The sequence below is a fragment of the Rattus norvegicus genome, chromosome 17 (assembly GCF_036323735.1).
Source record: "Rattus norvegicus strain BN/NHsdMcwi chromosome 17, GRCr8, whole genome shotgun sequence".
NCBI lineage: Eukaryota > Metazoa > Chordata > Mammalia > Rodentia > Muridae > Rattus > Rattus norvegicus.
The window spans coordinates 21,165,796-21,308,376 of record NC_086035.1 but is presented as its reverse complement, the minus strand read 5'-3'; the positions used below and the strand labels follow the sequence as shown (position 1 = coordinate 21,308,376).

At 45.2% G+C, this 142,581-nt stretch overlaps 1 protein-coding gene across 2 annotated transcripts; it reads left to right on the top strand.

The window, feature by feature from the left end:
• Positions 1 to 21,047: 21,047 nt before the first annotated feature.
• On the top strand, positions 21,048 to 76,293 carry Rnf182 (ring finger protein 182). 2 transcript variants are annotated; one of them, XM_017600644.3, is made up of 2 exons: positions 21,048 to 21,559; positions 68,598 to 71,677. In XM_017600644.3, exon 2 carries the CDS (start codon positions 68,807 to 68,809, stop codon positions 69,548 to 69,550), a length of 744 nt encoding a protein of 247 aa, XP_017456133.1. In that variant the 5' UTR covers positions 21,048 to 21,559; positions 68,598 to 68,806; the 3' UTR covers positions 69,551 to 71,677.
• Positions 76,294 to 142,581: the final 66,288 nt, after the last annotated feature.

The following is a 142,581-nucleotide window of genomic DNA, read 5'->3' as shown; positions in this document are numbered from 1 at the left end:
TGCTATTAAATCATTGTACAGCTCCTAATTCCATGGCAACTGTGACAGACGGACTTTTTCTTGCCAGAAGAGGTTTGGACGAGCCTCATTTTAGCCAAGACAATGACAGATTCTGTTATTAAAACGTCTTTTAACTTAATTTAATCGGTTCCTTTTTTTTTTTTTTAACCTGCTCTCGGTTAAAGAATGTTGATGACAGACAAGTTTTACTAATTTTTTAAATCGAGTGCTCCAATTTGAGTTACTATTTATGAGAGACTGACACTATTTATAATAGCATTCCTAAGAATCCTTTTTTCCCCCCCTGCAAGTTAGGATAATAGTGACCAAACCCAAGCTTGTTTGGACTTAGAATTTCAGCACCGGATCGAGCCATTATGTGTGATCGAATGTCTTCTCAGGTCACTTCTAATGTTCTACCCGTAGATGGCAGCAAATGACCACTCTGCCGAGTCACCAGCCTTCTGGCCAGTCACCTGTAGGTCACACATCCAAATCACTTGGAACCTCTTTTTTAAAAGGGTGTTTTTAAAGACCAAAACCTAGCATCTGGCGGCCCCAGTAAACTGGGCTCAGCCAGCCACTTGTCTGCATCATGCCAGTTAGAGAAACAAGGAGTAGCGATAGGTGGAGGAAGATTTATGTACTGAGGTCATACTGCGGGGGTGGACAAATAAAGAGGTGCGGAGAGCCTTCAAGATGGTTTGGGGCATGAATAGGAAGTTAAAGGTTAGACTGACAGCAAAAGTTCGCACAACTAAGCAGTCCTGGTCGAGATGCGGTGCTGCCCATTGTAGACCCATCGCTGTGTCTGTGCTGATGACTGCTCCTGTGGTACACAGAGTATGCCTTGGTGGTTCTCAGAGTTGGGGGAGCTCCCCCTGGGAGGGAAGTTCCTTCTCCTGTTGCCGCTTGGATTTCAGCCTTTCCTTTCCTCTAGCATGGGATTGGCCGGGGGCGGGGGCGGCGGAGGATATTTTAGTTCTTTTAAAAGTAAATAAATAGTTAATTAGATATGTACGTGCATTTGCCTGCCTGTTTGCCTGCCGCTCATAGAGGTTGGAAGAGAGTGTTGGAATCCCTCGGGATTGGAGTCTATAGATGGTTGTGAAATGTTCTTGGGTGCTGGGAATCGAACCCACCATGTCTTTTAGAAGAGCAGCAAGTGTTGTGAGCTGCTGAGCCATCTCTCCAGCCTGATATTTTAGTTCTTAAGGACCCATTGATCTGATTGTCTGACAGCGCAAGTGTCTCTCTTCTCTCTTCCCAGGGCAGTCACAGTGGGACTTTGACTTGGATTGCTGCGTTATGTATGTTACAAAAGACACAGAGAGAACACGCCCACAGAGACTTCACAGTAGGAGGCTCTAAACACATGACAGACTGTTATTTGGGCAGCAGAAATGGCGAATCCAAAATGAGGATAATGATCTTTTTCGATAATCGATCATAGATAATTGGTCTATGATCGTTTGTCTTGATGGTCCACTTGATCGGCTGAAGACAATGGTGTTTGTGTGGGTGGCTGTTTGCAGGGTGGATTCTCTAAGAGGGGGAGTCCTACCCTGAGCTTGGGAAGACCCACCCCACATCCTGGGGGTCCAGGTAGAGTATGGGGGAGAAGAAGAAAGCTGGTCAGCACAGGTGTCCCGTCTCTTATCCCCCACAGTGTGAAGGCTTTGCTTAGACATAGCCTCCTTGTCAAGATGGACTGAACCTCCGAGGTGCTAAGCCAGAGTAAACAGCTTCGTTCCTTAAACTGTTTGTTCTGGTATTTGCCAAAGGGAGGGAAAACTGATTAAGATTGTATCCCCGAAAGACACTGGAATAAGTATGTTTCTGGGTTTTCACAGAAAGAAGAGGAATGTTTGAATGGAAGATGTAGCGTCTTACTCTGGCCACGTGCCTCGGCCAGCATAGCTTTGAAGACATGGCTTTGGTGCTCATGTTGCAAAGACCAAGTGGTAGTGAACTGAGTCCTCAAACGCTTGTGCAGCCTCTGTGCTGAACTCTTCTCTAAGTGTCTCTGGTGGTCTACCCTTTCCTAAAGCATCAACGGTCGATAGTTTATACGAGCCCGTGGCTTATCTGCCGTGATATGCACAAACCAACATTAGAGGAATGGAAATCACACTGAGAGGGATGGCTAGTGTTTGTCAGATAACAGCACAGGTTGGCAAGGTAGAACACTGGAACCCTCAAACATTGCTGGTGGGGATGAAAAACTGGCCTAGCCACTTTGGAAAACAGGGCTGGTGGCCAGAGTTATCTCAGGATTGGCCAGAGTTATCTCAGGATCCTGATGGCTCACTCCTACCTTTATATGCAAGGGAAAGAAGATAAAGACCACATACAAATCTGTCCATGGGTTGTTATGGGGACACTGTGTATAATGGCTGGAATGGAGAGGCAATGTGAATGCCCATCGGTTCAGTGATAGAGGCTCAGTGGGTAAGAGCACTTACTATAGAAGTAGGAAGATCTTAGTTCAAATCCCCAGGACCCATGTAGAAAGCTGGGTGTGGCTGCAGGTGCACCTCTAACCTCCACACTGTGAGGTGTGGATGTAGTAGGTTCCCCGGGGCTTGCTGGCTGTCAGCATAGCTTCAGGCTCAGTCGAGGGAACAGGCAGAGAGTGGTACAGCAGGACAGCTGTGGGAGCATGGGCATGTGCACTTGGACACACGAGTGAGCATATACTGCTATACACACAAAGCGGAAAAAAAAAGAATCCATTAGTAAAAAGTAGGACGTACTGACTCGTGTTACAGTATAGATAATATTTGGAAACACATTAATTGGGAAAATACAGTTATAATAGTATGGTTGTGTTTATATGAAATACCTAGAGTGGCAAATCTGTAGAGAAAGAAAGTGTATTATTATTCGTCTTAGGCTAGCGTGGGTATGGGGGAGGGGCAGGAGGATGTTAGCTTGGTGTACGGAGTTTCTTCTTGACGTGATAAAAGTCAGGTTCTCAAGTGCATCCTGGCGATTGTTCCCTAGCTCTACAAACACCATAAAACCACTAAATTATACATTTACAGAGTGGCTAAATCCAACGGTATGTAAATTACTGCTTCCAAGCCTTGTTTTAGAAAGACTCCGTGTCTGTTGTGGCTCCTTACGTTATGTGGATTTTGCTTTGCCAGGTGCTGCTCTAAACACATATGGGGCACGTGCTGACTCTTCTGTCCCCAGGACGCTCTCACCAGGTAACAACCCAATCTCTTCTGTTTTGTAGATGGGGAAGCCAAAATGTGGAGGATTGGAGGACTGGGGAGCAACAGAGGGTTTTGCTCAAGGTTACTTAGCTTGGAAAAGGCTTCATTAGAGTCTCTTGAGTAGAACTAGGAAGGTTCCAGAATCCGACCTGTTTGTAATCACAGACTGTACTTCCTGGAAGAGAGGAGGTTGTTACAGGGGTCGCCTCCTGAAGTCCTCCCTGACTTTGTGTCTGGGGAAATAAGGTACAGTTAGGGTAGGGCTGACTTAGAGTCAAGACTACCACCTTGGGGTACATCTCTCTCCGTTATATCACCTTCCCTGGATGGAGAAGGGTTATCTGGGAATTACTCAGAGCCATCCTCACACGCACAAGAGGGTTTTCCCTCATATTTTATTTTAATTATCTTTGAATCTGGGGGGACAAGTTAGGTCAAAATGTACCTTTGGTGGTGGGTGGGTATGCATTCAATACAGGGAAACAATGTGGCAGACTACAAAATTAGTTGGGGATTTGGGAGTTTTTAGGACAGACATGCGATAATATGCAAGCATATGCATGAATTATTGCCTATTTCTTTCTTCATTTTGTATTGGCAGCCGGTGTCAAGGGAACTAAACGGATGAGGAGACCTTCCCTCAAGATAGAGGCGTTCTTTTTTATCCCCCTACAGGGGCCACAGACATGACTCAGTAATTAATCACTGCAGGCACGAGGAACTGAGTTGAGATCTCCAGCACCGATGTAAAAAGTCTGGGTGCTGCGAATCTTACCTGTGACCCCAGCACTGGGGAGTCAGAAAAGGGGATCCTCAGAGCTCGTTGGACAGCCAGTCTAGCCAATCAGCGAGTTCTGGGACTGGTGAAAGACCCTATCTCAGAAAAAGCAGTTGAAGAAAACCCTTGTTGATAACTGGCCTCCAGATGTACAAGCGCACAGGTGCAAACACTTGAGCGCACGCACACACACACACACACACACACACACACAAACACACACGAATGCACATACCTACATACATACACACACAAATCATGCACATATACATACGCATACTCACAAACACATACATATATATACATATGCACAGGTGCACATGTGGACACATGCACACACACACGAATGCACATACATACATACACACACAAATACATGCACATACACATATGCATACTCACAAACACGTACATATATATACATATGCACATGTGCACATGTGGACACATGCACACACACACACATACACACACACACACATACACACACACACACACATACACTCACACACACACGGTAGGGGAAAAAACTACAGCCTGAGCATCTCTTATCTAAGATGCTTGGACCCAAAGTATTTGCAACTTGTAGACAGTTTCAGATTTTTGAATATTTGGCTAGACACAGGAGAAATTGAACACAAATCTAGTATATGCCCTTTTATACCATTCCACAAAACTCAAGGGTCAGTTTACATTACATTTGTACTACTTTTGTGCTGGAAGCCTAGTTTCTTCATATAGAATCTTTTTACTTGGTGCACTTCAAAACTTCAAATTTGGGAACCTTTTTGGATGTTGGATTTTTGGGTCAGGGATGCTTAACCTGTATCAGGCATTCCTTTGTCCAGTTCTCTTGACTGGCAGTTTAAGCTCAAAGGTTATTTGCGGCCTTACATGTGATGTGTAACCTTAAAGCTTCCCTTAGGGAGAGTGTGTTGGTCGTGTGTTCACATGACCGTGACAGCTAAAGTGTAAGTGTACGACGTGAGGGAAGAATAAACCCAGGAATCATCAAATATGAAACTTGGTATGAGAAAGAATAATGGTGGCCAGACAGGAGGCCAGACGTGGTGAGAATCAGAGGGAGACATTGAGTGACAGGCTTGGTTCTGGCTGCAGGAAAAAGACAATGGTAGCCAGTCTGAAAGAGAACTCTCAGCGATTGACAGATTGAAAGGGATTTGTCTCCAGGAGGGGAGGAGCTTCTAGATTCCCCAAGACACACAAACTGCCATTTTATTTAGCAGCTACTATGAAAGAGGTCAATAGCGATAGGTTTTCAGCTTAAGTTAGGTGATGGGAGATCCATGTTTTCAGTTGGGGTGTATCAAAGTGTCCAGGACAGTGACATAGCTGGAATCAGGTGGAGAACATTGGTCCTTTAGATTCAGACTGTCATCATCTGCCTTTCCCACAGTCATGAGGATGATGCCAAGAGTGGGTTATTATTCTGAGATTCGATTTGGGTTACTTTACACAGAAATCCCCGTATTCGCAATTTTACATTGGAAGAATAGCCTTTAAGAGCCAGTGTGAACTAGATGAAATGGTCTACGGCACTCAGAAAGTCCAAAAAGCATTCTACCCAAGCATCCCTTCCAGCTCTTACCCACAAAGTCTCATTCCTTCTCGACAAGCACATTTCATCGCGTCTCGCCCTGCTCTTTGAATTCAGGCATGGGAAGATGCAGGGTGTGGCCGTTTCTGACATGATGTATTTAGAAGGCGGCTACTGCACAGGGCTGAGAACACAGTGTCAAGGCCGTAGTCTTTGAGGATGCTCCAAGAGGTCGGAGTGGAGCTCCTGACTCAGGACCGTTAGGCTTGAAAATGAAACATTACGGGAACTGCGTTTGGTCCATTCCTGCCTTCCTTGTGGTTACTCCCAAACTATGAGGACTTGAATAACATTGACCTACTCAAATCTGAAAACGGACAGAAATGTGGGGTGTGGGCTTTGAATGTGTTCCCAGGTCCCCTAAGGCTGTTAAGGCTTTCTTCTCCTTGTTATTCCAATCTGCATTTACTCTTATTGGAGTCAGAGCCAAAAAAAAAAAAAAGTCTCCAGTGCTGGGGTGTTCAGTGGTGAAGCCCAAGAAAGGAAAGATATTCCCAACAACAGAAGTGCTCATGAGTAACTAGAGGTCCTGGGAAAGCAAGCTCGAATTGCAACAGTGTTGAATGGCTGCCTTCAAAGCAACTGGGCAAGTTAACTTTCATACCATGTGTGACAAACTGGCACTTTCTTGATTTGTCTTCGCCCCAGATCCCACCCAACCAACTATATTCCCCACTCAGTCTAGAAAGACAAAACCATCCTTGGGAGTGTGCGCACTTCAGTTTGACAGTTCCACAGAGGGTTGACACGGGACCCTAATGGCATTCATACCTAGAATGAGGCTCCATGCTTGGGGCAGGGTGGGATTCTGGGAAAAGACATCAAATTTCATGTGCCAGAGGTATTCATTATTGGTCTGCACATGTATTACTGTAGCATAGATTGTGATGTTGCGAACTTTACAGGAGAGAGGCAGACGTATGTGTTATGGGAGACACCAGACGAGAGAGTTTTGGTTTCACCCAAAGGAAGTTTGGGTTTTGAGGTAATCTTTGAAAGGTAGGTAGTGTTTGAACTTCGGGAAGCTGGAGAGAGAGGACTCTCCAAACAGCATGGTCACGTCACCAGAAGGGAACTCTGTGCTTCTCTTTAGTCTAGACATGAGGATGCTACAGTGGCTGGTGGAGTGGGGGAACATGCTAGCACCAGGTTTAAAGGGAAAGATCTGGCTGAGGTTGTCGATAAGCAGCAATGGCAAGTATGGGGGCATTACGAAGAGTCTGAAGTGTTTGAAACGGGGCTCTAGGAAGATCAAATCTACCAATCAGCACAGACAAAGAAATGGTGTGACCAGTTGAGAAGGTATCGTGATATCTCATGTTAAATGAAGTCCTTACTAGGGGTGTAGGTCTGTTTTCTATTGCTATGACACACACTGGAGATAAATCAGTTTACAGGTATAACTGCTTACCTCATGGCTGGGGTGTAGGAAAGAGATGAAGAGGACAGTTTGGGCTTCACCACTCCCTTGAAGGGCAAGCTCTCAGTCACCATAAGACCTTTTATTAAACTCTGTCCCTTAAAGGTCCTACACCTTGAAATTATACCCAGCTGGAGGCCACACACATGGGTAGGCCTTGCAGGGGAGGGGCATGAACATCCATATCCAAATGGGACTAGGGATAGAGACATGAACCCTAAATGTACAAAAGGAGACTGGGAACCTAAATGCAAAGGTAGGAGTTGGTGGGAAGTAGGAAATGGCAGGAATAAGGAGGAAGACAAAAGTGTCTTCCTCCTCTCCTCCGAAAGGGTTAAGGGAATCGTTGCCCTGACTGCCTTCCAGTTAACTGAGTTACTCAAAGTCCCTTGTGGCTCCAAGCTCCCAGTGGGGTGACACAGCAGGCATCTTTGGAGGATGGGGTGGCGGGGGATGGGGGAACAGTGCAGCTCTCAAGATGCTGTCATGGAGAAGGCAGACAATGGCGTGGGTCTTGGCAATCCTGGATACCTCCATGGGAACCTGGACCAGGACCAACAGCCTTTTAACTTCCAAGATGCTTCATTACTAATCACACACTGCTTTAATATTGCTTGGCTCTGTCCAGTGCCAGCTTATAAAGATGGTCACAGAGCATGTGCAAAAGGGCGCGCGCGCGCGCGCGCGCGTGTGTGTGTGTGTGTGTGTAGGGTTTCCTCAGGGACCAAGTCCTCGATCCTTAGCTGCAAGGATGAGGGACCTCTGAGGCCAGCATGGGTTAATACTGAAAGACTCTGGGGCAGAGGGGGTTGGGGGAACTTGAACCAGGAGGAAATAAAGTTGGACTCTTGGATGACCAAGAGAAAACTAGTTTTCCGGGGCTAAATTTTGCTCTCCTGACTTGTAATCTTGCTAAGGAGCATGCGTTTTTCTCACAGGACTCTATGAGCTCTGGATTTTGTAGTGTCTCAGGATTGTTTCCTGCCTCCATAAATGCCCTGGCTCCTGGCCCTGTGGAACAAAGCTCTCAGAACCTGATCTGCTGATTCTGTCTCTCAGCGTTTTACAGCTATCGCTCCCTCTATCTGGAAAGAGCTCTGCCATTGTTCCCTCAGGACCAAAGGGACTACTCCCTCCTGGGTGCTTCTCTGGGGCCCAAGCATGAGCTGACTGCCACAGAGCACTGTGCCTGTAGGTTGTCACTGGCTGCTACTTCTGCAGATCACCAGGGCTTGGGCTAGATTTTACTCATGTCTAAATTTCTGGTCTAGCCCATGGTTGCATATGGAGGGGAGAAGGAATAACATCTTTTAGTAAGCTGCTGTGAGCCAAGGGAAGCTCTTCCTTTTCATGATCTGTTCTCTCCTTTGGAGAGACTGACACAGTGACCCACTTGTTGGCCTTCATCTGCTGACTTAGATTCATGGACCTCTTCTGGCACCACTCTTTCTTCAGTAAGGAAAAGACGCCACTCAAAGGAGACGGAAGGACGACAAAGTTGTCAGGGTATTATTTTCTCTCAGCCAAGAGAAGGAAATGAAGGAAAACTGCTGCTCGTGACCTAGTCCCGGGGACGGTCTTTGCTCTGTTTCGTCCCCAGGAGGCTGGCTACCAGGGGCCCACTAGGTGCTGCTCTAGAACGTAAGAGATCCACACGAGGAAGGCCAGGTGAGTCTCTGTGGTCCAGGAACTCATACTCCAAGGGGCTGGGGACATGGACAGTATACAGGTGAGCAAGTGATAATTGCAGGATATTAGAAACAACCCAGAGGGTCGTGTGATCGCAAGAAACGGGGTGCCAATGCTGTCTTTGAGAAAGTATTGTTAGAAGGAAGAATGGAGAGGCACAGGGAGGTCGGTCTTGTGAGCCACAAGATCATACCAAGTTAAGAAGAATGGGGACTGGGTGACTGAGGAAGAAGTGCTTTTGATGGGCTCTGTATGGGCTGGTTTTGTGTGACAACTTGACACAAGCTGCAGTTATCACAGAGAAAGGAGCTTCATTTGAGGAAAAGTCTCCATGAGACCCAACTGTAAGGCATTTTCTCAATTAGTGATCAATGGGGGAGGGCCCAGCCCACTGTGGGTGGTGCCATCCCTGGGCTGGTGGTCCTGGGTTCTATAAGAAAGCAGGCTGAACCAGCCAGAAGCAAGCCAGTAAGCAGCACCCCTCCATGGCCTCTGTATCAGCTCCTGCTTCCTGACCTGCTTGAGTTCCTGTCCTGACTTCCTTTGGTGATGAACAGCAATGCAGAAGTGTAAGCTGAATAAACCCTTTCCTCCCCAGCTTGCTTCTTGGTCATGATGTTTGTGCAGGAATAGCAACCCTGACTAAGACAGGCTCCGAGAACAGAAAGTAAGCCCCTGTAGGATGCATACAGGCTCTGGAGCTCTTGAGTTAGTTCTTGTAGCTGTTTATCTTCCTTGCTTATGGATTGGTTGGCATAACAGGTTACCTCAGCTGTGTGTGCTAGGACACCACCGCTCTGCTCTCGCTCTCTCCATTTCGACCCTCCGAGGTAAGCCTCTTGTCTTGGGAGTGATGACCTAATTAGCGCTCTCTCTTCTTTCTTAACACAGTATCCTCATGACAGGACAGAGCCTGGATGGGGCTCTCAGTACTTTGCCCTTCCACCGCCCTGCCCCTCCCTGCTTCTCCCCCCACCCCTCAAGTCCTGGAAGAAGTTACTCACGAAGAGCCCTCTGCTCAGAGCGGGAGTGTTTCTTTAATCTTCTCATTCATCTTAACCCCCAACCCCACCAGCCCACTACCACCAACCCACCGCCATTCCTTACTTGATCTGAGGAATGATTTCATGGGTTTTTCTATTTTAACTGGCTGTTACAGACTCATTGCTTTTAAAAGGACTTTTAAAACTTGCTAGTGGAGGGATGGCCTCTGCTCTGGTGTGGATGTGTCCCCCACAAAGTTCTTTATTTATCAATAAAACAGTGTTGAGATGTTGGGTGCATAGGAAGTGATTAGGCCATAAGGGCTCTACTCCCAGAAATGCCTTAATGTTACTATTCTGAGAAGTGGGCTCCTAGTAGGAAGATGACTTTAGCCTTGTTTTGTTCTGCCTTTTACCATAGGAAAATGAGTAATCATCATCCTCCTCTTTCCCCTCTTCCTCCTCTCCCTCCTCCTCCTCCTCAAAAGATATGGGCTCTTAACCTTGGACTTTCCAGTTTCTAGAAGTGTAAGAAAGAAATCTATTCTTGACAAATAACCCAGTCTTAGACATTGTGTTATGGTGGAATGAAAGGAACTAGGGTATGGTAGGAAATGTTATATCTTGAGTTTGGAAATATAAAGCGAGAGTTCTACTGATGGCATCCTTTGGTTTTGTGAGAAAAGCACTCTCCTAAGCCACCGTCAGTCTGCTCTCTGTGAAGGTTTTCTGGAGGGTTAGCTTGGCTGGATGTAGAATCACGTGGGAGCCAAACCTCTGGCTGTGGAGAGGATCAGCTAAAGAGCAGAGACCTCCTATGGGCGTGGTGGCGCTGTTCCGTGGGTAAGGGACAGAATAAAAAGGGGAAAAGAAGCAGAGTTTCATCTTTCCTTTCTGAGCTCCCACGTGACCAGCAGCTTCATGGTCCCACTGCCCTGCCTTCCCCACCAAGATAGACAGCTCCTTTGGATTGTCAGTCAAAATAAACATTTTCGTCACAAAGTTGCTTTCTTTGTCAGACATTTTGTCATGGTTAAAAGAAAAGTAACTTATCCATGCTGGCTAGCGCATGCTCTGCCTGACAGGCTGGAGGCAGCCCCACTCTAGGTTGGAGGTGGCCCCAGGCAGCACAGTAGTCCTGGATCCGAGACATCAGGCTGCAGTTAACAGGTGTATGTATGGCTACTTCTTGTGGCCAGCGCCCATCTATCAAAGCAAGGTACACCATCACGTGGATGGCGAGACGTCAGTGGGAAACGTTGCATGTCTTTCTCTTCTTTATGTTGAGCATAAGGAACCTGTCTGGTTACAACACCCTCAGCTTGCTTTTGATGGTGAAGAATGTGCTCTTCAGATCTAGTCACCTAGAAGGCCTTTGAACTAGTTTTTACTACTGTAACCATGCATATAACACGTGACTCTTCTTTGATACCTGCTCTGGCCTCTTACCCCAATGGTATTATGACCTTAGAGACGCATGGGATCTTCTGATCAATATGTTTTATGAAAATGCTACTGGCCTCAACGCTCCTCATTTAATAGATGAGGGAATGAGCTAATTTGTGGCTGTGTGAGGATCAATAAGTGAACGACTTAAATAGCTAATATTGGAAGCAGTTCACATCCTGGCACGCTTTTGCAGGAGGATGAGGTAAAGCTGTGAGTGTGAGAATGTTGGGCGCTGTATTAATTACTTTTCGGTGGCTGTGTCTAAATGCCTGGCAGAGATGTCTTAAGGAAAGAAAGACTTATTTTGTTCCTGGCTTCAGAGACTTTAGCCTGTGGTGACTCTGTCCTAATGAGTTGGAACAGAACAACACAGCAGCAAGAACAAAGGGTAGAGAAACATCTACCCTTCCTTAGGGACAGGAAGCAGGGATCAGGAAGCAGAACAGGATGGTGTAACCTTCAAAGTCCGCCCCACTCTTCTCATGAGTGACCTACTTCCCTACACGGGGAGACACACGGTTGGGCTCCTCCTTAAACAGTGCCACCATCTGAGGACCAAATATTAGTAGCACAGCCTGTGAAGGGGCATTTGCTAGTCAAACTGTGAGCCGCCCAGAGAGGTGGCGAGCAATGGTCTGTGTTTCACTTACCACTGAACAGGATAGAACTAAGTAAACACCATTTTTCCAGCCCTAACACCTAAAGTTGATTTGTTGCCAACAAAATCTACTTGAACGAGATTAAAGCACACCAAAACTTTACCTCAACGAGTTCTTATCAATAGCAAATTAGTAATTTGGCTGTGCTTTACCGTATTGACTCTTGTCGTGGGAAGCTCTTGGCAGAGAATTACAAAGTGTTTATTTACCTTTTTTTAACTTTGTTTCCATACCGTTCCCCCCACTGGCAAGTGTTGTGTCTGTGCTTTTAAGTAGGCTGCATAATAAACTCGAGGGGTAAGGAAGGATGAGTAGGACTCTGCTTCTCCGTCTGCTTTACTTTTATTTTCTCTTCAGAGTCTTTAGGGTCTGTGCTCCTCCAGTCAGCAACAAGGCTTCTCACACTATTATAAGCCAGACAGCTCCAAGGTTCAGTGTTTAGCCAGTATTGATGATTATCTAGTATTGATTATTATCCAATTCTGTCATCCTATCTGGTTTAGCAGAAGAGATATTTCAGAGCCTAACTCATCCTTTTTTGGAGTGGGTTGCGGAGAGAGGGGATATTTTCAGCTGTATAATTTTTTGTGAGACTGTTCAGCACTGATGAAAAGGCTGGCTGTCTCTTTCAGCTCTCTTCCTCCCTCCTTCCCTCCGTCCACACTCGCCTGTGCATATGGACATAGAGGTCAGAGGTTAACTTCCGGTGTCTTCCTCAGTCACTCTCTGCCTTATTTTTTAAGACAGGGTCTCTCACTGAACCTGGAGTCCCTGTTTTCACCAGGCTGGCAGGCCAGTGAGTCCCCTGGACCCGCCTTTCTCTGAACACCTCTCCCCACCCAGCCCTGGGATTAGTGGCATACACTGCCATGCTCAGTTTTTCCATAGGTGCCGGAGATCCGAACTCAGATCTTCATATTACTCAGCGAGTCCTCATCCACCGAGCCCTCGTCTAAATTCTTCTTCGTTGCCAAAGAGGCAAGGGTATCCCAGAGTCAACGCATCATACAGAGAACGCAGGTCAAGTCAGGCAAAATTCTTGTTCTTCAGCCTGTTTCTTTTTTCTTTATTTTTCCTGGAAAATCGCTAAGATGGGGGGGGGGGTGCTAAGAATGTTAATGGGGCGCCTCTTTGTGGCATTTGAAACAAATTTGAAATGAATTGCTCTCTGCCGTTTTAGGTTGTTGAGGTCAAGAGGCTGACTGGTCCCTTTTGGTGAGGATGTCCACACCCCTTGGGAACGGTGTGTGAAGGCACGACTTTCCCTTTACTTGCCAGGACACGAGGGTTAATATTTGCTTCTTAATGTCTGTTCTTTAGGGCAGCCAGAGAGGACTCTCTAAGTTCTGAATTTCCAACTTTTTAAGTGTTAAACGCTTCCTCACTCTCCCTGCCAGCCCCCACTTCTCAGATGAATTAAAAAAAAAATGACAGAAGAAAGCAAATGTGATGGCCTAGATGAATATTTTAGGATAAGATTTAAGATAAAAACAAGTGTTTTAAAAATGCATTTTGGATGGGCTGGAGAGATGGCTCAGCGGTTAAGAGCATTGACTGCTCTTCCAGAGGTCCTGAGTTCAAATCCCAGTGACCACATGATAGCTCACAACCATCTGTAATGGGATCTGGTGTGTCTGAAGACAGCTACAGTGTACTTGTATACAAATAAACAAATCTTTTAAAAAAATGTGTTTTGGATGCGTTCACATCACCTCGTTAAAAATGTCAGAACGAGGCTGGAAGGCAGGCGTTCAAATAGCGGTTGCTTCACTAAGGTAGCTCCTGTGTTTTTCACCGCTTTGTCCAAAATATAGAGCTCAATGAACCATGTTTGGACTCAAACTTTCAAATAATTTAAAGATTTATTTTTAAAAGATAGTTTTTCTTTTAGTTTTTTTTAAATTGTGCATAAATTGGTATACATAGGTAGGTGGATGGGTGTGTGCGCTTCTCTGTGTGCAGGTGTCACAGGATACATGTGAAGGTTAGAGGACAGATTGTGGGAGTCTGTTCTGCTATGTGGGATCCAGGGATCTGACTCAGGCCATCAGGCTTTGCCAGCTGAGCCTTTTTGCAAACCTCTCTTTTCATTTTTGGTTTTGTCAGGAACTAAAAGCGAACACATGTTTTTGGTTTTTTGTTTTGTTTTTTCTTTCTTCCCCTTTTGTCAAATCTGTGCTGTGAAGTCATTTAGAGTCTGGCAAGTCTGCTGTGCGGATGTTGTGACCTTGGACATGGGAAACAATAAATATGGCTTATAATTGAGGGAAAAAAATAAGGATTTTTGGTAGACAAAATCTACATCGTTGTCCAGGAAGATTCTTGTAAAAATGCTTCAGTGGGGAGGCTCCCCTGATTTTGCCTGTTGGAGGTTTTATGAGAAAACACTGTTTGCAAGGCACTGAAGGTGTCAGATGTGTTTTGTTAAATCTGGAAAGGTTAATATTTATCAGGATGAAATTACCATGATGCTTTTCTGGTAATTGAAAATCTGGTTTATTTTGCCCTCTCATAAAATATTTGTTTAGTGTTTTTGGACAAATTTATATCCAGTTTGTGGCGGGGGTGTGTGTGTGTGAGAGGGAAGAGTTAAAATTTGATGGCTCTAAAAATCTAGAACGGCAGTGCTCAACTTGTGAATTGTGGCCATTTGACAGACCTCTGGCTCCAAAAATATTTATGTTACAATTCATAACAGTAGCAAAGCTCCAGTTATGAAATAGCGGTGAAATAATTTTATGGTGGGGGGGTCACCAGAATATGAAGAACTGTATTAGAGGGTCGCAGTGTTGGGAAGGTTGGGAACCACTGGTCACACTGCTCCACTAGCCAGAACTGAAGGCTGATGAAATCCGAGAGAGTGGTAACAGAGAGTACAAACAAAAACACAGAAACAGAAATCATTCTGCTTCACAATCCTTGGAGGGTAATGCTCAGGGCCTCTATTCAGCAGCCCATGGGCACTCCTCCACCTCATTATGTGTCCTATTTATAGGCGCTAAGTTCAGATCAAATAATCTGACATTCGTGTCGTGGCTGAAATTTTTCTAAGATCTAAGTGCCTGAGCAAAATCTTATGATAGATTTCTAATAAAGAGGAATTATTTACTTTAAGTTATCCTTTGTAAGTTGAGGAGTATTAACGAGGTACTTTTATTTATTTTGTTTTAAATTTTCTGGTAGCACATCTCACTCCGTGTATAGCCTAGGCTGGCTTGATCTCACTTTGTACCCCAAGGCTGGCCTTGAAGTTGTGGCAACCTCCTGCCTCAGCCTCCCAAGGCCAGCTTTTTTAAGTGAAGATTAAGATCTGCAGAGTAGTGGTGGCACACATTGTCCCAACCCGTGGGAACAGCAACAGAGATCCTGGAGACAGGAGTGGAATGGTTGAGACAAGAGGCTCGAGAAATAGAGACAAGACAGTATTCTGATCAAGTCTCATTTAACCAAGCAAAAAGCACTTGCTTATTAGCAGAAAAATCAGACAACACCACAAACTGGTTGTCAGGGTAACGATAAACATATGTCACATAAAAAACCAATGGCATAAGTTTTGATTTCCCAAAAAACTTCTTACCTACAATAAGTTTCAATTTTCTGAAGTCTCTCACTAAGAATAGAGTGAAACTCATTCTTGTGTAGAAGCAAGCGACCAGAAAGCCTCCAGTATTCTTGGCTGGTGGTAACCCTAACATATGCTACTTGGAAACAAGGGCCCTTTCTAGCTCAGGCCAGACAACACATGTTTCGATTCCAGCACTTGGGAGTCAGAGGGCAGAGGGCAGAGGGCAGAGGGCAGAGGGCAGAGGGCAGAGGGCAGAGGGCAGAGGCAAGAGGCAAGAGGCAAGAGGCAAGAGGCAAGAGGCAAGAGGCAGAGGCAAGAGGCAGAGGGCAGAGGGCAGAGGGCAGAGGGCAGAGGGCAGAGGGCAGAGGGCAGAGGGCAGAGGGCAGAGGGCAGAGGCCAGAGGCAAGAGGCAAGAGGCAAGAGGCAAGAGGCAAGAGGCAGAGGCAAGAGGCAGAGGCAGAGGCAGAGGCAGAGGCAGAGCTCTGTGAATTTGAGTCCAGGTCTACAGAGAGAGTTTCAGGACAGCTAGGCCTACACAGATAAATCCTGTCTCAAAAAAAAAACAAAAACAAAAACAAAAACAAACAAAAAAAACCAGCTGACTTTTGAGTTCTTAATTATATTTTACTTATAAGCATGAATTTTTAAATGCTGTCCAATATGCCACATAGAAAATATTTAAAATTTTAGTAAGCATGTTTGAAATAAAAAAGAGAAACAGATGTTATAATCTTTTAACACAATTAATATATTCATTATTAATTTTATTAATATATTTATTAACATACCAATATAAACATATTTTATTAACATGTGGATGAATTATATAAAAATTAATTAATATATCAATATAATCAGTATTATATTGATTATAATATATTAATTGTATATATCTAAAATATTATTTCAATATGTAATCCATATAAACATTATTAATGACACAGTGCTTTAAAAAATCTTACTGTTCCAAGTTTTGAACACTTGGCATTTTTCACTTTCTTAGCATGTCAGTTTGGAGTAGCTAGTGGCTAGCTCACACGCCCGGCTAGTGTGTGCTGTAACCGAACTGTTAAACTTCAGAGGATCATTTCCGGAGTGGGAATTTATTACTTACTCTCATTGAAAAAAAAATCATGTGACTATGAAAGGCCAGTTGTGTTGGTTGCATTTGTCGGAAGGAATGGAGCTGGTGGAATGAATGTACACATATTGGAATGTGTATATTAAAAAGGGATTTGTTAGAGTGGCTTATGGGATGTGTTCTGAGTAGCTAACAATGGCTGTCTCACTAGAGAGGATGAGGATCCTGCGGTTGTTCTGTCCTGAGGCTGACTACCTTAGGAGTCCTAGTCTGGTGCTGAAGGCTGGAGGGTTTCAAGAGAACTGCTGACCTTTAGTCTCTAATGGGATCCCAAAGAAGTGTGTTCTTACATCAATGAAGGAGTGTCTTAGCAACAAGAGAGCTGGACGCGAGAATGAGGGCAAACACGCAAAAGGCAACGTTTCCTTTTACCGTGCCCCTTTAATCCAGCTGCTACCAGAGGGTACAGCCCACATTTAAGGTGGGTTTTCCTGCTTCAGATAAGCAAGAAAATCTCTCACAGGCGTTCCCTACTGCTAGTGCTTTAGTTGATTCCAGATATGGTCAAGTTGATAACCAGTGGTGGCTGTCACGGCACACATAGACACACATCATATCACTTTAAAGATTTATTTATATCTGTGTGTGTGCTCGTGTGTGTGTGTGTGTGTGTGTGTGTGTGTGTGTGTGTGTGTGTATGGATGCTGTGTGTGTGTGTATGCCCACAGAGGTCAGAATAGAGTAGTAGGCTCCTTGGAACTGGAGTTGCAGGTGGTTGTCAGATGTGGGAGGCAGGAATTGAACTTGGGTCCTCTGGAAGAGCGGCAAGTGCTCTTAACCTCTGAGCCATCTCTCTAGCCCTGTGGCAAGTGCTCTTAACCATTTGCTGTCTTTCCAATTCCACAGAATGATTTTAACGTCCTATTATAGTACTTTCATTTTCGGGTTAGATAACTGGGTGAGAGCTACCCTTTAATCTGTTCCCATGACCCACCCAGCAGGAACCAGGGCACAGTGTGGAAGGATGAATTTTTCACAACTTTTTAATTTGATCAGAAGGATGAAATGGAAACGGAGCTTGAAAAGGAGCTAAGCCTCCCAGTTAAATATGAATTTCTAGGCCAAAGGTTCTTAAGCCATACATTGTGATCCTGTGACTGAAGGTGAGGGTCACAATAAAAGGTTTTGGAATACCAGTGACAAAAAAATTAATTCCAAAGGAAGCGCTGAGTGGATCCAAAGTGTTGCTGGTGGCACCTGCTCACGCTACATCCCAAGATGTCACTGCAGCCTTGGTGCACTTTGTTCTGTTCATGTCACCCTATGCACGGAACCAGCAAACACTGCCTAGCTTGGATTCGAAACGATCACATGCAATGAACAATGCTCTCTGCTCCACTAACAACATAACGATTTCACTACCGGAGACCGAGGCTTCAGATAATTTCCTGATGTCATTCCTTAGCACATGAGTATAGAATAAAGCGTATGTTTGGGTTGTATCCCGCTAGAGTCTTTGCTTTTAAAACTGTCCTTTGATATTTGATATCCGTAAAAAGAAAATCGGAGTGAATTTTGTCTGGGGAGTAAGAGAGAATCAATGTCCAGGCATTAATGACGTGACTTTAGACATACATCTGCCATACTTTAGTATTATGTGTTGATGAGAAGTGGTGTTCTCAGTACTGATAATTATAAAATCAAAATATCACTCAACTCTGAGCCACATTAAAGATGTCCTATGTCTCGCAGTATTCAGCCATGATTTAATTCTTCATGAAAAAAAAAAGCACATTCACCTCAAGAGTATACAGCTTTGCTTTTGTCTCCCATAAAAGGTAAAATCGCAAATGTTAAAGAATTATTTTTGAAAATGAGTTGCAATTTATCATTAGTAAATGCTTGATTAATTTGTATTCATTTCTCATCTATCTGATATGGCTCATGTGAAAATGTCTTGAGGGTCACTAATGGGAAGGGAAGCTCAGGCCGGAAGAATCTCTCATATCTGAAGGCAGAACCAGGCTCCTCAGAAAGTAGGGAGCCAGTGCAGAGTTTTCTAAACGCCTGCCTGATATTTGAAGGTAGGATCGCCCCCTTAGTTACTCTTTTTTCTTCTGTATTTAATCTCCAACCAAGGCAATATTGCATAGGCCCATGAATGCTCAGTGTCCAATCAAGATATTATATTGGCCCGTTAATGTCTTTGATATTTATAAATTCATAAAGAATCTCTGGTGTTAGTTCTTTGAATATGAATGCTCGTTTAGAAAAACCATCACCAAGAATCTGCATTGCTGACTTAAAGTTATATGATTATCATTGATGTGTTATGGTAGCTCTAGTTCCTTTCGCTCCTCTAGTTATTAGGGAACTACTTCCGTCCCCTTTTCCTGTTCTTGTGCCCTCCTTTCCTCCCTGTCTCCCTTGTTTCCTCTTTCACCTCTTTCCCTTGTCTTTCTTAGCTCATTTTGTATCACTATAACAATATATCCGAGGCCGGCAACTTTATAAAGGAAAGAGGTTTATTCGGGGCCCAAGGTTTTGCCAAGCATAGTGCTGGCACGAGCCTCTGCAAGAGCATGCGCACAAGAGAGATTACCTGCTATTGTGAGAGAGGAAGCATGAGAGGGGAGGGGCCAGCCTCACTTTTTTATTCAAATTAATCCGCTCCTCTTTACCCTATTCCGGAAGCACTAATCTCTCTGTGAAGGGCAGTTAAGACCCACTCACCTCTCAGGCTTCACCGCTTAAAGGTCCTGAAATCTCTCAATGCTATTACATTGTAGACCAAGTGGTCTTCATGGAGGTGGGGAAGGGGGTGGGGGTGGGGGTGGAGGTGGGGAACCTTACCCAAACCACAGCACTCTCTATTCTAGATAGCTATGGAGCAACTTTGTACAGGCTAGGATCACGCTACGCACATATTTTTCTTTGAGGTTTTTGATGATGGAAAAGAGACCGATAGTCACTTACAGTAAAAACAGCAACTGCAATACAATCTCACATCCACTATGGCGCCGGAGTGCAGGGTCCACAGCGTCGTTCTTACAACAGGAAATTGAATATGTATTTATTGTATGTTTTACTATTTATTATGGCTACATAGTATCGCACAGTGCAACTGTACCACATTTATTTAACCAGATCACTGTTGGTCCGCATATACTTTGTCTTAAATTTTGGTTGGTAGGAAAGTGGGGGAATGTTACAATGTTTCCGTGTAAGCTGGGAGAAACATACAGGTACTTTGAGTTGTGATACATGTCTCCAAATGACTTAATGGCTTGTCAGAAAGATTTCGTTCTTTTGACTTCATCTGGAAGCACTGATCTTTTTATTGAAAAAAAAAAAAAAAGGAGGCAACCTTCCTTAGGAATGAAATGTTTTTATTTTAGGACATAAAATGGACCTTCCGTTTCCATTAGTTAATACACGGGGCCTCCTCTATTGGTAATATTGATTTTTTTTTTTTTTTTGCTTTGTTTTTCAGTAGTGTCATTGTTTTGGTGTGTTCTCAGACAGCTAGTGAGCCCAGAAAGCAATAGCCCTCCAGGGGTCAGTATGTTATTGGGACTTCTTTGGCGATTGACAAATACCAGGAAAGTCAGTGGCCTGCTCACTGAGGTCCAAAGGAAGACACTGCAGAATTTTGATTTAATCACTGAACTTTCAAGAAAACATAGCATAGAGGGGTGACTCACCCAGGGGATCTGCCCTCCAGCTCTGTCCTTTAAAGGAAGCATGACCCAAGGCTTGCTGGTATTTTTCCCTCCTTCTCCAAAAATTTCCTCGGGAGAGGATGCCTAGACTGCCAAGGGAGCCTAGCTGCTTTCCTAAGGGTCAAGGTCTGCAGTACATGGCCAGTCCCAGTCGGTGGCACTGTCACTTGGTGTCCGGGTAGGTGCTTTAGCAGTTTAATCAGTCCCTAAGCAGTGTGGCAGTGTTTCACATTCACACTGCAGCCTGTGTGTGAAAGTTGTTGTTTAACATCCTGTGTTTATAATCAGGAGTCAAGGCCTCCTTTCCCTTCCTATGGAAGCCCCGGGTCAGACAGGTGCCTGGCTTGATTGGATTGGCGGGAGACCAGAAATGCCACATTGGCAAAGGTTGCTGGCAGGGGTGGTGGTGGTGGTAGCGGTAGGAGAGAGGGAGGGGAAGGGGGGTGGGGAGGAGGAGGGAAGGAGGAGGAGGGGGAGGGGCAGCATCCTCTCTCAGAAGCTTAGGGTCTGCTGCAGCAGCCGCAACAGGAGCACTGAGTACTAGTTGCTCAATAGTTTATCACTTTGCATTGCCCTTTCTTCTCCATTAAGTGAATTTCCGTTTCGAGGGCAGAGCTTCATAGGAGAAAGGTGTGGTGGCGATGGGAACCTCAGGGCTTTCGAAGGTCCAGAGTGAGAAAGCAAAGCCGTGCCTGCACTGCAATAAGATCTGGCTCTGGGCTCAGGGCTCTCTGGAGCCTTCCTGTCTCTCTGGCAAGGGACTCTGAGACCCGGGAGTGTCTACACTGGAGGTGGCTCGGGGTGTTGGGGGGTGGGGTCCTTGTCTTCTGGGTACTGCCCAACTGCTGAGAAGGGCGTAGGTCTCGGGGCTGGCGGGGTCCCGGACCGGGTGCCTTAGGGGTTCAAGCTCCCGGCCGGCCCAGGCACTGGCGGTTGCCATGGTGACGTAGGGTCGGCTGTGTGCCGTAGAGACAAAGCGGCCCGCCCGCCCGCGGCTCTCGAGCTCCTCCTCCTCCACCGCGCCTCCCTCAATCGCCGGCGCCGCCGCCGGAGTGGCTCTCGGTCCTTCCATCGATCCTCCGGTCCGTCCTCCCGCGGCCCCCGCCGCCGCTGGTCAGGTAAGGCGCGCGCCAGTACGCGCGACCCAGGAAGGGTCCCCGGAGCGCGGGGTCCAGCCGCTGTGGGGATGCACCGAACGCCCTGCGGGGCTACCCTGATGCCAACCCACCGTCACGGCCTCCCGGAGCCCCGCGAGCCCAGCACCCCCGGCAAACTTCGGGCCGCGCGCCGGGCTGCGGAGCAGAGCCCTCTACACCGCCTGATCTGTCCGGACCAAGTTGAGGGGCGGGCCGAGCCATACCCACCTGCCGGGTATCTCTCTTTTTCCTTCCACCTCTCTCCTTCGCCTTTAGGAGGAAAAGAAGGAAACAGAATTACCCTAGGACTTTCGTGTTTCATGGTTAATTCCTTACAGAATAGGATAGGAGGTGTAAGGAGCAAATGAGAGATTTTTTCTTTTTCTTTTTTTTTTAATTTAAGACAAATCTTTGAAAAGTCAGCTCCTTCTGACGCTTGTGGTCCACGCATTTAGAAGTGGTGTCTGAAGTTCCTCTGGGTTTTGGATCTGAATCTGGAACTGCATGGTGGGAGAGAGAGCCCAGATTTCTCATCTAGCCTTTCCAGAGCTGTTAGCTGGACCAATACCTTCTGGAGGAGATACTTGGCACAGATATCCTTGCTATTGTTTTTGGAAGATATTGTGTTCACGCTTTAGGCAAGTGGAAAATGCCTTGTGTTTTTTTTTTTTTTATGCAAGGGAGCCATCCAAAGCATCCTCGGAGGCAGGTATCCAGGCAGCATTTTCATCGGTGTTTACCAGTGTGGTGGCAAGGACTGAGCTGCAGTTGCCAAGGGCATTGGGGTACCCGACAGGGAACTGCTCGAGTTGTGGGTACCAGTCCTTTTCAATGGCCCCAAGCCAGCAGGCCATTTCGTGACAGTTTGTTGCAGACACAAAGAATACAATTTAAAATGTGACAGTGAAGACTTTTAGGGAAGTACTAGAAGTGATATGTATTATTATGAGAGAAAGAAAACATACTTTTCAGGGTTATTGGTGATCAGTTAAGGATATTATACATGTGCCAATGTTATTTGTATTAATTGGGGACAGATGCTGTGTTGATAACTGGAAAATTACCCACCTGATTAAGTTGTATAACTCAACTTAGAAAAATCATGTTTAACTAGGTTAGAGAATGTTTTATGGAATGAAAGGAACTGTATTTTCTTTTTTTCTTTCTTTCTTTTTTTTTTTTTTGTTAGCTCATATTGTTTAAATGAAGCAGTAGCACCGATCATTCTGAGTTGTGGCTGAGTTGATTAGAATTCTGGGTATTAGAGCTGTAGGAGGTGCCACCCCAGAGTGATTATTTAATATCCCTCCCCCCTTCTTTGGGATTCCAACACCTGTTAGCTTGCTGATTGCTGGGTTCCCAAGCCTGTTCTCTCTCATGTGCCAACAATTTTGAGTAATGCCACTTCATTATAAGACTGTATGGGAAACTAGAGGGTTTACGTTGCAGCAATTTTCAGATCATTCCACAACTGGGCTTGTTTTTAAACTGAGGTGTATCTGCAGAGTGGCTCACAGATGCTCTGCTAACCACTCTTTGATGAAGGTAATGAAAAGGAGCCTGATTCGAATGAAGTCGAGCGGGGTTGAGAAGGGGAGCCGAGGAGGAACATCGGCGTTTTCTCATTTCAGTCCGAGAGGCAATCAGACCATCAAGAAAGACGAAGGCGCGTTATATAGTCACAGGATGTAGTTGCTTGGTATTAAAAATACAATTTGAGTTCTTTCTAAGGTACCAGGAGTGCAGCTTTATTTAGCCCTTTTTCAGCAATCCTAACGTTCAAGTTCAAGGACTCTCTGTACCTGTAGCTGTATGAAAGCCACACTGGGAATTCTAGCCTGGGCAGTTGTGGCTCGCAATTAGAGTGTTGAAGCCCAGAGCTGCTTAATGTTACTATAGCAAGATAAGCGCTCTTCTCCTGTTTGTCCTTCCTTGCCAACTCTTGCAGGTACCAGATCCAATAGTCTGGTGTCTTCAAACAACACCCTGTCTTTTTTGTTTGTTTTTTTGTTTGTTTGTTTGTTTTTGCTTCCTTCCGAAATAAAACAAGTAAATAGAAGTAAACAGCCACGGAGTGAATACACTGCCCAACTGTCTCGGTTGACTTACAGAAACGTGGTCTTACGATCACATATATATCATTGGCTTTCTGGAGTGTGAGTTATCACCAGGTGCTAAAGCCACCCTGGGAAAGGGGATGGCCATGCTATTGCAGTAGGAAATGTAAAAAAAACATACCTTAGGGACTTGGAACTCAGATCAGTCACTTGGGAGAAGCAAGCATCCCCTTAGGTGTGAAAGACTGGTCATGACTCTCCAAGATTCTCAAGGGTGCTCTCATCTTTTTCCTGTACGTCCTGGTTTAATAGTCTGAATCTTACTAAGTAAAAACTGGCCTTAATTTTTGGTCTAAGTCATAGAACACAGTCTGGTAATTGGTGGGATGGTGGGCCCACCCGAGAATTCTGTATCAGATGTAACAAAGACACCAAAGCAAGCCAAAGAATTTTGTTTAACTTCAAACTGCTGTTACCTTCGTGGGGTTCAGAGTCAGCTATCTGCAACCAAAAAGCCTACCCAGCAGCCTAAAGCCACTTAGCCTCCGTCCATTTCCTGTTCTGGGCCCTGGTTCTTTTGCAATTTCTGGTTGCCCTCTGATAACACGATCACATCTAGTGCGGTGTGTGGTAGCATTTATAAAATCCTATTGCTGAAGGGCAATCGGTTCTTAATGACCTCCTTACCCAGACACTTAGGCTTAGATATGTGGCTGGAGAGAAGGCGACCCTGAGACCTCGAGGAGAAATGCTATAAATACAAGGTATCATTTCCTGAGCCGCTGTGCACGGTGGGTATTGATCATAACTGCTGTGAAGAGAACAGGTGGGGAGCGGCTGGCCATGGTGACAGGAAGGGGTATTTGGTGGCATAGACTATTAGTAATGACTGATACGGTAGAAAAACTATTGTGGCTATTTTCCAGTCTTGCGCTTTGAGTGATGGTAACGTACAATAATTTAAAGCCATATTGTAAACTCTAAGTGCTGGGTGGAAAACATATATGCTTATATTTGTGAGATAGAAGTGTAGTTCCAAGAAAACGACTGATTTCTCTTCCCTACGTGTATAGCACTTAGTGTCGATTCAGATACAGTTAACAAATGTGAACCAAGTAGTCCCTTCTAACAGACAAAGCTATCGGAACTCTTCGGTTGAAGAATATTTGTTTTATGTAGACTCTGGTTATTTCTTTGATTTTATTTCACTTTATTTCTTGACCAGCCATGTCATATTAGAACTCAGCGCGTGATGGTGTGCATTGATGAAAAACTACATCACAAGCCTTCCTCTTCATTGTGGTCGTCTACCGTGGTGCTGTGGTGGACAGGAGCATTTTGGCTTCTGTTGGAGTACTTCTGTCACACACATCCTCGAGTGTCTTAGGCTAGATTCCTGCTTCTTCCCTTAAACCCAGTCAAAGGTGAAACTCCAGGAACTGGGCAGTGAGGGTCCAGCAGGTGAGAAGGAGGTCCATTCACACCAAGGGCCCTGGGTGCACAGTGTTCAGGCAGCAGGGAGGAAAGACTCTGGTGCTTCCAAATGTTTTAACACTTCCTGGTTTGGATTCCCTGGCAATTAACCAGGGTCATTTCCCAGGGGTTCTGAGACTAGACACTCTCACATTGGGGGGCGGGGTGTGCTGGTCCCGGTGGCTGGGACCCACCTTCCCACTCTGACTAAATTGCACATTTGGCTTATCTGCACTTTGAACATTGCAAACCACAGGAAAGCCAGAGAACACATTCTTTTTGTCTCCCCATATGGCCATAGAATCCACTTGGCTCTGGAATACAAGTTACATGCTCAAGATCACAGCGAATCTAAAATGCTGTGTTTGTCCAGAGTGTTGGGTACATCTGAAAGGGCTGCATTCTGAGTATTGGCCCCTCGTCAGCTGTCTTCCTTAATGTCGAACTATAGGCATTCAGGCCAAACATAGCCCTTTATACAGCTTGATCACAACACGGTGCATCAGGTAGAGTTCCATTGAAGAATAATAGATATTTACTCAAGCTTTTGAGTTATACATTGATTGGGAAAGGGCTTCTCTGTGATCTTATCTGACATGTTCTCTGGTTATATATTGATTTTTTTCTAAGCCCCTGTTTGATGGTAGTCATTTGGATTTCCATCTGTTTTTTTTTTTTTTAAAGCAGTCAGGTAATCAATCAATCTATCAGCCAGCCAATCAATATCAGCCAGTGTGCCTGGCACTATACTAAGTAGCTTAAAAATATGAACTCATTACTTTCTATACATGAACCTTAGGTGACAGGTACTGGTCATTGTCCTTATTTTATGAATGGTGACGCTGATGGTTTTTCTCTGTTAATTTAACTTAAAGGCGCACAAAAATCTACCAAATTTTAGCTTTCAGTCAAGCAATGCCTCAAGCTTTATTTTCTATTCGGCAATATGCTAAGTATAGAAATAACTATATGATTACGTGTGGACATTTTTCCTTATTTTTTCCCCATCTCTTTCATAAGAAGAAACAAAACCTGAGGCCACAGAACAAGACACATGCATTGTTTTCCTTAGGGTGATGACGGGATTGTTCTGGACCTAAATACGTAGTCTAGTCTGACCTAAAACAAGTGTCCAGGCTGGACTGTCTCAGCCTCGTGAGTGTCGAGATTATAGGTGTTAACGAAAAGTGTCCCCCAGCGCATGATTTAAAATTTATTTAGTTTTTCTTTTTTGGTGGGGCCAGCAGGGTCTCTACATAGCCCTGGCTATCCCGGGACTATGTAAACCAAGCAGGCTTCAAAGTCCCAGAGCTGTGCCTACCTCTCTGCCTTGGGATGCTGGGAGGAAATGCGTGTACTGCCACATTTTTTTTTTTTGTTTGGTTTTGAAATTGGGTCTCACTCTGTAGCTCAGGCTAGACTAGTCGTAAGCTTACTATGAATCTGAAATTGACCTTGAACTCATATTCCTCCTACCTCATTCTCCTTAGTGCTGGGATTACAGACATATGTCATCTTGCTTGGTTCTATTAGTATTCTCTTCATAGACTCTGGAATACATTAATTAATTAAAAGAAGAACTTCTGAAGGGGTTTGATGTTTCATTTATTATGTGAATTCATATGCTATAAGAACACGTATTTCCCCTGGGGTTGGCTTTGCTGCGTTCATGTAAATATGCCACAGAAGCACAAGTGTCTTATTCCCACTGTCTCATGAGGGGGCCTCACTTTGGATCATTATCCTTTCCTGGGCTGTCTCTGACTCATCCTAAGGACTCTGTGGCTTTTCTTTCTTACTCTCTTTCTCTTTTAACAGAATTCCCTGTCTGCCTCCCTCCTCTAAGAACTTTACAGGCTGTGTTTGGAAAACAAAACAGAACAAAAACAAAATCAAACAAAACAAACAAACAAACAAAAACCCCTCTGTCAACTTCCTAAGAACAAGAACTGGGCGTTACGTGTGCTTCAGGCAGGCAGAAGTCTGTTCTCCTTAGTTAGATTCTTCAAAGACTTCTCATGTCATATAAACTTACAGTGTTTCCATCTAGTTCCAAAGTCAGCATTGTTCTAAGGCAAGACAGAACTGGCTGAGGTCCCGTGAAGTATTAGCTTCCTATGTTCCGAGGGCATTATGATACTTGAAGTTTTAATCACTTGAATCATGTCATTAGAAATCAAATCGTACCATCCCATCTTCAACCTGTTTGGATCTGGAGGTCCATGTCTGACTGAAGAGATTGTGGGTGAGAGACAGGAAACAGTAGCTGACTTAGTTTTATGGCACCAGCTGTGACTAAGCTCTTGATTCTTTTAGTCAAAGAGAACAGAGAGTGGATCTTCCACAGTTTACACTTTTGAATGTTCATGTCTTTTCCACTGCCTCCTGTCTGCTCCTCGCCCAATACACGTATCCCCTTGTTCTCAATAGAAGAGTGATTAAGAGTTCCCAATTCAGGGGCCTTTATTCTGTAAGCTAGGTAAGAAGTGGGATTAAATAAGAGACAGGTATCTATAAAAGCAGCAATTATTCCTAGTTTGTAGATACATTTTCTAAACAACAAATACTATTTTAGTTTTTATTTATGGAGCGTTTACTTGGTGCCAGGAACCCTATTAAACATACTGTAGAAGCTCTCTCTTCCCATCTCCACTTCTTGTCTCCTTAACACAGTTTATCCAACATGCAGTTGTTAAATGGAGAGCACATGACATGTGTGACTAACTCTGACAATGACTAGGATGGCTTTGTTAATTACCAGCAGCCCCAGAATGTCTTCCTGCTGCAGGGAAGGTACGGTGACATTTTGCTTATGCATACTCAGGAAAGAGTTGGCACTCAGGGCAACCTAGTGGGCAGATTGGAGATCGCAGGCACTCTCACCTCGGAGTAGGAGCTGACACCTCAGGAGGTAGGGAAGAGAGGGGCCATCATTGTTAAGATGGCTACAGATGACTGGTGGACTCAGGGAGCAGAAGGAGGGAGAGGACTTATCATAAAATATGTTTCTAGAATTAAAGGAAACAATAAGTAGAGTGACCATTAATCCTCTGTTTTAAGCCGGGTCCTAGACTGGCGATTATTTTGGAAAGGGCACAGGATGAAAAGAGAAAAGAAAACTGGGGCTGGAGAGATGGCTCAGTGGTTGAGAGCACTGGTTGCTCTTGCAGAGGGCGGGGCTTTGGTTCCCAGAATCCACATGGTGGCTCATGACTACCTATAACTCCAGTTCCTGGGGATCTGATGCCCCCTTCTGACTTCCACAGCACCTGGCATGCATGTGCCACACAGACACACACGCAGCAGGCAAAGCAAGTACATCTAAATGATTAAAAAAGAAAATAGACTAAAACCACCCGTAACCATTGGGCACTCCCGGCTGGGATCTGCGCTCAAAAGTCTTAAAAAAAAACCAGCTTCTATCTGGGTCATTCCAGTACCCAATGGGGTTTTCCTGGAATTCCTCAAGGAAAGGTTATAATTATGGAGAAAAAGAGGAACCAGAAATTTGGTTACACTCTCAACTGCTTATTAAAACTCACTGTTTTTTTTTTCTCCCGTGCTTAAGAGCAGTCAGAGAAGATGGCTTGGATTTGAATTCTGACTGTATCCCCTTTATGGCTTCATGATCTTGGGAGAAGCTCCTTCGTTTCTTACTGCAAATGGTCCATATACTCTTGTTTTTTTTTTTTAAGTTTATTTATTTTATGTATATATAAGTACACTGTAGCTGTCTTCAGACACACCAGAAGAGGGCATCGGATCTCATTGTAAATGGTTGTGAGCCACCATGTGGTTGCTGGGATTTGAACTCAGGACCTCTGGAAGACCAGCCGGTGCTCTTAACCGCTGAGCCATCTCCCCAGCCCCCATATACTCTTGTTATCCCTACCACAACATATGTTGAAATTCTGTCTCCTAAGGTGATGGTAGCATTGGAGGGCGGGGCCTTTGGGAAGTGATTAGCATACATCTCACCGGTAGAATTGGTTCTCAGAGGGCTTGTTAATCTTTTCCCCATCTGAGGACCCATTTGGAAGGTAACACTTATGAACCAGCAAGAGGGTTCCCACCAGACATTCAATCTCCGGTGCCTTGATCCAGGGCTTCCAACTTCCAGAACCACCACAAGAAAATCTCTGTTGCTTATATGTCAGTCAGGCAGTTTTACAGAAATTCGTTATAGCAATCTGAATATATTCCGATAACTATCTTGCAAACTGGAGAGACTACTACCATGTGGAATTTAGTTGTAAGGATTAACTGAATACATATTAGGAAAGGACTTAATCGAATCATTATTTGTTGAAGGTTTTATGTACAGAAAGGAAACTTACTAAGTAATGCATCACAAGCAATCTCAAGAGAAACAGTTCTCTTTAGACCTGGGAGTTCAACTTAGATGTCGTGTAATTTTCCTTATATGTCTGGCGAGTGTAAATGAATCACATTTCACTCTGCCATTGACTTCAATTCAGATCGCACAGATTGAATTCTTCAAGTTATCAGCTTCATCTTAAAACCTTAACTCTTTCACATTTATATATAAATTCAATATACCTGAACTTTTATTTTAAGGAGTCAGATAAACGTTGGGTACATTTCTGCCTCCAGTAAGTGAACTCTTCCTGAAAATTAGCTCCAATTACTTTGAATATTCTATCACTTACAAAATTAATATCATCTAGACTTAATCAAACACTCTTAAACATCTCAATCTAAATTAATCGCATGTCTAAAACTCTGTCACACATTTTAAATTAGAATCACAAGACCGAGCTGTCAGTTTGTCATTGAAAATGTGACAATCATTCATAGACTGTATCAAAAGTATCAACAGACACCAGCTTCCTTTTCTAAATAAAAGACGGATTTATTTTTATTTTATACATATGAGTGTTTTGCCCACATGTATGTCTATGCACTACACATATGGCTGATGTCTATGGAGGTCAGAAGAAACATTGGATATTCTGAAACTGAAGTTACAGATGGTTGTGAATCAGCATGTGGGCACTGGGAATTGAACCCAGGTCCTCTGCAAGAACAGCAAGTGTTCTTAACCGCTGAGCCACCTCCCCAACTCTGGGACCCGTTTCTTTCAGGTCGTTAATTCTACTCTGTAGATTGTAAAGTTGCTTCCTCACTGAGAAGGGAGTGAACGGAAGGTGCTTTCCCAGTTGAGTTCTAGTTGTCTTACCGCTCCGTGCAGAAGCTTCTGCACGACCATTTTCCCTAAAGTGTGTATGCCCATTGACCACAGATGTACAAGTTGAGCATTGTACCCGGATTGTATCAGTCCTGGATAAGTCTTCCCCTGACAGTGATGGACAGCCTGTCTTTTATAGACACCACAGCAATCGGTAACCGAGAGTCATGCTTTCAGATCCTATTGATGTCTTTTAATACTTAGAACAGCACTGTCCAATATGTAATTTAAGTTTCAATAGCCATATTTTAGAGAGTAATTTCCATAATGGATTTTAAAGCCAGTGTACCCAAAGATTCATCATAATTTCAACATGTAGTCGATATAAAAATGATTAATGAGATAATGAACGCTGTTCTTTTTCAGCTTTAAAATCTGCTGTGTAGTTTATTATTTCTAGAACATCTGGATTTGTGTCTCAGGAGTTAAAATTAAACTTACTCCTTCCTAAACAGTAAGGTTGTATTTGTAGAACAGACACTTTATATGGCTCCAGATCCTTAAATGTGAGTGGGTTGAAATAGAATAAAACAAAAGTTTGGGTTCCTTAGTCGCATATAAGTGACTCAGTAGTCCAGTTAGTGTCGGCCATGTTGCATGACATAGCCCCAGGCGTTGTGTTCACATTTACTCCTCGAGATTCTTCCTCCGACTTAGGCTATGGCACTGCTGTCTTTTACTCGGTTGGAGTCTGTACCTCCTTAGTTGATAGCTACTGTAGTTTTCATGACATCTGATTGGCGGCATGGGTAGTTGAAGGTCATCTCGATAGATGCAAATACTCCATGGTTTTGCTCATTTTCCTAAGAGATCTCTTCAACGTTCTTTGCTTCTTTCTAACAGCTGAGTTGGTTCCAGGGGAGGTAGAGTTCTGTCAGCTTAAATGGTCTCTGTTTCATCATATGTAACTTAGTGGAAACTCGAAGACCTAAATATAGTCTCTGCGTGAGGTCACATACAGTGGACCATCCTGCCCCATTTTCCCAGAATGCTCAAAGCTGGCTGTCCTAGATAAACATTTGGTGTCTTTCTTCATTCTCCTGTACTCTGGGTCACCTCCTCCTTCCTCATCCTCTGTAGATGGTCTTACCCACAGACCACCTCACAGCCTCTGGTTAGTGCATCTGTCATTCAACCTGTCCATAGAAATCATCATCCCACCCAACTCTGAATCATGTCCACCCATTTCAAATCCAACATCATGACATTGCTATCTTAAGTCTTTCCTGACCACTACATTTTTCTTCAGTGTTTGTATCCTGTCTCTTCTCTCATATGTAACAAAACTTGAGTCATAGATACTGCTTCTTCCTCTTTTCCTCCCTCTACTCCACCCCCCACCGCCACCCCCACCCCACCCTCCTAGAACTAATACAAAATGCTCTCTTCCTTGACACATCTGGGATCAATTCCCCATCCCCGTTTCAGTCCACCTGCTAGTAACATCTGACCATTGGCCATTTTTTTAATGACAGTTTCTTCAGTTGGTTACACAGTGGCTGTTGCTCAGAAGTGCTGTGGTACCAGCCTCCTTTAAGCTCGGGGGCTTACACTGACTCTGACTCACTGGTTCAGGCCAACTGCATTTCGGCCAAGGAAGGTGAGCTTGGTTGGTGGCTGTGCTCTAGACTGTGACTCATTTGGCATTTACTCTGGGCTATGGGTTGTGCTAGATCTGTTCCCTGTGTGCCAGATCTAGGACTTGAGCTGAAGGGACTGCGGGCATCCTGGGACTGTCCTTGTTGTGGCAGCTTATAGGAACGTTGGGGGTTCCTTCGTTTATTGTACCTACTAGCATTCCTGCTGGCCAAAGATTTCACACAGCAGACATAATATAAATCAAAACTGCAGGATGGCATCTTCCCTCCACCATGGGGCAAGGAAAGAGAGCAAATATTGACTGAACAGCAACTGGGCCATCACAGTAGCCTCTGGGGCACCTGACTGTCTTGATTCTCTGTCCACATTGCAGCTCTTTCCACAGCCTCATTTGTGGATTTCCTCAGACCTTGGAAACAATGCCATTGACCTGATTCTAGTTCCTTGGATCCCCTCCTTTCTGGTCTTACCTTGATTTTTAGGTAATCCCCCTGTGATGGTTTGTATATGCTCGGCCCAGGGAGTGGCACTATTAGAAGGTGTGACCTTGTGGAGTAAGGAAACACTTGTGGGGAATGTGTGTCACTGTGGGAGTGGGCTTTAAGACTCTCATCCTAGCTGCCTGGGTGCCAGTATTTGGCTAGCAGCCTTCTGATGAAGATGTAGAACTCTCAGCTCTGCCTGCACCATGCCTGCCTGGATGCTGCCATGTTCCCACCTTGATGATAATGGACTGAACCTCTGAACCTGTGAGCCAGCCCCAATTAAATGTTGTCCTTATAAGAGTTGCCTTGGTCATGGTGTCTGTTCACAGCAGTGAAACCCTAACTAAGACACCCGCTTTGCTTCATGACTTTAACATGTTGACAAAGCTCTAATTTGTGTCTCCACTGGAAGACTCTGCCCTTCACTCCACACCCTTTTGTCTACTGTTGGCACTTCCAGTATATCACATAGGGAACTGATTACTGAGTGCCCGAAATGGGGCCCATTCAGCCCATTTCTTCTACCTGCTTAGAGAATGGTTGCTTCCTTTGTTCAGCTGTTTAGACTGAAACTGACCTGAACTTTTTGTTTTTCCTTCTTTACTCCTTCTTGGAAAGCGGAGACACCACAAGCTACATACTAACAAGTAGGAGGTATTTTCAGAGATATTTGATGATCAAAATAATAATAATAATAATAATAATAATAATAATAATAATAATAATAATAATAATAATAATGTCCTAGCTAGACCCACTGGAAGTCACTGAATCGGTTTAAATTGTTATGCTGTCTTATGACGATGTATGGGTGGGAGGTTACTCAGCTTATCCACGGTGAATACAAATACAAGATGACTCTGGCTTGCGGGTTCTGCCACCAAGGTCCTATCATTTTCTTCTTTGTCACCACTACTGCTCTCCTGCCATTTCCCTTTCATTTTAGGAAACTTCTAACTGGTCCTCCTGTTCTTAATGTGATACGCAGAGTCTGTTTTTCAGCACGGTTTCTTTGAATTTGAAATTTGGTATTATCACTTCCTCGCTCAAAAGACCCCAAGATCAGAGGAAAGCACAGACAGACAGGGGACATGGGAGTAATTTTCCATGTTAGTGAATGGCTAGTAAAAAGCCAAGAACAGTAATGGGGAGACCGGTTCAGAGCCAGTTACAGTGGCCCAAGCAAGAGATGCTGCACTTGTTACTATTATAGCTTTGTATTTATGTGATTTAAAAAAACGATAACATCTTCACCAGACTATGAGTTCTAGGAAGGCAGAGGCAATGAACACTTGTGAATACTGTTTTTGCTTCTGATTCTTGGTATGTAGCCCACAGCCTTGGTTATCTGGCATTTGGACGACTCACTGAGTTTCACGAGAAACAACAGTTAACAAGCTGCAGTATGTGTCTGTGCACTTAGCTCTCCATTGAGAACTGGGCTAAGCTCACAAAGACTTCGTAAATGCATGCGATGTGGCCAAGGAAATGGTTATAACCGACGGGACAGGAAGCATGTGTTTGTCTCTGTGGTACTGCAGATGGAGTGCAGGGCCTTACACATGGGAGGTGAGCACTTCTCTTCTGAGCCATGCCGCAGCCAGGAAACATTTCTCTTTATTTTAGTTAACTATTTTTGTCTGTGGTATGTGTGTGTTTACATGTGTGTGCATGTGCGCACACCTGTAGATACCACCCTTGTGAATACCAGAGATTGACATCACGTGTCTTCCTCAACCCCTTTCTACCGAATTTTTCGAGGCAGGATTTCTCTTCAAACCTGGAGCCACACCCGTTTGGAAAAGCTGGCTTGCTAGAGAGCTCCAGACTCCTCCTCTCCACTTGCATAGCACTGAGATTACAAGTACATTGTCCGCAGACATGGCTTGTCTTGTGCGTGCCGGGGATCCAAACTCAGGTCCTTGTGTTCGTGTGGCAAGCTCTTACTTGCTGAGCCATCTCCCAGCCCAGGGGAGCACTTCTCAAAGTCTGATCATCAGGCTTTCATTCAGACATTCGGATTAGTATTTCCCTGCTCCGACTCTGACAGCGGAGCCCATGCAAGGCACATATTAGGAGGTGAAAGACATCTTCAGGCGGAACCCACCGGAGCGTTGGATCGTGGAGAAGGATAACGTATTAATTAGAACTATGTGAAGTTACTGAAACTCGTCCTTGTTATGATCTCTCACTCATGGTAATGCACTTACTCAGTATGTCCTACTGAGTACAAACGAAAGAGCATTTAACAATGTCTGAGTAAAGAAAAACATTTGTGATAAACCTTACTTATTATAATGGGACATTAGGAATGGACAACACTATCAATTGACACCATTTGGTAAAGAATTGGCAACATGACAAATTCAGTGTTCTCTTTCTCTGTCTTTACAGGCAAGAATTGAAGAGCATGAAACCTTCAACCGTTTTATGTTTTAAATTTCCACAGCGGGCCAGAATTAGAAGATGCTTAAAACATTTAGAGCTCATAATCTTATCTGGACCGAGAGATTCCATTGTTTGGTGGATTTCAGTAAATTTCACTGGTTTGATTATTAACTCTGGGTCGTGGCTGATTTCTCTGCCAGATAAAGTGACTTCAGAAAATAGGAGATGCCCTTAGCGCAGGAGAAAACCCACACCGTGGGGCTGAGGAAAATTCTCAAGCAGACATGGTCAGGGCTCCCTCTAACTTTATTCGTTCAGTCAGTCTGAGTGTCCGCATGTGCAGTCGTGACAGCACTGGTGACCCACAGATGAACAAATCCATATGGCCTCACCATCCTGAGCTAGAGGGAAAGAGAATTATGGCCAGGCCTTTCATATGACGCTAGGTGTGGTTTATGGGATGTGGTGGTTGCAGAAGTCAGCGTTTGAGAGACCTGGAATGATTAGGAAGAGAAGCTCTGAGGTGGCTGGAGTGAGGAAGCAGGGGAGAGGGAGCAGGGGCCTGCCTTGAATTGATCTAGAGGATGGGGCTGGAGGGGTAGAATTCCGTGGGGGATAAAGCAGGGGTAACCAGTGTGGCTGGTGCGGGGCAAAGCCCAGGTTAGGAAGAGCTTAAGATATTCGAAACAGGAAGTAAAAGCTCAGATTTGAGTTTCGGAAAAATCTCTTCAGAGTCACTACATGCCGAGCCTGTCGTGTGTCACATCTGTTATACTGAGACACCGTTAGCAAGGCGTCTGCTTTTAGCTAAATTTTGTTATTAAAGATTAATGTTCACCCGGGAAGTGCATTTCCACATAGTGAGCTCCCATGTTACTACTCTTCCCACCCAAAATACCAAGATACTTTAGCCCCGTATACGTCCTTGGCCCTTTCCAGTAACTTATCCGCTCCTGAAGGAGTGCCAGTGTCCAGGGCTGGAGAGGTGGCCCATCAGTTCCCAGCACTCGCTGCTTTTGTGGAGCACCTGGGTTTAGTTCCCAGCGAGCACAGGGTAGTGCATACCCATCTGTAACCCCAGCTCCAGGCACCCGATATCCTCCGCTAGACTCCTTGGACACTGTGTACACACGTGGCACACACACACACACACACACACACACACACACACACACACACACATGCAGGCAGAGAACTCATGCACATGAAACAAAGATAAGAATCTTAAAGAAGATTGCCAATAGGGCAGATTCCAGAGCTGTAGAATAGTCTTACTTATTTTAGAGCTTTATATGAATAGAATTGTCTCTGTAGAGTATTTCATATTTGCATATCGCCATTTTCAAATCTATGATGCACATTTGGTAGTTCTAGTTTTTCATTATAGATGGTGCTGTTATGAGTGTTACCCCCCCCCTCTCTCTCTCACACACACACACACACACACACACACACACACACACACACACACACACGAGACAGGATCCGATTATGGAGCCCAGCATGGCTTTGAACTCATGATCCTGTGTCTCAGCATATCAAGTTCTAGACTTAAAGGCATGCCGCACCACTTGTGGCCTGTAAACCGTCCTTTACTTCATTGCTTCCTTAGGATAAGCATCTTCTAGAGGTGGAAGGGTCATAGGTTACAGGCACAATTTAGCTTTGATGTTGAACAGTTGATTAAAGCGGCTATGCCACCTGCCGGCCCAGAATTGTGTATGGAAACTCTTTTCATCCACGTTTGGGGTTGCTGTCTATAGTGGAGAGTAGAAAGGGTGCAGCCATCCTACTGTATTTACCCAATAAATGACGTCGAATGCTCTTTCACGTATTTGATTGGCCATTTGGATAACATTACCTATTTCTATAGATAACAGTCGATTTCCATGCTAGTTAAGACAGTGGTTGTTCGTTCAAATAGTGGGGTTTTTTTCTTAACAGCCTTCTGTTTGTTTTGAATGAGTCTTATTAAATTCTTCATATTTTCTAGTCGGAAATTCCTTGGTGACACACGTTTACAAATGTCTGCTCCTATATACTGCTCTTCAGTCTCACAATTACTTTGATGTACATAAGCTTTTCATCTTATGAGTTCTATGTGTGAGTCTTTCCTTTAGGGCCAGTGTTTTCTGTGTCCTGAGGACTTTTTGACTGACTTGGGGTTTCAAAGATACTCCCCTGTGCTATCAAGGAGTTTTATCATTTGACTTCCCCACAGATCTATAACCACTTGGAATTGATTTTTTGTGTGTACCGTGAAGTTATGACTTAGAGTGATGGTGGGATTTATGTATATAAATATCTCTTGATTTAGGATTACTTACTTAAAATACCCTTTCCCACCAAATTGCAACCCCTTTTCGTAGACTCATTGGACATTGTTGGGAATTTTCCCCCCTCTATGCTCTGTCTTTTTGGGCTATGTTTCTAATAAAATTGTTTGTAGCACTGTTACTAGCTACAGTATTCATTTTTTCCCCTCTTTTTGGTTCCTTTTAACCTATTTCTAATGTCTGGCATTTACATGCACATCGTAGAGTCACCGTGTTTGATTGGCATTGCTCTGAGTGTGAGAGCTCTGTTGGAGAGTATCAGTGACCACATTACTTAGTCTTCTTCCCAGTGAAGCCAACACAGCCCTCCGTCCAATTCCGTTTCTCTACGTTCTCCATGCAGCCCTCCTGTGCGTTTCTCAGACCACTGACTCTGTTTTCTGAGTCGCACCTGCGAACGTTTTGCTTTCTAATTGTTCTCTGTGTATAAACACAATAGACTTTTGTCAGCTCTGCCCGACTCGGGATTTTACTAACTCAGGGCTCAATCTTGACAGCTCCAGAATCCAGAATCACTGTCTTTTTTGGTGTGTGGCTTACCTTGCACATTGAATCTGGAGTTTATTTATTTTTTTGTATCCAGTCCTTACCTCTTCTCTTTGTTGCCTCCTTGTCCTAGTTGGAGCCTCAGTTATGATTTTTGGTGGCAATGATCCTATTGAGTATTTAGCTGGGGCATTGTGTATGAGCATTATTTTCATTTGATTAAATAGTTTTGTTTCTAACTTGATCCTAATGGTGTCTCCTCATGGTGAGCATGTATTACAGTGGCCACACGATTGTTTGCCCCTCAGTGTGTATCCACATGGTAACTACAGGGAGCAACTCTGGAAGAGGCAGTTTCCCATTCTGTCACCAGTCCAACTTGGGCGCTGTCATTCATGTTTCGATTAACTCAGTTTTTCAGCAACACTTTCCTGGGACCTCTGTTTCTGTGTGTTGGGAGGGATTGGTCTTTTATGCCCTCTCCTCCCACCGTGACTGTTTTGGGTATGAAGGATGTGTGTGGCTTTTGTACAATTACTTGGGACGTCTGCTCTCTTTCGGTTTAGTTCTCTGGGAGAGATTCTGTCTCGGTTCTCCTCAAAATGTATGAAATAAATGAGGAACGAAGCCACCTTTTCTAGAGTTGTCTTGGTAAAGCAGTAAACACAGGGTGAGGTATCTCGAGGGATCCTCCGTGTCTTAACTGTGTGGTTGATTTATCTTTTTAAGGGGTTTTGCCACTTGATTAAGTCTTCAAAGCTCTGCATACAAGTTGGTAATAAAACCTTCTCAAGCTTAATGGAGATGCACATGACACCTTTTATCCCTGGCATCGACAGTTGGTGCCTTCTTTGCCCTTCTTCGGTCTAGCATGAGAGACTATCGGATTTGCTATTTTCTCAGTGAGGCTCTTTTGACCATTTTTCTTGCCTGTTTTCCCTCTTTGTTGCTGTGAATTTCCGTGTCTGGCTCATTACTTTCTCCAGCTTTGCGAGCATGCTGTATACATAGCCTCTGGTCTCCTTCCTTTTCTCGACCGCACATTCAGAGCTCCACACTCTCTTCTGGAGCCTGGATGTTGAAGCACCCTTTGCGTGCCGCGACAGGTCTTTATGTTTTCTACCCAGCGTGTTTTGAAATGGCCATACTGTTTTTCCCTTTGGCCTATGGGCTGTTTGTTCATTAACCACTTAGTTGTCATTAGAGGGCATTCTAAGGATCTATTTGCTGACCTCTGATACAGCCAGACAGCTTTTGTCTGTGAGTTTTGAGTTAAGCAAAGCCTCTCACTTGTAATCTCTGTGATAAAGACTGTCTATTTCTCCTTTCATCCTGTCATTTTTCATACTTGGCTAATACTCTCTTATTAGATATACACATATTTGCAATGGTTTCTTGTATGCTGGACTCCTGTGTTATGAACTGCCTGGCTTTACTCCTCCCAGTGGTTTTGACCTAATAGTCTCTAGGTCTGATCAGCGTACACCTGCCTTCCCTTGTTCAGGGTTTGCGCAGGGTAGCTTTTTCCTGTTCTTTGACTATTATTTCTTTTACGAGCAGCATATAGTTTGTTAGTTTAGTTACCCATCTCTTCTGACAATCTTCACAACACCCAATAGTCCATTTACATTGGCAGCAGCCAAGAGCATGTTCAGGTTTTAGTTTCCATCTGTTTGATTTCTAATTGTCCCATGTGCTTTTGTTTCCCTTCCTCTTCGAACTTTTTGATTAATCAAGAGGTGGTCCCATGTTTATTTATGAGCCACCCACCTCATTTTGTTCTTTCACCAGGGTGCAAGGAGCTGATCCCAGCATCCGTCCTTCTCTCTGTTCCCTCTAGATTCAGTTTTAGCCCCTGGTGTTGCAGGGCTCCCACAGTACCCCAGTCCGACTTTCTTCTGACTTCCTATCACACAAGTCGACTCCACAGGTGGTTAAAAAACATCACAGGCCATGTTATTGTTATAGCTAAAATTTATTACTATTTGTAACTTCTTTTTATTCATGTATGTGAGGGTGTGCTTCCCCCTGGGGTTATCTTCTCACTAGAGGAAGAACTCATTTGTATGCTAATTCTAATTTTATTTTTTGAAAATTTCTTCATTGTCGCCTCAATATTTGAATCTTGTTTCTACCGAGTGTAGAACTCTGGGGAGTCGATTTCTTTTTCTGTTTTAAAGATGTAACTTTATTGTTCTTGGTCATCATTGATCATTGTTTCTTCACTTATCCTCCTCCTCCCCCTCTTCTTCATCCTCCTCCTCCCCCTCTTCCTTCCCCTCTTCCTCCCCCTTCTCTTCTTTTCCATGGAGAAGTCAGCTGTCAGTTTATGGTTGGTCGGCTGAAGGTGCACACCCTTTTCCCCCTGTGCACACTCTCTTCTTGGTTTCTGGCTTGCAGCATTCTGTTGGAATATTCCAAGGCACATGCCCTCCTTTCTCCTGCTTGGGGGATCACGGAGAGCTTCTTGAGTCGTTGTGGACTCCTCTTGGCTGTCATCCCAGCAAACAGTGCTTTGTCTCGTCCCATCTCCCCCCTCCTTCTGGACGTGTGCGTGCCCATCTGTCAGACCTTTCTACTTTGTCTTATTTGGCACAAACTCTCTTCCATATTTTCCATTGTCATTTTCCCTTTTGCCTTTGTTATGGAAACTTTCCAATGATCTCTCCCAAATCACTATCTTCTCTTCAGTGTCTTATTCAGTACAGTTTATGGAGCACTGGCATCCATAACATATGGGATATCCATTGAAAGGGTGCAATCAACTCACTGATCTGAGCTCCATTTGTAGAGGTCTGCACTGTTATCACTGTACAGCTTGAGGGCATTCTGTGCCTTCCCAGGATGCTTTTGCTTGCATGATCTCTGTTTCCACCTCTTACCTCAGACCCCACACCCAACCCCAACCCCAACTAGGACTCTATGAATGCCAGTCAAGTACTCTACCATAGACCTACATCTGCCTTTTCGCCTGTAGCTTTTCTTTGCTTAGGGTAGTGATTTTGAGACTTGTACACACTGCAACTTAAATGATTTTCCTCCTCTTTTGCTTTTAAACAGCATTCAATTAGATGGACAGACCGTTGGATACCTTGAAGAATATTTTCATTAGCATTCATATAAGTCATCAAATATGTATTTTAAATTTTTCTTGGCTAATCCCTACAAATAGGATTGCTGGGTCATATGCTGGACGTATATTTAACTTTATAAGAAATTGTCAAATTATGCTCCAAGTCTATATTCTCATTGACAGAGTATGACGGGTCTAGTTTCTTTACAGCATCTTCAACAGCCACCAACCACAGCCACTCTAATGGATATGTAGATTTCTTTTTAAATGTAGTCACTCATTTTTATATTGCGGTGGCCACACAGTGTGTACATACAATAACCACAGTGGGAGCGAAGCGGGAAGTGGCAGTTTTCAGGCTTGGTAGCAAATGCCTTCGCTTACTGTGCCATCTTGCTGGCTGATATTGACTGTTTAAAATTTATATCCTCTAGACACAAAGTCTCTGCTAGATCTATGACTTGCAGTTGTTTTCCTGATTCTCTGGTTCGCCTTGTCATTTTCCTGTCTGTCTACACAGAAGTTTTCAAGTGAGTTCCAACCATTAAGGGCCCTAGGGCTCCTCTGGGACATGGCTTGGGTGTTCCGTCTAAGACCCGATGCCACTGAGCCGACGTTTTCCATATTCCTTCCACAAGCTTTACAGCTGTTACTGTAGCATCTGCCTCTGTGGTCCACTCTGAGTTCGTTACTGCAGTAGGATCCGGTGGTTTTTACTTATTACCATTGGTTTGTGTATAGGCGTGGGATTTTCCTGTAGTCTTTTTCAAAAGGAATGTAATTTTGCCATTAAATTGTCTTAGTGCTTTTATAAAAAATGTGTTGACAGCAAAGTATGGTGGTACAAATCTGTAATAATTTCTGGGCTTTCAATTCAGATCCATCCATCCATCCATCATCATCGTCTATCTATCATTATCTATTAATGTTTATCTATATAATCTATTATCTATCCATCCATTCTCATAACCTTCTTTTTTAAAAAGAATTATTTATTTTGTGTATATAAGTACACTGTAGCTGTCTTCAGACACACCAGAAGAGGGTATCGGGTCCCATTACAGATGGTTGTGAGCCACCATGTGATTGCTGGGAATTGAACTCAGGACCTCTGGAACAGCAGTCAGTGCTCTTAACCGCTGAGCCATCTCTCCAGCCCTCCTCACAACTTTCTTTACCGTGTATTATGTCATCACTTTATCTAAAATTTGAAACTGGTTAGTATAAATTGTTCAATTTAGGTTTTTCCCCCAAATTTCTTTAGTTCTCCTAGATCCTACATATTCCCTATAAATGTTAAGATAAATTTACTAATTTATACTAAAAAAATTTCCAACTAAGGTTTGATAGTGGCTGTGTTGACGCCATAGGTGAGCTGGGGAGGACTGAGTCTCTCACAGCATGCACTGGGTCTTTCGGTTCTTGACTATGGAATGCCATTTCCTGACTTAGATCTCAACATTTCATCAACGCTAATCCATCACTTTAAACATGTAAGCAATGTAAATGTAACGCTTCTTTCTTCTCACTGCGTTTTCATTCTCTTCCTGCTGTTCTGACTGCGTTAGGATTGTGGTTGGTATGTAGCATGTTGAATAATCGAAGTGCTTGTTGGTAATCTAAAGAATTCTACATAATCTGTGGACCAAGGGAGTTCCAGCTTTTCTTTTCAAGTCTGGATAGCTTTTTTTCTCCTTCCTTTCCCTTTCTCCCTTCTTGTCACATCTGCCCCACTTTCCCCACAGTTAGAGTGACGTGAGGACATCCATTCCCTTGTTCAGTGGTAAGAAGCAGGCATCCTAAACCGTACTCTTGACCCTGAAGGGAAAGCATTTAGCCTGAGACCTCGCAGCTCTCCCTTCTTCGTGATGCTCATTGGCTGGATGGAGGTGGTCCTGTAGAAGTCTGAGAGTTGACCTTATGGTGGGTGTGGATTTCGCTGCCTGTGCATGTATTGGATGGTGACACACACATCCTCTCCTTCCTTGTTAACAGTTTATCGCACCGATGGAGTTTTCAGTTTTAAACCAACGTCCCTTTCCAGAGATAAATCTCTCTTGTTCCATTTGTAAAGGATGTCTACTTTCCTCGTGGTGCTAAATTTTGCTTTTAATCCATTCCAAAAGGACTCTTTGTGTCCCTGTTTAGGAAGGATGTTCTGCACTTCTCCTTTGATATCTCCATGTGGCTTTTGAAGTGCTCTCTCCTTTGTAATCTGAAAGCACTTTGTAAGAACAGGTCTCATTTTCTCCTCAAATATCTACCAGATATTTCCCCCCTAGAGAAGCCTTATGAACATGGGATTGTTTGGGGGAGACTTTCTTTTCTTTTCTTTTTTTGTAGTTCATCTTTTTTCTTTCCATAGGTCTATTCAGATATATATCACTTCTCAATTTGTGGGTTTTTAGGAAATTGCCCATTTCATCCATTTTCTATAAACAGTAGTGATACTCCAATTTTATATGAATTTGATAATCTTTTTATTCTCTGTTCACCAGCTTAAATAAGAGTTCATGAGTTTTGTTTTCCTTTATAACTTGAAGTTTGCTGGTTTCTCTGCTTTCTATTTTCTATGCATTGACCTCCTCCCAGTATTTATTGGTTCCTTTCTTTGCCTCCCTGTGACTTACATTTATTCCTTGTCTCTGCAAAGCTGACCCTTGGATTTCTGATTCCAGGCGGCTCCTTTTTACTTAGGCATTAAAGTTGTAAAATGTTATCTGGGTATCATTTCTTATACCTTAAACTTTAAGATATTTTCATTCCATTAAGGGTGTATTTAAAGCTTCATTTATTCTTTGATTCTTGGGGCTTAAAAAAAGTGTGCAGCCCAATTGCCAGACTTTTGTTCTCTGTCCAGATTTCCTTTGGTTTAGGTCTCTAATGTGATTCTACTATCACAGCAAAATATACCTTGGATACTTTTTTTTTTTTTTTTTGAGACAGGGTCTCTCATGTAGCTTAGGAACTCTCTATGTAAACTGGGCTAGCCTAGAACTCACAGAGATGGACCTGCCTCTGTCTTCCAAGTGCTGGGATCAAAGGTGTGCACCACCAGGTCTTTCTTGTTAGTTTAACTTAACTTTCTTGAACCTTCTGAGGCCCTGCATGTATTTTACCTCAAACAATGCTTCTGTTGGTTTGGACTAAGCCCCTTGCCAGGCGTTGAAGTCTCTGCTGTTGTCTGTGCCTCTGTTTATCACATTTGTCAGATACTGCTTTCCCAGTTTTAATGTTCAGTTATTAATTACATATATATCTGTGATTATTGTGTCTTTTTTATATAGTTACGGATTCATTGTTACGGAAGTTCCTTTTGCCTTAGTATTACATCTTTCCACAGCATGTTTTATTTTGCCATTAGTGTAGATGTCTCAGCTCCTACGTTTACTGTTTACCTGGTACGTCATTTCCTGTTAGAAGTAGGATGGACCTCTGGGAGATTCTCTGGGAGATTCTCTGGGAGATTCTCTGGGAGATTGGGTTTAGTGCGGTATGTTCCTTTATCCAGTCGGACAACCTCTTTCTTCTGAGGGAAACTCATTCACAAATCCATTGATAAAACTGCCTGCCATTCTGGTATTTCTGTTCTATACATTTTCCATCTATTTTGGACTATTTTCACTTCCTGCTTTCCTGTTTTCAGAGTCTAGAGGCTATTTTAATGGTCTCTTTTGTTTGTTATTTTCTTAGTGGTTGCTATAGAGGTTACAATATATATTTTAATTTACAGTACTATACTTCTGACAAATCAATAGTAACTTTTCCTCTTGCTCAAGATTGTGTGTGTGTGTGTGTGTGTGAGTGTGTGTGCATGTGTGTGTGCATGTGTGTGTGAGTGTGTGTGTGCGTGCATGTGTGTGTGAGTGTGTGTGTGCGTGCATGTGTGTGTGAGTGTGTGTGTGCGTGCATGTGTGTGTGCATGTGTGTGTGCATGTGTGTGTGTCTGCGTGTGTGTGTATGTGTGTGTGTGTGTGTGCGTGCGTGCATGTGTGTGTGTGAGTGTGTGTGTGAGTGTGTGTGCATGTGTATGTGTGCATGTGTGTGTGCGTGTGTGTGTGCATGTGTGTGTGTGTCTGCATGTGTGTGTGTGTGTGTGCTTCAGTAGTTTAGCTTTTGTGTGCCTTTGTGAGGATCTCTGTGTTTATCTCAATTTGAGTCCTCTTAACTTTATAACCCTTAAATTAATTTTTATATCAGTTTTGGGAATTTATCACATAATATGTTTAAAAGATTCTTTCCCCTGCCTTTTCTCCCCCTTTAGCTCTCTAGCTAATTAGATTTCTTTCTTTCTTTTAAAATTTTCTCTCTATTGTTCAGTTTGAATTTTTTTTTTTTTGAGATGAGATCTCTATGCAGTCATGGACATCTCTAGAACTTTCTGTATAATCCAGGCTGGTCTCAAACTCACGAACATCTTCCTGCCTCACAATCCTTCCCACCGGGATTAAAGATGTGCCCTACTATGCTCATCATTGAAGAGTATCTCTTCATATTGATAGCATTAATTATATTGCTGCCCCAAATGTCCCATTTAGTACCACTGCTGAACTTTTTTGTTTCAGTTGTTATTTTTAACTTTCTAATTCCCGGATTTTGCTTTAGTTCTTTTAAATGGTTGCTTTTTGTCAAGATCTTCCTATTAGTTGAATCATTGTTGACATGCTTTTGTTTAAACCTTCTAAAAAAGTTCTATAGATGTATTTTAATACTTGTATGAAATTGTTGCTAAATCCAACATCTGGAGAGATTGATATTTTTTGCTTTCAAGACAGGGTCTCTCTGTGTAGCCCTCTCTGTCCTGGATCTCACTCTGTAGACCAGGCTGACCTTGAACTCAGAGACATACCTACCTCTACCTCCTAAGTGCTGGGATTAAAGGCATGTGGAACCACACCTGGATGAAACTCATAGGTTTTATGTTTTTTTTTTTTCCCTTACTGAGTATAGGTCCTATTTCTTTGTTTCTTTTCATATTTTATTTTTTTCTTATTATTGAGTGATACATTATTCAGCTAGTAAGAAAAGCAGAATACTGACATCTGATGACTGAGAAAAAGTCATACGGAAACCTACTGCTTCTACTGTGTGTGTGTGTGTGTGTGTGTGTGTGTGTTGCACATAAATGTGGAGTTACCCTATAGCAGGGCAGCAGCATCTGGACTAGACACCTCAGGCTAACAAGTAAGAAGCTCATTGCCAGGAGTGGCTTACGTCTTTTGGAACTGTTGGGCAGTGAGGCCCCACCAGACCCCCAGCCATCACAGGTCATTTCTAACGGTCTTGATTATTTCCCAGAACATGACAGCAAGACTGTTGTTAAAGGTGTCACACACTTGAGTCACAGAGCGTGGAGACGCTGAGCTATACCTGAACTGGATGGCTCCTCCTTATTGGCCATTTTTCCTTGTTTCCAGAAGGCCCAGCACATGCTACTTGGGAAGAAAAGTAACTGCTAAACTTACCTAGCTACTAACCACGAGGACCTCAGTAACTACTAGGCTGACAAGACACAGCCCCGAGTGCAACAGTGAATAGATAATGAGAGTAACCAACCACTTTCTCATTGGGTTTGAGGCCTAATCCATAAGACAAAAGCTATACTCAGCATCATTGGGGGGATTAGAACCTGTGGCTTAATGCGTTGTAGGCCTCATGGGAGACTCTACTGCTATTCTGTTAGATGGGCATAGTAGTAAACCAGTTCCGAATGGGGTATCATTACACCCTTATATTAGTGAATCACTCAGCCATCCTCGGAGAAGCTTGTTTTTATAGTAAGCAGTGATGGGGACCCTGAAACCCACAACAGGTCAAAGTGCAGAGAATCTGATGCTGTGCAGTGCTCAGCCCTAAGGAGGCAAATACATTTTAACAACTCCATATTGGGATTTAGTTCTCAACGAGGAAACTGTGTGCGTGTGTGTGTATGTGTGTGTGTGTGTGTGTGTGTGTGTGTGTGTGTGTGTCTGTGTGTGTGTGTTACATTTAAGTTTATTGATGGTTTGTAGAGGTTGGCAGTGGGCACACACATGCCATAACAAATACAGCTCACAGGAGTTGGTGATCTTCCACCATGAGTCCCAGGGATTGAGCTCAGGGCCTCAGGCTTGGCAGGAAGGACCTTCACCCACTGAGCCATCTCCCCAGCTCTGCCCTGAATTTCGGACTCTATTTTCCCGTAATGATCAGCTGTTGATGACTCTGCTCAGTTATTTTTCTCATTTTCAAAAGTATTAAAGCCAGGCTGCCTATGTATCTTGCCTGCCTGCTAGGAGGGTGAATTCAAATATCTCAAGTCATCGAGTCTTTGATTCTCTCTGAATGTATCAGAGTGTGAGCTGGGGCGTTCCTTCCGGTGAGCACACATATGCATTCTCTGTGCTTATGTCAAGCTTCGTTTGCCTTGCATATGGAGTGGCGAGGATCCACTCTGCTTTCTACTTTATATATGCCCACTGTCCGGTAAACCCTGGCTACCTAAGGAAGTTTCCAACAGTCTTAACATCTAGAACACCCTGCTCAATGATTAGTCTTTTGCTAGAAGCCTATGGCTAACCTCAGTGCCTCACCGACACTTCCTATCAAAAGAACTCCACTGTCAGTGCTGTTGATGCTGCCGGTTCTGATGATCTGTGACACCGTTGTTGGGCGGTACATCAATGCCTGGGAAGTGTGGCTTCTTGGGAGCAGCTCCAGGCAGAGTCACTGCTGACCCAGAGCTCAGTAAGCTTATGAGTAAACATCACTTAGTTTCTTATGTATGAACTTTCTAGATTGTTGAAATAACCATCTCTTCCTTTTACTGAGGAGTGAACCCAGGGCTTCGAACATTCTGTAAGAACATTGCCTTCGGTGAGCCACGTCCCCAGCCAGCCGTCCTTGACAGGCTTGTCTAGGTTTATAATTGCTTCATGTGACAAGGGAGTTTATAGTTGCCTTACTCTGTTGTGCCAAGGCCAACCCGTCTTAGTTATTAGGGTTTTCAGTGCTACAGTGTTTATTCAATTCTATTTCTCTCTCTTCTTTTTTTCTTTTAAAAAACAGATTCCAGTTCTCTGCTGGCATCCTCCTCCCCCTCCCTTCTTCCCTTCCTTCCCCTCTCCCCCTCCCTTTTTCTCTCCCCTCCCTCTCCTCCTTTCTTCCCTTCCTCTCCCCTTCCCTGTTTTTCTTCCCCTCTCCCCTTCCTTCTTCCCTCTCCCCTTCCTCCTTCCCCCCTCATTCCTTCTCCCCCTCTCCCCTCTGTCTCTTCTTTCTTTCTTTGGAGACAGGGTCTTGCATGTGACCAGGCTGCCATCATACCTGAGATTCTCTTGCTTTAGCTCCCCATATGCTGGGATTCTAGATGTGCATCATCACACGTGGACAATTTTGGACTCTGCTTATTTGTTTTGAGACAGAGCCTCTCTATAATGGCTCTGGGTGTCCTGGGACTCACTGTGTAGGGTAGGGTGGCTATTTGTGGGTTGTCCAGAGGACACCAGGAGATACCTGAGAACACTGCAGAGGCACTGGATGTCACCTCATGTCAATGTTCAGAGGACATTGGATTTTCTTCTGAATGATGAGATAGGGGTCGTTTGAGCTTGAACATAGATTAAAAGGATTTAATTCCATATTTTATTCTTTTAGAGGGATATTTTATCTTGGTTTTGTTTTATTCATTGGCTCCCGACTGAAAATCCGAGGTATTTGGGGGCCTTTCTGTCCTTGCTGAAGTCTGCTGTCTCTTTGCCCAGCTCTATAGATCCCCGAAAGCTCTGATTCGTTTTTTAACCTCGTACTTCTGCGTTTCCTGCTTCCCCAGCCCATTTTGTGTTGCCTTTTAGGGCTCTTAGAGGGAAACACCATGGTCAGATTGGTCTTGTCTCCCACTTAAGCAAAGTCTGGAGCCTCCTTAGTGCTGTGGTGAGCAAAGGAGAGGTTCTGCAGGGCGCTAAGGGAGGCTTTGCGGTCAGGTGATCTGGGCTATTAGTTGGTGCTCATTTGGAAAAGAAATAAACGTCTCCTATCATTGGGCAAAGGTAGTTTTGCAAATTAGACCCACGGAAGGAAGCTGGGCCTTCATGCTCTAAGGAGAGCCGGGAGACCAGGGGGACTTTCCTATAGGTGTGTGAGCTGCATGGTGCTGGACTCTTGACCAGTGCTACTGGGGGTAGAAGAGCTCAGCCATGGGTTTTTGTGTGTTTGTGTATGTGTGTGTGTGCGTGCGTTCACACCAGTGTCAGCGCCAGAACCCAGTGTTTCACAAATGCTTGGTGAGCACTGTACCACCCAGCGTCATCTCCAGTCTAAAAGAAGGGGAAGGGAACAGTTCATAATTGCAAGTTAAAAAGGAAAACACGGGGCTGGAGAGGTGGTTCAGTGGTTAAGAGCACCCGACTACTCTCCCAGAGGTCCTGAGTTCAATTCCCAGCAACCACATGGTGGCTCACAACCATCTGTAAAGAGATCCGATGCCCTCTTCTGGTGTATCTGAAGACAGCTACAGTGTACTTATACATAATAAATGAATAAGTCTTAAAAAAAAAAAAAAAGGAAAACACAACACAGCAGGTGTAGAGAGCCACAGTTAGGGACCTACCCACGGGTGTGGGCTGTTCAGCAGTGAATTGCTTTGACAGTACGGGCTGTCTCAGGCAGGCATTTTAAGAGGACGAGGACATGGCTCTGAACTGGTAGAAAAGATGCTGTTGTCACGTAAGTCTCAGTGTACTCGAGCAAGGTGGCTCACGCTGAGGTCGAGCGAGAAAGGATAGAGGGGCCTCCTTAGAGTTTGGTGCAGGATAGACCATGGGGCAATAATGGTGATTTTATAAATGAAAATCCAGGGTAAAAACAGAAAAGGGAGAGATCATCGAACACATCGTAAAGAATTTAATGTCCAGAACCAGCCATGATGGATCTTTTGTTCGGATTCTCTTCTTCCCACAAACCTGCAGGGTTAGTACTGTCTACATGTTCCCAGCAAGGCACAAGGCTCAAATAGTTCAAATAACACATCCAGGGTCATTAGTGAGTGAATGGCGGGAGCGGACTCAAAACTTGGATCTTCTGAACTTCAAAGCAGCATTTTCTGTCTTCAGCCTGTGTTTTAACATGATTACATGGTGGTTTGTTTTCCTTAGAAGTAATTTCTGTAGACGACAGTTAACACTGATAAGCTGTTCACTGTGCAGGATTCTAAGAAGGAAATTCAAGGGGGCCACCAAGCACTGAGCAGAGAGACTGTGAGGGAGGCACCATTCATTGCTTTTTTCCTTAGCGAGGAAGCCCGTAGCTATCAAGTACAGAGTCTCAATTCCTCAGATGAGAAGCTGTGACCCAGAAAGGTAAAGTGATTTATCCAAGTGATTTACTCAAGAACCCAAAGCCTGTTCATTAGAGAGAGGCTGAGCTCTGTTTAGACAGAATTACTTCATTCCAGTTTGGGGCATGCCCCCCTCAGAGGTTATAGCACAGTGTATTTATCTGGGTTAAGCAGTCACCGTGTGTTGACTGGGTGTTTTTTCCAAGAACGCTGTCATGATGAGAGTTACCCCTGGGGGCTACATGTAGCTCAGCAGTGCTCCTAACACCCCGGACAGCTGCCTCAGCAGGGCTTCCTCCTTCAAACCCTGCTGTCAGAATCCACCAGAACATCCATGCGCCTGCCCCTCGTACTGTGTTAGACAAAAGCATGACAACCATCAAGAACCAACATAGAGAAATCATATGAACTCTCTGTGTGTGTACATGTATGTGTGCATGTATGCACGTGTGTGTGCATGCATGCATGTCTGTGTGCATGTGTGCGTATGTGGAGGCCGAAGGTCAGTGTCTTTCATCTTCCCCAGTTAGTCTTCACATTGGTTTTTGAGACAGGGTCTTTCCTTAGAGCTCAGCTGTTAGGCTAGACCAGATGCCAGTGAGTCCCTGGGATCCTTCTGCCTCTGCTTCTCCAGTAATGCGATTATGGGTTCGTATGCCCAATTTTTCCTGTGGGTTTTAAGGATGGAGCTAGAGTCCCCAGTGCTTTGCCCAGCAAGCACTTGACTGAGCCGTGTCCTCAGCCCCAGATGAACGAGTCTTTTAGAAATGTCTCCCTAAAAGCAGCTACTGTATGCGAGGGACCTCCACGTCCAGCTCTACAGCTACTTATGTAACCGATACAGTCCTACGTGGTAGCCGGGAGCCAGCAAACTGCCACCTCTTTCCTTCTCTTCTCATCTTCTCCCCTTGTATGGCTAACCCTGAGTGTCTTTTTGATGTTTTTCTCAGCCTGTTTGATGTCCCTTTCATTCAAGCGACACTGTCAGATCCTGTGGTATAGAGGCGATGTGTGGCCCTTCTTGGGTGCACACGCAGGGTAAGCTCCCAGTTAAATGCCCAAAACGAAGCTCACAGGCAGCTCTGTGCTCTCAAATCTGTCTGTCTGCCTGAGGCTGGCGCTCCACAGCCACGAGGGGCCACCAGTGGGGAACCGAGGTGGGCAGAGTCCTGTCTCACTGTCAGGGCACAGGCAAGAGGAAGCCTCCAGTTTTCAGACGGGTCAATCAGGGCCACTGGGGGAAAGGGAGATTTTTCCTTACAAGAGAAAGTAGAAAATCAGGAGAGATCAACCACACTGTCTCCAACTGTTACAGCATGTGGCAAAGGAACACAGGAGTTGCCCACTCCTGTTTGCCTCTCCTCAAGCCCTTTAGGTCCTCCTGGCCTTGCAGGGATTCTTATAAGAGCTGTAACAATGAGTCACACTCCTCCCCCACCTCCCAAACCTCCCTCCCCCTCCTCCTCTCCCACACCCCTCCCCATCCCATGCTCCCCACCTCTCCCACACCCCTCCCCATCCCATGCTCCCACCTCTCCCACACCCCTCCTCCTCTCCCATTTTCATCTCTTGAGGGTTAAGGCCACTGCTAGTACCTAGCCTAGGGCTCGTGTTTTCAAAAGCAGTCTGTAAACATTCTGCTCACAAACCAATAAGAATGTACAGGGCGGGTGGGCAGAGGAAGAAATGGAGAAGAACTCAAGTGTTGGCGAGCAGGCAGAACGCCTTGCTAATGGCTTTTATTTTTATCTTTTTATGATGAATACTTTTAAACATATTCAAAAGTAGAGAAAACGGTGTAATGAATCCCTTTATCCTCAAAAATGATTAACATATGGCCGATCTTGCTTCATTTATCTGCCCCCTCCCCACTGGATTATTTGAAACAAAGACCAGATGTCATGTTATTTCATCTGCGAATACCGTAATATGTTTCCTTAAAGAGAAGACATGGTTTAAAAAAAAATACAGACCTCCGTCACCACCCCAGAAAACAATGTAATTCCTCACCTCATCAAATGTAGGACTACTATTGACATATCCCTTATGATCTTGTAACCAGTCCCCCCACTTGGTGGGCTAGAGTCAGAGTCTAAACAAGGGCTACTCATTTATTTACTAGGTTATCTCACAGGGGTCTCTCAATCCATTCATTCTCTTTCCTGTTGTCCCCTTATATTCTGTTGAATTGAGAAAACCAGGTCCTTCGTCATGTGAATTCTAACCCTCTGTAATCCCACGGCCTAATTTAATTTCTTTTCCTAATCTCCATCTCTCCTCTCACTGGGAAATTAGAGAGAAGGTTTAGTAGGTTTTTAGCGTCTTGGACAGAAGACTTCAGAGGTGGCAGATGACCCACCCTTCCCATTGCCTTGATGACACTTGTTTCTCTTTGTCCTGTGGGACCAACACTTACCATGGGTGTCACCAGACAGATTTGTATATGGACCACTTCCCCACCTGCTTGCTGTGCCTAGCGTGTGAGCAACCAGATAACTGTTACCTCGAACAGGTACTGGGAAACTTCTAGAAATTTCCACATAGTCAAAGTTTTGGTTTTGAGGGTCATATAGTGATTGCCACTGGAAGATTGGAAAGCCTCAGGCACTAGGTAGAAGAAATGGCCTACGTGAGCTTACACACTAATTCAGATGCAGCCCTGGACGCTGGCATACTGTTTCATCTAATCAGGGATATCAGTAAGGTTTGTGGGATATCATAATCCTGCCACTTTTGCTTATTTTCTGTGTGTGTGTGTGTGTGTGTGTGTGTGTGTGTGTGTGTGTGTGTGCATGACTGTGTGCAGGCCAGAATTTACATGTGTACATGGTTGTGTGCGTGACGGGGGACATACCTGTGCAGAAGTCAGAGTTTTGTAACTATCAGGTGTCTTCACCCATTGTCCTCTACATTATATTTTGAGGTAGGGTTTCTGTACTAAACCAGCAGCTCGATGATTTGGTTAAACTGGCTGGCCATTGAGCCTCAAGAACATGGTTGTCTCCATCACTCAGAGCTGGGTTACAGGCATGTACTTCTGTGACTGGTGCACACGTGCACGTGTGTCTGCACATGTGTGTGTACTTGTGTATTCTAGTGATTTAACTCAGGTCCTCGTGCTCCTGTGGACTTGGCCAGTGGAGCCATTGCCTAGCCCTCTTTGTTTATTGATGGAAATGTGTCCTCTGTGAGGAAGAATCATCAGTAATTAGGTCACATTGGAGGTACATGGAAAGCAAACTGTGCCAAAGAAAGGAGAGGAGAGAGCGGGGAGGGGAAGGAGGAAGGAAGGGGAGAGGAAAGGGGAGAAGGAGAGGGGTTTGGGGAGAGGGAGGAATGAACTCTTAAGCCTTTTACTTTGCTTGTCCATTTTCAGAATGAGCTGGCCTCTGAGGGGTGATCTTCCAGGGATGCTAGGCTGGGTTTGTCTAAGTTTCATCCTGATGCTACAGCTTTAGGACATAGCTGATGCTTTAGCCTTCCAAGGCACCGTGGGCTCTCTGGCAAGGTGGTTTCCACACTGCAGTTGTACGGTTTTTAGACACTAAATCAGCAATCCCTGTCTGCGGCCCTAAAATCAATGTCACTACAGTTTCAGTTTCATTAGGTAATAAAAACATGTTTTCCAAATGAAGGGAATTGATTTTTTTTCTTCTCAGTTTTATCCAGTGTTAGAACCCTGTTAACATACGTGTCGCTGTTATACAACATTGGCACTTAAAATTTCACGATGCTCTGTTGTTTGGTTGCCTTGCCATCTGCCTTTTGGCTTAATGACCTCTGATTTTACGTTAGTGCCAAGTGGAAAAGATCGCTGTTTCCAAGAGCCCAAGTCTAATGCGATCACTCGTCCGAGAATGCTCTCCCTTGATTTATCATCCATAGTTCATTTAACCCAACAGGCTGTTCTCGTGCCCTCCTCCTTTCTCTCCTTGGTTATTGTGTCTGGTCAGATTTATCATGGACCCTGCCCTGAAATTTATCATTTCTCTCTGTCCTGGCCAAAGCTCTAAGCCCTCAGCCACTGTCTTCTCCTCCATGGGTGTCTTTCTGTGACTTTTAAGCACTGGAATCAGCGACTGCCTCCTGTTCTCATGTGTCCAGCTTCCCCGTTTTCTCTTGGGTTGAGACATGACACTTTTCTTTCCCTATCTAGCCAGCTTTTACTTCTCTCGTTCCCAAGCTCATGCTGCCAGCCTCGGCTCAGCATCCTCTGCTCAGCTCACTTCCTCTCCAGACTTCCCTGCCTCCCTCCCACAAGCCTCCCATTCCTGATTTCTGTTATTCCCCCAGGGTTGATAACATTTGAATTCCAGCTCTGATGTTCTCGTTTCTGTGTTTATTGCAAAAAGACAAAATGTGTATGGTTTGATATTGCACACCTGAAAATAAGAGCCAAGGGAAGAGAGTGCGCTTCAAGCTTCTACTTAAAGATATCCATGTCGCTCGTGCACTCACTCCTGGATGCTAGTTGATCAATAACAAAAAGTTTAAATACGGGTTTAATGGTTTTCAAAAAGCTGTCTCCCCTCCATTAAAACAAACAAACAAACAAACAAGCAAACAAACAAACAAACCTGTCTTTGTGCTGTATCTAATTTGGCCTAATAATGGTGGCATCTTTCTCCTTAATCTATAGTTACACACCATGGAAAATGGCTTCCATGATGGTAGTTGTGTGGTTCAGAAGGTAACGGTGTCTGCTGCCAACCCTGAAGAACTGAGTTTGATCCTGGAATCCACATGGTAGATAAGACAAGTGACTCCTGGGGGTTGCCTCTGACGTCCACACTTGCTCTGTGGCCCGTGTATACCTCCCTGCCTTCTCTAAAATAGATAATGAGGCTGTCTTGGTCGACAGTGACCATATGTACCCTAGTGGTCCCACAGATGCTAGCGGAGCTGAGAAATCCTATTTCCCAGCGACATCCCAGCCATCCTGATGTCCTAACAGTGTGTGACTCCTGTTTGTGGTGATGCCTGTGTCAGCAAAGCTAGCATGCTGCCAAGTGTGCAATGGTACTGCACAGGTTGGGGCGGTGACATCCAGGAGTCGGTGCCAGGTAGGTTGAAGGCTGGGGGCCAGCCTGGACTAGGTGGTTAGACCCTGTCTCAGAGTAACAGTACAGTACAAACAAAGACAGAACAAGCACTTTGCTATACAGCAGGAGCGTCCCATACTTGGTAATAAACAAATGACCTCATTCCTGGTTTATAAATTTGTTACACTGAAGCCTTAATCATTTTAAAGTATGTATAAAATTTTACTATACAGCAGTCTGCCACGCTGGGCTGGCTGCAGTCTCATCTAGCTCATGCCAATAGTGTCCCTTAATGGCCCGAAAGGCCTTGCGAGAGACTGACTGGACCATCTAACTCTAGGTGTTCATATACTAAGGCAAACCTGGGTAGGGACACTGCGGACGGCACTTGTTGTTAGGTCACTGGTGGTCTTGTCTCTTAACACTTACCTCGCTGCCTCTCGTTTGGCTGTGAGCCTAGGCTTGAAGGGGGAGCCATTGCTCCAGCTGCCTCAACTCACTACAGAGCTGTAAATTCCACTTGTTTCAGTGAGTATATTTCCTGACTAATCCCGGCCGTCAGAGGATAACAACAGCGGGGCTGTTTACTCCCGGCTATAAAAATAGGAAGAATTTTTCCGTTAACTTAAAAGCTTAGCTCAAACCATTGTTTATTTCCTGAGCTGATGAGAGAAAAGTGTTTTTCTGGGCTTGCCTTTTGGGAAGAGAGCATCCAATATGTCAGTCCTACAGCAAAATGACTTCACCTCAATAGCACATCTTTTTTTTTTTCAGTCTTTTTCTTTTTTTAAAATACAAGTATCATTTTTTGTTCCATTAAAAAAAATCACGGGGCTGGGGATTTAGCTCAGTGGTAGAGCGCTTACCTAGGAAGCGCAAGGCCCTGGGTTCGGTCCCCAGCTCCGAAAAAAAGAACCAAAAAAAAAAAAAAAATCACAGTGTTTACTTTATCCTCGCCTTCACAGTTGAATGAATGTGTGTCAGTCAGTCAATACTGACGCTTCGTGTGCAAAGTGACACGTTCGCCGGGATCGACTCTAAAAGGCCAACCGAGAAGAGGCAATTTGGGGCAAATGACTTCAGTACAATTTAATGATGTGTATTTCTTTTTCTTCCCGTCATCTTAGAGTAGGCATATATATTAGATATGCTGGAATTCAGAAAGTAATGTTTGTCCCTCGTCAGGATGTGTTTGCCCAGTGTTAATTGGAGCAGTGCGTTGATTAGATGGCCACATTCTGCTGAGTCAGAGAATCGCTGGACTCAATAGCCCAAATCTGCTCCCTCTCAGTGGGGGTGGCGGACCCATCTTTATTCATGCTGGAAACAAAGGAAATGTTCTCTGGAATTATGGGAACCGAGAAAAACAGTTTATGAAGTTCTGTAGTTATATCATTTCTCCCCACATTCCCCCCCTCCAACTTGGGATTAGATAGACTACCAAGAGGCTCATCCTTGGAGGAGACTGATTCTCCGTCTCTCAGCAGCTATTAATCAACAATTAGCCCTTCCTGGGGTCGGGGCCCTGTGAGTTTTCCCCATCCACGTTGCTTTTTCAGAAATGTCAATGGCATCTGGAGATGCCGTTCCCAGCGCCCACTCAAGCACTCTGAGGGGCGATCTGCGGTTTTCAACCATAGCTTCAGGAGTTGAGTTGTGTGCTCCATTTGACGAATAACCCAGTGACCTCTGCCTCCGAAAGGAAAGGCAGTTCTGCTGGCTTGGAAGAGGAGCTAATCTGCGCGGCGCAGGCATCACAATAACCAGCTCTTCCGTGTTTGAAATCACAGAGACCAAATCACAGAAACTGCAGAGAACCAACACCGTACCCGAACTTCCCACCATCGTAACGAGACTCCTCAGGTCTTTGGCCTAAGGAGAGGAGACTCAGTTTGGCTCACAGTGCTTAAGGTTCCAACCATAGGTTGCTTGTCTTAGTGTTTGAGGCAAACATTATCGTGGGAACCCATGATGGTGCTGACCCACTTAGCTCACAAGCTGGGAAGCAAAGAGAGAAGGGAACAGGTGAGGGTTTCTTCTTCAGGGCCTTACCCGGGGACCTACAGGCCTCTTACTCAGGCCCTCCTCCTAAAGGCTCCTTCTCATAGGCACCATGAAGACCAAGGGGTTAGCAGGTGAGCCTTCCTAGGAGGCGCCAGAGTAGCCAATTTCTTTGGGTTTCTTTTCTTTTCTTGATAAGGTTTCAAATCTTGGCCAAGGGAAATAGTAAAAGAAGGACTTAATAAAAATTATATTAATGAGGAGATAGGAATCAGTCAATTTCAGTAGTGTAATTTTCTTTCAAGCTGTGTTCCTACTAAACCCTCTCCCCTGTGTGTGTGTGTGTGTGTGTGTGTGTGTAGGTGTGTGTGTAGGTGTGTGTGCATATGTGTGTGTAGGTGTGTCTGTGCGTGTGTGTGAGTATGTAGGTGTGTATGTGCATGTGTGTAGGTGTATGTGCGTGTGTGTAGGTGTATGTGCGTGTGTGTAGGTGTGTGTGTGTGTGTAGGTGTGTGTGTGTGTGTGGGTGTGGGTGTGTGTGTAGGTGTGTGTGCATATGTGTGTGTAGGTGTGTGTGCGTGTGTGTGAGTATGTAGGTGTGTGTGTGAGTATGTAGGTGTGTATGTGCATGTGTGTAGGTGTATGTGTGTGTGTGTAGGTGTGTGTGTGTGTGTGTGTGTGTGTGTGTGTTGCTGGAGGTTGAACCAGGAGCCTCATGCATATGACGGAAGTGCTTTGAGCTATGCCCCAGGCTAACCTTCTTAAATTATATCTTGTTTGCCTTTTCAAACAAAAAATAAAGTACCGAGCAAGCCAACCTCTGAAGAGGACTTATTTATTATTCATTAGTGTCTGACATAGGTGCTATAAGCAAAAGAATTGTGACATCTGCCTCTGCCCTAGTTACATTTTTGTCGCTGTGATGAAAAACCTTGACCAAAGCAACTTATGAGAAAAAAAATCATTTAGTTTGGGGCTCTCAGTTCCAGAGCATTAGAGTCCATGACTGTCATGGTGGAGAGCACGGCAGCAGGCAGTCTGGTATGGTGCTGGAGTAGTAGCTGAGAGCTGAAATACTTATCCAAGATGGAGGGATGGAAAGGGAGAAGGAGAGGGAGAGAGAGCGCGCTCTAACTGGGGATGGTGTAGCCCCCTTCCCTGTTACATGCCTTCTCCAACAAGACCACACCTCCTAATCCTTCCTGAACAGTTCCACCAGCCGGGAAACACTATTCAAACATATAAGCCCATAGAAGTCACTCTCACTCAAACCACTGTGGTATCTCAGTTCATCAGCTAGCGGAACAGCATTGCAGAATGGTAGGTTGTGCTTTACTTGAAAGTGGGCTCTTCTGTTCATAGAAAGCCCACAGCCCTTCTAAGACTGAGTTCAGTGCATAGTCTTTCTACTATCATTTACAATATTGATGCGCTTAAAATATATCAATGTATATATTCTAAATTTCTAGTATTTTTTTTTGGGGGGTTCTTTTTTTTGGAGCTGGGGACCGAACCCAGGGCCTTGCGCTTCCTAGGCAAGCGCTCTACCACTGAGCTAAATCCCCAACCCCAATTTCTAGTATTTTTGTATAGTTATTTTTTGCATGCGTATGTATAGTATGTATGTGTGCTTGCATCTCCCTCTCTCTCTCTCTGTGTATGCACGTGTGTGCGTGTGTGTGTGTGTGTGTGTGTGTGTGTGTGTGTGCGCGTGCACGCACGTGCGTGCTTACATCAAGGGTTGACACTGGCTATCCTCTTTGATCTCTCTCCTTCATATATTAAGACTGGGTCTCTAACTTGAACCTACAGGGAGCTGATCTGGCTTGCCAGCCAGCTTGCCCTGCGGGATTTCTCAAACTCAGCAGCATGGATTTTTCAATTACTTGGCACTTCCCGATGAATAGATGATGTCTCTCCATTATATTAAATTGGCTTGATCTTGGGTGAATGCCGAAGTTAAAGTTTTCATCTTTGAGGGAGGCTTTCTGAAACCTTCCATATGTTGCTAGGCAACCATCGGGGTATTATGGCGTTGCAGATTAAGTACTTTTAGGGGCAGCAGCTGTTGATCCTTCAGGAATGAGTGCTTAGCATCTGTTGAGTCTACGCTTTTAGGATTTTCCAAGTTGGATCCTGTTACTTGCTGTTGAGGAAGGATTGTTTGCGAAATGGAAACGCATAGCAAGCATCTTAACTCTGAGGTGGTCACCTGTACAGAGTTAGAGGCCACCCATGGTCCGTGAGGGAGAACTCGGATCATTAGGACTGAAAACAGAGGCTGATGAGCAGCCAGTGCAAGTCACAGGCAGGTGGCTCTTTCAAGCCCCAACTGGAAGTCAGTAGCTGACTGCACTTTCTTGGGGGTAGGTCACCAATCTGTGGCTTGAGCTCAATTTGAGACTCGAATGCCTTACATAATAAGATTAGGAGCATAGGATTTTATGAAGGAAAGAGATGGCATCAAGGAAAAGTCGCCTCTCTATGATTTATTAATAGCTTAGATTAAAAACCAATGCTCTGCCATGCTATGTGCAGAGGGATAGAGTTATTAGTCAAAGAACTTAGGATGTCATGAAAGCTGGTGGCCAGGAAAGGAAAATGTTTGAAGAGTGATCTTCCACTTGGTACGAAAGGAACTGGAAAGGAGCGAACCTTCAGCACTGCCACCACCATGGAGAGGAGCAAGCTTTGGCACTGTCACCAGTGGTAGTAGCCACAGATAATGAACATGACACTTGCATCCATTTGAAATACATCATCCCGGGGGTTGGGGATTTAGCTCAGCGGTAGAGCGCTTGCCTAGGAAGCGCAAGGCCCTGGGTTCAGTCCCCAGCTCCGAAAAAAAAAGAACCAAAAAAAAAAAAAAGAAATACATCATCCCATCATCTTCCAGCAGTGCTGATTATATTTTTATTTTTATATCTCTGTTTATATTTATATAATGACCTTTGTGAGCATAACTTGGGCTACATGAACCCTGTCCCTGAGATATTTTGAAGAAACAGAACACACCCCACTGCCTCTCAGTTAATTCACTTGGAATAACACAAGTCACACAGAAAGAGCCCCAGAATAGTAAGCAGTATGGGCTCATTGATCTCGATCTTACAAGTGCTCCCTTGTATCTGAACTTCTGTCATCTCGGGAAGAGTCTTACGTCATAGCAGAACCTTGGGAATTAATACCGAGCTCATTTGATGTCTCTAAGATATCGGAGTTCTGTCTCGAGATTCTCTTTAATTAGTGAACATCATTATAACAAGAACCATAAAGGCTTATGTCCAGAAGAATACATTGAAGCTCTATTTTGACTAATCATTTCTAACATAAGAATCACAATAGCTGCAACCCAGGGAGCTAAAGCTTGCAGTTAGGAATGTTCCCCATTGCTAAGTGAAGGGAAATTTACCTTGGTTGGATAGAAACTGACTTTGGATCAGTTTGGAAATGGGTTAGCATACCGTGGCTCTCTGTTGTCATGAAACACATAATTTTGAAAGTAGAATGGCTAAGAGCAACCAGAATCCTTCACTCTTGAGTTAGCATGCTTTACTGAGTCAGTGGGGTGTTTAGGCATGTGTGTCTCGGGGCCACTTAATGTAAATGAGGTGGTTGGCCCAGGGGTTAAGGCGGTGCTGGATGGACCATGATGGTCTTGTTCTCTTGACTGGTGTTGCTTCTGGGTTTTGTTTAGGCTTCTGTTGTTTCTGATCTTCAGGAGTCTGACCTGGGATTCTTCAAGGCTGAAAGAGAGGACAGCAGAAGTGTGAGGCACCTTGAGGTCAGGCTTCTGAACTCCCACAGGGCTGCTCTACTCTCAGATTGTTGGTCAGAAGGAAGCCTTGGTGGTTTGAATAGGTTTTGGCCCCCATAGATTCATGGGTTTCAATGCCTACCATTAGGAGGTGTGGCCTTGTTGGAGGTAGTGTGGCCGTGTTGGGGGAAGTATGGAACTGGGCTTTGAGGTCCAATACATGCTTAAGCTCCAGTCTACCAGTGTGGAATCCAGTCTCCTCTTTGCTCCCTTTGGATCAAGGCGTAGAACTCTTGGCTCCTCCAGCACCATATTTGGCTGTATGCTGCTATGCTTCCCGCCATGATAATGGACCAAACCAGCCCCAGTTAAATGTATGCCTTTATCAAAGTCCATTGGTCATGGTGTCTCTCCACAGCAATAAAACCCTAAGATAAAGCCCGTGCCTGTTGATTAAAAGACGAGGAAACAGGTTCTTCAACCTGTTGGCGACTTAAAAGAAGACTATATTGTAGAGGGTGTTTGTCAGCATTGTGGAGAATTGCTATGGAGAATTGCTGTGCAGGCAAAGGGTCAGGGTAAGCACTATTAGACAAAGTGACTTATCTACCATGAACCCATTTAGAATTTGGCATAGAGGAGTTACATAATAGAAATCTAGAAAAGAAGCTCCAAATGGGAAAGATTCATGTGCACGCGTGTGTGCGTGTGTGCGTGTGTACATGTTGTGTGTGCATGCGCCTGTGTGTATGTGCGTGTGTATGTGTGTGCGCGAGTGTGTGCACATGCACACACGCACATGTGTTTGGGGGGGCATGTAAAAGCCAGAGGATATTCCGGGTGTCTTTCTATTTTGCTGTTTGAGGCAGGGTCTAATTGAACCTGAGCCTGGAGTTCAGCAGTTCAACTTGGATGAACTTGCTTGAAAGCCCCAGGAATCCTGCTGTCTCCACACCTCTAGGGCTGAGATTACAGGCACAGTTGCAGAGTTTGGCTTTTACGAGGTCAGGTGCAGAGGACCTGTCCTCAGCCCTTTTGCTTCTATGCTGTCCCCCAGCCCTGCAAACAGTCCAAGTTCTAAAAACTATATAAAAGTTTAAAAAGGAAAAACATGCAGAATTCTTATCTACCTTTTCATCTAACTGGCAGTTATAATAGTATAATTATTTGAATTACAGTGTAAAACTTGAAAGGAATAGTTAAGAAAGATGCCACAGGGCTGGAGAGATGACTAAGAGGTCAAGAGCACTGGCTGCTCTTCTGGAGGACCCAGGTTCAATTCCCAGCATCCGCACGGCAGCTCACAACCATCTGTAACTCCAGCTCCAGGAGTTCCAACACCGTCACACAGATACATATTTAGGCAACACATTAATGCACAGAAAATAAAAATAAATAAATGAAATAAAAAAGAAAGGTAGCCAAGTGAACAGTGAAAGGATTCTTATTTATGGGCATCAAATTATTTGCCGTCAAGGAAGAAAAAATTTTAAAAGTACAGAACATTTAGAAAATGAATTTTAAGCATAAGTTATGAACGAGGGATGGAGATCAATTTATTACACACATTTATGTCATGGGAAACATGGTTGATATTATCAATGTTCTCTACAAATTCAGTTTTCATCACAATTTCCCTTATGAATCAATACTTGTCCAAGGAATTACATTGGCGAGGGATCCGGGAGCCAGCGAGCTGAAGCAGCTTGCCCCCTTCCCTCTCCCGTCTGCCTCTCCCTTCCCAAGCCTGTCTTGGAGTTAGAGCTCTACAGTCTGCTGCAGCCACAGGCTCTGTAAGAGCTGAAGGTAAGGAGGTAGGCACAGATAATGGCTTTCTTTTTGGGCCAGACTGGCACTAAAGCTGAAGCCTAATGGTTCCACAGGGGAACAGGAGCACAGAGGATAGAAGACAGACTGAAAACTCTCCTCCTCCTCCTCCTCCTCCTCCTCCCCCTCTTTCTCCTCCTCCTCCTCCTCCCCCTCCTTCTCCTCCTTCTCTTCCTCCTCCTCTTCCTCCTCTTTCTCCTCCTCTTCTTCCTCCTCTTTCTCTGCCTCCTCTTCTTCTTCTCTCCTCTTCCTCCTCACCTCCTCCTCCCTTTCTCTTCTTCTTCTCCTCCTCTCCTTCTCTTCCTCTTCCTCCTCTTCCTTGTCTTCCCCTCCTTCTCTTCTTCATCTTCCTCTGCCTTCCCTTCCTTCTCCCCTTCTCTTCCTCCTCTCCTCCCTTCTTTCTCCTCTTCCCTTCCTCTACTTTTCCTTTTTCTTCTCTTTCTGTCTCTATCTTTCTGTCTCTGTCTGTTTGTCTGTCTATCTATCTATCTATCTATCTATCTATCTATCTATCTTCTATCTATCTATCTATCTATCTATCATCTATCTATCTATCTATCTATCTATCTATCTATCTATCTATCCTGCAAAAGACCAAGGTGTCACAAACATCTTGGCTGCATTCTTCCTGTCTCCCAGGCTTTGGAGAAGTGTAGGCTTAGATTTTTCTTTTTTCTTTTTTTTTTTCTTTTTGGTTCTTTTTTTTTCGGAGCTGGGGACCGAACCCAGGGCCTTGCGCTTCCTAGGTAAGCGCTCTACCACTGAGCTAAATCCCCAGCCCTAGGCTTTGATTTTTCAAATTGTACTTTTAATATGGGTTCTTTCCTTCCATGCTTTAACCTCACTTCTAGCCCACCACATACCAGAAGTATTAGAAAAGAAAGGTTATTAGGACATGGGGGATATGGGAGAAGTGAACCCGTTTAGAAATTGTTCTTTGGAGGAAATCCAATCTGCCTTGTCAGGATATGTACCAGCTGTCCAGTTCAGTCCATAGCAAACAGGAGTCAGCAGTGATGGCATGACCCAGCAGAAACAGCCAGGTCTCTGCAGAATCAGCAGGAGTCAGCAGGAGCAACCAGGACCAGCAGGAATGCCAGGAGAAGTTCTCGGCCACACCTCTCTCAACGAAGTGAAGATCAGCAAAGACGAAAACACAATACCAACAAAGTGTTGCAAAGCCCCAGTCACTGTTGAGTCCTATTTATATGCCCTCCAAATATCACATGTCCTCACACAGGTCTTGACTCACAAGACACCAAGTGAGTCTGTCTTAGCAAACTCCACGTGAGTTGGTTTCAGCTGACGTTACTCTGCCAATCTGCCTGAGTCCACGGAAGTGGCAAGAAGCCACCAGAACACAGAAGCTGTTTGGTGCATTTCTTTCAATGAAGTCATAAAAACGAGGACCATTAAGGAATGGCAAGGCGTACCAATACCATCCAGCACTGCCCACTGTCTGTTGGGTCCTTCTTAGCATCATGCATTCTTTCACACTTTAGAGAAATCCTTTCACCAGGAAAACACTCCTTCACGTGACTGCCTCAGCAAGACACCATCCAGCACAACTGACTTTACAAGAAAACCACCATAGGTTTCCACTTCAGAGAAGGAAGGCTCTCTCCTGTTACTTGGCTGTACCTCAGCTGTACCAGTAACCCCGTGGTCTCAGGACATCCCATTTTCTACCTCTCACAGAACTGCAAGCACATGGGTCCCACAGTAGTCACATCAGGATCCCAGTCATGTAACAGCGAGCATGGTGTCACTGCAGCCAAAGGAGAGGCAGTCTACAGGAATGGCTGGAACCATGCTTCACAACACAGAGGGGCAGCTGCAGACAGGAGATTTAAAAACAGCCTAGAGAGACATCCAGGTGGTGAGCTGTGTGACTGGCCCATAGGCAGTTCAGTCGCTGAGATGCAGAACAGGGATCTGAAGCAAAATGTAAAGGGACGGGCTTCCTGAGAGGATGTCTGTCTAGGAACCAGAACATGTGCGTAACTGGAGAGCCACAGGGGGTGATCAGACAAATACAAGGAACATGTTCCCAGGGGTGATGCGAGGCACTTTTGTATCTGTTGGAGCTCTTGAATGCCAAAAGAGCAGAATCTAAGCTGCTTCCAGCCAGAGCAAGTGACCTTCTGTGAAGAAGTGTTGGCTAGCTGCGACTGTCTCCCTCATGGCAGTGGAGACTGGAGATGGAGGAGGAATGGTGATGGCAGAGAGAGGAGAGACGGAGGAGGAATGGTGATGGCGGAGAGAAGCAGCAGCTGTATACACTGCACACGCTGTACATACTTCTACACTACATGCTGCACACCTCACACTATATGCTGAACATACTGTAAACAACACATGCTGCACATGCTACATACTGCACACTACATGCTACACGCTGCACATGCTGCACACTACAAACACTGCACATGCTGCACATGTTGCTCACACCATTTACACCACATGTTACACATGCTGTACATTGCAAGCACTGCACTTGCTACACACTCTACACATTACATGCTGCACACACTGCACACTGCAGATGCTGCACATGCTGTACACTAGATGCTGTACACACTACACCCACTGTACACACTGCCCACTGCAAAGAGTGCACATGCTGTACATTGCATGCTGCACACACTGCAATGCTGCACACGCTGCACACTCTGCATACTACATGCTGCACACACTGTACACACTCTACATGCTTGTATGCTGCACACAGGCAGCTGGCTTTTTCCCTCCTGGGATTAAACTTTGTTATATAAGGTTGTAGGGATCTCGTTACTCATCTATGACAAAGATGCCCAAGAACAGAGTACTAAGGAATGACTTGCTCTCCAGAACCATAGTCCTCACAGTGAGGGAAGATCTCAGGAAGGAAATGACAGGTTCCACTGAGATTTGAACTCAGATCATTGGATCCAAAGTCCAGAGGGCTAACCATTACACTGTACGGTCATATCTAGGCTTGTTTTTTTTTTTTGTAATTTATTGTTTTGATACTTTATACATGGACACTGCACCTATATCCCTTTGTCCCTCCCTCTCCTTTCATGTCCTGCTGATTCCCAAACTCATGATCTTGTCTTTTCAAAAGTAGTGTTACATGGATATATATGCATATCTATGCGTGTGTGTGTGTGTGTGTACAAGTAAATGTAATGTATTTTATTTATTTATTTATTTATTTATTTATTTATTTATTTTTATTTTGGGACCGTTGACTAAGCTAAAAAGCACATCCCAAAATGGGCTTGGTGGTGTCAGCATGTAATTACAGCTGCTTGGACAAGATTATGAGTGTAAGACTGGTCTGGCTACAGAGTGAGTTAAACGGAAATTTGAATAACTTAGTGGAATCCTTTGTCAAAATGAAGTGTTTTAAAAAGTGGGGCCAGGGTGGTGGCTCAGTAGTAGAGCATTTGTCCAGCATGTGCAAGGCCTTAGGTGTAACACACACACACACACACTCACACACACACACTCACACACACACAGACACTCACAGACACACACACTCACACACACAGACACACACACTCACACACACAGACACACACTCACACGCACTCACACACTCACACACACTCACACACACAGATACACACAGACACACACACACTCACACACACTCACACACACTCACACACACAGATACACACAGACACACACACTCACACACACACTCACACACACACTCACACACACTCACACACTCACACACTCACACACAGACACACACTCACACACACACTCACACACACACTCACTCACACACTCACACACTCACACACACAGATACACACAGACACACACATGCACTCACACACACGCACTCACTCACACACACTCACACACTCACACACACTCACACACTCACACACACACTCACACACACACTCACACACACATGCACTCACACACACGCACTCACTCACACACACTCACACACTCACACATACACTCACACACACACACTCACACACACACGCACTCACTCACACACACACTCATGCACACACACAGACCCACACACTCACACACACGCACTCACTCACACACACACACTCACACACACTCTCACACACCCAGACACACAGACACACACACACTCACAGTACTCTCATACTCTCTCTTACATACATATAACGCACACATTCACATGCACACACATACTATCTCATACACTTTCACACAGGCACACACATTCACATGAAAACTCACTCTCTCTCCTTGTTTCTCTCTTTCCATATACATAGTGTTCAATTACTGGATAAAGAATTTGTGTACTCAGATGAACTAGACTTTTTTTTTTTTAAATCAGATATGTGTCCAAATTTGACCAGAAAGAACCCAACATTTTGAATTGGATAGTAGCCATACGACAGGTGGGAGAGCAATTAAAGAACCAGCTCGGAAAGTAGCAAAGGTGGGCTACGAGGCTGCAGCGGGGTTCTGTGTCACTTTTAAAGAGCACATTTTACCGTTGCTCACACTAGGTCAGAGGCCTCAAAGCTCTGAATTCATTTACAGAATAAACACACATTTGATCACCAAACTCCACACTGGACAGAAAAATCCCAGAGACCTATTTCAATATAGATGAAAAAGGCTATTTTTAATTTTTGGCTCATCACCAGAGCCCATTGATTGGCATTGCCACAAGCACACTGCTTGCTGCTGACACCCATTTTACAGCCATGTAGAATAAGAAGTCCTCTGAGAATTAGCAAAATTCATAAATAAGAAGAACGACAATATGTGCTCTTGATTTTAAAAATCCTGAGTTTAATTTAGTTCTCCGCTGCCCGTTCCTTTAAGGGTGGTGCGATCCATAGCAAATTTTGAATTGCAGACAGTTGCTGTCTCTCCTCAGAAATGCTGTAACAGCTATGTTGCTTGGAGGGGTGCGCTCAGAAATTCAGATCCATTTCAAGACTTTCCAAGCACAGTGTAACTCAAGACAAACCTACTCCCCCAATATCATGTATTAAAGCCAACCAAAACAATCTGGAGATTTTCCACGCCGCTGTTCTCTTTCACGGATGCTCACTACAGATGCCCCACTCTGCGTGTGAATAAACCTTCTGCCTTTTGTCCAGAGCTAAGGCCAGCAACCATCACTGTTGCTAATGGCAGGCCTGCAGGTTGCACAGTGCCTTCTGCTTACTGTAGGCCCTGAGAATTTACATAACACACAGTAGGTGCAATGGTGGATAGCGAGAATATGTGGAGCATTTACATGACATGTAGTAGGTGTGATGGTGAATAGTGAGTATTTCCTATATTCATAGGTGATAGCTACCTATGAATGACTTTTCCTGTGTTTATGGTGTGTGTGTGTGTGTGTGTGTGTGTGTGTGTGTGTGTGTGTGTGTGTAATTGTATGTGTTTTCCATGTCACCTCTCTCTCTCTCTCTCAGGATTTGGATGTGTTTATAGTGCCTCTATCAGAGGCTCTGCATTTTATCCTAGTTTGTGTAGATGTGTATGCACAAGCCTGGCGTTGAAACAAAAATCGGAATAAACCAGTCAAACACGAAGGACATTTGCAAAACAGATAAAGAAGTGAAAACCATCTGTTTCCTTTACCAGCACTCTTATCTCCAGCAAAATGTTTCCTGAGAACACATTCTTAATGCTCATCCTTAAAGCTTCCCTTGGGAAGCTGGGCATGGTGGGGTGTGACCCCCAATCTCAGCGCTGATCAGCCTGAGTCATGGGCTTGTTGAATTCAGTGCCAGCTTGGGCTATGTAGTAAGTAAGACTGACACAGACAGACAGACAAGTAAGCAACAGCAGGAAGATTCTTGGGTGTGTTTGTGAGCCCCTCGGAAGGTACTTATTAATTAGCTGTTTTCTACGATGGTACTGTGAATGAGTCCCATGGTCAAAGAGACCAGCATTTGGTACAAATTTCAAAGATAATCTGCCCTCGTTACAGCAGACCCTGTTGTACAGCACTCGGTACTGAGGTGTTCCTCAGTGCACTGTATGCATGTTAGGCTGAGTTCCTTCTTTTGATGTTTGTGGACCAAAGCATGGACAGGACACCTTTCTGTCCCAGGGCCAGAGTGGGGAAAGAGGAGGGGATTTAATCTGTTAGGTCTACTGCTCCTGATCCTTGGAACTCAGAAAACGCCATGAAGCAGTTCTCAGAAACACCTTTCCCGTGATCCGTTTGCTCTATTACAATCTCTGGTCTTTCTTTTCCTTTGCAGATCCTTCAGCTGCCCCTTTAAAATATGTGTCAGAGACAGCACTTTGCAGGAGCTGAAAATGGTCAAAAGACTTCTGGATTTTCTTCCTCCCTTTCCAGCCCTTCCAGCCTCCTTGCCTGACTCGGATGATGTGATATTCAGAGGGATTCCTTAATCCAAGTCACCGCTCAGCCAGGCACATCTACAGAAGATTGCATCCATAATTCAAGATGGCCAGCCAGCCGCCCGAAGAGCCTGCAGAGTTTCAGGTCTCAGATGAGCTCGAGTGTAAGATCTGTTACAACCGGTACAACCTGAAACAGCGGAAGCCCAAGGTCCTGGAGTGTTGTCACAGGGTTTGCGCCAAATGCCTCTACAAGATCATAGACTTTGGGGACTCTCCCCAAGGTGTCATCGTCTGCCCGTTCTGCAGGTTTGAGACGTGCCTGCCGGATGACGAAGTTAGCAGTCTGCCCGATGACAATAACATCCTTGTAAATCTGACTTGCGGAAGCAAAGGGAAGAAATGCCTGCCCGAGAACCCCACCGAGCTGCTGCTTACCCCCAAGAGGCTGGCTTCCCTTGTCAGCCCTTCCCACACATCCTCCAACTGCTTGGTGATCACCATCATGGAGGTACAGAGGGAGAGCTCCCCGTCTCTCAGCTCCACCCCTGTGGTAGAATTCTACAGGCCAGCAAGTTTCGACTCTGTCACCACAGTGTCCCACAATTGGACAGTGTGGAACTGCACCTCCTTGCTCTTTCAGACGTCCATCCGGGTACTGGTGTGGTTGCTAGGTTTGCTGTACTTCAGCTCCTTGCCCTTAGGGATCTACTTACTGGTGTCTAAGAAGGTCACCCTGGGGGTGGTCTTTGTTAGCCTTGTCCCCTCTAGCCTTGTCATCCTTATGGTATATGGCTTTTGCCAATGCGTTTGTCATGAATTTCTGGACTGTATGGCACTTCCTTCTTAATCAATATGCAGAATCGGAAACTCGGCACATGTGGCTACGTTCAACCGACGTTCGTGTGACCTGCTTTCCTTTGTATTCCCTACGATTAGTGTCTGCAGCCTCAATGAAGCCCTTGGCCATGCGTCTGCGGTCCATTTTCCATCCAGAGTTTGGCTTGATGGGTTTTCCTGGATTCTGAAAAATAAAAATAAAAAAAAGTTCACTTCTATATAGGGGCGGGCTGGCCAAGAGGCAAAGCTGTGTCCGCAAACAAAGGCATAGGCCCAGGGAGTGCTTTCATTCAGGTACCAGGCAAGGTGTGTTACAACGAGGCAGGTTCTTTGGGCGAAGGTGGGGATGAATGGAGTCCTCCTTGAGGTTAGGCGCGTCCCATGATTGTAGGTAGATGTCAGAGGCAGGCTGCTCAAAAGCACGTGGGAGCGCCCCTCATTTTCCTGGCGCTGGAGCCCCTCATCATCAGGTGCTTTCTCTCCTGAGGTAATGCTTCTCTGAAGTCAGCTGCCTCTTCTCAGATTCCTTTTGCGTCTGTGCAGCCCCTCTCCCCCTCCCCCACACTCCAGGGTCCTTCAATCTCATCTTCTTGGGTGGTTTCCTGCAGGATTCCTGTTTTGGCTGGTGGCCGTAGAAGACAGACATCGCTGAGAGGTTTGCACGAGGAGTTAGACCTCATGCCAGGGCATGGTCATTTATGTTCAACACAGGCCTTTTCCTCCACCCGTGTTTTTCTCCCAGGCTCCTCTGGGATGATCTGAACAGTTTTTGCATGTGGAAATATTCACCAGAATATTAAAATGTGAAAATGCTTCGTTTGATTTTTAACCACAGTCCCCAACCAACCTCATCCCTTATCCTGAACAAAGTTCCATTTAAAGTAGTTGCAATCAGTTTCTGGAGGCTTGTTTTAGAAGTTTGCATAGGGTGGGCTTTGCTGCCCCTGCAATGCTCTGGAGGGAACCTGTGATCGTGAAAACCCAGCAACAGGCCACCAGCTGCCCTAGCGCCTGGCACTAAGAACCACGTGTTCTGCTGAGTAGTACAAGTTTATGTCCTATGAAGTCCACACAAGGGGAGAGGTGCAGCCCCGCCAAGCTGATGCCCTGCTCGAAGTGGAGTGGAGGTGGTTAAGTGCAGGCTCCCTCGAGGCTGCTTGCTATTCTGTCAGTTTGGGGATAGATTTGAGACTTTAATTTATTTTCTGTAAAGGCATAAGCTGCGTGGCTTGGGTCTGGACGCCTTTTCATGAAGTGGGGGTGGGGCGGGGGTGACGCTGAATGTATATATTTATGGGAGTAAGTTGCCCAGCAGGCTTTAGGTGGGGGAATAGAATGTTCGCAGAATGTTCACTAGTCAGAAAGAGGAAAGAGTGCTTCTTAGTCTCTGAGACTTATTACTGACAACTTAACAATATTATACCCACAATGCTTAGCAAAGGGCTTTACCAGGGTTTTGTTAACTTGTTTGTGGTGAAATATTTCTTGTGTGATATAGTTGCAGGGGGCCGGTTCTGATCTCCGCATTGAGGGAAAATGGATACTTAACTAGAATAGGAGTTTTAATTTCGTTGTATAACTACTGACTTGGAGAACATGTATGTCCAAGATACAAGTAATGAGAAAATACACGTGGGATGTGGTCCAGTGAAATTTAAACCCCAACTTAGAGCTAAATACATTTATGATTCCAGAAACCCTAGTTTTAGGTAGTGTTGTGGATGTGGTTTCCAGAATTCCGTTTGTACTTTGACTAAATACAATATTTAAGAGGTTTTGTGGTTTGGATTTATATATTTATAAGGTTTCCTTTTTAAAGATGCACATTTTGTCTGAACTGTAACACTGAGTAAGCTGTCAAGTGACCACAGGAAGAGATTTCCAGAAGGCTTCGGACCCACTCTGTGTTTTGCTAGTTCGTGTGGTGTCTGCAGTGCTGAAGTCGTTTCTGTATGTGCTGTGGCAATATTTTTCCTAACGCCAGTGTGCTGACCTGGTTTTAAAGAGTTTTGAATGTATGACAACAACACAGAACAACACAGCTCTCCATGCTGTCGAATGGGAGGGGCGATCCTGTAATGTTGTAATCTCTATGCTAATGTTCTCTTGTCTATTAAATTTTATGATTTCTAAGTGAGATGTTTGCTTTCTCTGATTTACGGTCGAGATGCCGTTATCACTTTAGATAGTCCCAAGTGCGAACTTTCGTTAAACCAAGGCCTTTATCATCCACATGGAAATCTTAGAAGCTTCCTACAAAGCTAACCACATCTATCTCATCTCTACAAAGGCCCTCATTTTTTTCCAAGTGGAGCAGAAGGTGAAATAAGAATATGATCTTTATCAATGAAATGTTCTATTTGATTTGATGTGATTAATTCTCCCCAACTGCTTAACAAGATAGAATCCAGTGTGGTGAAGACATCCCTTACTTGTAGAGTCTGGCCAAACTGGAAAAAAGCACAAAGTTTACTAGTCATGATCCTCATTGAGTGATTTAAGAGTATGCAGCAGCTCTGTGTTCGTATTAGTGAATTAGCACCACACGTCCATCAAGAACAATGGTCTAACGTGCTTCAGAAATCTTTGCACAAGTGAGCAAAGAAGCAGGTTGTGGAAGATGATCCCCTGGTCCCCTGTGATTATACTGTGAGCTCCGCCTTAGCTGCTGAGAAACCAGGAAGCAGTGCACATTTGCAGGAGTGCGAGCATTGCAGAAACCGTGATGAAACTTCTCAGTGCATTAACCCGACAGATGCAAAGGCAGAGGAATCCTGACGGTTGCGAGACAAGCAGAAGGAGTCAAGAGGGGACCTTAGAGGAAGGAGCTGTGAGGGACTTTGAGGACCTCAGAGGGAGGGGCAGTAAGGGAGCTTGGGATAGTACAATGGAGATGGCTGTGTTCTTTATTCTTTTCTTGCTGACACAGTCTTAAAGGTTGCCTTGACCCGTTGGAATATTTTCAGTCAGACTACATAATATTCTAGAACTTTCCTCAAAACCAATAGCAACAGCCTCAGATTCAGGTAAAATCCCCGAGTTTAACCATTTGTGTTGCAGCTTGCATTTTATATGTTTTCCACATCTTTTCCCTCTTCCGATGTAATTATATTTCTTTATTTCAGTAACCATCATGGGGTTTTACAAATCCTGTAGGCTTAGTGCTGGGTCTTTCCTTGTAAGTTTACTTTTGTCTAAAATGTTTCCTTTTAGGAAAACGTTTCTTTATGATTTTATGTGTCGAGATGTTTTGCCTGCACATATATCTGGAAACCCTGTGTATGCCCGGCGCCTGAGGTCAGAAGAAGGTGTTGCATTCCTCTGGGATTGGAGTTATTCATGGCTGTTGCAAGATCAACAAGTGTTTTTAACCACTGAAACATGTCTGCAGCACCTAAAAGATGGTGATTTCGATTGTGGAGGATGAACGTTGAAATATGAATAAATTCTAAATGAGTCTCAGATACATTAACGAATAAACCCACTTTCTTATATGGCTTAAATCCCTGGAATAATCCCAACCTAATTGCAATCACTGTGTATGGTCAGGAATTAAACTACAGCCTCAATACTATGATACTAAGTTGGGGTATACGATAACTTACTTTTCAAAGTGGTTGGGCCTTGATTTAATTCAAATATTTATACAAGACAATTACCTGGCCAACATTTTAATTGATCAGATATTTGTTGACTGTACTGTTTATATGAGTTCCAGGCGAAAGTGTCCTGGATGGGCAGGTTGCCTGTGACCTTGTTGTTCCTACGAAGTGTAAAGAAAGTCGTTTTGTGTGTTTGTGTCTATGCCCCTCAGGGAAGAGCAGCCTGAAGTCCTGCCTTTGCAAAGCAACTGAGTCTGTGGAAGTGGAGAGATGGATGCCGAGGCAGAGCAAGAAAAGCACTGACCCTGAGCGCCCCAAACCTGGAACTCTGAATACCCCCCCGGGGGGGGCGCTGGAGAGAAGATTCTGGAACAGCCAGATGGAAGCCAGAGACCGTATGCTTGTCAGACCCAAGAGGGATAAGGTGGAATTAGCATCATTTGGTCAACACATGTAGAAAGAGATTTCAGATTGGTTTATAACAAAAACCAAACCAAACCAGCCCAACAAACAAAACAAAGCCAACCCAACAACAACAACAAAAAGCCTAGATAAGCTTTCCCTGTGGAAACTTGCAGAAGCATGGAGCGAAGTTGTTTGAAACAAAGCAGTTATTGCCGGTTTACTTAGCATCCAGCATTGGCATCTAAACTAACCGTGTTTGTTTTCTTTGTTGGGTAAATGGGGTTGGGGATTTAGCTCAGTGGTAGAGCGCTTGCCTAGGAAGCGCAAGGCCCTGGGTTCGGTCCCCAGCTCCGGAAAAAAAAAAAAAAAAATGTATGACATATAATTTTCAGTTTAACACTTTCCCTAATTCCTCCCAACACGATCTCACTGTAGTTGAGCCGATCAAAAATCATCTTCTTCTGGGTCATTAGATGTTTTTTGGACCAAGATAAGGCAATTCTGGGAGCTGGCGTCATGTCAGTTCCATCTGGAGAGTTTGGAATGCATTAAACTTTTTATTGTCAGTCTCCAGATTAAAAGGCTTGTCTTCTCACAGAATTCTTAACAAATCTTAGTTATTTTAGCAACACATGTGCTTGAGACGGTGTTTTGCATACTAAGGAGCTCCATTAATAATAAATGAACATCTATTTGTGATCTGTGTTGAACCCAAACTTCCCACACTCTTCCCTTTTAGTCCCTCCCCATTCTCTGATGTTTAAAATGTCATTTTTAGAAGAACCCCATGCACCGGTTATCATCCTCCTGCGCACACATGCACAAGTACAACATGCATGTGTATCTACATGAATGCACACATTCACACGTACATGCTTATGCATTTTAGGAAACAGCTATGAAAGAGAACCATGTAAGTCTACCAACCTCTTTTAATTACCCAGGTAAGTAATATTGAAAACATCATCATCGTCGTCGTCGTCGTCGTCGTCGTCGTCATCATCATCATCATCATTATTATTATTATTATTATTATTATTATTATTATTATGACCACTAACTGCCTGCCTTTTCTTCCCTGCTCATGGAGTGATGCTCTCAGCTGCTCGCCTCAGAGACAATTCCTTCCTCTTTTCCCGTGTTCTACATCATCGAGCACTGGAAATCATCCTAGCCAAGCAATGGGCTTCTTCGTTGACATTGCTTCTGTCTGATGTGCTTTTTCTCACTACTCCGGCTAGAACTAACTGTATAGGTAATGATTAAATTGGTGGTCATAAATTGTCTTTGGCTTGATCTTCAGATTATACAATTATTTCCAGCTTCCTGTGGTCTGAGCAGCTGGAAACCACCAGTTAAAACGGGACAGATGATGACCTGATTCTATGGGCCTTCCTTCTGCCAGAGTGGAGTGTGGGGTACAGAGTGATCCCTGGAGGCCAAGGAATGCTAAAGTCTGGCTTTGGAATGGGGAGGGAAGTACACTAATCACCCCTCCTGTTCCCCACTGCAGCTCCATGTCTCAATCGAACCTCACCAGATGTTTTGACCATAGCTTAAAGATCATTGTTTTGACCCACATTCGAGCAACTTACAGTGCATAATATAAAAAATTTCCTTGGCTTTTTGACAGGATACCTGTGCCTTTTATGGGTCACTGGGAGAATAAGAAGACAATCCTAGTTTACTGTTTTGAAAAGCAGGATCTTACGATGGAAATTACTCTATAACATACGTTGTGGAATGTGTCAGAATGGCTGATCCCTGAAGGGCCACTCGAGTAGAAGGAGATGAAAGGTCATGGTCTTCTCAGACACTCACGAGAAGTCAGTCCCTTGAAGTCTGAGGCTTAGACAGACCTGCTTAGTACTGTAGTCCTTAAACTTACTTATCTCGGAAGCCTTTCTTACAACACCCCTTAGCAATAGGGTTAGTTGGATGGGAGACACTTGGTGAAATCTGCCTTTGAGAATGGGAAAAAAAAAAACCAAACCAAACAAAACAAACAAACAAAAAAAACAAACAACAAACAAGCAAGCAGCCAAATCCTGCTATGGTGTAGAATCTGAAATCGAATGTAAGTCACCGAGCCAGCACATGAATTTACAGGACGGCCAAATCAAAGCAGTGGTTCCTAGGGGGTCCCAAGTAGAACGGCAACACGGGAAATGGGAAGGAGAGAGGAGCAGGCTGCCAGGAGCGCAGACTGTGGCGGGCGGTTGAGATTCCCACTTGCTTCCAACTTGATTGGCCCCCTTGTCCAGATTTCACAGCGTCAGCCCTAACATCTGCATCTGCATCAGCACCAGCATCTGCATCAGCACCAGCATCAGCATCAGCATCAGCATCAGCATGAGCATGAGCCTTCTGAGTCACTCTGCACAAAGGAAGTCCTAAATATATGCAGAAGGAAGTCTCAGGTGGAGCGATTCCTCTGGTTATTTGCTTTGCCTGTGAAACTTCCGCTGTGAAGTCCTCGGAGTGGAACCCGGTCTCCCAGCTTTTGGAAAACACGCACCAGATGCAAAATCTTGATCACAGTGTTAGTGCTTGAAATACTTAACGGCTCAGAGTGTGGCTGCCTCATTTAACAAATGAGAAACCAACCCATGGGAATGACCAAAGGTATCACAGGCGCGGACTAGAAACGTGGGGGACTTGACTTGATTAGGGGGTGTTCTCAGTGTGTCTTCTTTGATGTAATGGTTTGCTTTCTCTGTAATTAGATGCCCCATTCTAAAATTTCCTTACATGTCTTTGTTTCTTTAACTAAACCCCAGTATCTCACAACTAAAATCTCACCCTTTCCAGCCAAATGTGATGATCATACAATAGTACGCCAGCTTGCCCCTTGCAGTCAGCCTTCTTCAATTCTCATAGTCCTCATGTAAACCACGTTAGTCATAGTCATTCCGTACACCTGCCATCAGAGGAGTCTCTTTTTTTGTGTGTGCACACATGTGTGCGTATGTGCATGTACAAGTGCGTATGCATGTGTGAGTGTTGGGTACATGTTTGTGTGCAGGTATGCTCACCCATGAGGACACGCAAAAAGGCCAGAGGCTGACACCATCATGCTCTGTTTGGTCACCTTTCTACTTTATTTTCTGAGACAGCGTTTCACTGACCATAGAGCTCATTGCTTCTGTTAGACTTCCTGGCCAATGAGCCCCCAGGACCAGCTTGTCTCTGCCTTCCAGAGCTGGGATTACAGACACGAGGTGCCATGCCTGGCTTTTGAGATGCCATGTATTGAGGATCTGAACTCGGGTCCTCCAGCTTGCAGAGTAAGCTTTACCCAGTCTTCTCCACAGGTTCCATTATTTCTTTTAAGCTTTTTTTTTTTTTGGATGTTTATTTTATTTTATGTGTTTGGGTGTTTTGTCTGTGTGTGTATCTGCACACTATATGTGTACACTGCCTGAGGAGGCCAGAAGAGGGTATAAAATCCCCTGACACCAGAATCAGATGGTTGTAAGCTGCTATGTGGATGCTGGGAATTGAACCCAAATCACTAGGAGGAAAAGCCAGTGTTCTTCACTGCTGAGCTATCTTTCCAGACCTCCCCCCACTTTCTCTCTTTTGGGAAGAGGAGTGCACAAAGCACATTCTCCAACAACCTGATGGGTATTTTCAAAAAGTAAAAACGGTAAATCTTTGCAATTTAAAAATACCTCTCTTCTTTCCCAAGCCTGATTGGTGGGATTTTGTTTGTTTGTTTTGTTATTTTTAACTGTAGAGCGTTTTGTTGTCCTCTGAAGCCCTCTCTTCCTTCCTCTGTCCTCCCCTCCCTCCCTCTTTTCACCCCTCCCCCCTCCTTCTCTCCCTCTCCTCTACCTTCTCTTCTCCTTTTCCTGAATGCGCCTCACATTGGGTCTTGGTGAGAACACTGATTTCAGATCTGTCCTCCGTTCATTCACTCCCTGCTTTGTCTGCCCCCCGAGTTCATTGGTCTGTTTTGGTCTCTGTCTTTCATAGAGAACCATCTCCTAAGCCTCTGGTTTTACAGTCTTTTCCATTTAGCAAGAGCTAAACCAACCTGATGGAAACACTGTATGCATGTAGGCTTGTTCCCCGGGGGCGTCTGCTGCTGTGTGCAGGATTTCTGTTTTATTAACAGAGGCTCAATTCTTGCTCTAAATGTCTTTTATCTTTGTGAGTTTCTTCTCAGAGGATAATCCTGAGTATAGGCTGAGAAGAGGAGGAGGAGGAGCAGGAAGAAGAGGAAGAGGAGGAGGCAAAGGGGGGTATCTGACTTTTCACTGTACAGACTACCATTTAATACCTGTTTATAGCAGGGCTCCTCGTATCCCCTATTAGGTGTGCCTGGCATCTCTGAGGACTATCCTTTTCCCAGTTTCAGCAAGGAAGGGCAGGGGAACAGCAGTTGTCTGTTTGCATGCAGTAGAAAATAGTATCTTAGAAGCTTGTGCCCTGCGTGACATTGTCTACCCCAGATTCATAGGGGGCTGCGACGTCTAACTACTCAGCTTTCCAAATTTGTGCATGAATTATCTTGTTAATTTTTGGCAGCCCTTTGCCACTGTGTTGGGTTGAATAAGTATAGCCCTCTTAGGCTCACACATTTGAATGGTCAGTAACCAGGGTGTGGAACTTGTTGAAAAGGATTAGAAGGACTAGGGGGTGTGGCCTTACTGGAGGAAGTGTGTCACTGGGGGTGGGCTTTGAGGTTTTAAAGGCCCATGCCAGGCCCAGTGTCTCTCTCTGACTGTTGCCTACAGATCAGGATGTAGCTTTCAGCTACTGCCCCAACACCGTGTATGCTGCTGTGCAAACCGTCCTGGTGATAATGGACTATAAGCCTTTGAACCTGTCAGCAAGCCCCCAGTTAAATGCTCCCTTTTTATAAGAGCTGCCACAGTTGCGGAATCTCTTCACAGCAATAGAACTCAGGCGTCCTCCTTCCCACCACTCCTACCACCGGCCTAGGAGCAACTGTGCAGAGAGCCTATGTGTTTCTCAGCCAGAGTGAGTCCCAATGAGTTTCTGTGGGTTCTGAAATGTTAGAGAGCCTTAAGAAGAATATAGTCCATGTGTATACACAGCATGGTCTGAGCAGGCACCTTACTGTATGCAAGGGCACTGCCAATGTCCCCTGAAGCATCGGTGTGTGTGGCTGAGGTCAGAACTGGAAGGGGCCCCTTTTTCAGCATCAATTCTGCTTGAAAGGAAGGCTCTTTACTAATGACGGTTGATATCATTTCATACACACTAGTATGGGAAACACGTGCAGGAGGGCCTGCTGTTTTAAATTCACCCTAATGTTTTCTACATTTACTAGAGAGATGGTTTCTGACTTAGAAGTTATCTAAAGTAGCATTTGATCAGGCAAGGAACAGAAAAGTGTCTTCTACTTTAAGGGGAATAAAATGCTATGGCCTCTAGGGTATAAAGTCACTCTCTAGCCAACGTGAGACCTGATACTTAAGATGATTAATGATGTCGTAATCTGAAAAACCCCAGGCTGTCAACGCCAGTATTTTTCTTTGAAAAGGTTTATTGTGGCCAAGTTATTCATCAAACTCTATTTTGTAAGACGCCGGCTTTGTTCTGCTAGGAAATTCAGAAATAGCTAAACATCTGTCGAGCAGTCTTTGTTTTTAATTATGCAGGTAAATGTGAGACCGTTGTCGGTACAAGTGTCTGGCACTGGTGCATCAGATAATTATCAGAGCATCGTGTTGCAGAATAATGACCCGCTGTCTGCACTGAGCCCAAAGCGGTGAACTCTGCTCAGCAACAGTTACTTCCTGTATCTTTGAGCTGTGCACCCTTATGAACTGTAAGGCTCTGAGGAATCCGAGCCCTGTTCTCCTTTCTGCATGTATTTCTGGAGGCCCTGAAATATCGCAAAGATTAACTGAGCACTTACTATGTTCCAGAGTCTACATTAACTGCCTTAAATGTAGTGTCTCAGTTGGTTGCCGCGGCAACCCCAGTTTTCTAATATGGTAGAAAACCAGGCTGCTACCAGATGAGAAAGAAATGATTTTCTTTTCCATACTAATTCTATCTACTCCCCCTTTGAACTGTGTGTGTGTGTGTGTGTGTGTGTGTGTGTGTACCTGTCTACACAATACCATTTACTTTTTCTGAAAGAGGAGGTATTTGGCGTCCATGTCTTCCTACACTCAAGTTTATTGGTTCTGTTATTTCTGACTTTTGACTGACTGGGTTAAACGTTAGCTACATCAGCGTGCAATCACATTTCTTCACAGCTGACTGACTTTGTGTTCTTTAAACTCTGGTTTTGAGTTACTGGCTCGTTTTGATCTATGATGGAGACTCTGAGGCAGCTTTATCAATGCCATCTTAAAAATGCATCATTAAATATTATAAACACACATTCATGTTTTTTAAAGGCTTTTGATGTTTAGAAAAATCCAGGAGGTATTATACAGACGTTGATGTCTCACACCCCATTTCTCCCACTCCACTTTCACTTTGTTTGGTTTGGTTATGGCTTCCTTTTTTGTCCAGTATCAGCCCAGAGTATCACACGACCCTCAGTTTTCCTGTCACTAAGAGCCTGTTGACTGTGGCAGTTTCTTGAACTTCTCATGGGTCTGAGGCCCTTGATGGTTTGGAGGAGACTGGCCAGGTATGGTATGACACGTTTCCCGGTTGGGCTTCTTGAGCGGTTTCCTCGTGGTTAGAGGACTATTTCTATGACATCACATCATGATACATTGTCTCCTAAATGGCGTTGGCCTTGATCTCTTGCCCATCCTAGTGATTGCCATGCCACTCCTTCTAAAGTGACTTGTTCTCCCTTTGCGCTTTCTATTCTGGAAGGAAGAACCATGCGGGAGTGGGGACTTACATTTCATTTCCCTGAGAGTAAAATATCTACATCAATTTGTAGAATATCTTGCTATAGAAGTGGTGTCTTTGTTCCTTTACTTACCCGCAGAGTCAGTATTTTTTTGGTATGGACTCGTGGATATATATCTTATATCTTTGGATATCAGCCAATAGAACTTGACTTCACTTGTTAATCAACAGTTACTTGCCTTTGGCCACTGGGAGTTCCTTCAGTTGGCTCATGTTTTCTTGTGATCCATTCTAATCACTATGCATATTTTCCCCTTGATTTGGAGGTACCCTTCTCCTTTAAGAGTGTTTTTCAGAGAGGAAGTTTTACTATTATTGTGTGTTCATGCAAATTTTCTTCCTTAGTTTATAGTGAAGTGAATAGCATTAAGTGACTTTCAAATGCTGATCTCTTCTATACATAACGCAAGTCCCGCGTGGCAGGCTGTACAATGTCTTACACATAGCTGAGCTGCTCTGCTATTGTGCCTCTTTGCATCTGTGTCCATGAGTAATAGTCCTGCGCTGCTCTCTTTCTTGCACTGGGTCTGGTTTATGTGCAGGGCAAGGCTGTCCTCTGAGGATGGTTTCGGAAATGGCCTCTACTTCTGTTAGGAGATGGGACTGTTACAATTGCTTCTTTAAATGTTTGATTGGTTTCTTTGAACCTTTGATTGATAGGAAGTATATTCCATTCAAAAATACCTCCACCAGTAAGTATTTGGGAATATATATAACCAAAGAAATGAAGAGACACCATGACCATGGTAACCCATCTATGGGAAAGCATTTAATTGGAGAACTGCTTAGAGTTTCAGAAGCTTAGTCCATTATCATCATGGTGGGGAGCATGGTGGTTCACAGGCAGAAATGGTGCTGGAGAGAAGTTAAATCCTGATCTGCAGTCAGGAGAGAGAGAGAGAGAGAGAGAGAGAGAGAGAGAGAGAGAGAGAGAGAGACAGAGACAGAGACAGAGAGAGAGAGAGACAGAGAGAGACAGAGAGACACAGTGAGAGAGACAGAGAGACAGAGAGAGACAGAGAGACAGAGAGAGACAGAGAGAGACAGAGAGAGAGAGAGAGAGAGAGCACGAGAGCTTGGACCTTGCAAAAGCTTTTGAAACCTCAAAGCCTTCCCCCAGTGACATACTTCCTCCAATAAAGACAAACCTACTCCAATATGGCCACACTTCCTAATCCTCCCTGAGTAGTGTATCAACAATAAGCTTGCAAATATGAGCCTCTGGGGGGACAGCCTCAGTCACACCTCCATAGGCCTCTACAATGAAGATTTCAAGATACTGAAAAAGGAAATCACAGAAGATACTAGACAACGACAAAATATTCTATGTTCCTGGGTTGGCAGAATTAATGTTATGAAAATGTCTGTATTACATGTCTTAGGGTTTTACTGCTGTGAACAGACACCATGACTAAGGCAACTCTTATAAGAACAACATTTAATTGGGGCTGGCTTACAGGTTCAGAGGTTCAGTCTATTATCATCAAGGCAGGAACATGGCAGCATCCAGGCAGGCATGGTGCAGGAGGAGCTGAGAGTTCTACATCTTCATCTGAAGGCCGCTAGCTTCTGCTAATATTCTTACTGGCTTCCAGGCAGCTAGGACTAGGGTATAAAAGCCCACACCCACAGTGACACACCTACCTCAACAAGGCCACACCTCCTAATAGTGCCAATCCCTGGCCCAAGCATCTACAAACCATCACACTATCAAAATTAATATACAGAATCAGTATGACACCTGTCAAAAATATCCATGGCATGTCTAGTGAGCTTAGAAAATATAATACAAGAATTTATACGGTACCATAAAAGACCAAGAACGACCAAAACAATCAATCTTACAGAGTAACAATACTACTGGGGGGTATTATAACACTAAAACTCAAATTATAGTACATCAAAATAGATGGGCAGACCAACGGAATAGAGGACCCAGAGACAAAATGGCCAAGGTATACCCACTTGATTTTTGACAAAGGAAACAAAAACACACTGTAGAAGAGAGATAGCCTACTCAACAAATGGTGCTGGCCAACCTGTATTTCCGGAAACCTGCAGAAGATGAAGTTACATTTGTATCTTTCAACCTTACGCAAAAATCAATTCAAAATCAAACAAACACCTTAATTTAAAAATCTGAAACATGGGAACTTTCGAAATAAAGTCCAGGGGATAACCTTCAAGATATTGGGCTCAGCAGGAAGACTTTAAGAACATCAACAGTGTGGGACGTAAGACCAGGTATCAACATAAGGGACCACGTGAAAAATCAAGTTTCATTCAGCAAAGGAAACAATGGGCTGAGATGACAGAGCCCACAGTATGGAGAAAATCTTTACCAGCTTTACTTCAGGCTGGTGTGTGTGTGTGTGTGTGTGTGTGTGTGTGTGTGTGTGTGTGTGTGTGTGTTTGGGGGGAGGGCTGATATCCAGAATTTACAAGGAATTGCAGACTTTAGATTACTAAGAAAGTTAAACCGCCAGTCGACAAATGGGCAAGTGGACTACATGGATAGCTTTCAAACGAGATATATAAATGGTCAATAGCTATGTTTAAACGTGTCTCTGAACGCCTTTATAGTAACTAGACAGAAGCTCATTGGGTTGTATGGACTTTGGGTCAGGCTAATTCAGTATGTGATGTTTTTATTTACTTGCAAGATTTTCGAAAATAATATTTTAAGAGAATGTTTCATTGAATTAAGAAGAAAACCATCTGATCTTGGTGCTTTCTTTTGTGGGAAGGCTACTCCTTATTGATTCCATTTTTTTCTGAACACTATCTGCTTCTCCAGGTTACCAGAGTCTCCTCCTGTAGATGTCGGTAGTACTCCGGAAACCTTGATGTTGTGTGCCTCACGAAGGTCTTAGATAAACAGGCCTGTAGTATGGAAACACAACTTGGCTAATGCGTAAATAACTAAAACATTTACATTTATTACAAGTGCATGTGTGGAGGTCAAAGGGCAAACTGCAGAGTCTCTTCTGCCCTTCCTGCGTGAGCTTTCAGGGTATAAACGTCAGGTCCTCAGGCTTGGTGGCCAGCCCTTTGCCTGCTGAACCTTCTTCTCTTCAGCCTCTCGCTAACAATTAGATACATGGTAATAAGCGCTACAAAATACAAACGCTCAATCTTATCAATGAGATGACATTTGAGCTCTTTATCCCAGTAAACAGAGGCCTCACCTAACTGCTCCATTCTCTCAGTTCGAGAAGATGCTGGGATTTACTGAGCACCTCCCATTTGGGGACACGGCAGTAACACTGCAGGCTGGGCTTGAGTGTTTTACTTTGTAGACGTGAGGTGCGGTGCAGAGAAGTGGAATTACCTACTGATAATCACACGAATGGTGGACAGCCAAGGTCAGATTCACGAAACCTCGGTGCATAGTCCCCTCTGTAAGCTCTCCATACCATACCCACCCCTCTCATGTTTCCCTCTCCAGCATCCCCCAAGCACATGAGAGTCTCCTGCAACTCTCCTCAGGATGAATGAATCACTATATCAGTGACAGAGTAGACATGTTAAGTAATCAACCAGCCAGTTCATGGTTCTTTCACGTAACAGGACATTTAGGGGTGGGCAGTCATGCGGGTGACCGAAGCGCTCTGTAGTGTTCCCAGGGGCTCTGTGCTGGGTTACCCCATCATGTTTACTAGAACACGGATTCAGTTTAGGAGTTGTGTCCTCATGGGACATGGCTGAAATCTGACCTCTAGGTCCATCCGTTGTGCAGACAGGAAGATGGCTGTGGACATGGTTTCTTTTCCACGGTGGGACTTCACTCTCCCAGCAGAAGCAGTCAGAGGATGGAGGAATGGGATGAGGATGAGTCTCAGGGGCGGCCAGACCATCCACCTTTCAATGCTCAGGTAAGGTGGTGCTCCCAGCCCTGACTACCTTCTTCCCATTCCTACCATGGTCTTGCTGCCCTCAGAGTTCGTGTGCATACAGCCCCTACATGGGCCTAACTAGCCATGGGTCTTCAGCTACCCTCTATTAGGAGTTCCCTTTTCAGGCCGGAGCTGGTCCCTGCTCTTTTCCATCGAGACTTTACCTCCCCACTTATGACTTCCCAAGTCCAATAGCAAGATGACCCCAGATCGTTATGTGACTGGCTACACTGTTCCTCCTCCAATAATAAGTTTAAAACAAACACATCTCAATCCGCACAGGTCTGTGCCTCCTCAGAAGGCAGTTTCACACTATACCGGACTTGGGTTTGGGCTCTGATGATGATTGGTCTTAGCTGTGGATTTGAACGGGGGAAAAGATGTCCAAGACTAGTGAAATATACTTCTGAGCATGTCCGGGGGCTACTGTCAGAGAAGACTGACATGTGTGAATGACTGAGAAAGAGTAGCATTGGTGAATCCACCTCTCAGCCATACACAGCCTCGGTCCAACTTAAGGCTGTGCTCTGTGAGTTTTCCCTGGTAATGAACATTGTATTCCTGACCGAGTTATCCTTTCTCTCTAGAGAGAACGAATCTAATAATTTCTTTGTACACGCCATTCTCATTAGTCTGTATGTGTCCATGTGTGTAACTTGCCTAAAGGGACATACTATACCTGCTGTGACTTGCTGTGACAGTATTTTGTTGTTTTCTGTTGTTTTGAGGTTATCTATGTTGACACCAGGGACTGTACAGTATTCTGTAGCCCATGTTGCTGATGGCCATTTGAATTACTCCTGATGGTTCACCATTAAAGACAAGAATGTCCTGATTGCCGGCCTTGTGCATTCTCTAGGGGTTCCCTTAGGAAACACGGTGGAAAGAAAAACGATTTTGGAGTTGAGAGGTTTACGTGTTGTAAAATTCACTCGGTTTGACCCGATTGCTTTTCAGATGTCTGTGACGTTCACACTTGCTCTAGTCTACCAACAGCCACCGACATACCGTTAGCAGTTTTTATATATATGTGCTTGTGATGGTTTGAATAGCTATGACCCCTACAGACTCACGTTTTTTAAATGCTTGGATGGAAGGGAGAGGCACTATTAGAAGGTGTGGCCTTATTGGAGTGGGTGTGGCCTTTTCGAGGAAGTGTGTCACTTTGGGAGTAGGCTTTGAGGTCCTGGGCTCAAGCTGTGCCCAGTGTGGTACATAGTCTCAGTGTGGCACACCGTCTCCTTCTGCTGCCTGCAGCTTCTCCAGCGCCATGTCGGCCTGCATGGCATCATGCTTCCTGCCATGATGATAATGGACTGAACCTCTAAAACTGTAAGCCAGCCCCAGTGAAATGTTTCCTTTTATAAGAGGTGCCATGGTCATGGTGTCTCTGCACAGCAAAAAAAAAAAAAACCCCTAAGACAGTGCTGTCACATCTCTGGTTTGGTTTGCTCTCTCTCTGTTCTGCAGAATGTGCTACGTGAATTCTGTACTTGGGCCTTGTCAGACACGTTCAGATGCCTTCCAGTTTGTGGTGCTTGTTGGGAAACATTTATGTTCTGGTGCAATCAAGTACAGTGACCTTTCTCTTTACTCTATACAGTCTTAAAACCTTCAAAAAGAAACCCGGTGTACTCTGAGGTCAGGATGCTTTTTGCTCGCATCCTTTGGGGGCTGAAGGATGGATCGGTGGGTAAAGGCTCTTGCTACCAAGTCTGATGATTTGGATTTTATAGGGGATTATGGTTAAGAGATTAATTTGATTCCTGGGACCTACGTGGTTGAAGGAGTGAATCCACTCTTGTAAATTGTCCTCAAGTTCCCACATGGAGGTCCTCAGTCCTGAGGTGGGGACTTACTATTTTTTAATATCGGATGAGAGCAAATCTCAGAGGTTCAACCCTAAGCCTTCCTGGTTTACTCTGTACAACCACTGTGAGTAATTTTTAAAAATGGATTTCTGCCTGTCATTGTCTTCCAACTGCTCCAGGTAAGTAGAGGCTTTTAGACAGAGCATCAGCTACAGCCACACCATCCCCGAGGAGCCCCCTGTTCTCTGATCCTGGAAGGTAGGCACAGCTGAGCTGGACAGCACTTGCATGAGAGACAGGTATGTTGACTCGCCTGCTTGGAAGGACTTAAGTGGTTACCCTGCTCACAGGTGAGACGTAGGTCTTCTGACCATATTCCTTTAGTATCCCGAGCAAGCCATACGACCACTTCTAATGTCAGATGAGGCAGTTACCATCCCATCATCGGTTGGACAGTAGGAGACAGGTGGGGCCAGCGGTGAATGGTGCTAGTGAGAACCGATCACCTTAGAGCATGATACGCAGTGGGGAAAAAGACGGACTCTAAGCCTGGTATCATCCCTGGAGACTGAAGGCTGGCCATGCTTACACGGTGGGCAGGGACAGAAATTTTCACTCCCCCGAACCCCCCTAGAGTCAGGCATTCTGGAAATGAGATCTATTTACCCTCTCTCTGGTAAGCATCGATCCCTGACCATGAGTCAGTTGGTGCCTCCTGGCAGCTGGTTCTTTCAAATTAGCCAGCTCTATCACACCAGTCACTCCCCCCTGGGGTAATGGTCAGTGTCTGTATAACAGTCGCTTACCGAATCACCCTGCGGGGGACGTGCCAGTCTTCTAGCTCTTGGTCTCTTCTGAAATGGAACCTAACAGAACATAACAAAGATATCTCTGGACCTCCTGCTGACTCCGGTGGGATTTCGCCATTTCCAGTGTTACTGTGCGACTCACGGCTCCATCTTCTTTCCTGCTTTTTTCTTCTCTTTTTCTTTTGTGGTCTCACAAAAGGAAGCAGCTGGGCTCCTGGCTCAGGCACTGAACTTCCTGTGATGCAGGGGCCAGCCCCTTAGCACTGCTTTGTTCCCCCGTGCCGGACAGAAGGCTCTGCTCTATCCAGGAGGGGGTGTGGCATGTGTTGCCTCCTGAGTTTGTGGTGACAGAGCAAGGGTTCACAGGCCGTTTATTTCCACAAGAGGAGCCGGCACTTTCTATTGACTCTGGGTAATTAGCGGGATGTTGGTTAGTGGCTAAACTATGGAGGCACGCGGACTTCCATTTCCACCATTTCCTTATCGAATGTAAAGTAGGACATTCCAGGGGAAATGGTGGGTTCTACCACCAAAGCATGACAAAATAATTGAACATAACAACTCTGAGCTCCCGTCACTGGAAGCGCCCTGCGTAGTCAGGCTGCTACGTTCTGAGGTAGCTTCCCCCCACCAAAGCATATGTTAAAATTCAATTCTCAGTGGAGTAGGTGACAGGGATTATGCATTTTCTGTGAGTCGGGGCTGGTTCAGTAGGAAATGAATCTGTTCTCTTGTGAGCAGGTTCATATGAAGCAGTGTGCTTCTCTGTCCCCCACCTCTCCGTGCACCTGCTGGCCACTCTTGTGGGTGCTTCTGTCCCATGATGCCCACAACATTCTACAATGCAGGGAGAGACCCTCTACTCATTTGGCTGCCTCGATGTCAACTTCAGGGTGTTCAGACTCATATGCTACTTTTTAAAAAAATAATAATCATTTTTTGTGTTTTTTTCTTTGAATTATTTTATTTATTTTATGTATGAGTACTCTGTTGCTGTCTTCAGAACATCAGAAGGGAGCATCAGATCCCATTACAGATGGCTGTGAGCCACCATATGGTTGCTGGGACTTGAACTCAGGACCTTTGGAAGAGCAGACAGGGCTCTTAACCATTGAGCCATCTCTCAAGCCCCACGGGCTACGTTAAGACTTCTTTTCTTTCGAAATTACCCAAAAAAAAAAAAAAAAAAAAAAAAAAAAGAAATTACCCAGTGTCAGGTATTCTGTTATAATAACAGAAAGCAATTAGAAATGTGGTCACGTGACCCTCGTTCATTAATGGAGGTCTGTGTGACACAGGAAGTTGGATAAAATAGTTTCTAGGGTTCCTTGTGTGCTGGTTCCCTGCGAACGCTATCATAAAGTAGCACATTTGTTCTCTCCCATGTGTAGAGGTTTGAGGACTGAGATGTGTGAGGGGTCCAACTCCTTCCAAAGACTCTGAAACGATCTTTATGAGGCCCCCCTTCTGGCTTCTGGAAGCATCTTGCTGGAGACATATTGCTCTAGTCTTTACCCAGCAGTATTCTGGTGCCTCTGACTCTGTGACCCAAATCTTCCTTTTTATAACAGGAAACTGTTGGATTAGTGCTCCCCCTAACCTAGCATCACCACGTCCTATTCACACTGGAAGCAACCCTCTTCACAGTAAGCTATGTTCTAAGGCTCTAGGAGTTAGAGCTTCAACATTCTAATTTTTAGGGGACACAAAGCAATCCACCCATAATGCCTTCCAGTGCTGTCATTCAGTTGAGCTCAGAGAGCTATGTTTAATTAGAGTTGACACCTGTCCACACTCTTCCTTAGTCACTTTCATTCATTGCTCATGGAACTCTGGTATCTCAGGTTCTCTGGGCTTTCAGAGAGTGAACACATCTTTATCTGACTGTGAATGCCTTCCAGAAGTTCTTCACTTCCTGCTATCTGTCCATCTCCCTCTTTTAAAAGATTTACCTGCATGTCTTTTATTTATGTGTATGTGCCTGTATATGTGTACCCCACCCCCATGCACACAAGAGCCCACAGAGGTCAAACAAGGTCAATGGATCTCCTGAAACCAGAACCACAAATGGTTTGATGGTTGCGAGCCACAGTGTGGGTGGTGGGACCCAAACAAGGGTCCTTTGTAAGAGTAGTCACCACTCTTAACTCCTGAGCCATTTCTTCAGCACCCTCCCTGCCTTTTGTTAATTTTTTTACTGTTTAAGATTTATTTTTATTTGTTTGAACATGCATGCTGCGTGTGTGCATGTTTGCGTGTATTACTATCCGAATGTATGTGCGGTTGCCTTCAGAGGGCAGAAGGAGGACATTGGGTCTCCTAGAATTGTGAGCCACCTGATGTGGGTGCAGGGAACCAAACCTAGGCCCTCTACAAACACTTTTAACCTTCAGCCGTCTCTTCTGCCTTTCCCTACCCATGGGTTTCTTTTGTACCACAGAGAACTTGCTGCCTCTAGCTTAGCTTACCTCTGGTAAGAGATTCTTTGCCTGGTTTGTAGATAATAGAAACTTAATCGGGCTTTTAGAGTAGCGGTTAATTTGATTGTCTCAATAAGCTTCTCTCTCTCTCTCTCTCTCTCTCTCTCTCTCTCTCTCTCTCTCTGCATTTGCCAGCTGGCAGCACCCCAGCCCCAGCCCCAGCCCAACCCCCACCCCATGAATGCTGTCCCATCTATGGTAGGTTTTTTTTGCCCTTTGAACCATCACTGTGTCCCCGGATGGCCCTTCGAGATTTAAACCTAGCCAGGCAAAGCTCAGCAAACCAGGACATTGCTTTACAAACCCTACCTCATCAGAGCACAATGAGACTCGGAAACAGAGGCATCTGTCTCAGGGAGACAAAGACAAAAACATCTAATTAGGAGCAGATCTTCTCTGTGGGGCTTCTCTAGTAATCATGGGGATTCTAAAAAATAATATTACAAGGAAAACAATCAGGAAATTAATTTATATCCTTGGCACAATTCTATAGTAGGGAAAGAAAAAAAAAACTGACAGACAATGGTTGGGGATGATGTAGGCCACTGTTAGCCGGGGTTGGTTGTTGCTGAGGAATCGGATGTGATTTGGATTGTTTTTGCTTTGTAACATCCACCATTTCCCACGTGCTTTTCAAGGAGCCTCCATTTCTTTTGTCCTCAGGCATTTGTGTGAAGGCACGGCACTCGGGTTCCTGTTCTCAGTATCTGCGTGCACATCCCAAATCTCACAGCCTCCATTCTCCCGCTGTTGAAGAGGTTACTTAGCTTTGGAAGGAAGATTTGGACTGTGGGCTTCTGCGTGAGAAATGGTGTGACGTGACCATTTCCCTCGCTTTCTCCTCCAGTCACACTTGTGATTCAAACCACGCTGCCGTTATGTAGGTCGTGACGAGGTTATGCTCAGAAACCTAAGTTCTCATGGAAACGGGAGGTTAGACTAACAGCCAGGAAGCTGCTGATGTAGGCCAATTGTATGGGCTGCTATATTCCAAATTATCCTGATAAAAGAACTGTGTGGACTACACTTCTCCACACCGTGTGCCTGAGAAATAGGGGCAGAGGAGATGAGATGTGGCAGCAGCCTGGTCCAGCATCAGAGCTCCTACACCATTTACACAGATCGGTGTGACACCAAAGCTGGGTCAGGAAACCTTTTCTTCTTTTCGATTCCAGCATGAAAACAAAAGGGAAGGACTTTCTTTGACCTCTTCCAAGTCGTCATGGCAACAGGTGGAGTGATGGTGAGCCCCTGACAGCTTTTAGAAAGACACCGTGTATCACAGGGTTGGGCCTATGAGACATCTTTTCCTGGTATCTACTGCTGTCTTGCTTCCTTTGAGACACACAGATATTCTTGTATTAATATAAAATGTGAGGGTGCTGGAGAGATGGCTCAGCTGTGAAGAGAGAGTATTGCTTTTGCAGAGAACTGGGGTTTGGTTTTCAGCACCTACATGAATGCTCGTGATTCTCTGTCACTCCAACTTCAGAGGATTAGACGCTCTCTTCTGACCTCCATAGGCTCCCGCCTGCAATGGTGGTACACATGCTAACGGTGGTACACATGCTAACAGTGGTCACAGGCTAACCAAGGCGCACACACATAAATATAACTCAAAGTTATTAAAAATGGTAAAATTTAAAGTAGTTGAACATGATGATTAAAAACCTTCTTGTTTTGTTTTGTTTTTTGAGACAGTGTCTCACTATGTAACTTCAGCTGGCCCGGAATGCCCTATATAAACCAGAGTGACCTAGAACTCAGAGAGATGCCCCATCCTCTGCTTTCTGAGTGCTGCGATTGAAGGCATATGGCGCCATACTTGGGCCCTTATGAAGACAATAAGATTTTATTGAATTTTTAAGAAATTAAAATGTAAAACTTTAGTTTTTCTAGTATAAGATCTGTTATTATTAGTTATGGTTTATAAATGGATTACTTCTAAATTATAATAGACAATTATAAAGTTAGTGAGAGCTAAGTGATGTAAAAATAAATCCTAGGGTGTAGTTCAGTGTTACACACGTGTTTCCTATACATGAAGCCCTACGTTCAATTCCTAGTACTGCAAAGAGAAACACGATAACAACAACAACACAACAACACAACACAACAACACAACACAACAACACAACACAACAACACCACAACACAACACAACAACACAACACAACAACACAACAACAACACAACACAACAACACAACACAACAACACAACACAACAACACAACACAACAACACAACACAACAATGAGACCCAACCCAATCCAACCCAGACAACTAAACCCTGGAAAGATGGTAATTTATTCATGTTTTCTCTAAAACAATATGAATGTAAAGCAAAATATAAATGTAAAAAGGGAGACACCATTCTCTCACTGCCACACACTTTTCCAGCAAAACCTACTCTTGTCCCCAGTGGCTAACCTGTGGTCATCTCATCTGAACACAAATAAAATCTAAGTTTCTCTCATCGAAACTTTTGCTTGTGGCATAAATAGAGGACCCCAAGTGTTTGGAGGAGTGAGTAGAAGCAACTCTGGTGACACAAACCTGTCCGTGGGGGTCCAGTCCCTGAGACACATGTGGTAGGAGAGAACAGATGCCTGCAAATCTGACCCTCACATATACGATGTAGCGTGTGCAACACCCATACACACACAATAAATACCTTCACACTGTGTGGTGTAGCATGTGCAACACCCATACACACACAATAAATACCTTCACACTGTGTGGTGTAGCATGTGCAACAGCCATACACATACAATAAATATTTTCATATGTGTGATGTAGCATGTGCATCACCCATACACACAGTAAATGCCTCCACATTGTGTGATGTAGCATGTGCCCCCATACACATACAATGAGTACCTCTACATGTATGATGTAACATGTACATCACCCATACATACAGTAAATCCCTCCACATCGTGTGGTGTAGCATATGCCCCCATACACATACAATAAATATCTTCACATGTGTGATGTAGCATGTGTATCATCCCCATACACATACAAGGAATACCTCTACATGTGTGATGTAGCATGTGCATCACCCTTACACACACAATAAATATCTCTGCATATTTATCTAGCGTGTGCCTCCCATATGATCACAATAAACACCTCTACATAGCTATAGCTTTTGTGCCACCCCACCATATGCACACAATAAACAAATGTAGAAGCAAAGAGAATGGATATAACAAAGAACTCAAAGCTTTTCACGGTGAGTTCTCCAGACCACAAGGAAGAATGACTCGGAGTTTCTGTACTGGATAGTGGGCATACAGCCATTTGCCTTGCTGTGCTTGAGGACTTGAGCACCCCCTTCCTGCAGCCGGGAGCGCCTGCCACCCTCCTCTGGCCTTCAGCACTTGAGCAGATGGAGGCTTCCTCTCCAGAGTTGCTCCAGTGCAGACTCACTGGTGAGATTTCAAGGCTCCTTGAACACAGACCATTGCTGGATTGGCTCTGACATATAAGAGGAAGATACCCCCCTTTCCCCGTCTGTGCATGAGCAATAGCCCAGCTCAAGGGCAGTAATTTTCACCTTAGAATTGGGACTCTCTACCCTGAAGCTGTGTTCAGTTGAGAATTTATCCACTAATATTCTTTTTCTCAGATGAGGAACCATCCTTTTCTGTCTTCAGTCTGCCCTGGTTTTGTTTGAGTTTTAGGAGAGGGGCTGCCCCTGTCTGACCCCCTCCCCCAACACACACAGTCTCGGGGAGCCCACCATTGTTTACTTATCCCATTGGCCATGCCTACTGTCCGACTTGACAACGGTAGTTTCACAGTCACTAATGTGTATCAGTTTTTGTATCTAAATCACACCTGGAAGTCAAAACAGGTGTGACCGGCAGGTGCAACAGGTGTGTCAGGTGAGTTGAGATGGTGCTTTCTGGGCAATGGTTATAGTTTAGGATGAGTGGCTTTCTCTTCTCTCTCCTTCCCCTCCCCTCTTCTTGCTTCCTCTCTTCCAGAAGCTTCTGTTCTTTCCAGAAGAAAAGGATCCCATTTCACAGATCCTTGAATTCAGAAGGAACGAGTTTCTGTGGGTAGACTCATGCTAACACGCTCATCTGAATCTCCCCAATAAAGTCTCCTTTTACACCGCCCTCCTGGCTGGCAGGGCTACCTACCTTTTGCAGTGCACTCTGTTGCATCCCCACTCTGTGCTGTTAGCTCGAGAGCCTTTTCAGGGTGGCAGCCCTCATCTTGCCACAGAAAACAGCAAATCATTGCCTCTGCTTCCTACTGTTAAATAAGAGAGACTACTCGGTTTAAATTCCTCCTCCCCCCACCTTCTTTTTGAAAATTTGACAATTTCCTCCAGTCCCTCTGAGATCCACTTATCACTTGATGATCCTTTACATATTTTGACACATTAGAAATCAAAACACGGGAGAGATGCTCTCCTGGAAGCGCTGGGTCACTTCTGTGACTTCACTGAGAGGAGTCTTGCAGGCTGGTTCTCTGGGATAGGGTGGTAGAGGAATTAGAGGCCCAAGGGCTTCCCTGACTCTGCCCTTTATTACTTCTATGTTCAGGGGAAGTCATCGTCCTCCTCTGGCTCTGTTGCTCTCTCTGTAAATTAATCATGAAAGTCTCATTCTACCTGTCTGTTTGCTCTATGCTCTTGGTTTTAACTTAACGGCAAGCCTTCACAATTTTTTTTTCTTCCTAGATAGTAACACAATTTACCTGTCTCGATGTCTCTTAACATCTAACAATTTTATTATTTAAAGTCCTCGAGATTTTTAGGGGCTTATTTGTTTTGGCAGCTATTGGCTACCTTGTGTAATACAATAACCTTTGAGGCTCCATTCAATACTGAGGTACTTAGAGTGCAAAATATGGATAGGACTCAGTTTTGATTATTTGTGACTTTCTTAATATTTATAATAGATTCCTTAAGAGGTTCTTCCCCCCTTTCAGCAGGATACCCAAACAAATGTAAAAGCATTTTGTGTGTAAAAGTATATTTGTGCCCATACATGTCCATATATCCTGTTTTTGTGTGAGTGTTTGTGTGTGGGGGGGTAGGGGGTGGGAGGTGGGGGTGGTGTTAGCTTTTTGTCAACTTGACACAGCTATAATAATCTGGGAAGAAGAAACCTCAGATGAGAAAATGTCTGCACTAGATTGCCTATAGGCAAGTCTGCGGTACATTTTCTTGATTAATGATTGATGTGGGAGGGGCCAGTTTGTTGCACAATACCACCCTAGGGCAGGTGGTCCCGGGTTCTATAAGAAAGTCGGCTGAGCAAGCCAGTAAGCACCACTCCTTCGTGGCCTCTGCCTCACCTCTTACCTCCAGGTTTCTGCCTTGAGTCCCTGCCCCAACTTCCCATCGTGGTGGATTATCAGCTGTAAAATAATCCTTTTCCTCCCCCAGTTGCTTTTGGTCATGGTGTGGATCACAGCAATAGAAAGTAAACTGAAGCAGGGGTCAGTCAGAGGATAGCCTCGGGTGTTGGTCGTCAGACACAGGCCACCATTTTTGTTGTTGCTTTGCGGTTTTGTGACAGGTTCTGTGTCTTGCCTGACACGAGCCAAGTACTGGTCAGAAGAACCTAAGGTTCCACCTGTCTCTCCTCCCGAAGGCCTGGGATCAGAAGCCCGTGCTACGATGATGCTTGAGTTCTGTGGATCAAGCCCATGTTCTCTCAAGCGCTTTTACCGTCTGAGTTGTTTCTTCCCTCAAGAGAAATGTATTAAGAGAACTGCCTCACGTGGGCACAGAGGATGGGAAGCAAGACAGAGAACCAGAAGAGCTGTTGGTATATAATTCAGTCCTGGTCCACAGCTCTGCTAACTGAAGGGGGAGGGGCAATGACGTAAGTAAGTCCTGTTTGCCATCCACGAGCTGAGAGATGGCAGTGTGACGAGCAAGAGTTGAAGATAGGGCTGGAGAGATAGCTCAGTGGTTAAGAGCACTGACTGCTCTTCCAGAGGTCATGAGTTCAATTCCCAGCAACCACATGGTGGCTCACAACCATCTGTAATGAGATCTGGTGCCCTCTTCTGGCCTGCAGTCACATATGCAGGCAGAATGCTGTACATAAAATAAATAAATAAATCCTAAAAAACAAAAACAAAAACAAAAACAAAAAGAAAAGAGTTGAAGATAGAAGTCTCAGCATAAAACAAGGATGAACTTTCTACCTACACTCCCTTCTCCTTCTAGCCAGAGCCTCAGAAGGATTGGCCAATCCCGCTGAGGAAGATCGTCTTCTTTAATCATCTACCGGAGATAATGTTTAACAGGTATTGTGGTATCTCTTAGTGCAGTCAAGGTAACACATACAATGAATAATTGTGTAGCTCGAATATAAGCGAGCTCTTGGGAATATTGCCTTAGCTATGGGCCTAAGGATAGGCTGAGTATGTGAAATAAAGGTTGATTGAGAAATAAAAGTCAGTTGGCCCTAGGAAATGTTGGTTATTGATAGAACTGAAAGCAACAGAATGTGGAGCTTAATCAGGGATGGTAGCGTTGATCACTAAAAGAGTTACCCATTAGCCCCCTTTCTTTGGCTCACGGTTTAGAGTTTCCAGTCTATGGAATCATGGAAGAGGACTGTCTGGCCCCTTTGCTTTTTGGGGCATATGGCAAAGCAGTCTATCACGGTGGGAGCACAGAGTAGAAGGGATGCTTCCCTTATGGTGACTGGAAAATGAAGCTACACCAGAGTCACATGATCCTGTCCAAGTCATCACATTAATGACCAGAAACCTCCTATTAGACCCTTCTTCTTGAAGGTTCTACCACCTCCCAGTAGCATGCACTGGAGACTAAGCCTAAGTTAAAACCACAGGCCTTGGTGGGATACTCAAGGTCCCCATACTGTAGCAACTACTGAAGCTGAATTCTGGTCCCCTTTGTCTATTCCTGACAGAAGCCAAGTAATCAAGTGCTAAATGACTCTCACATTCCTCTGGCTTCTCTAAGCTGGTCCTGAATCTACAGCACAACCATTAAGTGATTAATACAAGCAGAGAGCTCTGAACTTTGAAGTAGGACTTAATGAAATTTGTTTTTAATGGTAACTCATTATTGATAAACCAGGGGAATTAACTTTAATTAGCATAAACCTCTTTCTGAAGAATTGGGTGTTCGTTTCAGAATAAATTTGAATTGGATATCTCTCAAAGGAGAAGCATTTTAAAATGCATCTTTACAAAGATTCCTGGTTTTGTGCATACGCTCTTGATAAATAACTATTATATGGCCACTGTTGTGTTTCCAGTTCTGGTAATCCCCAATGTGGCTCAAGAGATTGACCCTGTGTATGTGTGTGTGTGTGTGTGTGTGAGTGTGTGTGTGTGTGTATTTGTGTGTGTGTTTGGGTGTGTGTGTTTGTGCCTGTGTGTCTGTGTGTGTGTATATGTGTGTCTGTGTCTCTGTGTCTGTGTGTGTCTATGTGTGTCTGTATGTTTGTGTCTGTGTGTGTGTCTCTGTGTGTGTATGTTTGTGTGTGTGTCTGTGTGTATATCTGTGTGTATTTGTGTATATCTTTGTGTCTCTGTGTGTGTCTATGTGTGTCTGTATGTCTGTGTCTCTGTATCTGTGTGTGTGTGTGTTTCCTGGGACCAAACCCAAGAAGCCATCAAGCATGCTAGGCAAACACTCTCTCACTGAGTTATAACACTAGCCCCGGCTCTCCCTTTCTGTTGTGTATAACAGACTGTAACGAATGGGTCTGTTCAGTTTCCCATCTGTCGGTAATGCATGAGAGCAAAAGGGAGGGAGGAAAGGAGGGAGGGAGAGAGAGGCCTTTATGATATAACTAGTTTTGTCATATTACATTTATCAATCAGTCTTGACCTGACCTGTGTGTGATTACATTCTAAGAAAGTATAATAAATGCACATCAGGATTGGTATGCCTCAAATTAACATTTTTCATCCTTCGAATACATGTATTGACTGTTGGCCTTTCAGTGAAGTACTCCACAGAATTAGGTGAGTTCAGTGAATGTCTAGAGGGGCAGAGGTTCTCATCTATGGTGCACAGTGTGAATTTTTCTCTCTTCTTCAGCTCCCTGATGTTGCATAAGCTGTTCACAAATACTGGTTGCTGTTGACATCCAAACCAACAAATATATTTAGCACGATTCACGAGAGGCTGGAGAGTCAAGCTTTTAATTGGCCTTCTGGGAAATTTCTAAGATCATAGGTCTACAAAGAAGCCAGAGGTGGGGAGGTCCCTGGCAAAAGCAATCGTACCTTTTCTCCTGACTTTTGTGCATGAGGAAGGGTGACCTCTGACTCAGAGACATTGTGTAACATGTTATATTTAAAAAAATACATCAGTGCTTGTTGACGAGCCTGATATGAACCTAGCCTATGGAAACAAGTGTGGGTCATCAATACATTTATAAGTCAACCACACTGCAGCGGACTGTCCTCTGCCCTGGAGGATATGGGTCTCACAAATATGGGACTTGGTGAACTATTTAAAAAAAATAAAAAAAGAAGTCATGGGGCTGCATAACCGGCTCGGTGACTAAGGACACTTGCTACTCCTAAGAGGGCGCGGGTTCAATAGAGCACCTACTTGGCACCTCCCAACCATCTCTTAGCTCTGGTCCCAGGGGATCCAATGCCCTTTCCTGACCTCCATGGGTACCAGGTACTCATTTGCTGCACAGAGACGTACACGTAGGCAACACACACACGTACGCTAATAAAACAAAGGAGTCTCTCTCTTTTTCTTTTGTTTTGAAGCCACAAAGTTGGAGGGTTAGAGAGGTGAGGGTGGATCTGAGGTGAGTTAGAGGACCGTGTCGGGGTGGATATGATAAAATATACTGCATGAAATTCTCAAAGAAATAATAAAACTGCATCTTAAACAAGCACAAAGCTCGTCAGTGAAGACGTGGGACCTTACGGGTCTTACTTCTGGTCCCTTCTTTATCCTGGGAACCAGGGATCTCCTGCTGGGCCCATTTCCCAGCATGCAAGAGGCCTTGTTTCCGCAGAGCCCCCCCCCCCCCCTAGCTTCTCACCCCAGGGCTAAGCTTACAGCACTGGGACGCTCAGCCACTGCTCTTAACTTGCACAAGGATCCTTTCTGAAAGCTGGACATTGTACCAGATGTAGTTCCCTGAATCCCCGAAGCCACCCTCTGCCAGGGGCACTGGGAACCTGCCAGGTTCGTGGACTCCACAAAGCAGGGCTCACAGGGCAAGGCTGATCCCTTCCTTTCTTTATGCCCTCCCCTGCCCTGACCCCTTCCCTCCTCTCTCCCCTCTCCCCTCTCCCCTCAATACTTTCGCTCCCTCCTCTCCCTTCCCACTCCCCTCTATTTCCCCTCTCTCTTCTCTCCCCTTTTCCCTCCCCTCTATTTCCCCTCTCTCTTCTCTCCCTCCCCCCTCTCCCTTTTTCTCCTCTCTCCTCTTATTTCCTCCTCCTCATTTCTCACCTTTTTTGAGACAAACTCTCCTATGACCTGATCAGCCTGGACTCCCTATGTAGTTCTGGGCTTGTTTCCTGAGCCTATGGTTGCTTACATCTACATAGACAACACTTAAGAGTCCAAGCTCCCTTTGGACTGCAGGATCCCATACCCAGTCAACTCAGTTTCTGCATTTCCCTCTCCCTGCTGCTCTGCCTTTGTCTTGGTCCATTTTTGCTGCTGTAACCAAACACCACTGACTGGGACATTTGTTTCCTCACAGTTCTAGAGCCTGACATACTTGGGATGGGGGTGTCAACAACTGGCAAAGACCTTCCTGATGTATCCTCACACTCTGGAAGCAGAGGGAGGAGGAGAGCAATATGTCATCAGAAGGCAGAGACGTGACAAGGAGCAAGCCAGTCCCACTGTCCCCTGTTGGCATTAATCCATCCAAGAAGCCTTTACCCTCTTGACCTAAATACCCCTCGCTAGGCTCCACCTCCCAAAACTGTCGCATTGGGAACTGTTTGCAACAAAGGTTTGGGGTGAATTTAAAATATTCAAACCACGGTAGCCACTTGAGCATCCCCTCAAATGCTGACCAGGCTCGTCATTCCCAGACATATTAGCATCATATGGGTTGAGCTTCCCAGGCTGGAGATCTGGAGGGCCAGAGGCACCTCCCTGGAACCTTGGTGGGAAGGATGAGAAGCCAGGAAGGCAAGGTGGACGAACGAGACCCAAAAGTCTGTAGTTTTTGCACTGTCTCCTCTCCCTCCTCCCCCTACCCTTCCTCCCCTTCCTCCTCCCCACCTCTACTTTCTTGCTTATTCTTTTCCCTTCCTCTTTTTATTCTACCACTCCTCAGTTTTCTTTAGAGATCAGGGATGGAACAGCTCTTATTCAAACTCTCTTCTAGCTCAATGGCCTCTCTGCAGTCTGGTGGTATACACAGACTTATTCCCCCCACCCCCAGCCCTGTACCACACACATCATGCACCTCTGTGTGGCTGTGTCAGTCAGCATCCAGTCCAGAAACAGCAATCAGAATGTAGGCAATTTGATGTAGATATTTCTTGTCTGCTACAGGGGACTAAGGAAAAAGATGTTTAAAAAAGCTGAAGGGAAGAAAGAAAGAAAGAAAGAAAGAAAGAAAGAAAGAAAGGAAGGAAGGAAGAAAGAAAGAAAGGTTGAAGACTGCCAAAAGATGGGAATAATCAGGAGAGTTCAGAAGTAGGGTTCTCTCCATGTCTGGATTCAGGCCTTGTTGGAGGTATGGGTGAAACTCACTGGGTGGCAGAGGAGCCCTCTGGATTATTCGTTGCTGTGGCTTGAACTTTTTCATTCTCTTAAATATTCACTTTGAAACTTAAATCACAGGGGGCTTTAGAAGGTAGCCTACGCTGTGGTCGATACTCATGGCAGGGACAGTGTTTGTATAAAAGGACTTGAGGATGTAAATTCACTCCTGTCTTTTTCAAATGTGAAGATGCATCTGTCCCCTCTGGAGGAAGCAGCAAGGCCGTAGTTAAGATATAAAGTTTGAGCTCTTACCTACCAGTACCTCTTAGGAGTCTCAGACTCTAGAACAGAGAAATATATTTGTATTATCCTTAAATCGCCAGCCTCAGGTACTTCATCAAAGCAGCCTGAAATGACTAAGACACTCACGGTTGCTAGGCGAGGAGGAAACACTCATCCAGGATAGGGACCAAGTCTGGTAGAAGAGTGCAGAAAAGGAGATAGGGGTCTTGGGGACCCCCAGAGAGGCAGTACAAGAAGTGGGGTGCACATAGAGTAACAAGGGTGGCTGCAAGTCAGGGCTGGCCATGAGTACAAGGATGGCATTTTCCAGTCGCACAGATGGGGGAAGCCACCGGGAGTCACAGAGCTCAAGGTGAGCGAGGAGTGCAGCCAAGCAGAGTCAGGAAGAACTGTTTCCTCCCACGCACAGGAACAACTCTGCTGACAGGCTTCATATGCTGCTGGGCTACGAAAGGGAAGGCCTGAAGCTCCTCTTATCATGCTGCGAGCGAGGAAGCTTTGGAGGTGAGAGTCAGTAAACAAGTAGCTGGACACCGGCCTTTTCTTGCTTCTCCATCTGGCTCCTGAGCGTCTCTTAGGCTGTGTCCCAGCACACATGCTCTGGGCTGTCTCTCTGAGCTCCTATCATAGCAGCTCTGTGGAAGGTATTCCTTCCTTCCTTCTTGATCAAATGCTGTCGATTCTGTAGACACGGTGCATGACCCTGGCACCCATGAACCACTTCCTAATTGATGTCCTTTCCCAACTCAGTCAGCAATAGGGCATCACAGTTTGGGCCTTCGCGGTTGTCTTTCTGATTAAACTCTTCCAGGATGAGGGCCTTCTGCTGAGGGCCCTTGAATAATAAATACCTTGTCTCCATAGATTCTCCCAATTGGTGATGAGAGGTATTGATGGCTTGGGAGTTTTAGAGGTGAGGGAGGTTGTTGGGGGAATGGTAGGAAGTCTCTGGAAAAAATAATCAACTTCCATGCTCCGTCAAGCCCCCGTGTGAATGAGTGCTCACTACGGATCAAGAGTCATCTTGACATAGCATATTTCCTGGTCCCCTTGAACTAGTGTCACCACGGCACTATCCATTATAGCATGGAAATCTCTCCTGTCATTCCGGTTACCGGATGAAGGAGCTATAAAGAACACCGGGGTCAAATGGAAATGACGTTGCCTGCTCTGACCCGAGCCTGGTTGGGAAGGGTATCTTGTTTCCTTGATCCCTTTTAAAAAGTGGAGTTGCGGGGCTGGGGATTTAGCTCAGTGGTAGAGCGCTTGCCTAGGAAGCGCAAGGCCCTGGGTTCGGTCCCCAGCTCCGAAAAAAAGAACCAGAAAAAAAAAAAAAAAAAGTGGAGTTGCTTTCATAAGAGAGTCCTTTCTCAGGATGAAGTACGAGAGATCATAAAAATGAGGAGAACGGAAATGACCCGAGTGCTTTGTAGAGGACAGTTTATTGGATCAGCGCCTCTTTGTCTTATTACTCCGCCCGGTTTCCCCAAATGGCCTGTAAGTGGTTCTTCAGCCACTGTGCTCTCAGACTCAAGAGCTACAAGGAACTGGGACGTATTAAAAGCTTTGGCCCAGGCCATGAGCTGCTGCTGTCTATCAAACAAGCTCCTCCTCCCTCTCTGCTCATGGTGCTCCTTGCTTGGCAGCTCTTTGGACAGCCATCCACTTCCCTTTTAATCTGGCAAGACGCTTCCGGTGCTGGCAACACCATTGACCGTGCTGACGTTTAGTTCTTTGTGTCTCCTTCGCAGCTAACTCATTGTCATTTAGAAAGTTCCCGGCTGAACTGTGAATCCCAAGACTCCAAAGCAACAATGTACATCTCCTTAGGACTGGGTAAATTGTTACTAACTGAGCCAGTGACAGTTATCCTAGGTTGTGAGAACTGACTGTTACCGCAGAGACCACACACTTGATAAGCGTAGAGATTTATTTCTCTCAGTTTTGAAGCTGAAGAGTTCAAAGTCAAGGTGTCTGGAGAAGATTCATTTCCTGGTTCATCAGCAGGGCAGTCCTCAACATATTTTTGTGTGACAGAAGAAGCATGGGGAACCTTGGGGTGGGAGGTGGGGCGTTCCTTTATGCGAGTATCGATCCCATCTGTGAGGGGGTCCCGCCCTTATGACTTCACTTCCTCCCAAAGTCTCTACCGTCTAACATCACTTTTGTGGGGGTGAGGTTTGCAGCATATGAAGTTTGGTGGGACATACACATTCAGTCTGTCCTAATGAGAATTCTAGAATTTCGGTTTCTTAAAAAAAAAAAAAAACCACAGAAATATTATAAGAATATGTGTTTGTTTTAATCCCAGGTGTGTGGATAAGGGGCCGCTTTGCTATGATTTGCCTCGTGCCCTAGCAGAGGCGTGGTCTTGCCGGCTGCAGCTAGTTCTGCAGATTGTGTGGCTTTGGAATTCTGGGAATTTTTCAGAGTTTATAAATACTAGTGCCCACTAGGTTGGTTTGTGGTTGTTCATCCTTCAGGGAGGTTGGCCGAAGTTTGCCAGAATTCATACTTGAGGAAGAAAGGAAAAAGGACTTAGATTCAGATCTCTCTCTCCTCTATCCTTCTTTCTCTCCTATCTAGTGGCAGGGCATGAAACAGGGCAGTGGGGTAAAGGGTGAGAAAAAGAACCCACAAAGAAGCAAAGAGAAGTTGCAGTCTGTTGTACCAGTTTAACTTGTTTTAAGCCAAAACACCTTGTTTCATGCTACCCAGAAGTTCTAAGTTGCACTGTTCCCCTCGGGCATGGCTGACGCAGGGCTCAAACCATTGGGATCTCCGCAGAATGGCCTGACTTTCACTCTGTTGCTTAGTGGCCTCACCAGTTCTGGAAAGATTCTGATTGGCTCTGCTTGGATTGCCTCTCCAACCCCGACCAGGCATAGTGTTCGTGTGGTCAAGGGCTTTGCTTCACTGGTGTTATTGATCAATATAGATAATTTACTGCATAGCAAATGATTCTCCCAAACCTGGCAACTTAAAGTGTTTCTCTAAAGCGGTGCCTCTCAGCCTTCCTAATGCTGCAACCTTTTAATACAGCCCGTCGTGCTGTGGCGACCCCTCTCCCAACCATAAAATGATTTTTGTGGCTATTTTGTAACTGTAGTTTTGCTATTGTTATGAACAGTTGCTGGGTTTGGCATATGTCAATGGTCTTAGGTGACCCCTGTGGAAGGGTCATTTGACATTAGAGGGGTCGTGACCCATAAGTTGAGAAACACTGATCTAAAGGTTCTGTGGGGCAGGAATCCCGACTCAGGACTTCTAAGGTAAACAAGTTGCAGGTTAGGGCGTCCACCTCCGAGGGTGGAGGTTCTGGTTCCGTGCTGACACGGTGGCTGATTTCAGTTTGTCATTGGCTGCTGGGCGGCTTGTCACATGACCTCTTTATAGGTGGCTGGGTTTCCCCAGAATGACACACCCAAAATTGAAATGAGAAGGGAAGAGGAGAGAAGGGATGAAGGGAACCCCAAATAGAAATTCCAGTCTCATTCAACCATTCTGGTCTCAAAGTGACATGCCACCCTTCCTGCCATATTCCCCTGGTGGCTCGGACCTGCTCTGGTACACTGCAGGCAGGGGCTCCGTGAGAAGATAGGATCACTGGGAAACTCTGCAGCTGCCTCTCTGGGACAATAAAGACTTGGTTCCTTGCAATGCTCAGACAATCAGACCTGCAGCTCAGGAAGTCACAGAGGGTGGGAGGCATTTCCCCAAAGGAAAGTAGATGTCTACCCCAAGTGAGCATTGACGAGAAACACAATCTATAACTCGCTCTAGGGAGCACGGGGAAGTTCCAGTAAAAGGAACACTGTGGTTGATTTCTGTGTGAGTTCATCACTTGTCCTTAAGTATCCTATTCTTCTGTGGAACGACGTCTCTGCTCAGCATCCTTGTTGAGCACAGGTTTCCACACGCAGGTCCACTGTGGATTTACAGTTAGCTTTGGGAGATCTTGGGAGGAGACCAAGAGTTGAGTGTCTGTCTCCTATAAGTCATGTCTGACTGCCACTTAGAGTTGCTCCAGACATCTCCTTCCTTTGCTACTCTCATGTTTTTGAATTTATAGCAGGAGCAGAGGTAAGCTATGTCCCGATATCATTCTTCTGGGAAGGAACATGGGGAGCAGAATTACTGACGCTCTAGAAAGAAGGGGTAGTCTGACCTCACAGACCCTAGGCCAGGATGAACGATGGCTGCTCCAAAGTAGGTATCGTTTTTTTGCCCGAGGCATAGTCTCATTCTGTAGTCCAGGATGCACTACAGGCTGGCCTTGAGCTAGTAGCAATCCTCCTGTCTCAGCCTCTTGAGTGTTGACATCACATGCCCTGCTCAAGAGTAGCCTGAGATCCAGCTGGAGCTGGCGAGATGGCTCTCAGTAGTTAAGAGCCCTGGCTACTCCTCCCAGAGGACCTGGTTTCTGTGGCTGGCACCCACCTACATGGTAGATCACAACAGTGTCTGGAAATCCGATGCCCTCCTCTGGCCTGTGTGGGTGCCAAGCACGCACCTTGTGCACAGACATACATGCAGGTAAAACAATAAATAAATAAATAAATAAATAAATTAAAAAGTAGGTATTTTGACTATACTTGAAAGGATTTTCTAATGAGGTCTCCAACATCTGTTGGCTAAGTAAACGGTTTTCTCATTAGGGATTAATGGCACACAGAGGAAAGATATATTTTCTCCTTCTTCAGTCTTTGGCTGAAGTACTGCCAGCCGCTGAGCTACCCTGACACCCGACTGCTCTCAGTAATGAGAAGCCACTCTTTGTCTTCCGTCTCTGCTGAGACACTTCTGTCCCCTGAGCCTCTGACCGGCTGGAAACTGCCCAGAAGCTGAGCGATGCAGGAGGCAGTCCAGCAGCTGTTTTGCTGAGGTTTAATGATATAAACGAAGGAGTTCCTGCAGCTAACGGAAACAGAAATGCCAAGCGGGAGGCCCTGTGTGCCTTAACTCTGGAGGCACATCTGATTTGGGGCCTCTCAGTGAAGGTAAGACCAAGCTATGTCAGTCTTTGATAGAGGGTCCCAGCCATAGTGGCGCCCAAGCCTACAGAACCCTGGACTTTGAACTGATTTTAAAAAGCAGTTAAGTATTAGAACCTGCCATTCTTCCACATTGATTTTGATCCTGACATTTCTCACCCAACTAATTCAATTTTCTGTGGCTCTAACAAAACCTGAGAACTGGTATTGAATGCCTAATCCGCTTGTCTCCACCTCCCAAGGGATTATAGGTGTATGCCACCATATCCTGCTTTCTTTTTTAGGTGTGTGTGTGTGTGTGTGTGTGTGTGTGTGTTTGTGTGTGTGTGTGTATGTGTGTGTTATGTATGTGCACCTGTGCATGTGTGTGTATGTGTGGTGTGTATGTGCACATGTGTGTGTGTGTGTGTGTTTGTGTGTGTGTGTGTATGTGTGTGTTATGTATGTGCACCTGTGCATGTGTGTGTATGTGTGGTATGTATGTGCACATGTGTGTGTGTGTGTTGTGTATGTATGCATGTGCATGTGTGTGTATGTGTGGTGTATATGTGCACATGTGCATGTGTATGTATGATGGTATATATGTGCACATGTGCATGTGTGTGTGTGTAGTATGTATGTGCACATGTGCATGTGTGTATGTGTGGTGTGTATGTGCACATGTGTATGTGTTGTGTGTGTGGTATATATATATATACATGTGCATTTGTGTATATGTGTATATGTGCATGTGTGTTGGGAGTTGGGAGATCAACCCAGCCCCTGTTATTAATTGCCACCTGCAGTTTTACACAAGAAAGGCAAACACCCAGAAAGTCTATGTTTTCTTTCCCGGAAGGTTTTGCTTTAGCAAAGTTTCATAATGCTGCAGGTAGACCATGTATCCTCCCGTTTGACCAGTGTTTGTTGTTCAAGGAAGAAAGGTACTAACTGTGGAGTTAGGCCAGGAGGGAGTGAGCCCCAATACCTCCCCGCTTAATAAGACTTTTGTTCATTTTTTAAAAATCTGCTAGGTTTTTCTTTTCTTCTCTTTTAATTGGGAATTTTTTTCTCTGTTTTGCCTTCTGAACAGATTTCAATGGAATAAAATTTCCAGGCTACTTGGTCCTCTGCCCTTTTCTCTCCTCCAAAAGCTCTCTTTCAATCATATCAAACCTGCTGCAGCTGGGTCTTTACAAGTGAGCAAGGAACAGCACGGCCAGGGCCCAGTGCCCATCCGCCATTTCATGGCGTGTTGCTGCACACAGCGATGCAGGCTTTGTCCTAGATCCCCAAACACTGGTATTGGTGCTTTATGGACAGAGTTTATGTCAAGAGCCCACCCGTTTCTTATCTCTCTCTGGCAACCGAAACTAGTGTCATTGCTGGAGGGCCCAGGATCTCAGGGGAGTCATACTGATAGGAACTGGGAATGCAGAAAACAGTGGGCCCAGCACCGATCTCCAGGGAACTCTCAGGCTGCAGGCGTAGGAGGGACAGGCTGATGCCACACAGAAGGCAGTGCAGTGAGGCTTGCAGGGCACAGGGAACTATTGAGTATCTTGTTGGGGACCCCTGTCTACCCTGGACACTAAAAGCCAAGGGCTGCCCCTTGCCACAGTAGGCTTTGGAGCTCTGGGTCCACACTGATAAATATTTGAGACCAACTAAGGAAAAGGAGGACTGTGAACATTGGGAGAGAGGCATGAGCACCCCACAGTAGCCTGCAGCCCCTTTGTGCAGCTTGGTCCTGCAGAGCCTAGGTTCATCTTGCCATGAAGGCTACGGAAGATGACACAGGGGTGGCACTGAGGCCAGAGCCGCTGGAAGAATCACATGCTGTCCTAGGCTTCCTGAAGAGGAATCCTTTATAGCTTAGTTCTGGGAACCCTGCTCTGTGTGGACTGGGACAACCCTAAAGTCTCTCCACGCTGGGGGCTAATTGGCGGGTGTTCTTCCACCTGCCTTGGAAGCCAGGACTACAGCATAGTCATTGCTTATGTCTTTCAGGGCCTTCGATATTTCCCCTTTGCTTCCTTCGGATGTTGTCTAAGTGACAGCAGTAAGTGGTACTCAAGCTAGTGGATCTCTGGCCCCAACCACAGTTTGCCAAAGAACGATGCAGAAGTGTCTTACCTCACCCACTTAGGGCTCTTAATTCACTGCCACGTCAGTGAGCTCACCCCTCGTGACCAGCGCACCAGCAACCTTACGTTCATAACTTTCATCGGCAAAGGCAGAGAGACAGCTCAGCCTGAATCACCATGACATTTGTAACTGGCCTAGGTGGACAGCCATCCACTATTTACCGCTGCATACGCCTGTGGTACTTAGCCTGGCACTGCCACCAGCTTCTGTTGCTCTTCCAGACCCACCTCAACCTGCCTTCTTATAGCTTATAGTTTAGAAAATCTAATTGCTCCTTCCAGAATATTCTCTGTAGCTTTCTGATCTCTAACTTAAAAATTACATCTCTCTCTCTCTCTCTCTCTCTCTCTCTCTCTCTCTCTCTCTGTATGTGTGTGTGTGTGTGTGTGTGTGTGTGTGTGTGTGTGTGTGTGAATGACTTGTAGGAATCAGGTTTCTCCTTCCACCATTTAGGCCTTGGGCATTGAGCTCAGATTATTAGGTTTGGCAGTAAGTGTTCCTCCAAGCCATCTTGCTGGCTCCCACTCTCTGGTCTTACTTAAGTTGTTTTCTCTACTGCACTATCCCATCTCCACCTATTGATATTCCTTCCGTCTCTCTCTAAGGAGCATAGCAGACACTCTTGTCTCAGTGAAGCCCTCATTGACTGGAGTTAGACATGATTCTGGGTTATCTGGGAGTTTTCTCATCCCTGTCTTCTTGTCCATCTCTGACCACAGTGAATACACTTATCAACTCTGTGGGCCAATGTTTGTTCAACCATGAGAGTCTACAATGTGAGAGTCTGAGCACTGTGGCAGATGCTGCTCATGTACGAATGAATACGAGGCTGGAGAGATGGCTCAGGTTAAGAGCACTGACTGCTCTTCCAGAGGTCCTGAGTTCAAATCCTGGCAACCCATGGTGGCTCACAACCATCTGTAATGAGGTCTGGTGCCCTCTTCTAGCCTGCAGGCATACATGGAGGTAGAATGCAGAGAGAGAGAGAGAGAGAGAGAGAGAGAGAGAGAGAGAGAGAGAGAGAGAGAGGGAGGAAGAAGAAGAAGAAGAAGAAGAAGAAGAAGAAGAAGAAGAAGAAGAAGAAGAAGAAGAAGAAGAAGAAGAAGAAGTTTTTAGCACATTAAAAAGGTCCAAACATAAATACATAACTAGAATGAGATGTGAGCAACACAAGAACAGAGCTCTGGGATTGTGTGCATGTGGGCATGTCCCATGGTTGCCAAGTTCCTAGTGTGTCCAAGGGATGGTCAGAGGAAGAGCCATGTAGAGCTATGATGGGACACCAAACAAGCTGCCAATCATTATCGATCCTGGATGGTAGAGTCACTCATGGGCCACAATACTTTGCAGACAGTGGGAAATCATGGGACATTACTATGTCATACAGCCTTGGGTCGGATCTGACCTGAACACTAGTTCTGACCCAGTAAATATAGCTAATATCTCTACCTGTATAGAGAATTTTATATAAGCATAAAAATGTGCTTTGGTCAAATCTGTCCCCATTCCCTTCTGTCCAGGTCCTTTGCCCATACCTTTCCCTCCCAGATTCATGCTCTTAAAACAAAACAAACAAAAGGACAACCCACCTACCCCCCTCCCCAAGCCCAAACTGTGAATTCACTTAGTGTTGTCTGTATGTGCACCGATGTGATGCCTTCCATACCCAGAAACCTTAGTCCTCATCTCATCCCTGGTTTCAGTGGGGTTCTGTTACACCGGTCACCCCAGAAGTTCCCATTCGTTACCCTTGCCTGTGTTCTAGAGATGAAGCACAGAAGCTGAGTGTGTGGACAGGAGTCCTCCTAGGCAGAGAGGCAGGCTGTTCTCAGCACTGGGACTGAACGCCTGCCTGCCATACAATTTAAGGGAAGGTAGGACTTACTTTGCTCAGTGTTTTGCAGGGTGCAGTCCATCATGGCAAAGAGGGTTTGGCCAAGCATGGACAGTTCAGTGGTAGACAGGAAACTTATAAAGAAAGGGGCCAAGGCAAGACATGACCTCCAATGACATGTCCCAGTGGCTACCTCTTTATGGAGGCCCTGTGTCCTGTCATCGTTTCTACAGGGTGAGGTGGTAGAGCCGGGATATGGCTATGAACTGCAGATGCTAGGATTGCCCCATCGGGTGAAGGGCTGGCACATTAGAGAAACGAGCCAGGCCAAGCAGTAGCCTACATCCATGTACTGGATCCAATCTGGAAGGGCAGGGCATGCTCAAAGTTAAGTCTATGTTGGCTTGCAGTTCTCACCTGGATTACCACCTCCAGCTATGGCTGGCAGCACAGAGAATAGCCAGAGGCATTGATGTCTGCAGGAAAAAGAAGCGTATACAGGTACAGGATCCCCTCCTGGGAGGGGTGGCTTCCTTCCACACCACAATGGTTACTTTGGCTAAGGCTGCAGTCGTCAGACTAGGCCAGGCTCAGATCCTGGAGGAGACCCAGAGGAGATGGGGCTGTAGGTGGCTGGAGAAGGCTGGGCAGGGAAGCGAGAGGCAGGGCCAACAGTTGTCCTGGTATCGTGTAGACTTTCTTAAATTAGCTGCGAGCAGAGGAAATGGGGAAGAGGAGCCAGAAAGTCAGCAGCCAGACTTTTCCATCCCATCTGTGATGGAAGCCGAGAGCTGCCAAGAGAAACCATGTGCTACAGTTAATTGGTGGGACTTGAAAGTGGACGCAACAAAGCAGCTACACCAGAAGTGGGCTCCCCCTTCCCCCTCCCCTCCTCCCCTCCTCCCTCCCTCATCTCCCCTCCCTTTACTCTCCCCTCCCTTTACTCTCCCCTCCCCCTCTCTTTCCCCTTCCTTTCCCCTCCTTCCCCCTCCCTTCCTCTCTCTCTCCCTTCCCCTCTCCTCTTCTTCCCTTCCCCCTTCTCTCCACTTACCACCCCTCCCCTTTCTGTCTCCTCTCCTCTCCTCTCTCCCCCTCTTCCTCCCTTCCCTTCTCTCCCCTCCCTTCCCTCCTTTCCCCTCCCTTCCCTCCTCTCCCCTCCCTTCCCTCCTCTCCCCTCCCTTCCCTTCTCTCCTCTCCCTGTTCCCCTCCCTTCTCCCTCTTCCTCCCTTCCCTTCTCTCCTCTCCCTTCCCTCCTCTCCCCTCCCTTCCCTTCTCCCCCCTCCCTTCCCCCTCTTCCTCCCTTCTCTTCTCTCCCTCCCTTCCCTCCTCTCCCCTCCCCTCCCTTCCCTCCCCTCCCCTCCCTTCCCTCCTCTCCCCTCCCTTCCCTTATCTCCTCTCCCTCTTCCCCTCCCTCTTCCACTCCCTTCCCCCTCTTCCCCTCCCTTCCCCTCTGTTCTCTACTCTCTCCCCTCCCTCCCCTCCCTCCCCTCCTCTCCCCTCCTCTCCCCTCCCTTCCCTCCTCTCCCCTCCTTTCCCTTATCTCCTCTCCCTCTTCCCCTCCCTCTTCCACTCCCTTCCCCCTCTTCCCCTCCCTTCCCCTCTGTTCTCTACTCTCTCCCCTCCCTCCCCTCCCTCCCCTCCTCTCCCCTCCTCTCCCCTCCTCTCCCCTCCCTTCCCTCCTCTCCCCTCCTTTCCCTTATCTCCTCTCCCTCTTCCCCTCCCTCTTCCACTCCCTTCCCCCTCTTCCCCTCCCTTCCCCTCTGTTCTCTACTCTCTCCCCTCCCTCCCCTCCCTCCCCTCCTCTCCCCTCCCTTCCCTCCTCTCCCCTCCCTTCCCTTATCTCCCCTCCCTCTTCCCCTCCCTCTTCCCCTCCCTTCCCCTCTGTTCTCTACTCTCATCCCTTCCTTCCCTTCTTCCATCCCCTCTTCTCTTCTCTTTCCCTTCTTTTCTCCGTCTTCTTCTACATCCACATCCCCCTGTGTAACCTCAGAGCAATACTGGTACCAAAGGGCTTGTGACTGAGTGAGCCATGATTAAGCTGGAGGCAGATACCATCCTTGGAGGAGTTTGGTTTTTTAAAGTCTTGCTACAAACTGCATTCCTGACTTATTTATTTTGTTTTAATATTTTCATATATTTTTTCCAGTGGAAATTGATTATTTTTTATGTGTTAAAGCAAAACTTGAGGGTCTCCTTTTAATTTATACTTTCCCATAATTTTAGCTATGGCTCAACTATTTCTTACAGTAGTATAATATGCTGAAAAAATGTCCCTTCTATATATTTTTATGTATATTTTTCTTTTATTGTTGATATTATAATATAATTATGTCATTTCTCTACTCCCTTTCCTCCCTTCAAATCTTTCCCTAGAACTCTCTTTGCTCCTTTTGAAATGGCCTCTTTTGGCATTAATTGTCATTACATGCGATTATGTATATACATAGTCTTAATTTCAACCTGTTCAGTCTGTGTAATGTTTCCTGAATGCTTGTTTCCAGGCCTGGCCATTTGGATAATTGGATAATTGCCGTGCTCTTCCCAGGGAGGACCATCTCTCCTGCTCTCAGCGCTCCTTAGCTGCCTGTCCTCCCTTGCTGAGGGTTGAGGTCTCATGGGCTTTCTCCTGTCCACTTTGGCTTGTCTATTCACCCAGTCACATTGGTGAGACTTGATGGGTAAAGCGTCCGACATCACTAGGAGCCTTCCTGATCAGTAACACCAGTTTAAGGGTCTTTATTTTAAAGAGACGATATGTTTTACTTTATTTCCTTGTTAACTTTATTATCACACGCATGCACTGTGTGTGTGTGTGGGGGGGGGGCAGGGCTTTGTGAAGGGGCTGATACCAACTGTATCCAGCACAGACTGTACTATAGACTACATACACCCTTGGAAGAACCGAATGTGCTTTAGGTGAGTGGCTGGTTTTCAACATGATAAAAATGCCTCAAAGGCCTTAGAGGATTTGTCCTTCCCTAGGGTGAAATTTTTCTGTCATACTCTAAGCTACTGAGGGATCTGGGTCCCTGAGGAGTTGGCCACTGCTGCTTGAGCAAGGTAAGTGACCAGTATTTGCAAAGTCAGTGCCTGGAGAGCTCCACCCCCACTGCCTTCTCCCCTGCCTCCCCCTCTCTGTTTTTCTTTCCCCCCATCTGTTATATATCAGGGTGCTGTAGTAGAGCTTGGAGCCTCCTCCTCCCCTTCTTCTTTCTCCTACTTTTCACCCAAGGCCCACAAACACAAGAAAGGATTGTTTTTCTTTGAAAGTGCCTCTACAGAGCATCTGCTTCTCTGGGGATGGGGAGAAGGCATCTCCATTCACTGCGGAATAACTCTCTAATAGCATTTTGGTTATGAGACTCATAAATCCCAGTCCACCTTCTGGAGTAGAGTGGTTTATGACTTCAAGCTTCTAAATATTTTACATAGTTAAAATGTTTTCAATGTTCTCATGCAGGGTGGATTTGTAAATCTCAGATGATTATCTCCTAGAGAGGTTTTTGTTGTTGTTGTTGTTGTTGTTCTTTTTGTGGAAGCCTCAGAAAATACCTTCGTGGACTCGAGGTTGGAGACACATGGCTCTTTTGGTAGATACATTCTTCCCAACCTTGTGATGTAAGAGGCACAACCAGTAGCAATGGGCGGAAAGTTTAGCCAAGGCCCCAGAGCCTCTGAGCCCCTCTGCTTCTCTTGGGTCTTCACCAGAGCTTTCTTAGACATTACAGTGGGTTTGGAATTAGTGGATGGTCCAGAAGGCACACTGTGAAAAAGAGCCAGGTGGCAGATAAGGTGGACTCGCGGTGACAATAGCAGCAGGAGTCTAGAAGTACAGGACAAGCTTGAACCACTGACTTCAGTGTACCGTTGAGCATATGACTGTGGGAGGGTAGACAAGAAGGAGGTGCCTGTTTGCACTGCATATACACGCAGGACTTCCTCTGCTTTTATGTGACTCCTGAACATGTTATTGTGTGATATTCATGTGTGCACATGTGCGTGGAGGCTAGAGGATGCCCTTTGGGGGGGGGGTCACTGTTCCTTGGGTGTCCTTCTACTTTTTGTAGGGGATACAGGGTCTTTTATAAGCCTTAACTTGAGTATTTTAGGGTGGAGAACCAGTGAACCCCAGGGATCTGCCTGTTTCCATCTTCCCAGAACTGAGATTACAAACACCTAACCACCATGTCCTCAGTTCCCCTCTCTCCAGATTCCTGAGACGAGCTCAGGTCTTCCTCATGCTTGCGAGGAGGCAAGTGTTTTACCAACTACCTCCCAAGCCCCTGGCTCAGATTCTTGGGCTAAAGAAAATAGGTTATCAGCTCAACCCCAGCCTTCAGCAAGATGGCTAGCCCCTTTAAGGATGGGCGAGCATTCCACTCTGACATCTAGCGTGATCCTGAGTTGGGATTTGAACAGTCATATCCCCTGGCTTTCGAATGCTCAGGATTACCTATTGCGATGGTTTGCACTTCAGCTAACACTTGGCTTTAGATTCCTTTGTTTATGCTCACACCCTCCTAGTTTAAACCTCCCTGGAGCTGTCCCTTCCTTAGCAGGGTTTCCACAAATACCCGAGGAAGACCAGCTTGGTGCCTAACGTCCTGCATTCATTTATCTAAGGCAGCTATGAGGCACCACCTGACTGACCTTGGCTCTGAACGTGGGCTTCTGAAAACAGAGTGCCAGATTCAGTAGCCGATATTAGCCACACCTCTCCAAGCCCAAGTCCCCCGACATCTACTCATTTCTTCTTTTTCTAAAAGGTCTAGAAAGAATGCACAGGTGAAGACTCAGAAGGACAGGAAGCTCATGCCCGAGAGAGCAAAAGTCTCTCACTGGCAGAAATTGTCCCTTGCTATCCAAAGTTACACCACTGGGGGGAAAAAACCATAGGTCAGTTCAGCTCAGTGGTCTTAGAATTTTAAGAATCTGGGTTTGAGCCCTTAAGTATACCCATCCCTGGCCATGTGACGTTGAGAAAGCTGTTGTACTTGTATAATTTTCCAGACAAGTATGGAGAAGGAGTGTTACGGTTTCCATCTAAAATGAAGGAAAGTAAGGGCTGAGGCTGTACCTCCATGAAAGGGCTCGGTGCTCAGAACTGCGAAAGAATAAATGCTATTCAGTACAAACAAAATGGAGGACCAACTAGCAAGATTGCCCAGTGGGGAAAGACACCCACTGCCCCACAACCCAGGTTTGATTCTGGGGACCCACATGGAGGAAATTGAAAATCAACTCCCTCAGGTTGCCCTCTGACCTCCACCTGCATGCACACCCCTTCCCCCAAAAGTAATACGTAAATAAACTATAAATTAAAAATAAATACAATAACAGAAAACGAGACTTGCAGAAGCCATGGGAGTGAAATTCTTAGCACAGTGGCATCTCCTGTTTGGGAGGGAGTACATGTTTGCTGTACAGTAGAGACTCCATGATAGGGTTGCAGCCACGACCATCCACTCAAGGGAATCTAAGCGCCGTTAGAGTTTACTACGTCTCAGTGGCAGCATTGACGGTAAGAAGGCTTAGTGTTTATGGAGCCTTTTTAAATGTCCACAGCACTTTCAACTGCTCTCTAGAAGGTAATGCTCACTCAAAGAGCTGCTCCAGGAGACGCAGGTCATGAGTTCCTTACAGTTGAATTTTTTTTTTCTCCTCCCATTTTGAGGAAAAGGGCTGGCTGTCTCTGCAAACAACCACGCTTCTCTCACAGCATTGCTACAAAGACACGAGAGAGTGCTGACTCTGTCTTCTTCACCTACAGTCTGCATCTGACCCCTGCCCCAAACCCAGAGAGCAGCGTGCACGATATTACCGAGTTATCTTGTGCAGAGGGGTGTGGGGGTGTGGTGGGGCCTGGCCTCAGACTTCTAAGAGAGGTTTTGTCCATAAAGCTTGGTTTCGTTCTCCTGACTCTGGGCAATTCATCATGCTGCCATGTATGTTTTGCTTTCTGAATGGTAACCTCTCTGCAAAGATGTAGCCACAGTGAGTCTGTAAGGATAGTCGTATTTGGATAAAGGGTCCTTCAGATCTAAGTTACAAATATCATGGTGACATAATTATTCTGGTAATCCCTAAATCCAGCCATAAGTAGTGTTGCATGAGGCAGAAGAGAAGGTGTAGACACACAGAGGAGAAGGCCGTGTAGACAGAGAGGTGGAGACTACAGTGCTACAACCACAGTTGAGAGCTTGGCGTCACCAGTGCTGGAAGAGCAGCAAAAGATCCTGCCTTGGAGCCTTTGGGAGTATGAACGTGCTGACAATTGTGACTTGGGAATTTTGTTCCCCAGAGCTCACACACACAGATACACACACACACACACACACACACACACACACACCACATATAGACACATAGGCACATGCTATACATGTACACACACACACACATCTGTCAATAAAAATGGCAACACAGGACAACTGGGGGAAAGGGAAATAATGCAGTGTTCATGTGCACAGAGAGGCTATGTGTTCCCTCCTTGGGAGGGAAACCACTGGAACTAACGCATCCCCACAGCTCTTTCTCTGTCTCTCTAATGGGCTGGAGAGTGGCTGGTGGCTTCATTCAGTTGCTTGGAGCGTTCCCCGATTTGTATTCCCTCCACACACATCTCCCCATCACAGAGGGACTTGCAAAGCAAAGCTTGACATTTTCCAGCTCTTGAGTCTGTGCCCAGAATCAACAACCCTCACCAAAAAGAACGAACAAATCCCCAAGACCTCAGAGCAGAATTCCTCCAGCTAGCCGCCCGGCTGTGGCTTCCCCTTCCCTCCCCTGAAGCTGGTGCCAATCTCCCAAGGCTCCAATCTTGTCTAAAGAGTGGTCCCAGAGCAGAATGGTAAATGCCACTATCCCTTCATACCCACAGCTTCTGTGTCCTCAGACTGAGCCAGCCACACAACAAAGATAGTTAAAACATTCACCTGAGCTGAATGTATACAAGCCTTTTTCTTGTTATCAGCCCCTAAACCAGACAGCACAGCACCTGTTCTTGTAGCCATTTATGTTACAGAAACTACATTTATGTATTAGAAACTACAGTAATCCAGAGCTGAATGAAAGTATATGGGCTAGGCTGGGTGTGGTGGGGATGCCTGCAATTCCAACAATTGAGTGGCTGAGGAGGAGGAACGCAGTGTCTTAGTGGTCAGCTTCTACTGTGTAACGGATCCTGTCAAAAAAAAAAAAAAAAAAAAAAAAAAAAGAAAGAAAGAAAGAAAGAAAGAAAGAAAAGAAAGAAAGAGAAAGAAAACACTTTCCTGAAAAACTGAACAAATCAACAACAAATGAAAACCAAGTCCACAGGAGGGTTTAGATCAACAGTGAGTCGTGTTTTATTTCCCTGGGGTCCAGCTCTGCCTGTCCCTATTGTTCATGATGGCAAGATGCGTGCGAGGGAACAATTTGGTGTTTGCTTGCTGGCCTCACTTTTCCCCCTATGGTTTACTTGAGACCCACATGAATTCACAAAGGCCTCATATCCATGGGTAGGTTCCCATAATGCACAGCTGGGGTCACTTGTGTGTGGCGTGAGCTGGGTGTGGTGCAGGGGAGTGCAGAACCAAGTGCTCCCATCTCTACGCTCCCCCTTCCTCCCCTACCTTTGTAGCCCTGTCCAACCCCACAGACTGTCCTTTTAGATCCCCATAGTCAGTCTCCCTTAGGTTTATGAAGTCTAGAGTGAGCCGATAACGCCCTGTGACTTCTGTTCCCAGAGAGCTATAGGTGAGGTCGGCATCTATCTCTGCTCAGGTTTTCCAGAAACCCAGGAGTGACCTCATTCTTGAAGAAGCTCCTAGGAGTCCTCTTGCCCACTTTTAGGCATGTCCTCTTTGTCCCGATGGAAGAGGGGACACCGGACCCTCCAGACTGCCAGAGATTCCCATTTGGACCTTTATTTTTTTTATTATTTTTCTTTCTTTTTAAAATTTTATTTTTCTTGGATATTTTATGTATTGACGTTTCAAGTGTTATTCCCCTTCCACCCTTGCCCATACCCCTCCCCTTCACTCTCCTTCTATGAGGAAGCTCCCACTCCCACAGACCCATTCCCACCTCAACCCTGGCATTCCCCTACACTGGGGAAATGAGCCTTCACAGGACCAATGGCTTTTCCTCCTATTGGTGCCGGACAATGCCCTCCTCTGCTATGTATGCGGCTGGAGTCATGGGTCCCTCCGTGTATACTCATTGGTTGGTGGTTTAGTCCCTGGGAACTCTTACTTTCACTCTATGTGAATACCCTGCAGGCAGCGTTAGCCATGGGTCACACAGGTGCTTTGGGGCTTCTCTAGAGTCCTCTGCAGATGGGGAGGCACCTTCCATAAAGTGTGCTGCACTGTCCGAAGAGGACTCACTCACTGCACGTGCCTCGGGAGTTCTCAAGTTCTTCATCCCTTATCTACTCCTTGTTCTATAATCTCTTTAAGCATTTGCTCCCTGATACTCGTTCGGTCTTCAGCATATCATGGTAAGTGTGCCTGAGGGAGTACCTGAGCTCAGACCTAGGGCTGTGTAAACCTTGTGAACGCTACCAGGTCCGTATCAGTTTTGCCTGCATCCACTCAGGCCGGGGCTGACTTCTGAGAAGGAACTTAGAAAGGATCAGATCTTTGGCAAGAGGGAGAAAGGTGAGCTGTCTTTCTACCAGTGAAGTGGGACCCATGCGCTCTTCTAATGAACATGTTAGGGGCACACTAAGGAGCTCTATTCTAGAAGGATCCCCTCACTGTCAGGTCCATATGAGGTAGAGCTTACTCTCCCTAGTAACAATATTTTGACTCCAGGCTCCAGGAGATGAGTTCACCCTTCCTTCCAGTAACAAAAGAATCTGGGAAATTCAGCCTAAAGGAGGCATGACTTCTGTCGGCTCAGTTTCAGACTGTGGCTGCTTGACTCCATTGCTTTGAGCTTGAGGTGAGGCAGAGAGAAGGTAGAAAATCACAGGTGCTCTCCCCAGAATGAATTTGAAGAAGATCTGTTTGTCTGTCTGTCTGTCTGTCTATGTAATCTATGTATCTATGTATCTATGTATCTATGTTGATATATATATATATATACTTGAAGAAGATATATAATACAAATATATATAATACACACACACACACACACACACACACACACACATATATATATATATATATATTTTTTTTTTTTTTTGAGGAACACAGACAGACATGCATGCATGCCTCTGGAGAACTACTCCTTCCCACCAAGCCTCATCTCCTTTGATTTGTGACCTCACCAATTAGTTAATACATTGGTGAAGTTAGAGATTGCTTGGTCCAATCATGTCAGGAACCCATCAGCTAGGTACCAACCCTTTAAATCTTGAGCCTACGGAAGACATTTTGATCTCAAGCATAATGAGTCTAGTGCTTAATTTGGTCAGATTGCAACTTCAAGGTGGATGGTACCACATTCAAGTAATTTCTTCCTGATTTTCAACAGAGGAGCAAGGGCTGGAAGCAGATGAGTTCCAGCCGTTCTTGGCAGGGCCAAGGAGCACATGTCCCTCGGGGAGCAATCGGTTGCATTTAAGCAGAGTGTAGCATGCAGATAAGACACTAGGGGGAGAACTGGGGGCAAGGGGAGAGAGGACGTGACCAAGCCACTGTGTCCCTATCTGTTGGTCCTGTCAAAGAGTCTGAGGCTTATTCTTAAGGCCGTGAGAAGGATGATAGCATTTAAGGCTGGCAATTAACTGCGTCAGCTCAATGTTTTAGAACAAGGGCTCTGATTGCTTCCCAGAGCAAAGATGTAATGGGTCCAGACACGCTCCAAGCAAGGCGATCAGGTAGGAGGCTATGGCTGAAGTCCAGGGAGAGTTGATGAGCTTGGACTGAGGACAAGAGTGGGCGGCCTTAGAGAGGCAGGAGATGAGTCAGCCAGGGGCTTCTGTGGAAGCCGGAGGTAGGAGAGAGAGGAGTCTGGCTTGAACCAATGGGTGGTGGCATCGCCTGGCTTGCAGGAACACAAGAGGGGCACAGCCTGTTCACGCTGTCATGGAAGGTTATGGTTTCCCCTATCCTTGGAGAGGAAAACCTCTCTGGCCTTGGTTTCTCTAGGGAGCAGCATGCTTGAGAGATAGTTCTCAAGACCTGTTGTCCCTTCTTAGAGTCCAGTGGCTACACCTACCTGGGAACCTAACATCACAGTATTGCAGGCTGGCTTCATATCTTGTCATGTTTCAAGGGTAAAACAGTTCCTATAAGCTGTGGCTTCTATGCAGTTTGAAACATAATGTAAAATTTACATGTTCCCACCTCGATTTTGTCCTTATTTGATGTGCGGCTTGAGGATTTTAACCCAACAAATATCTCATTGTAGTGGACCAATATGGGTCTTGCTTAGTTTTTCTTTCTTCTTTGTTCTCTTTGCCTGTTTAGAACACCTAAAGTTTAATGATCTAACACACCAATGCAAATACCACAAATGACAGAGCTGGCTAAGTAGCAATTCCTTTCCAGCAGGACGGGAAAACGTATTTCCCAAATATCACTGTGATTAGGCTGAGGACACATGACTTGGCTAGAAAAGATGGCAAGTGACTTCTGGGCCCAGCACGAAGCCCTTTGCTCAATGACTAATGCTCTCTCTTCTCCTCCTGGGGTAGCATTGAGAGCCATGTGTGAAAGATGGTCGCAATCCAAGATGGAAGCTGTTTGGATTTCTGAGTGACCTCTTGGAAGAGAGCCACTGGTCTGCTTTGGCTATGACTTGAGCAGGTAGTAAGCCCAAGCATCTCAGGCTATGGAGCTGAGGGTTATTTATGGAGGGCTCGTTATCCAAACTAAAGTACTTGGTTAGCAGTAAGGCTCTCTGCTACTGGCTTTCAACACTGGTGCTCACTGGCTATGCCCTGGCATTGTCGTGAGAAGTCAGACAGCGTAATTGTCTGTGGTGAGCTTACCTGCTGCTCATCACAGTGTCTGAAAACAGACTATGATATTTGATTGGGTGTATGTCTATATATACATATATACATATGTATGCATATATACTTATACATCATATATATACATATGTATGCATATATACTTATACATCATATATATACATATGTATGCATATATACTTATACACCATACACACACACACACACACACACACACACACACACACACACACACACACACACACACTTTCATGAATAAGCCTTGAAACATTTGCTGAGAAACACATCCTTTGGGTGAAAGTCATATTTTCTAAATTCTTGTCAAGAAAAATGAAGTAGACTTGGGCATGGTGGCTCATGCATTTGGGAGGCCGAGGCAGGAAGCTTACCATATGTGTGGGCCACACAGTGAGATGCTGTCTCAAAAGAAAAATATAAAATAGGAGAGGAGGAATGATGAGAGAAAAGAAGAAGAAGAAGAAGAAGAAGAAGAAGAAGAAGAAGAAGAAGAAGAAGAAGAAGAGAGAGAGAGAGAGAGAGAGAGGGCATATGAAGACAGAATTCTTCATGCTTCTAAAGATGCTTGTTTGATTGAATTAGAGGATAATGGTGATGTTTCATGGACAGTGTCCTCAGGCTACCCTCACTCCCATCTCAGTGCTTGTCTCCGAGGAGAGCACCTTTTGTTGTACCTCGAGTTCATTGCCATCTCCAAGGGGACAGCTAAGTATTTTCCCTCTCCAGATCAAGAGCCACTGTGTGGGTGGTGGGCATTCAGACCTCAGGATGCCTTTGAGGGGAGAAGGAGCTCTGGAGAAAGCTGACCCACTGTGCATGGCAACAAGAACAGAAGGGGAGGAGGCTCACGATGTCCTCCCTGAGAGGCTTTCATTCTGCTGAGCGGCAGAATGTAGGGAGGCAAGGCAATGTCTGGGAGGAGCCGCCATAGTCACAGAAAGAAAAAAACAATCAGGGGCATCAGGACTCTTTTTAAAAATGTCACTCAGCTATCCAAACACGCTAGGGCAGTTTGTGACCCACAGTTCTGAAGCAGGTAGAAATGGCGTTGAGTGACATGAAGAGGGGGATGGTAGCTGGGCAGATTGACACAGAAACAGGAGGAGGGAAAGGCAACTGTGTTCCCTTCGCCACCACACCACACAAACCCACAAAGCTATACCCGATGTTCTTTATGTTTTATCTTCAATTATATGTTGGGGGTCTGCTCACCTACACGGATATGAGCAGTTGCCTGAGGTTGATATTGGTGTGTCTTCCTCAAGTGCTTCTCCCCACCTTGGTTTTTGAGACAGGGTCCCTCACTGAACCTGAAGCAAGTGGCTGGCCAGTGAGCCCCAAGGATCTCTGTCCCCACTGAGCTGGCGTCACAGGTACCTGGTGTTGTGCCTGGCTTTTATGTGGGTTTCAGGGACACCAGGTTCTCTCACTAAGCCATCTTTCCAGCCCCTTATATAACTCCTGTTTCAATCTGAGAACATGTTATTCGATTCCCCGCCAAATTGTCCCACTTTCTACCTCAGATCTGGAAACCAGGGTGATCTAGGCAAGTCCTTTTTCCTAGTTTTCTGATGGAAACTTCAGGCCAAGCACACATAGCAATGCATTCCTCCCTCAACCTGTTATCTCCAGTGAACTCTGACGTGTTTTTCTTCTAACCCTAAGGCCATGCTTTCTTTGTATGGGTTTAAACTTCTCACACTACCATGATTCATTTGCTTTTTGTTCCTGACACCCTCCTACACATCATACACATGGGTATGGGTTCATATTCTCCATACCAGATAGGATTTAGCTAGGGCCAGTGAGGGCTGCCTTAGCTAGGACCTGTTATGTTGTTGTTGTTTTTTTTTTCTCTTTTCAGGTTTTTTGTTTGTTTGGTTGGTTGGTTGGTTTTTGTTTTTTGTTTTCCTGGTGATGGTCCCTCTGCTACTTCCTTGATTTTGGCTGCCTCCAGCTGAGGATGTCTAGGAACAAAGAAAGCTGAGCACTGTCCCGATGGGGCTGAGCGTGGGTAAAATGTGTGTGGAAGGAAAGCAGACACTACCTAGATGTAGATTTGCATCGCTGTAATGAAATACCCGAGACAGGCAACTTCATAAGCACACGTGGTTTATTTAAGTTGCTTAGAGCTGTGAAAGTCTAAGGACCCCTTTCTCGTGATATACGGCCTTCATGGTGGTAAAGCCCCAAAGTCATGCATATATCTATCACACGGCGAGGAGGCAGGGAACATACAAGTCTGTCTCCCTCCAAGAAAGCCACCAGAGTTCAGTCATGGGGGCTCCACATGACGAGTTTAATCCTAAACACTTCAAACTCATCTCCAACCATTGCGGTAAGTTCACACCATCTTAATTCTTCAAACTAGGGATTAAATTTGAACTCAGGAGCCCCAGGAGACACACTTTAGACATCTACTAGCTCTAGCATATGACTGATGGATCCAAGTCTCACTACTTTTAGGTTATTGGGGGACTTAAATTCTAAAAAAATTTAAGGTCTACTAAAGTATTTGAAGAGGAAGGTGCATCTGATTTTATCTTACGTGTAATCATTCTTTCAAACACGGATGTAGGAAACTGGATTATATGCCATCCCACACAGCCAGAGAGCCCTACGGAGAGTCCCCGACAGCCTCAATTGCAATGCACTCTAGATCTCATGCACTGTGTGGAAATAACATGCACTTGACATATTTAAGCCTCTGAAATATGTTAATGACCAAGGGTCCATCCACACACCTATAAAGCATATTGTATATACAATTGAATTCTTGAGTTGATTCCTCATGAAAGTAAATCCTGCAGCTGCAATTCCTCCATTATCTCTTTATAAATAGTATCCATAAATTTTCACCCCGATGCCCTGCCGTCTGTGACCTGCATTAGGGGTGCAGAGTCAGGACGAAATAGGAAAGCAAAAGATGAAAGAAAGAAAGAAAGAAAGAAAGAAAGAAAGAAAGAAAGAAAGAAAGAAAGAAAGAGAGAGAGAAAGAAAGAGAGAAAGAAAGAAAGAAAGAAAGAAAGAGAGAGAGAGAGAAAGAAAGAGAGAAAGAAAGAGAGAAAGGAAGGAAGACAGAAAGTTCAGTCCACAGCCGGACTGTGTATCTTCTGGGGGACTAATTCTCTTCTTCAAAGAATGTCCCTCTGGTTCTTGGTGTGTGAACCCCCAGACCATAAATTGCACTGTGCTGGTCTTCACCGACACCTCTGTCTGCAGCCGTTGACTTCTCCTGCAGGGTACGGGGACCATTCACCTCGCTCCGAGGGTTTTCCCTTTGCTGACAGTTTAAGGCAGATCATGTCCATTTCCACTGACCTTTGAGAGGTTTGTCATGTGTCCCCCTTTAAACAGGTCATGTGGAAACCAATTAAACCACTTGAGCCTGTGAGAGTTTAAGGCTCAAGCGGTCAAGGTGGGAGCCTGGATTCTGTCATCTTTCCTGTTGAAATCCCAGGGCTCTGCCAACAGAAGCAGTAAGGATTCCACATCTGAAGAGACACATGGGGATTTTTCTGATTAACAGTTCCTCTCCAGGGCCTTCTAGTAAGTTTAGCTGCCTCCTGAGGGACAAAGATAAGAAGCTGGAGACCTCAAGCCGACTGCTAGAGGTGACTGAGAATCCCGTTTGAGAAGACCCAGCGGCTGCGGTAGACCTCACTGGAGTTGGCCGTTATAACGGGCAGGTTTCTTTTCTACAGAGAATTGTGTCCACACAAACAGAGCAGAGAGGAACAATAGAATTACCTAATAGAGAATGTCTAATAAATAATCATCTAATAGAAGGCAGGTGTTTGGGAGAGATAGCCACTCTTGACCAATGGAAGCATGGTTGTGCAAACCCCAACAACATACCTTACATACGATAACGCTTTCCATCTCAGTGGCTGGTTATCTGTTCATTTCCTGAACTGTTTAGGGAGTCCTGCCTGCTGCTTGTCTTATACAAACTTTCCCATTATGTCTGCCTTAAACAGTTCCTGCTTGGTGTAATTAATGAACAGTTGCAAACACACAACCTCCCAGTGAATGTTTACATAGCTCTCTGTCACATCTTAAAGTCCTTTGTAGGATTGAAAAAGCAAATGGTGATGGGTCTGCAGAGAAAAAGGTCACACACTCCCTGAGGCTCAGTCTCTATCAGAATGTCCCTTTGTATTTTATCTACCAGATGCCACTCACCCGGCACCCTCCCGTTGAGCCCTTATTTGAGTGCAATCGATACCTCACTAATCTTGATATTTGACTCAATTTTAAAATTCATGCTTGCCTCTGCTTCTACATTCCTGACAGCTCCCTGCACCTCCGTCTCTGGTTTCCACTATTTCCTTTAAAACTATTTTAATTTTTTGTGTATGCATGGTGGGGGTGGTAGTGTGTGCACGGCATGGTACATGCATGCTGTCAGAAGATAACAGGAGTCTGTTCTCTCTTTCCGCCATGTGGTTTCCTGGGATTGAACTCAGCTCATCGGGATTGGCAGCGAGTGCCTTTATCTGCTGAGCTGTCTTGCCAATGCTCGCTTCCTTTCTTCTTTAGGGTTGGATGAGAAACACCACGTAGTCTCTAGTGGTTAACTTGGAATGATAATCTTGGCTGGGTCCTGACTGTCCTCCTGAGTGGCAGGTCAACATTCTGGCTGTATCTGCTTCCAGACTACGTTTTTCCTTCCAATGTTGCTTTTACCAGATTTGATCTTGAAATGGACAAGAGGCCTTAACTAATGAGGCAACTGTTAACAGAACATTCGTGATTAAAAGAGTTCAGTTGTTTTCTCAAGAGCTCAAAAATGCCCGTGAAAGCACTTGTGTGTGCTTGATCTCTGGAATCAAATGCTCTACCCCTGAACTGTGTGTGCCCGTGTTGTATGGTTATCCCGACACATATTTAATAAGCACTGTTGATTCCCATGAAGGTAACAGGACACATACGTAGCGTCTCTGCTTAGACGTCTCAGTGCTTTAACTGGGATGGGATTTCCATCTGAGTTGGGCCACTGAGTAAAGGAAGAGTGACCTGTTAATGTTGAGGTATGGAGAGATGTAGAGAAATGTGCTTATCCACCAGAGTCTGAGTCACAGCAGAGCGCATGACAGTAAGCCAGCCTCAATTCCCCAGGCTGGTTTTCTGTAAAGTTTGCTTTCTCTCGAGGGAATCACAAAGACCCCAAGAAGCAGGTAGTAGAGATGACATCAATGACAGACGTGTGACCTAGCAGTGCAGCAGCATCTTTATGACCTGGAAGGATGACTCTTTCACATTTCTAAGAGGAGGACTGTGTTTATTTGCATCAACTAGAGACAGTGACGGTCATGAAAGTGTGCATGGAGTTGATGCTACAGCCGGAAGAGAAATGGCTGCCTTCTTTTCACATGGGAACAGCAATGGCACTTTAAAGTGTTTGTTGACTGGGAAGGTGGAAAAGGTTTTGTGTGTACCCTGGAGAATAGATTCTGCATTTAATGAATTGTTTTTTAAGGAAGGAGGGTTGACCAGCCAGTGAGAGGGGGGCTTTTAAGGCTCAGAGTGGGTACCACTGAGCTACCCTCAGAGATCTTCCTGGCATCCCTCAGAGGGACCCTACTTTATGAACTGGAGAATTCCTCGGTGGACAGAAAGGGCTCCTATCTACCAAAATAGACTTCTAAAGTGTATGTAGGGCAAAGGATACAGCGGGGCACTGTGGAAGCCTGGGTAGTTTTCTGTCTCATAAATACATGCTCCTAAATGACAACATGACCACAGGGGCCTTTGATATGTCCCTGACCAGTTGGAGAAAAAGCAAGTCAAACATCAATCGTAAATAGATATTTCACGCTCTGAAAGAAAAAGAATAAAAAGCAACTTGTGGTTATACAGAGGACCAGGGTCGTTTGTGATGTTTAGTTTAGTAACGTGTATAATATGAACAAACACACCCTTCTAACAACAACAACAACAGCCACAACAACACAAACAACAACGCCAAGTCAGGTAGCATAGCTCACATCTGCAATGGAATATTCAACAGGGGCTGAGGCAGGAGGATTGACATGAACTCAAAGCCAGGCTAGGCTGCATTGTGAGTTTGAGGCAAGCCCATGCACATGTAAATGTGTATCATGGCCCTTCATAGGACCCGTGTCTAAAAAGCCTGGTGACTCGTCGTCCTGATGGTAGAATTCTGTCATTCATTTTGACAGTGGCACAGGCCCAAGTAGGTATTTGGTTGTTTCAACTGGTTTGAGCTACTTCCGTGCTCCTGAGAAACCCACTTAGCCAACTGTCGCCTTTGTACTCAGTAAGTCAGAGATGTCGATGGCAAAGCTAGTGGGGGCGTCTTATGTATATATCATTTCTGAAACTTCATTGGTGAAAACCAATGAAGCTAGAGGGCTTACTCGGGTTCTCCCTCCTGCTGTATGTGTGTGTGTGTGTGTGTGTGTGTAAACCTGTGTGAGTGTATGTGTGTGAGTGTGTGTGTATGTATGTGAGTGTGTGAATTAATGTGTAAGTGTGTGTGTGTAAACCTGTGTGAGTGTATGTGTGTAAACATGTGTGAGTGTATGTGTGTAAACCTTTGTGAGTGTGTATGTATGTGAGTGTGTGAATGAGTGTGTAAGTGTGTGTGAGTGTATGCAAGTGTATGTATTGTGTGAGTATGTGTGTGAGTGTGTGTATGTATGTGAGTGTGTGAATGAGTGTGTAAGTATGAGTGTGTATGTATGTGAGTATGTGAATGAGTGTGTAAGTGTGTGAGTGTGTGTGTGAGTGTGTGTGTGTGTGTAAACTTGTGTGAGTGTATGTGAGTATGTGTGAGTGTGTATGTATGTGAGTGTGTGAATGAGTGTGTAAGTGTGTGTGTGGGTGTGTGAGAGTGTGTGTGAGTGTATGTGAGTGTGTGTGGGTATGTGTGAGTGCGTATGTGTGTGTGTGTGTGACAGAGAAAGAGAGGGAGGGAGGAAAGAAAGGAAGGAAGGAAGGAAGGTAGGAAGGAAGGAAGGAAGGCAGGCAGGCAGGCAGGCAGGCATGTGTGGAGAGCAGAGGTTCCTCAGGAATCATTCATCTTGGTTCTTGAGGCAGAGCCTCTCACTAGCCTGGTACTCACTATGCAGGCTAGGCTGGCCAGTATGCTCCAAGGATCCTTCCATCTCTGCCTCCTAAAGTTGGCATCATGAGCACAGATCACCACACCCAGCTTTTTTTTTTTAACTTATTTTTTATCCCCAAGAATAAACTGTTCAGCTCTGGCTATCCTGGAACTCACTAAGGTCACCAGGCTGACCTTGAACCCACAGAGCTCTGCCTGCCTCTGCCTCCCAAACACACCTAGCTTGTTAATGCCAGTTCTGGAGCTCCGATTCCAAGCGGATGTGGCAAGCATTTTCCTGGCTGAGCTACCTGTGCGGGCCCATGTTTTCTCTTGAGTTCACTCTCTGAGTATCATATTAAAGCGGGTATGAATTCCCACACCGTAAACTAGGAAGTGGAGAGGGGAGCTTAAATAAGGAAATGTGCAGACACTAGAACAGGGCACAGAACTCCAAGTAGAAATCACAGGAAGCCATTGCTATGAGCTCAGCTCCTTCCCTAGGCCCCCTGCATACCAGGCTATAAGTTAAAATGAAGTCACTCATGCCCAAGGCCCTCATCAAGCTGAAACTAAGCTGTTTATCTGACCTCTCAGGAAACAAAGCAAAGCGAGAGATAAGAGCCACCCAGCTTTTTTTTTTTTAACTTATCTTTTATCCCCAAGAATAAACTGTTCAGCTCTGGCTATCCTGGAACTCACTAAGGTCACCAGGCTGACCTTGAACCCACAGAGCTCTGCCTGCCTCTGCCTCCCAAACACACCTAGCTTGTTAATGCCAGTTCTGGAGCTCCGATTCCAAGCGGATGTGGCAAGCATTTTCCTGGCTGAGCTACCTGTGCGGGCCCATGTTTTCTCTTGAGTTCACTCTCTGAGTATCATATTAAAGCGGGTATGAATTCCCACACCGTAAACTAGGAAGTGGAGAGGGGAGCTTAAATAAGGAAATGTGCAGACACTAGAACAGGGCACAGAACTCCAAGTAGAAATCAGTTTCAACCTGCATGCTAATGGATTTTCACTGGTTTTAATTTTAATCCACACACAAAGAAGTGGCCTGAAGTAACCCGGTCTCTTTGCCCTTGTTATTCTGTCCCCTTGTACCACCTCACAAAGGAGGGTGACTTTGAAATGATCCACCTTTTTTCTGGTTCTTTAATTTCTGTCTATTAAGCCAACCTCTTCTCGGGCTATCGAACCACTCAACCGATTTTTTTGGTTCTGAAATGAAACCCAGAGCCAATTAAGGTGCTTAAATTCCGTTGTTGTCGCATCGTGTCCTGGGACAGTAGAGAGTTCTCAAGTCCTTGAAACATTGTTGTTGTGTATGTAGGATATGCAGGGTTTGTTGTTGTTTTGTTGTTTTGTTGTTGTTGTGTTGTGTTGTTGTCGTGTTGTTGTTGTGTTGTGTTGTTGTTGTGTTGTGTCGTTGTTGTGTTGTGTTGTTGTGTCGTTGTTGTTATGTTGTGTTGTGTTGTTGTTGTGTTGTGTTGTTGTTGTGTTGTGTTGTTGTGTTGTGTTGTTGTGTTGTTGTTGTGTTGCTGTTGTGTTGCTGTTGTGTTGCTGTTGTGTTGCTGTTGTGTTGCTGTTTTGTTGTTTTGTTGTTGTTGTCGTGTTTTTTATATTCAACATTGCAGCCCTGTAAAGCCCTAGCAGAAACTCGGGAGTGCGTTGGCGATGCCCACCGTTGAGGGATTCACCCAGTTTGCCCCAGGAAAAGGGCAGGCGGGTAAAGATGTCTAGGAGGGTACTCAGGCTCCTCAGCCACTGCAGGGACATTTAAACAATAACGAGATGACACCGCAGTCCAGGAGTTCTGAACCCCTTTGGGGGCGGGGAATTGAATGATTCTTTCATAGGGGCCTCCGAAGACCCTTGGAAAACACTGATATTTACATTATGATTCATAACAGTGGCAAAATTGCAGTTATGAAACAGCAACAAAAATAATTTTATGGTGGGGGGGCACCACAACACGAGGAACTGTATTAAAGGGTTGCACAGCGTTAGGAAGATGGGGGGCCCGCTGTCCCAGCGTGTGTGTTATGGTAATACAAAATGGCCAACACAGGCTAAGCGCTAGTGATCGGAGGTAGTTAAAACACCCGTTTTCCTGCCCTTGAAAACTCAGCTTTTCCACATAACCACCGTGATGAAACCCACAGCACATCAAAAAACAGCTGAAGGCTTCATTCGGCAAATCGCCAGGCGGTTTAGCGAGATGGGGTCAGCCAGGCAAACGCTCAAAACTGAACTCTCTTCAGGCTGTGAGAAGCGACTGAATTCCGATTTCTGCAGGGAAATGATTTATTCAGCCTCTCAGTTAAGTCCTGAGAAAATTGTTTTGCTTTTGTTTCAATATTGATCTTTATCCTCTGACAAGCTTGACTGCTAAGTCTCTACACAGAATTCTGTTCTCCCATAGCTGTGTTAGCACATAGGGTTCTTAAGTCATAATGTCAACTTAGTAATAAAAAGCTTCTTAGAAGTGTGTGGAGAAGTGGCTTGCTCACCTGACAGTGGCTGGGCTGTTTCTGTTCAGCCCGAGGTGATCCCCCCTGAACTCTGCCATCTCAGAACTGTGTCTTGCTCTCGGCTGACCTCTAGTGGTCAGAACGCAGACCCATCTCCCCCTGAAGAAAGAACAAAATAACGACCTGTATTCACAGGTAATCAGTGGGTACACAATGCTCACCCGGGTCTATAGCTTGCGTAGACATCACACTAGAAAAAAATTATTACATACATATCTGTTTTGAAGAGTTGCTTGATGTATAAGCCTTCCTTCAATCAATCAATCAACCAATCAATTAATTAATTTAGTGTCTTATGTATGTTTGGCATGCACATGCCACAGTACAGGTATGGAGGTCAGAGAACAAATTCATTAGCTTCTTTCCTAACATTCTGTGAGTTCTGAGAACCAGGCATGGGGTGGCAAGCACTTTTATCTGCTGAGCCGTCTTAAGGGCCCACAGATGTTTTTTAAAAGTTTTTATTTATGTGTTTATGTATTTATTTATTTTTGTAACAGTGCTCATTTACATAGTCCTAGATAGCCTGGGATCCACTCTATAGACTAAGAACACCTTGAATGCATGGCTATCCTCCTGCCTCTGCGTCCTGCGTGCTCAAATTACAGGGCATACACCAATATTTCAAGCAAGATGAGTTTTTACCTCCATGCCCTGCCTTCTTCCTCTTTTTAAGACTTACCCATTCTGACTGTGTCTGCATTTGCCTGTCATCCTGACTGGAAGGTGCTATAGTTTGAGTCATAAAAGACTTATGGGTCCAAGGCTTGCACATCAGCCTGTGGTGCTACTGGGGGTGGTGGGGCTCTTAGAAGGTGGGGACTAGAAGTTAGGAAGGGAGGAGTCAAGCTCTCAGAGTTGCGCCATTGAAAATGTATTGGCAGTCTGGCCTCTTTCCTCCTTTCTCTGCTTTCCAGTTACCATGAAGTGAGCAGCTCGCACTCTGTGACCTTTGCCACAGGCCCCAAAGCAATGGAGCCAAGGAAACATGGACTTTTGAAGTGTCTGACACTGTGAGTCTAAAGAAACCTTCCCTGGAAGTTGATGGTCTTAGGTACTTTGCCACAGTGTTGGAACTCTGGCTAACACAGAAACTCAGCCTCTCTAGATCCTGGGTGTCTGCTCCCTGCAGTACTGAGGGTAACAAAAGAGTGATGTCTGATATTGAATGTTTGAATACCAAGCCTGCAGATTGGGTACTGTCACACAAGGTTAGAAACCACACTCTAGCCTTTCAGAGTTAACGTTCTAGAATAATCAAATTATATCCCTGTTGCTGCAGAAGGAGCTGGAGATACCTGTGCTTTATAAATGGGATGAGACTACACCAGGCACCCATACTTACTGTTAGTATTTGAGGAGTTGTAATTTGCTCTAAAAGAATATACTCATTGGGGATGGGTTTAGGGCAAGCATTTTGTCTTGACAGGAATTCCAGACATATCTGAAGTGTTTGTAAGCCACTACCAGAACAATGTGTGTGTGTGTGTGTGTGTGTGTGTGTGTGTGTGTTCATTCATAGCTTGCTGTCAGGATATAGGGGTCACAATAAATTAGTAATTGTAGTGAGCTCACCTTCACTGTCAGCTTCACTGGATTTAGAACAAACCCTTGGTTGTGTCTGTAAGAATCCTTCCATGGAGGTTTAACTGAGGGAGAAAGATCCACCTTGAATGTGAGCAGTGCCGTTCCACGGGCTGAGGTACCAATCAGAATCCCAGGAGGAGGGCCCAGGAATCCCAACTTTAGAATAAGCTCCTGGAGGTCCGGAGGCCCCCATCTGTGAACAGGCTATTGCTTGGGGTTCAGAGCAGTAGTTGAGTTGATTGACTGGAACCTTCTAGACACAGAGTCCCTAGAGTCCAGATGATCATGGCAAGTCCTCTTTTAATCAAGACAACAGTACTTGGTGTCATCTTTATAGGGGTCTATTACAAAAATTAAAAAAAAAATCAAGTCAGGATAGGAGTCAGGCAAGTGTAAGCAAATGTGGAGGAAAACTGTACTTTCCCATCTTCCTGAGGGATAGAAACGTCAGCCTTCAATCTGTCATGTGCAAAAAGCTCACCTTAGAAAGTGATGTGCTGTGGTGAGATTGGAATGATGCTCTCTATATATCTCATTCCCTGTGTTCAGGCTCTTAAGAAGAAACCCAAATAACAGCTGGCTTCCATAAGGAGGTGACACAGGCACTGTAAAGCCCACAGGGTGACATTTCCAGTGTCAGGTGACATGTAAAAGAGGAGTTCTTTCCTGTGCTCCACTACATACCAAATAGCCGAGGGAAGCAGGCGAAAGGAGGGAGGGGGTCATCTCTGCCTTGTGTGTATACTAGTTTGACTATTTTTTTTTAATTAAATACCAACACGGTTTGATAGGAGAGGGAGACCTTCTCTCTCTGATCCCTCCTGCGATCAGTAGCTTGACGGGGGTGGGGGTAGGGTAGAGAATAGATGCAGGGAATTCTGGGATTTCTAATGGTGCGGGACAAGCAGTGGAGCTCAGATATAGACCAAGGCACATGTGGGGTAGAGAAAAAGAAAAGAAGTCAGAGTCAAGACTGGAGTTGGCTTTCCCAGAGTCTTTGAATGCCGAAGTGTGACCATGCCATCCATGCCGTGCTGAATCAGAAAGGGGACAATTCCTCTTCCTCCTCCTCTTCCTCTTCCTCTTCCTCCTCTTCCTCTTCTTCCTCCTCTTTCTTCTCTTCCTCCTCCTCTTCTTCTTTTAGAAGAATGGGTAAAATGATGAAGCAAGTTTGTTTTTGTATTTTATTTTATTTTATTTTATTTTATTTTATTTTATTTTATTTTATTTTATTTTATTTTCTAAGGAGATGACTCAGCAGGCAAGAGTGCTTAGTGCCCTTCCAGGAGACCCAGGTTTAGTTCCTAGAATCCAGGTGGTACCTGAAAGCCTCCGGTTCCGGAGTACCCAGTGGTGACCTCTTCTGACTGATCTTTAAGGCCTTGTGCATGCATGCGGTGTACACTTGCACACTCATTCATATGCGTGCCCATACAATGGATAAACCCTTGGAGCCTAAGGCGAAGGGAACACATTAATCTAATATGTGATTGGGAAGCACTGCCTTGGGAAGTCAGGCGCCATCCAACCCTATACCTGTTCTGGATCAGTATTCCCAGCATCCTCCTCTCTCTGTGGGATCTCGGCCTGCCTAGTCTACCCTGAAGTACTTCCCTTACAGATAGGTGTAGGAGAGAAGGGACACCTGTAAAGATCAGAGGGCCTGTGTCTTGTCAGCTCTGTTTCCTGGGTCTGGGATAGGGAACGGAGTTAAAGAAATGAATGAAAGCCCTGATCACCAGCTGCTTTCCCCACGAAAGACTACATCCAAAATGTAGGCGTAAAGCGGCTTTATTATGCTAGAGCCAAAGGCAGTCCTTTCCCTACCCAGTCATCTGGGGGACAGCTCTGCCGTCTGATTAAAGGGACATCCCCACATCTGCTCAGGGTCTATTTTCCTGGCCGTTCAGGACCTGCTCTGGGGAACCTGGGGCCTTTTGAAGCCTTGCACTCAAGATCCCGAAGATCCAGGCTGTGGACCATGCTAATTGCTCTCACCTTGGGGTCGGCTACCTTTTATCCAACGTGTGGAGGAATCAGGGAGCCGTGTCAACACGCAAGCCGCATGCCAGCTCGTGAAGCTTGCCAAGAATCCGAAGCCCCGTGAAGATTAATTACTGGCTCTGCCTCTGTGGTCTCCCCATCGGGCAGACGTCTCTGTTGCTCTGAAAAGCTAATACAGATATTTCACAGAGGCCGACCTTTCCTCTGGTTGGAGGCCCTGCCAAGAATGTCTTCAACACATAGGGGACACTGGCAATGGAGTGGGGGAGAAGCAGAGGGTGGCGTTGTGCCTGAAGGGAAAACATCACATGGCCTCAGGGCCAGGCCAAGTGGATCACTCCCACGCGGCCCTCCCGCTTGGAGACAGAGCCGAGAAGTGTGCTTGTTAACCGGCATGTGGGTGGAGGCAGGGGCCTTATCTCACTGGACTCCAGTTAATTTTTTATGCTGTATTCTTTTCGTTAATTCAGCAAAGACTTCACACATTGGGAAGCAGGAGAAGAGAAGGATTTGAATCACTAAAGGCTGACGAATATCATCAAGGCATAGATGACACATTTGGACTTAGCTGACTGGATGGGCTTGCCTTCCTTCCTTCCTTTTTTCCTTTTTTCCTTCCTTGATTTTGAGTCAGGATTTTGTTATGTAGCCCACGTTGATCCTGAACTTCCGTGTAGCCCAGGCTGGCCTGGGGCAGGCAGTAAAATTCCAGCTTCAACTTCCCAAATGCTAGGATTAGAGGGCCGCCTAACAGAACAGGCAGCGCTGTTCTCCTGAGTTGTTTTTAAATGCTTGAAGAAACAGTTAAAAAGCAACAGTTTCCTCGATTAGCCCACAAGGGTTTCTCCTCTTCTCTCCCCTCCCCTCTCCTCCCCTCTCTTCTTCTTCCCCTCTCCCCTCCCCTTCCCTCTCTTCTCCTTCCCCTCTCCTCTCCTTCCCCTCCCCTTTCCTCCTCTCCCCTCCCCTCTCCCTTCCTCTTTCCTCCTCTCCCCTCCCCTCTCCCTTCCCCTCCCCTTTCCTCCCCTCCCCTCTCCCTTTCCCTCTCCCTTCCCCTCTCCTCTCCTCTTCCCTCCCCTCCCCTCCCCTCTCCTCCCCTCTCTTCTCCTTCCCCTCTCCCTTCCCCTCTCCCTTCCCCTCCCCTTTCCTCCCCTCCCCTCCCCTTTTCTCTTTCTCTTCTTTTTTTTTAACCTGCCCAACGCTACGCCACAGAGCAGGCTCCCTCATCTGCCAGAAACACATCCACATCTTTTGTTTCCCTCTGAACTTCAAGGACGATAACTCAGCTGGCCAAGTCCCACAAGCCCGGCACACATTGTTGAAAATGAATTAAATGATCACAAATCCCCGTGTTTTCTCTGAGCATATATTCTGTCCCAGCCACCAGCACTGTGTTTTGAGGTGAGAATGCTGAGGCACAGAGACCAGAGGTCCTACAGGGTGAGCCAGCGTTTCCGAAAGAGTGCAGGGTGTCCTGACCAGGGCCTGCTCTTGCCACTGTGGGTGTGTAGACGGCTCCCATCTGCAGAGATGCTCCTAGTTCGAGAGGGAAAATTGAAAAAGGAGGGAGAAGATGAGTCCCGAATGATATATTCTTTAGCGACTGTAATTAATAAAGTTATAAACTAAAAACCCTTGAGTCTTCAAAACAATACATGCATTTAAGGTTCATCTATGAATCACCGCATCTGTGAAAGGTAAAAACTACTCATTACCTTGCAGTGTATATTTGCATGGATTAAACATGAAGCACACGTTCTCTGCTGGCACTGCTCTCCACTCTGAAAACAGTGACTAGACCCAGGCCCTGCTGTGTGCACCTCGCCTCCTAGTCTCGGGTTAGCTATCTTTTCTTGGTAGACTCATGATTATCCTCGTGGCTCTGACCAAGAAGCAGATTGACTGGGGGAAGGTTCGTTTCGGCTCTCAGTGCAGGGTGTGTATCCCTGTGATGTAGAAGGCATGGTACCAAGAGATGCTTGTTCACAGCTCAGCGCATCAGGAAGCAGAGGAAGAGGGCAGGTGGTGTTCAGGTGGCCATTTCCTGTTTCCCTTTGTGTTCCGATTGAGACCCCAGCCAAAGGGATGGTGCCGCCCACAGTTAAGGCTTTTCCCTGTCAGTTAGTACTCTACGGAAATACCCTCAAAGATGTCCCCAGCGATGTATTTCAATCTTTATCTAAGCATGTTGGCCTTTGAGACTAAGGATTGCACTTGATGTGGCCATGGTAGTGGTTAGTAAGTTAGCAAGGAGTCTTGTGTGAAATGAGTTTTCTACCCTGAATGACGCCACCGAACAGGGAGCACACCATTTTAGTTCTTCCTCAGCAACCCTCGGGTTAGCTCAGTTACTTCTGTCGGCAACTAACACCAAGACCTGTTGAGCTACTTTATTTGTGCTGTGAGCAAATCTGACAAGAAGTAACTCAAGGGAGACGGGCTTATCTGGCTCACTGTTTGAGGAAGTTCTGTCCACCAGGTTGAGGAAGGCGTGGCAGGAGGAATATGAGGCAGCTGGTCACCTTGTATCTGCACTCTGGAAGCAGAGAGTGGACAGGGAGTGGGGTCAGATAATAGAACCCCAGGGTACCTTATAGTGACTGGCTTCCCCCGGGGAGACTCCACCTTTTAAAAGCTCCAACCTTCCAGAGCAACTCTGTCAGCTGAGCCCAAGCATCCAACACAGGAGCCCCAGGAGGGAGTTTTGTGCTCAAGCACACCATTGCCACTAGATGTGTAGGAAAGTGAGACTTTGACTGTGGAAAGAATACAGATTCCAGGATGACTGATGGGAATAGATGAGGCCACTCTGGAGGCCAAGGAGCATTTCCTATTAAACCTAACTAATGTAGAAGGCTTCACGATGACCTTTTTCTCCTCCTCTTCTTCCTCCTTCTTCCTCCTCCTCCTCCTTTTCCTCCTCCTCTTTCTCCTTCTTCTTAAAGATTTATTTATTTATTTATTTATTTATTTATTTATTTATTTATTTATTATAAGTACATTGTAGCTGTCTTCAGACACACCAGAAGAGGGCATCAGATCCCATTACAGATGGTTGTGAGTCACCATGTGGTTGCTGGGAATTGAACTCAGAACCTCTGGAAGAGCAGTCAGTGCTCTTAACCACTGAGCCATCCCTCCAGCCCTCACAATGACCTTCTTAAGCCACCCCACCGTGAGCCACTACAGCCTGTTCTAACTATGGTGTTGTCCATTGTTGTGAAAACTTACAGACTTTTTTTTTGAGGATGCATCATTTTTATTTTGATGGTTGAACTGCAGATTTGTTTGGCACAGTAGGGCTAACTTTGGTTCCACTGGAGCCTGTGGAAAGGGGAACACTGATAAATAAATGGTCAGCAACCAGCTGTCCAGGGAAAGCATCCATGCACATATGCACGCACATAAATGTGTCAGTTTTACATATATAAACAATGCGTATTATTTTTGTTGGTTTCTGCTCAACTGACTTGACAAAAGCAGACCATATGCAAATGTTTAATTCTTTCTAACTCAGTACAATTGCTCAAGGCATGAATACACGGACCTCCAACATAGCGTTCCTGGATATTTTCACTTAGGTTGAACGGAAGGGGAATACATGGCAATGTATGTGTGGGTTTCATTCATTTCTCCATAGAGTAATTTTGTCACCCAATCAGACAATGGGTTTTCATCTTGAGAGAATACTTCTCGGCATTTGGTGCAACTTGACAGCCACAGATATACTTTTAAGTTTTGTGATAGACTTTGAACTCTTCTGACACACTGTTAACTAGAATCAGCCCCATTAACATTTCCTCCATCACGTTAAGTCTAGACAAGAATAGCAGCAAAAATTGGGCCCATGTTTGTACTTTTCCCAATCTATGTGTGTAAATTTCCTGCAAGGACTGACTTCCTGCTACCCCTAGGGCATCAGTGAACACCAGACAGTTTAATAACTTCAGTAATTTTAATATGGCTTACTCTAAAATTTTAACAATAACTGTATGTAACACAAAATTCTGAAAGCATAATAATTAGCCTTCATGAGCTGCAACACACCCTCCTCATACATCACCCCACCTTGGTGGGACAATAAGACGCTGTGCTAATAACACACCAACAGGTGTTCAATACCTGCATGTTGTATGTGAGGCCGTGTGGAGGCCCATCTATAGCTCTCACCAATGCACGCTCTTGTTCACTCATGCAGGTCATACATGACCTCATCACTCCCTTATCTTTTCTGCTGTTCAGTTCCCTACCTTCCTCTCATGGCATGGCTTGAGTTATCACACTAGGGCCTCACAAATTTGATCATGCCTCTTTTAAGTTATAAGGACAACCTACAATGGTGCTGATTAAAAATTAGACCTGGATGGGTTGGATGGGGAGGTGGGAAGGATCTGGAAGGAGTCGGGGGAAGGGAAACCGTGATCAGAATAATTGTATAGAAAAATCTATTTCCTGTAAAAATTGAACATAAAAACTTTATAAGTGATTTGAGAATTCCATACAAGATGGTTTGTTCATATCAAGTCCCTCCCTCAGCTCTCCCAGACCCTCCCCCCAGATCCTCCTATCCAGCCAACTTCATATCCTCATACAAGAATATGTAGGTAGCATGAATTGAACGTAATGGGTGTAATGTGCTTATTCGGCATTCGGGAGGCAGAGGCAGGTAGATCTCTGGGTTCAGTGCAACCTGACATAGAGAACCAATTCCAGGATAGCCAGGGCTACACAGAGAAACCCTGTCTCGAAAAAGCAAACAAATACCCCAACACTGACAGGATCCTGAACATGGCGTCCCTTGAGGACCATCTATGAACTGCTGGCTGTGAGCTGGACTTTGGGCATTTGTTTCACCGAGTGTTTGTCTACCTCACGAGACAGTCACCTTTAGCATTGCAATTAGTGGTAAGGAAGCCACACTTTCACTTTTAGGTAACAGACACTGAGTGACTTCTCTCTCTTGTCCACTCCTTACCAAGACTGTGTCTTCATGGGGTGATCTGTCATTGGGCTCAGGAAGGCAACAAGAGGACCTGATCCTCCAGGTGTATTGGACTCACTGTTTTGCAAGCACGGATAAAGGAAGCCATGGACCTGCCAGGAGACTCTTCCTGTCAATCATTCTCATTCCAAGAGTCCAGTCCTTGGGTCCTCCTTGGAATCTGAGCAGTGAAACTTGTTAACCACTTCAGAAGCATCATTGACTTTTTCTTACAGAGGGAAGGCAGGGTTCTTGTGGGAGACAGTGAAATACAGAGGGGGAAAAAAGTGAAATGTCCACGATTCACTCATAATTCAGAGATATCTACCAGACTGTCTAGTGTATACATTATAGACTGAGATCTGACTTAATGTAATGTTTCATTTTCTTTTTGCTTAAAGTCCTATACAGAAAAATATTATTTCTTTTAATAGGCTTTGTTATCTTAAAGACAATTAGAATTGTGCCCTTTGCTTTCTTGTCTGCTCTGGAATTTAGTACTGTACAATGAGGGCAATTGTTGGTAAAAGCCATTCCCTGAAGATCTGTGCTTTTCTCACAGTAAGACAAGCTGAGCCCTGGAATATTGTTGCTGGGTTATGTAGGACCTCCCCCCACCATATACATATTTGCACATATGTGTGTGGTGTCCTTTGAATTGAAATTTTAGAAGTCCAAGTATTATTAGTGCATATTTCTATAATCACTTTCTTTAGCCTTCTTGGGGATGAATAGCAATGTCTTTCAAGTACAGATTTGAGTCACATGTGTTTAAAAATGTCTGGAAAGGAGCATGAGCCCCATGGTGTCCCTCCTACATTATTCAAAAATGCCACTGGCTGGGTTCCAGCCAGTTGGGGCAGCCATAGTCAGATTCTTCTACCTGGACAACTGTTCACCCAATGTTATAGTCACTTCCTTCCATTCCTCTACAGTTCCAAGAGATGCTTAGCCATGGCTCTGAACCCAGCTTCTCATAGGTGCTGGTGGGTGGGGCTCCACAATGATGCTGGAGAGCAGACGAGCAAAGCCATCAGCACTGAAGGGAGGTGTCCCCACACCTCTAACCATTACAGCTCCATGTTAGCCTCTGTCTATGTGCACCATAGACTCTAGTTTAGGTCTCTCTCTCCCCCTCCCCCTCCCCCTTCCTCTCCCTCTTCCTCCCTCTCCCTCCCCCTCCCCCTCCATGCCCCCTCTCAAACACACACACACACACACACACACACACACACACACACACACACACAGAGCCAACTTCTTCCTGGAAAGTTCTTCTCACCTATCAGCTTCACAACAATGAATTACTAGAAGAAAAATGCCACCTTTCTCCTCACATCCTCTGGGAGCCATGTTCTCCCCCCTCAAGGCCACTGGTCCCCCCTGTTCCCTGTCTCTATACTCTGTTTCCTATGTCTGGTCCATGGCTGGATTTAGAATCTCATTATTTCTCACCTGCCTTGAGTCAGTGTTCTCCTATGCAGACAGCACCCTTCCTCAGCCTGCTCCCTCTAGTCACCGTCCTCCTCTGCATCTCTCTGCATCCTCGTATCTCCACATGTGGTCCCCAGTCCAGTTGCATCAGCATTAGCAGGGAGCTTGTCAGAAGTGGGAATTCATAGCTCCCCTGTTCACTAGCAGTCAGGGTCTAGCCTGAAGATGAAAAGACTCATTTGTTTGAATAAAGAAAATTGAGTATGACAAATGGGTGACTAGAGAAATAAATTGTATTCAGTCATGCAATGGGAAGCTATTCAGGAAACAACATGAATGGCTCACAAAGCCATTAGGCTGAGAAATATAGGGAGGGCTCGAACAACCAGCTACATGCAGTTGGGCTGCACGAATAGGATGTCTGGGAGGGGGACAAAGCCATAGGGACAGATTTCATAGGCTGTTAGGTGCCCAGGAGGAGGAAGAGAAAGAGGAAAAGGATTTGCTGACAAAGGGACAATACAAGAGAATTCTGAGTGAGCTGAAGGTGTCCTGTATCTTCCTCATTAGGGCTGGCACACTTTTTTATACATATACTATACTCAAAGAATTACACACCCAGAAGGCCTAGTAGGATGGACACACACACACACACACACACACACACACTCACACACACACACACACACCACAAGGCATAAAAACATTGGTTAAAAAACAGAACTATGAATTCCTGATGATAACAAGTATGCAAGTATGAACAGTCTTCCTTCAAATACTAACGTACACAGGGACACAGGGAGACAGACGAGAACAGTCAGGCCTGGAAGACCACTGTGGTGGCTGAAGTGTCAAATGTCCCCCCACAGGCTTATGATCTTGAACACTTGATCCCTAGATGGTGGCACCGTTGTGGGAAGTTATAGAATCTTCTGGAGGCAGAGCTTGGCTGGAAGAAGTGGGTCATCGGGGACAGGCCTTGAGGTTTTATAGTTCAGCCCCTGCCCCCTTTCTCCTTCCTGACTGTGCAAAGGGACCAGCTGACTCATGTCCCTGCTGTCATGCCTTCTCTGCCCTCCAACTATAAGCTGTAATGAAACCTTCCTCCCTTCAGCTGCTTCTCGACAGGTATTTGATCATGGCCATGGACAATGTAACTAACGCATCCACTTTAATGAAGTGATTACCCCTAACATCATCAGTAATGCCCCAAGTGGATTCCCTTTCCATCTGCCAAGGTGCAGAGACATCACAGATGGCTACTTTCACAGGCCAGTGACAGCAACGTACCCTCAGGGTTCCAGACCCGGAAACCCCGTGGCCGGTTTCATGCTCTACCACCACATTTCTGAAATTCCGGTCATTTTTAAAGCAAGGCCTCGCCATGAAAATGTACATTTTCTTTTGCAACCGTTCTTGCCTATGACTTGGGTGGTCCTGTGTGACTTTGGTGACATCTAAGTGGTACATGCTGGATTTGATCATCAGACCAGTTTAATGGCTGGGTATTCTACCATATTAGCTGGCTAGGTAATTTTCTTTCTTAAATTTTATGTGTATGGGTATCTGTGCATTACTGGACATGGAGCCTGTGGAAGCAGGAAGAGAGCATGGGGTCTCCTGGAGCTAGAGTTACAGATGGTTGTGAACTACTATGTGGATGCTGAGAATCGAACTTGCGTCCTCTGGAAGAGTATCCAGTGCTCTTAACCAGTGAGCCACTTCTCCAGCCCTACCTGACAATATTTTTTTTTTAACAGTCAATGTCACAAAAATCATCAGGAGGCCCAGGAACTATTTTGTGCTGAAAGAGATCAAAAAGTCATGGCCAGTAACAAGGTGAATGAATAGTCTTGGCTACAAAAGGCATTGACAATCTGTGAGCCTTGAATAGGTTCCAGCAACTAGATGGCAATAATGAGTCACTGTTGAGCATTAATTCTCTCATCTTCATGGGTCCATACTAGTTGTATAGGGGAATGTTCTTGTTTGTATGTCTTTCAATGTTAAATATTTAGGGTGATGAGAGCGTTATATTGGCAGCTTCCTGCCCAATAGTTCAGGGAGAAAAGGCTACTGTGCCTCTCACCCACCCTCATACACAACTTTTTCATTGACTTTGGGATTCTTTCAAACAACAAAGAGAAGAGATGGGGAAGAAAGAAAGAGAGAGATGGGAAGGGGGAATGTATGATGGAATGGTGACAGTTACACTAATTAGGTGTCATTTGACTAGAGACTTGAATCAAGTAAAGAAAGATGCTATTGGAAGAATATTCCAGGCAGGTGGAACAGAAAGCCAAGAGGAAACTGCGTGCTTGTGAAGTTTGAGGAAGTCAGAAGCCTAGCAAGGATAGATACAGAGGAGGACTATAACTGATCCTGGGTTTTACAGGGACCTCTGCAGCACCTGCCTGGGCGAATAGACTACAGAGGAAGCAAGGAAGTTGGCTGAGGATCCATGGAAATGTTTCTCTCTAATCAATAACTGGGCTACAGAAACCTCTTGGAAGGTCAGTCAGCCTACAAGTACAGAGCGCTGACGAAGCTCAGGCCCGGCGGCAGGAATACCATCTGACTGCACCAGGATTCCATGCTGGTTGCCTTTGGAGACCGGCCAAGACGTGTCCAGCATTGAGGGTGGCTGCCAAAGGGCACTTTGCTTCTGATCATGATGTGCTAGGAAGGTTGAAAAGCCAGCTGCTCGCATTTTAAAATCTCATTTTCC

Excerpts from the sequence above, each read along its gene's own strand:
- Rnf182 (XM_017600644.3), top strand. The coding sequence starts at position 68,807 with ATGGCCAGCCAGCCGCCCGAAGAGCCTGCAGAGTTTCAGGTCTCAGAT.